Consider the following 129,229-nt stretch of genomic DNA (forward strand, 5'->3'; position numbering starts at 1 on the left):
CTGAGGCAGGAGAATCGCTTGAACCTGGGAGGCGGAGGTTGCAGTGAGTTGAGATGGTGCCACTGCACTCCAGTGTGGCAACAGAGCGAGACTCCGTTTCACACACACACACACACACACACACACACAAATTTTAAAAATTAAAAAATTTTAAAAATGCAGCCCTTTCTCCCGTATATGAGAGTCTGTTAGGGTGGAAGTAAACTCAGAAGTCACCTTCAACCACTAGGGGGTTTTATGGCACAGGTCCCTGGCCTTGCACAGATCACAGAGTGAGTTAGTAGTATTTCCGGATTTTTTTCATGGTGACTCTAAAGCTGTGACATGCTTGATCTAAAATGTTTGCATCATAGAACCATGGACTTAGATGAGACCCGCGACATCACCTCACCTCACGGCATTCCATATACCTGCTCCCTGAAAGCAGCAATGGGCAGAGCAGAAGCATTATCAGCCTTGGAGACCCACACACCTGCGTTCAGTCTTGACTCTGGGAAGTCTCTGAGGCTCAGTTTTCTCATCTATATAGCATCAATTGACTTCACAGAGTTCATGCAAGAATTAAACAAAATGGTGTATGTTAGAGGCTGCAAACTCAAGTGCCTTCAGGACCACACAGGTCAGTGAACACTGGCAAACCAGACTTACAAGCCCCCTTTTTTTTGGGGGGGGGATGGTGTTTCACTCTTGCTGCCCAGGCTGCAGTGCAATGCCCTGATCCTGGCATGCCCAGAATTGGTGGGTTCTTGGTCTCACTGACTTCAAGAATGAAGCCATGGACCCTGTGGACCCTCACAGTGAGTGTTACAGATGGTGTGTCCTGAGTTTGTTCCTTCTGGTATTTGGACGTGTTCAGAGTTTCTCCCTTCCGATGGGTTTGTTGTCTCAGTGGCTTCAGGAGTGAAGCTGCAGACCTTCTCGGTGCGTAGTGCAGACCCCAAAAGCGAGCAACAGCAAGAGTTATTGCAAAAATCAAAAGAACAAAGCCTACACAACGTGAAAGGGAACCAGAGCAGATTGCCACTGCTGGCTGGGGCAGCCTGCTTTTATTCCCTTATCTGACCCCACCCACATCCTGCTGATTGGTCCATTTTACAGAGAGCTGATTGGTCCCTTTTGAAAGAGTGCTGATTGGTGCATTTACAATCCCTGAGCTAGACACAGAGTGCAGATTGGTGCATTTACAATCCTTTAGCTAGACACAAAAGTTCTCCAAGTCCCCACTAGATTAGCTAGACACAGAGCACTGATTGGTGTATTTACAAACCTTGAGCTAGATACAGAGTGCTGATTGGCGCATTTACAATCCTTTAGGCAGACATAAAAGTTCTCCAAGTCGCCAGCAGACTCAGGGGCCCAGTTGGCTTCCTAGTGGATCCCGAGCCAGGGCTGCCGTGGAGCTGTCAGCCAGTCCCGCGCCCGGCGCCCCTACTCCTCAGCCCTTGGGCGGTCAATGGGACCAGGCACCGCCCAACAGGGGGCGGCACCCGTAGGGGAGGCTGGGGCCTCATGTGGAGGGGGGGCGGGGGCTCGGGCATGGCGGGGTGCAGATCCCGAGCCCTGTCCCGCGGGGAGGCAGCTGAGGCCCAGCGAGAAATCGAGCACAGCGCAGGCGGGCCGCAACTGCTGGGAGACCCGGCACACCCTCCACAGCTGCTGGCCCAGGTGCTAAGCCCCTCACTGCACCCGCCGGCTGCTCTGAGTGCGGGGCCGAGGAGCCCGTGCCCACCCGGAATTCGTGCTGGCCCGCAAGCGCCTTGCGCAGCCTTGGGTTCCCGCCCACGCCTCTCCCTCCACACCTCCCGGCAAGCAGAGGGAGTAGACTCCAGCCTCCGCCAGCCTAGAGAGGGGCTCCCACAGTGCAGCGGCGGGCTGAAGGGCTCCTCAAGCGCGGCCAGAGTGGGCGCTGAGGCCAAGGAGGTGCCCAGAGCGAGGGAGGGCTGCCAGCACGCTGTCACCTCTCATTGGCTCACTGCAACCTTCCGCTCCCACATTCAAGCAATTCTTCTGCCTCAGCCTCCAGAGTAGCTGGGATTACAGGCATGCGCCATCACCCCTGGCTAATTTTGTATTTTTTGTGGAGATGGGGATTCACCATGTTGGTCAGGCTGGTCTTGAACTCCTGACAGATGATCTGCCAGACTGGGCCACCCAAAGTGCTGGGATTATAAGCGTGAGCCACCGCCCCTGGCTTACAAGCCCTTTTCCTTTTTTTTTTTTTTTTTTTTTGAAACAGAGTCTCTCTCTGTCGCCAAGGCTGGAGTGCAATGGCGCGATCTCGGCTCACTGCAAGCTCTGCCTTCTGGGTTCACGCCATTCTCCTGCCTCAGCCTCCGGAGTAGCTGGGACTACAGGCGCCCGCCACCACGCCCAGCTAATTTTTTGTATTTTTAGTAGAGAGGGGGTTTCACTGTATTAGCCAGGATGGTCTCAATCTCCTGACCTTGTGATCTGCCTGTCTCGGCCTCCCAAAGTGCTGCGATTACAGGCGTGAGCCACCGCTTCCAGCCTACAGGTTTTTTTAAAATAGTTTGTTGGTTTGCATTTAGCCATTGAAATTTTTATTAGTTTATTTTTTAACGTGCTGAATTTTAGGCTGCCAACAAGATTTTTTCAAAAATTAACTGGGCTTCCTGGAACTCACTAACTTAAGAGTTCTGGCTTTTGTCCCCTTTTGCCCACCTCAACTAACACCAGCACTGATGTTCCCATTGCCACCAGGATGCTGAGTGGATAAGCGATCACATGATCAGAGTGCTGCCTTCCACCTACACCGGGAATGAGTAGGGGATGGTAGCTCCTGGAGAGGCTTCCCCAACAACCCTAGGGTATGTGACTAGGCAGTTTGGGAAGCCAGCCCCAGCCCCCCGTAATATGAATGCACAGGACAGGATCATGCCCAAGAGAGAGCATGGATTTGGAGAACAAACTCAATATACATTGGGTTCATAAAAACACTGGGCTCAGGGTGGCAATTCCTTGCTGTTAAGGAATTGCGAACACCTGCGAACATAGCTGACTTGGATTTGCAAGTCACAAGCTTGGGTGTGGAACATTTGTGAGTCTCTAGCATTTCTGAACTTGTCTTAAGAGCTATCACCTTACTCTGATGACATTCAAAGTGCTTACGTAGGCTTCTGAGACTCCCTACCATGGCTCTGAATTTACTCCGGCTACACAGGCCTCTTGACTGTTCCTTATTTATTTATTTTTTTGAGACAGAGTCTCACTCTGTCACCCAGGCTGGAGTGCAGTGGCAGCAATCTCAACTCACTGCAAGCTCCGCCTCCCAGGTTCAAGCGATCCTCCTGCTTCAGCCTCCTGAGTAGCTGGGGCTACAGGTGTGCCACCATGACCAGCTAAATTTTTTTGTATTTTTAGTAGAGACAGGGTTTCACCATGTTGGCCAGGCTGGTCTCGCCTCCTGACCTCAAATGATCCGCCCACCTTGGCCTGCCAAAGTGTTAGGATTACAGGCGTGAGCCACCGTGCCCAGCCATGACTCTTCCTTAAATACACAGAAGCCTCCCGCCTCAGAGCCTCATTAGCTCTTCCCTCTGTCTGGAGTAAGCTTCCCTGGATACTCTCAGGCCTCTCACGAGAGGCTGTCTTCACTCAAGCCTCTGTTTAAGTGTCTCTATCAGAAAGGATGGCTCTGTTCATTCTAGCTCAAGTAGCATGCATCGCCCTTGCCCTGAATTACTTTCTTTGGACATTTATCTCTACTTTTCATTATATTTTGTGCTTGTTTGATTCTTGCCTGTCTCTCTACTAGAATGTTAGCTCATGCGAGTAGGGGCTTTGTTTTGTTCACAGATGGACAGAAATCATGCCTGGCACATACTAGGCGCTCAATTAATATTTATTGCATTGTTTCACAAAGACTCACCCCATCCTTTTTTTCACTAATGTCTACTTAGGACTCAGAACAAAATCTAAGGCATCATTTTTCCTCCAGATTCCTCCAGTGACCTTTTCCGGGAATGTGACATTCTACCAGAATGCACTTTGACAATTAAAAACCTCAGCATTTCTACCTAGACTAGTTTTGTCACTGTCCTAATCTTTTTCTTTTTTTTCTATTTCTGGCTTTGTCTCATGTTTCTTGGAATTACTCAGTAGATGCTCCTATTACTACATTTTTGTTATGAAAGAATAGAATTTTGGCCAGGCGGGGTGGCTCATGCCTGTAATCCCAGCACTTATGGAGGCCAAGCCAGGTGGATCACCTGAGGCCAGGAGTTTGAGACCAGCCTGACCAACATGGCAAAACCCCGTCTCTACTAAAAATGCAAAAATTAACTGGGTATAGTGGTGGGTGCCTGTAATCCCCACTACTCAGGAGGCTGAGGCAGGAAAATTGCTTGAATCCAGGAGGTGGAGGTTGCAGTGAGTTGAGATCTCACCATTGCACTCCGGCCTGGGCGACAGAGTGAGACTGCATCCCAAACAAACAAACAAACAAACAAAAAACAGAATAGAATTTCACCGACAAAAATCCTTTTTATCTAAGGTCAGACTTACAGATTGCTCTGCGCAGTCATGTTTTCCTTCTGCCCTCTATGTATTGGCACTTTCTTAAATCAAGGTGATATGGTTTGGCTGTGTCCCCACCCAAACCTCATCTTGAATTGTAGCTCCATAATCCTCATGTGTCATGGGAGGGACCCGTGGGAGGTAATTGAATAATGGGGTTAGATTTTTCCCATGCTGTTCTCATGATAGTGAGTAAGTCTCACGAGATCTGATGGTTTTAGAAAGGGCAGTTCCCCTGCACAGGCACTCTTTCTTGCTGCCATGTAAGACATGCCTTTGCTCGTCCTTCACCTCCTGCCATGATTGTGAAACCTCCCCAGCCATGTGGAACTGTGAGTCCATTAAACCTCTTTCTTTTATAAATTACCTGGCCTCGGGTATTTCTTCATAGCATATAAAAATGGACTAATACATGAGGCTTTGCCAGCCTCATCTCCCCTCGCCCCTGCCCTGTCTGCCCAAGTCAGTGCCCTCCAGTCTTGTACCTTTCAGATATGGGTTGTGACTTGTGACCCATTAGTGGGTGATGTAATTAATTTGGTGGCTTGTGAACAGCATTTTAAGAAAAAAATTGAATAGGAAATACAGAAAATGTGTTTCTTATTGTGATACATGTTCAAGAAAGTTTGAAAGCACTGCTCTAGCCTGTATGGGTCAAAGAAGCTTTAGTACTATTTTTCTCTTTAGTTGCCTTCAGCAGATTCTAGAGGGAGGGGTTTCGGCACTCCTGGCCTCGCACAGTGGGCCCATGGTGGGTTGCAGAAAATGGTCAGTTCTCTTTTAAAATGCTGCCAACAGCAGCGCAGGTGGTGGGCACACCTGTTCTTTTAATTGTATCTGTTTCATAAGGCAAGTATACCTGAAACTCTCAGCACCAACATTCCACTCACCCTGCGCTCAGAGACTTCACCAAACCATCGCATGGTTTCTAGCAGCCTAAGGCCACGTCCCTGGGATGGGCCAGCCCTCTTTTGAGTTGCTGTCTGGAAAAGCTTAAGGGTGTCAAAAGAATTTAGTTTGTTCCACCAACACCTGACAATAGGCTCCTGACCTCTCTTTTTTAGAACATTGACTAAAAAAGGAGGCTTACCATTGTGAATCCTTCCTCTGTCCCTTTGAGCTACTTTGTATGTGTCACCTACAGCTCAGGAGTGTCTTTCTCAAGGACCCGAAAGCCATTCCCCTCAAGGTAATTATCAGGAAGGAGAGAGCCTCTGACTCCCAGGCTCTGTTGGGGGAGAGGATCCTAGCTTCGAGAACTGCCAGCTAGCAGACACAGCTGGCCTCATCACATTGACTCTGCCCAACACTTTGTCATTTTTCACTTCCCTGACTCTAACTGAACCTGCTCACTGCACCTCCTGGCTCCCTTATTCTCCCTTTAAAAGACCCAGTCAGCATCTCTGCACAAATCAGAATAGAGCTTAGCTCTTTCCCCTACTGTCAGCAGTTACTGAACAGAATCTGTTTTCACTGCTTTAACTAATTTCCTGCTTGTTTATTTTTATTTTTAAACCATGTATGTACACATGCATGTGCACGTGCGCGCGCGCACACACACACACACACGTCTTCTCAAGACAAACGCAGCTTCTCAGAGATAGCTGATTCTTGTCGTCTTCATAATCTAGAGTATTTTTCCCTTCCTGTGTTTATCCCCTGTGTCATCTCTAAGTCATAGGTAAAGTTTTACTTAACTGTTCCAGCCTGGTCTTTGATGTTCCTTGGGAAATTAAATGAAGAGTTGTGTACAGGACTCTTTCCTTACAGGGAAGAGTTGGGGCTATGAGTTCCAACTTTCCGTGCCCACTGGGAGCTTCTCCTACTGTGAAATGTGGAGGGATCAGGATTCGTGTTATGAAGGGAGATTTCCAGTTGTCTTACACATCAAAGGCCACCCCTTTTCCCTCTACCCAGCTTTAACTTTCCTAAAGAATTTATAGCCAGTAAGTTTCATATTCTGTATCCAGACAGATGAGTGGAGATGGTTGGGCATGGGTTTCAAGGCAGCGTTTCATGTGGGAATCAATAACAAAGCAGACGTCTGAATGTGCAAAAAGAAAAGGAAAATCCCCAGGCGCCAGTAAACAAACATGGAAGTGAAAAACAGTGACTGGTAAGCAGCCACGCTGATGGTGGGGAGCCTGGGGAGGGTGGGACCGGACCTGGATTCATCCCCAGCACCAAGAGTCTTCAGTTGTGGCCACATGCAGGAACGGAATATGAAGCATGGGGCTACAGAGGGCAGGAGAGAACTGAGATCCTGTATGAAGGCTGCATGTCCAGGGAAAAGGAACTGGTCCAGGAGATGCTATACACCAGCAGGGAGCAGTAGGTACAGGGGGAGGCGCTAAGAAAAGCTGGGCAGATGCCTGGCCCTGGCCAAACTGCCCAGACTTGAGATTATCACTTAGACCCAGTGGAGAAATTGGAAGGCTCAGCAGCAAAGTTAAGGTCAAAACTCCGTTTGACTCACAGCTGGTGCAGTGGCAGTCAGATCCAGGGCCCAAGATCACTCCAGAACACTCCCCACCAGTGAGGGAGCTGGGTCTGTGATTTCCAAGGGTTTCCACCAAGAACTCCTAAGGCAGAACATCTACTTCTGGGGAGGCCCAGAGGGAAAGGTCTGAAGCTATTCATGGAACCCCAGATTTCTTTAAAGGCTCCAGTTTTCCTTTTCAAATACATAGGACTCTTGCATTGTAACCAAAACAAACTAAATTGGTAACAGGGTTTCCAGTGATTAGAGGGAAGTCTCATACCCCAAGTTACATGTGCCCCAAGTTGAGAAGCAAAGACCAGGGAGGGCTTCAGAGACAACACAGGAACAATGGTGGAGGCGGGCTAAGAGGTCAGACCTGTAATCAACTTAGAAAGGGGTCTCCTGTATGAAGAGGTGAGGCCAGGCAAGAGGAGAGTCACGCAGTTTGCATATGGGTTGGTAAAAGCTTGCTCAGCGAGGCAATGCATCTTTAGGGAGGGAAAAACTGTCTACTGTTTGACATTCCATAAATCAAACCTGGTGAATTTTAACCTATGAACTTATCTAAAGTCCCACGAACCAACTGAAATGTTTTAAATTTCTACTTTCTAAATTAATTTCTGTTCAGACACCACTTATTTATATAAACCACAAACAGCAAAAAAAAAAAAAAAAAATCACTTCATGATTGTATATAACACATTTGCATCTGTTCTGTGCATATTTTATTGAATAAATAAAAACTTAATTGGTTTGGTTTTTAAAACCTATAAACAATATCCTTCGTTTGATCACTGAAAATATACAACTTTATGTAACCAAAATGCTTAAAAGATTTTGTTCACCGAGTGTTGGCTATTTATACCTATACATATGAAAATCTGACCTGTCAAAACTGGTTTTGCAGTAGCCATATTTGAGATATATGTGGATTTCTATAAAGGTTGTCTCTTCAAATTATGAGATCTACTACAACACCCAGGTATTAAGGGAAAAAATGATTTTGCAACTCCAAGTTGGGACTTACATAAGAAATCACTGTGGTGTTATCAACCTTAAAAATTCTATTGAGTGCTTTCATTTTTCAAAATAAAACAGGACAAGTAAATAACAACAGTACCTCAGAAACTTCTCTAAATAGCTAAGCTATACTATTTTACAGCTATAAGAATATGATATTTGTATTTCCCTGAGAGCATAGTTTGCTTTGAGTTCAATGACACAGTGTATGTGTATGTGTGTGTTTTCCGAAGCCATTGAGACCAGAATAGATGAAAGCTAAGAAGAGAACATGAATCTGCTGGTGTTCTGATAAGCTTAGCTCCCTGCCTGCTTCAGATCAACCTTGGCAACTGGAGTCCCTCAACGTCATCTACAGATTCTGCTCCACCAAAGACTCTGGGCCACCTTCCCTCTAGGACAGGAGACCCAGCTGAGCAGTTCACAGGCCCCACAGCAAGTTGGCCCAGTGCTGTGCCTGCTCTAACTTGTGCCTCTGCTCTAAGAAGTGGATTCCTTCATTATTTCCTTGCCTGAAATTCTCCCTTACCCTTATTCTCCCTTACCCTTCTTGGGACTAGAGTCAAGCTCACAAACTCCAGGGCCTCTGATATCATTTTCCAGACCTGCACCCTTGGAACCTGACCTCCTCCTACCCCATCTTCTTCTTCCCAGCCAGGGATGCTCTGTCCACTCGCAGGCCCTGCCTCAATCTCCAGTCTGCTGAGCCAGAACATCCTGCCATGTCCTGCCTGAGTCCGAGGGTTCTCCCTGGGTTAATTCTCGGCTTGGTTTTCCCCCTACTGATGGTGTGGGTTACAACAGTTACCTTCCTGCAAATGTGTTTGTCTTTATTTCTTAGAATGAATTTTAGATTTTAGAAGCTCTTATCCCTGGCTAGTGGCTAGAAGCTAAAATCCTGATGACTATACTTAAGTTTCCCCCAAATGACTTGAACTTTCTTTCTCGAAGAGCTACAGTCTGACAACTTCAAATACAGAACCCTCAATCTTCTAACAAGATGTATCTGTTCCCTACCCCATGTCATTATTAGGACTCCCCATTTCCTGGGTGTCAGCTACATGAAATTTTCCACAATTCACCTGCATATCTGGTGTTGTAAAAAATCATAAAGAGTGCTTCCATGATTCATTTAGGTATTCTGATGTAGTCCAGAAACTTGGGTCCTACATTTAGAATCAGGTTTATAGCACAGAAATCCCAAATCCTCACTTTCCCAGCATAGGGTTGACCTGCTGATGGGTGCGAAGTTTGCCAATGGGTCTTATCAAAGGACCACCATCTGCTCCCTGAAAAGACAAACATGTAAGCAATGGCCACTGGTTGACTTCACTGCACAGCTTACCACCATGACCCCTTGAAAGGCAATCAAGACTTGGATCCAGCCTCATCACTTCATATACATCTCATTTTTAGCTAACTTGAAGAAAAGAAAAACAAAAGTATTAACTGGTGGCCTATTTACCCACATCGAGTGTCCAGCATGGAGATTTGCCATTCATGGGTGTCCTCAAGGCTTGGCAGACATGAAGCACTCCATGACTGTTTGCTGAATTGAACTAGATTACATTGTTACATTGTTTCAGTTGGGAGCTTCCTGATGGTTATTATAGTGCTCATGAGTCAGCCATAGTTTGTTCTAAAATTCCACAAATATGCTTCTACTGGCCTGTGTTACTTTCCACAGCAGAGAGCTGAACTGTCATGCCTCTAAGGCACAGAGCCTTTCACACACCAACATACATTTATATTTATCTTCAATAATCTGGCACAAACAGAAATCTCACCTGTAATTTTTCAAGTTTTTGCAATCTGTTTCAAATATTAGCTTCTTCTAACCATGACTGTTTAATGAAAATTAAGTTCACTGTCAACTCTAATAACTCTAACTTCCCAAACGGCTGAGAAGAACAAGCCACAGTGGACATGAAATAAAACTCTATAAAGAGAATTGAAATCATATGATGAAAATAAAGTCCATTGGGTAATGCAGTTACTATGTTGTTATCGTTGTTGCTTTTTAAATACAGTGTATGAAACAGGATCTCTTAACCTGTTTCTCCAGCTTGGGGATTAGAATGAATTTCCAGTGAGCTCATTTGGAAGCTCTAGCTCTTACAGTGAAGGACACAATTGAGCTACACTGATCAAAAAAAACAAGTAGAAGTGCTTTTTAAAAGTCCTGAAAACGAAGGCTTCAGGAGGATGGGGTATCAGGAAGGTGGACCTAAATCACTGTCCAAAAACTAGAAAGTGTACCATCAAGGAGAATCTGTCGTTCCTGTGGAGGCCAGCTGTGTTCAGGTGTTTACTTTTTTAAATAAAACAGTAGTTTAAGTCTCTAGAAACATCTTTTCTACATTGCAGTACAACTGATGAACACTAAGAGGCCAGGGAACCAGACTGTGCTAAAGGTACAATTCTGTCTGGCAATGACAATTCTGGTCCAAAATGGGCCATCTTATGATCATTAAAAAAAAAAAAAAAAAGGCCGGTCCATGACTCACACTTGGGAGGCCGAGGAGGGCGGATCACAAGGTCAGGCATTCAAGACCAGCTTGGCCAAGATGGTGAAACCCCGTCTCTACTAAAACTATAAAAATTAGCTGGGTGTGGTGGCAGGTGCCTGTAATCCCAGCTACTCAGGAGGCTGAGGCAGGAGAATCACTTGAACCAGGGCGACAGAGGTTGTAGTGAGCCAAGATCATGCCACTGCACTCCAGCCTGGGCGACTTCATCTCAAAAAAAAAAAAAAAAAAGACAGAACACAAGTATTGCATCTTTCATCTCTTTCAAAGCAAACAGGCCTTCCCAAACCCATCCCCCAGACCTTTCAAGTGGAAGAACCTATGAGATATTCTTGGCAAGGAGCCCAAATGACTCCTTGGTTTAAATTTTGGTAAAGGGCAGGGACGAGGGAGGATGCAGAATAAAAAAGAAAAGGAAAGAAAACAGGAAACACCTTTATTTCCCTGCCGTGCTGAGTGACTCTTTTAGCAGACTTGCCGAAACAAGAAGTGAGCCAAGTTTCTTTGTCTTTGTTTTTGTTTTTGTTTTTGTTTTTGAGATAGAGTTTCACTTTTGTTGCCTGGGCTGCAGTGCAGTGTCATGATCTCGGCTCACTGCAACCTCCACCTCCCAAGTTCAAGTGATCCTCCTGCCTCAGCCTCCTGAGTAGCTGGAATTACAGGCGCCTGCCACTGCACCAGGCTAATTTTGTATTTTTAGTAGAGACGGGGGGGCGGTTTCACCATGTTGGCCAGGCTGGTCTCGAACTCCTGACCTCAGGTCATCCACCCTCCTTGGCCTCCCATAGTGTGGGATTACAGGCGTGAGCCATCGCGCCCGGCATGAGCCAGGTTTTAGTTTTGGTTTTTTGTTTGTTTTTCCTGCCTGAGATAGGCAGCATGGTGGAAAAAGCATTGACTTCGGAGCTGAAAGACCTGGGTTTTAGACTCCTGGGGTAGCTACTTGCTATCGAGTGATCAGGGGCATGCCACTTAGCCTCTGTGAAACTCTGTTCCCTCACCTGTAAACTAGAAGTGATAAGAGCCACTCACCAGGTTAAATGAACCCATACGAGGAAGTGCCTGGCACAGAAGCCGGCATAGGGTGGGTGGGTCCTGAATGCTAAATATTACTCTTCCTCACCTCCCCTCCTGAGGTAGGTCATGCAAACATTCCTGGCCAGTCTCAAGTGACCCCAAACTGTGACTTCCAAGGTTCTCCCAAAGTGAGTCAAGGGGATCCCCTAATGCATGGCCTCAAACTCGAGCCGGCGGCCTGAAGTGGGGCTGGAGGAGGGTGAGAGGTGAGGCGGGCACGCTGAGGATCTGGGGGGCTCTCCAGCTTCCCATCCTGCCATCAGACAGACACTGCTCCAGGCACGATCCTGCGGATGTGGGTGTACGACTTCCTGATGGTGACACTGCCGTGGTGCGACACGCCCCGGGGCAGGACACACTCCTCTGTCAGTTTCTGGGCCTCGGGGTCCCAGCACAGCACCGTGGCGATAACCTCATTCTTCTCGTCCCGCCCGCCGGTGATGTAGAGCCGGTTGTTGCAGGGCGCGATACCGCAGCTGGCCCGCTCGTGGCTGAGCTGGGTCACCAGGCACCAGTTGTCTTCCAGGGGGCTGTAGGCGTACAGCGCCCTCATGGCCCCACCTGAAGAGAGGGAGGAAACTCGATGGGCATCGCTCCATTTTTTTGGGTTCTTCCCTCTTAACCACTAAAATTCAATTTCTGGTTAGGCCAAGTCTACCCTCTTGCCAAGAGAAACAATCGATTGACGGCTCTTCTGAAAGTCAGAGTGGGTCCTAGGGGCAGTGAGTTGCCAGCACTGGAGACACCGCGACACACCCTTGACGCACTGCAGCCAGGCGCTTATCAGATTCTAAGCTATTCAGATCAATAAGAAGCCATTACTCACCAACGACATAGATGCGGTCCCGGAAACTCACTGCATTGATGCATTTGGCCTCCACCGGCATGGCCGCCTTCAAACTCCACTTGTTGGTGGAAGGGTCATAACACTGAGTCTTGTCTGTGGCCAGTTTCCCATTGGGCCCTCCTCCAATCACATAGAGCTTCTTCTTATGGCTGGTGGCTGCAAAGGAACTGACATGGACAAGGAGGGGTGCAGCCTGTAGAGGCACAGGGCACAAGAAGAAGCTGTCAGTCATGCTGCCCAGATTGCTGCAGTAACTCCCAGGATACAGGACAGAGCTCTGGGACACAGAACTGGGCATCTTTTGCCTAAAGTCACAAGGCCCATAGGCTTGACTCCTCTGAAGACAAAGCAAGAATGAAAGCATGCATTTCCCACCCTCCCTCCAGGCTCCACGAAAGCTAGAGCAAGCTGTGTGTTGGGATATGCCCGCCTCTCCCAGAATCTAGCTCTCAGGGAAGGAGGAGTATAGGTAAGAATAAGTTTATACAGATGAAATCAGCCAGTGTTGGAGGAAAATGATGTTTTATACATGCATAGTCATATACATTCATGTGCTCATCCACTCAAAAAATATCTATGGAGTGCCTACTATGTACCAGCATTGATTTTCCTTGGTGCTTATATCTAGGAAGAAAAGCTGGTATATGGGTTTGGGGTGGCCACAGGTAAGCAGACTCTTCCATTACAGGGTAGCACTGAGGATTTTGAGATTAAGTCAGACGTGTGCTTCTACCCAGGACACTAAAGGAGACTTCCAAGAGCCTCTTGCCCATTTATTTGCAGGATCCTTTTAGATCATGGAGCAGCTCTGTGATCGGGCTTGTTTTGAGAAGATCTTAGGTACGCTCCCCATAAATGTTAAGGGCTCTCAATATAGCACTTTTCAGGCTGACAGTCTTGGCTGAATGTGGTGACCTGGCAACCTTTGCTTGTGCCTACAATGACTGTGTTGTACACTCCATTAAGCTGGAACATGCTTGGACATCTGATCTGATAAGGAGAAAGAAAATTTGAAATTGGAAATAACCTGGAAATGAGATGAGGTAGCTTTTCTTTTCCTGAGTCTGATATACACCTGAGGTTGCATTGATAAGTCTGACATGCAGGGCTGCAAGTGGCTCATCATCAATGGGAAAATAAAGAAGGGATGACTTCTAACATGACCAAATCACTCTGGGTTCATAAATAGTATAGTAAAGTGATCTGCATGTGTCCAGTGTGGAGACGAATAGGAGACAGGGCATCTGAGGAGATAAGACTCTACGTCAAGACATGCAGACCAAGAGATCTCCCATCTAAGGACAGGGTGAGCCTCCATCCACATCTGGGGTTCTGTCCAAATTAGGACAGGTGCCCACACAGACCTTCACCACTTGGAAGGACATTGTTTCTGTGATGTGATCAGCGATACTGAAGCAATAGCTCCTAGGAGGAAAGAAGCTCAGAGCCACCAAAAATGTTCTCCTTGGGAGTAAAGTGATCAGAAAGCTGGCCACCATGGTAGGCACGTTCCAAAGCTTTCTAAAAAAGCATTGAAGTAATAATACAGGCAGTTACTGGTAGAAATCGTCTCCTCTACCTCTGACCAGCAGTTGTGAAAGGGGTCGTAGGTCTCCACGTTGTTGATTCTCTGTAAGCCGTCGAAGCCTCCAATAACATAAACCTTGCCACCCAACACCACCATCTTATGCCTCCAGCGGCCTATGTTTAAATACTCAATCTGAATCCACTTGTTGATCGAAGAATTATATTTCCAAACATCATGCTGTGTTTCTTTGCCGCCTGCAAGAGATACAAAGCATTTAAGAAACCATCAGATTCAGGCCGGGCGGGGTGGCTCAAGCCTGTAATCCCAGCACTTTGGGAGGCCGAGACGGGTGGATCACGAGGTCAGGAGATCGAGACCATCCTGGCTAACACGGTGAAACCCCGTCTCTACTAAAAAATACAAAACACTAGCCGGGGGAGGTGGCGGGCGCCTGTAGTCCCAGCTACTCAGGAGCCTGAGGCAGGAGAATGGCGTAAACCCGGGAGGCGGAGCTTGCAGTGAGCTGAGATCCGGCCACTGCACTCCAGCCTGGGTGGCAGAGCGAGACTCCGTCTCAAAAAAAAAAAAAAAAAGAAACCATCAGATGCGTCAGAAATACAGCTTCTCCCATAATATCCCACATATCCAAAAGTGCCAAGTCCCCAGACCAGCCCTGCCCTGAGGGGAGATATAAGAAACCGACTAGTGTGTGCTGTCTGGCAGGGGAGATGAGGCAAACGCAGGGGAACAGGGAGAGACAGAAGGGATGATGTACCACACTGTGTCATGTGCCACCTCAGTGCTGTGAGAGTTCAGAGAAAAGGTGGCTAAGTGAGCAGGGCCCCAAGAAGGCTTCAAGGGGGCAGGACCCAAGCCAGCCTGGGTGGGTAGGGGCCAGAGGGAATCTGGACTCAGTGTTTGCTCTCACAAGGAGCAGGAAGAAAGGCTGGGCAGGGACAGTGGGGTTTGTGCAGAAGGCAAATTACATGGCAGCTTAAGTTCTATGTTTACTTAATGATTTAAACAAAAAAGCAAAGATACAGACCTGGAAAAATCACTAAGAAATCGTACAACATTCTCTTGGCATGTCTCTCTGATCTGTATAAAAAGGTCAGTGGGATTTATCCTATTTCTAAATTAATTTTTGTTATAAAAGTATGAGATGCTCACAATAGATCATTTGAGAGTGATCTGGTAAATATTTTCTTGAAGACAATGCTCTTAAAAAACAGAAAATAAGTAATTCAGCAGCTGGGGAAAGAGACAAAGACAAAGGAGAACTGACTTTTTTGGTGATTTTAATCAAATATTTAACAGCTTTGTGTTTCCATTTTCCCATCAGCATAGAGTACTGCCAACTACTTAAAGCAAAGATTTACTTTTCAGACTTACATATGTGCAATAGTGGAGAAGTGAACATTACTGACCACATTCTGTGTCAGGGGTGTTTCTCCAGTGCAGAGCCCAGAAGTGGATTTTCTAAGTCAAAGGCATGTGCACCCTGAGTTTTTATAGGTGCAGCCAAGGCATGCCTCGCAGCGGTGCTGGTTGACTTTTCCTCATACCCACTTTTTGTTGGTAGTGGTGGTTTTGTTTTCTGCCTTTCTTTTATTTTTTTTTTTAAGTCTGACGGAGAAAAACTCTGTCACTTTGGTTTTCGCTTACTACGAGGGAAGTGGAGCTTCCTCTGCCTTGAATCTTTTGTTCATATGGTTTGGCCCTTTTTCTTTGGGTGGGGTACCTTTCAAAGGTCTCCATTTATTCAAAACATGGATCCTATTTAGGTAGTGTCAAAAAGTATAACTATAAAATAACTGTAAATTTTCAAAGAAATATATGCAAACTTTATTAAAACCTATGATTTTATTTTAGGACCAAAAAAAAAAAAAACCGAGAAAGCCTATGGTGTGCATAAATGATAAATGAGAAGACACCTTATTGTGAAGATGTCAACCCTCCCTAGGTTAATCTATATACTCAGTGCCTTCAGGACTTTTGGGGGGAACTTGATGAGATAATTCTAAATTTCACTGGGAAGAGTAAGTTTGGAAAAATTTCTAAGAAACTTTTGAAAAAGAAAAGTGAAGAAGGAGGCTTTCCTTATCAAGTATTAAAATATACAAAAAAGCTAACCTAATACAAACAGTGCAGTACTAGACAAACTGATCAGTTAAAAACAAGAGCACAGAAACAGACTAAAATATATACAGATCATTAAATAAATGTTATTAGAACAATTGGTTGTTCATTTGGATAAAAATTAAGTTAGATACTTACTTTACATTACATTTAAAATAAAATTCAAATGTTACTGCTATAGAAGTAACTGGAGAATGTATAGGATATTATGTTAATGGCCTTGGGGTTAGGAGGGGTTTTCTAAGCATGACATGAAATGTGGAATTGTATAGGAAAGAAAACAAGTATATAAATATACAGCTAAAAAACAGCCACAGTCTAGGAGAAAATATTTGCAACACAAATAGCAAAGGATATATAATTAGAGCTCCAAAAAATTAGTAAGAAAAAGACAAAAACTGATAGGAATTGTCAAGAGTATGAACAGATAATTTAAAAAAATAAATCCAATTATCTGGTAAATATATAAACTATGCTCAACCTCACTAATGACCTAGGAGTATAAATTCAAACGTTCTAGTCTATTAAAAATTTAAATGACTAATAATAGAAATCGTGAGCAAGGATATAGAAAACGGGTACTGTCACTCATCACTGATTGGGCTGTAAATTGGTATAACTTTTCTGTAGGACAATTTCACAATATATACAAAATTCTCAATTCACATATGACCACTTCCAGAAAACTTTCCAAGTAGCAGCACAAGTATGAAAAAATATGTGTCTACAAATGCCTACTGCAGTATTTTTTAAGGAGATTTAAAAAAAAAGAAAGCTAAAAAAATTATGGTTTATCCATTTGGTAGACTGCCATATAGCTGGTAAAAAGAATAACAGTAGTGATAATACTGGCCAGCGTAATTAAGCTCCCATGATGTGCTTTGCATTAGTAACTATATCACTTAATATGTATATCCATTAAACCAACATGTCGTCATGTCCAGATGATATTGTTAATTGAAGTACAAGTTTCTGTTGATTTAACTGTGTATAATAAGCATGCTTTCAGGTGTTGCTTGTATCATTAAAAAGTGAACAACAAATTTATGACAAAAGAATAACATGTGGGCTGGGCACAGTGGCTCACACCTGTAATCCCAGCACTTTGGGAGGCTGAGGTGGGCGGATCACCTGAAGTCAGGAGTTCAAGACCAGCCTGGCCAACATGGTGAAACCCTGTCTCTACTTAAAATACAAAAAAAATTAGGCCAGGCGCGGTGGCTCACGCCTGTAATCCCAGCACTTTGGGAGACCAAAGCAGGCAGATCACCTGAGGTCAGGAGTTTGAGACCAGCCTGTCAATATGGTGAACCCCCCGTCTCTACCAAAAATACAAAAATTAGCCAGGCATGTTGGTGGGCACCTATAATCCCAGCACTTTGGGAGGCCGAAGTGGGTGGATAACCTGAGGTCAGGAGTTTGAGACCAGCCTGGCCAACATGGTGAAACCTCCTCTCTACCAAAGATACAAAAATTGGCCAGGCATGATGGCATGTGCCTGTAGTCCCAGCTACTCAGGAGGCTGAGGCAGGAGAATCGCTGGAACCTGGGAGGCAGAGGTTGCAGTGAGCTGAGACCTCTTCATGGCACTCCAGCCTGGACAACAGTGAGACTCCATCTCAAGAAACAAAAGAAAGAGAGAGAGAGAGAGAGAGAGAAAGAAAGAAAGAAAGAAAGAGAATAACACATGTAGTATATGTGACAAAGACTGACTATGATGACCACACCTGTTGATCCCTCCTGGGCACATAGCTAAACTACATTTCCCAGGCCCCTGCACCTAGATGGGGTGAGGGGAGGGTAAGGGAGGTCATGTCACTAGTTTCTGCCAATGGAGCGTGAGCAAAATCAATGGCACTTCCAGGCTGAGGCTTTTGTGAGCAGGTGTGACTTCTCAACTCCCTCAGCGTTTTTCTCATCCCTAAATCAAGTCCACATGTAGGAAGAAGCAGTGTCACAAGATGGCAGGATCCTAGGCCCCTGAGTACCTGAATGGAGCAGACCGTCCTCCCCCTGACCCCTGCATACTATTGTGTTAATTCACTGAGACTTAGGATTTGTAGCAGCAGCTAAAATTATTTACCCTGAGCAAATAGAAAATAATTTTTGTAAAAAATGAAAACCCATAGAATTGTGATGGCACAGAGAAACTGCCCTATTTTACTTTACTTGCTCTGCATTGTTTGGATCTTCTACAACAATTAAGGCCAGGCCTGGTGGCTCACACCTGTAATCCTAGCACTTTGGGAGGCTGAGGCAGGTGGATCACAAGGTCAGGAGTTCAAGACCAGCCTGACCAACACAGTGAAACCCTGACTGCACTAAAAATACAAAAATTAGCCAGATGTGGTGCCACGCGCCTGTAATCCCAGCTACTTGGGAGGCTGAGGCAGGAGAATTGCTTGAACATGGGAGCCGGAGGTTGCAGTGAGCCGAGATCGTGCCACTGTACTCCAGTCTGGGCAACAGAGCTAGACTCCGTCTCAAAAAAAAAAAAAAAAAAATTAAAAAAAATTTCTGCAAGATGAAAAGAAAGCTAGAACCTAATCAACGATATGAACGCATCCAAAGGACGGCCTGTCCTTGATTTTGGAGGGAACACGCTCTGGAAACACGCTTTCCTTTCAACAAGTTCAGATTGGAGAAAAGCCTCTAAGAAAGGGGAAGGGAAGCTTGTCTCCTTCCTTAGGGTCCCAGGGAGAGCCAAGTGGCTTTTGGTGTGATGGGGAGAGCGTGGACGTTAGGCTCAGAACTTGGGTTGAAGTCCTGCCTGACACCTACCAGTGTGCGACCTTAGGTATGTTCAAGAATCTCTCTGTGCCTCTGTTTTCTCCTACCCTAAAAACCCCTATCTTACAGAGCTGATATGAGAGGCAAACAATTAAATGTTATTAAAGTATAAATGTATCTACCACTCAGTAAAGATGGTTGAGACTGTGTCATTCAATAAATATTTACTGAACATTTACCCGGAGGCCAGGCACAGTGCTAGGTACAGGGGCTATAGTGTTACCCCTCATGGAACTTCAGGTCTAATGGGGAAGACAGACACAAAGTAACTATCAATACTGAAGCAAACATTTTCCTAGTGAAAAAGTATTGGGTCCTACTGAAGTATACCCAAGTACAACCTAATAAACACGGGAGGGGTCAGGTTCGGGGGAAGAGCAGACATGTTTACTCATTACTGAATTCCCACTGCGTAGCTCAGGGGCCTATGCCTATAGCAGACACTGAATAAACCCTAACCACTTTCCCTCTTCTTTTTCCGTGAAGGACTGGACTTGTCTGCCTCCTCTCCAGGTTTTCTATTAATGCTGGCCAGACAAGGTGGCTCACGCCTGTAATCCCAGCACTTTGGGAGGCCGAGGCCCGTGGATCACCTGTGGTCAGGAGTTCAAGACCAGCCTGGCCAACATGGTGAAACCCCGTCTCTACTAAAAATACAAAAATTAGCTGGGCATGGTGGCAGGCACCTGTAATCCCAGCTACTTGGGAAGGTGAGGCAGGAGGATCACTTGAACTCAGGAGGCAGAGGTTGCAGCTAGCCAAGATCGTGCCACTGCACTCCAGCCTGAGCGATAGAGCGAGACTCTGTCTCAAAAAAGAAAAGAAAAGAATAGCACAATGCTGCTCAGTTTGGTGTTTATTAAGGAGCAATGTACCCTCCAAGATAAGACCACCTGAGCTCCTGGGTCCATATCCTGTCTCAGTCAGAGCCAGATCATTGCCAATTCACAGTAATTCTAGGATGGTTGCCTGGCTACCACTCAGGAACATAGGTAGTGCTTCTGAGGCTTGCTGTGGCTTTACATGACTCCTGCTTACCTGAGATGTAGACCTCATTTTTCAATGTCACGCATGCAAACTCCACCCACTTCTTATTCTCACTCTCCAGCTCATGCTCTGTTAGCGGGAGCTTGGCCACTTCCAGGCGGCTGCGCCTCAGGGGGTCCAGGCAGGTCACCTCTGCTACAAACCGTTCATCCTTCGTGCAGCCGCCGATGATCATGAACACCTCAGACTGGAACTCATGCATCCTGGGCTTGGTGCGCTCCGAAATGATCTGGAAATTAATGTGGGTACACAAAGGCAGGACAACACAAAGTTTCAGAGCTCGGGCTATGCAGCCATTAGGAGCCGCGTCCAATTCCCACATCTGCCATGGTATGACCATGTGACTTCACCTCCCTGAGCCTCAGTTTCATCATCTGTATAATGGGGATATTAGAGGTAACTACCTCGTACATGTGTTGTGAGGATTAAATGGGATAATGTATAGAGTGTGTTTCACCCAGGGCCTGGTGCATAACAGGTACTCAGTAAATGTTACCTGTTTTTGCTGCTGTTTTAAGAGATCGGGGTCTATGTACCATCAGATGCCCTTCCTGCCTTTCCTCTCCTGCCTAGTCTGAAACCTTAAATCCTGGAATTTCATTGTGGACTACTTTCCATTCCCCCTTGGCTTTAATTTCTTGATGAGACCTCAGACTTTGCTCACCATCAGCCTTCTGGAAGAGACATCCTGGACAGTGATGACATAAGAGCATTCAGAGACTTAGGAAACAAGAACTAGGAGGAGTCAGGGTGTGGCCAGGGAGAGAGGAAGGCTGGTGCCAACATACAGTAAATGACTTTTCAGAGCTTTGAACAAGTGAAGAAATCCATACTATGGGTATTTGAACCCTGCTGAAAGAGCAGAGGTTCGAAAGTCAAATGTACCAGCATTCTATCACCTGTGGCCATGTGACCCTGGAGAAGTAACACGACCTCTGTAGACTGCTTGTAATCATTTCTGTGCTCTCAGATGACTGTGAGCATTCATAAGGTCATGAGGTAGAGGTGTGAACAGAGCACCTGGCACACACTCGCCCCTCAACAGCTAATTATGCCTGTAGGAGCAGTGGCAGATGCCATATTGATACTGTTATAAAAGGAAGAGCTGCCCTTCCTGGTTCCATTGATTCCCTGGGCTCCATGATGAAGGTTCCATAGGTGTGCTGATGGGAGGCAGAGAGGCAGCAACCATTTCCCAGATGGCCAGAGTCGCCAATTTTCCTACAAAATTAGACTGATTTAACACAGACTACAGAACTTCGATTCTGCCCATAGGTGGTGACAAATAGGTCACAGCAGCAAAGACTGAGCCCTCAAACAGTGAATCCAACCAAGAGCCACAAATAATCAGACCAACCAACTCCCAGCCTCTAATTTTCCATAACAGTCTTTGGCTGGTTGGTTGGTTTTCTGTGCCTAGGAGCCTGGTACGGTGAATTCTGCATCCTCCGATCTTGAGGCTGGACCGTGGCCATAAAGTTTGTGGCAGGGCAGTTCCTTACGGGTCAGCAGAGTGGGGATAGGTGTGACTGAACAAAGCCTAGGCAATGGGCTGGCCCTGACAGTGTGGACAGCAGAACGGTGCTGGGATAAGGGTGAAGGGGTGAGCCAGGGAACTTGGAGGCACCATGAGAGCACCAAGCTGGCAGGACAGGATCTGGGCAATGGCATCAAAGACAAACTTTGCTGCTCTGCAACTTTCTCTTCAGCTATCAGCCGTGGTTCCTGTCCCTAAACCCCATTCCCCACAGCTGAGGCACAACCTCCAGCACCAGTCTATCCGGCCCTCTTTCAGAGAGGATTTAGGTGTTGCAGGGCAATGCTTAGAAAACAGTACTGGCCTCCCTGAATTGATTCCTTTGTGACCTTTTCTGCAGTTCTGGGAACCAGGCCTCAGCCTCCACTCTGAAGCTCCCCTCATTTTATTTGTAATGCCTTCTCTCCTGCCCCAATAACATGTTGGGTAATTGAGAGGCTGCTACAAGGACTGGACTAGCTGTGATCTCACCTCCTGACCTCCAGGTCTGGCATCTCATCCCTTGGTCCTGACCTATGAAAGGCTGTCCTCCTACTGGCTAAAATTCCTGGTTTCCTGCCTGCTGTCTGGATCTCCCCATAATATTCTATTCTCAATTTTCCATGCTACCACCCCAATCCACTTACCCTTTAAGGCATTTGAGTAATTTACCATGTCACTTTGTCCTTTTCTCCAGGAAGCCACTCCTAACTTTGCACACATTCCCATGACCCTGAATTTCCCCCACAACAGCACTTTTCATGCTTCACTGTAATTTACTGTAAGGCCCCTGATGGCAGGAACAGCCCTTTTTCTCCAATGGATCCTCAGCACCAAGAATAGTACCTGGAGCTTGTGGGCATCTATAAACATTGATTAAATGAGCAAGAGAGCTGGGTGCAGTGACTCATGCCTGCAATCCCAGCACTTTGGGAGGTCGAGGCAGGTGGATCACCTGAGGTCAAGAGTTCAAGATCAGCCTGGCCAGCATGGTGAAACCCCATCTCTACTAAAAATAAAAAAGAAAATTTAAAAAATTAGCAAGGTGTGGTGGTGGGCACCTGTAATCCTAGCTACTCGGTAGGCTGAGGCAGGAGAATCACTTGAACCTGAGAGGCAGAGGGTGCAGTGAGCCGAGGTCGCACCATTGCACTCCAACCTGGGCAACAAGAGCAAAACTCCATCTCAAAAAAAAAAAAAAAAAAAAAATGAGTGAATGGATGAGTGAATGAATGGGCAAGCTGGGTAACTCAGTCTAAATCACTGTGGTAGTAGGCATCCACAATGGCCCCAGTGATCCCTGCTTCCTGGTATTCACATCTGTGTAGTTCCCTCCACACTGTTCTAGAATTGGTCTCTATGACCAACAGATTACAGCAGAAGTGATGATACATCACTTCTGAAATTAGGCTATAAAAGACACTACCAGCTTGCATCCTGATTACTCTCTCAGTCTTTCTTAGGTCATTTGCTCTGGGGGAGGCCAGCTGTTATAGAGATGCCCACATGGCAAGAAACTGAGGCTCCCAACCAGCAGCCAGCAAGGATCTGATGGCTGCCAACAGTCCAGTGAGTGAGCCTGAATCCCATTTGAACTTTGAGATCACTGCAGCCCCAGCCAACAGCTTTACTGCAACTTCGTAAGAGACCCTGAACTAGAAGCACCCAGCTAAACCACTCCTAGATCCCTGACACTCAGAGCCTGTTAGATAGTGTTTGTTATTTTAAACTTTTCAGTTTGTGGGTAATTTGTTATGCAGCAACTGAAAACCAACACAATCATCTAGCTGATGGGCTTGGCTGGGTAACGAGACCTGTCTTAGAACTCAGCACCACGGGACTGCCAAGTGGTGGCACCACTACCACATTGTAAGTTCAGCTACATGTGGCAAAATATTAGCCTTAATGTCATAACAAATGTCAATCTGAAGTCTGAGATGTGCCAGTTTGTTGCAGACATGCGGAAGTGTTTGCCAATGAACTGCATGCAACAATCAGGCATAACCAGTTTATTTTCAGACTGTTAAAAACAGAGCAGATAATTGCAGCTTAGTGACTGCTCAACTGTCCACAGATCTTACACTAGGGGACACAGTGAGCATATTGTTTCAGCAAAGCTATCCTTGGCCTGGAGCCTCTACTCCGCTTTCCCCACATCACACATGTCAGAGTAACCTTTGGTATAGACCAGGTTCATGTCTGAAAACTTAAGAGGCAATTAAGTGAAGAGGCAAATTTCCTCTGTCCCCAAATACCCCTTTCAATGAAGGTTCCAGCTACCATTCCCAAATCAAATAGAGATTGACATTTGCTTTTGGTGTTCTAAAATTTCCTGTTGTTAATATCAGTTTAGAGGATGGACAGGGTTAAAAGAGAAAGATGGGCTGGGCACGGTGGCTCACTCCTGTAACCCCAGCACTTTGGGAGACTGAGACGGGCGGATCACCTGAGGTCAGGAGTTTGAGACCAGCCTGACCAACATGGAGAAACCCCGTCTCTATTAAAAATACAAACTTAGCCAGGGGTGGTGGCACATGCCTGTAATCCCATCTACTTGGGAGGCTGAGGCAGGAGAATCTCTTGAACCTGGGAGGCAGAGGTTGTGGTGAGCCGAGATTGCGCCATTGCACTCCAGCCTGGGCAACAAGGGCGAAAGTCTATCTGAAGAAAAAAGCAAACAAACAAATGGGAAAGATGACGATAGGACAAGAGGGTTAAAGTTTGGTAAATGAAGGGTACGGAGATAAGTGTGTTCACAGAGTAGCCTCCAGGCTCACACTACTCTCATGAGGAGTCAACCCAAGACCCCCCCAGCAGTGAGCAGACTGGATTCTTAGGGAATCAACTGGCAATGAATGAGATGCCAATTAGGAGGTCATGGTGGTTGGTTGGTTGGTTCAGTTGCCCAAACTATAAAATGAGGATGAGAAAGTGTCTTGAGAAGGATTTGGGAAAATAAGGCCACAAAAACCTGGAACACAGTGAAAAGACTGATTTTAACCCCAGAGAAGGATTGATTGTGAGAGGCAGCAACAATAAAGGAAACAAGTGGCAATGACAATAGCTTCCATTTGTGGGGCACTTAGCATGTACCAGACACTGTACTAAGCCTTCCATTCATTACTTAATTCTCAAAACAGTTCTATCAGTTGGTAGATATTATTATCCCCATGTTACAGATCAGAACTGTGCCTTAGCGTAGTTAAGTAATTGCCTGAGGTTACACTGTAAATAAATTGTGCAGTCAAGATTAACACCCAGATCTCTGCCTGACTCAAAGCTCAGGTTCTCACCACTGAAGAATTTTCCAGATGTCAGAATTCTCTCTCCTCCTAAATCTAAAGCTTTTAATGTCTGATTCTGCCCCCAGCACCTTGGAAATACAAAAGGCAATGAAAATATTTCATTGCAGCAATTGTGCAGAAGACAGGGTAGGGACCTTTTATATCAGAGAAAAGCCTTTATCATCTGCATTTCAAGGACTTAGAAGATAGGAAGCAGAACCAAAAATAGCAAAAATATTGGAAGTATAGTTGAGCAAGGCACTGTTTATGTTTAAATTGTTTTAAAGTGCTATTTATTTATTTTAACTTTTATTTTAGGTTCAGGAGCATGTGCAGATTTGTTATATAGGTAAATTGTATGTCGTGGGGCTTTGGTGTGCAGATTATTTCATCATCCAGGTAATAAGCATAGTACCTGATAGGTAGTTTTTCTTTCTTTTTTTTTTTTTTTTGAGACGGAGTCTCGCTCTGTCGCCCAAGCTGGAGTGCAGTGGCCGGATCTCAGCTCACTGCAAGCTCCGCCTCCCGGGTTCACGCCATTCTCCTGCCTCAGCCTCCCGAGTAGCTGGGACTACAGGCGCCCGCCACATCGCCTGGCTAGTTTTTTGTATTTTTTTAGTAGGGACGGGGTTTCACCGTGTTAGCCAGGATGGTCTCGATCTCCTGACCTCGTGATCCGCCCGTCTCGGCCTCCCAAAGTGCTGGGATTACAGGCTTGAGCCACCGCGCCCGGCCGGTAGTTTTTCAGTCCTCACCCTCCTCTCATCCTCTACCCTCAAGTAGGCCCTGGTATCTTTTGTTCCCTTCTTTGTGTTCATGTGTACTCAAACTTTAGCTCTCACTTATAAGTGAAAATATGTATTATGTAGTTTTCTGTTCCTGTGTCAGTTCACTTAGGATAATGGCCTCCATGTTGCTGCAAAAAACATGATTGCATTCTTTTTTACGGCTGTGTAGTATTCCAGGGGAGACACTGAATAAATGCTGAACTGAGGGCAGTTGCAGAGACTGAGACCTGTCTGCAATTATATGCAGGCTGTCTGCTAGACATCCAGCATAGAGTAAGACCTATGTGGTTTCCTAGGCTTCCCCCATCAATCCACTCATCACCCTTCATTTGTTAAATGTCCCGTCTTCTCTGACACACAGACTGTTTAGCAGTACCTGGGTAAGACACAGACTGTTTTGCAGAATCTGGTGCCATATCTGGCATAGAGTTGGTGTTCAGGATTTATTTGCAAAAAATGAAGGCATAGCATGCTTAAACACATGGGATGCTGTTTACATAGTTTTAAGGGGGAAATTTATAGCATGAAAGCCAATATTAGAAAGAAAGAAAGTCTCAAATCAGTGATCTCCACTTCCACCTTAAGAAACTAGAGAAATAAGTGTAAATTAAACCCAAACTAAGCAGAAAGAAAGAAAATAATGATCAGAGTGGAAATAAGTGAAACAGAAAAGAGAAAAACAATAGAGAAAATCAAATGAAACTAGACATTAGTCATTTGAGAAAAATCAATAAAATTGGTAAGCCTCTAACCAGATTGATCAGAAAAAAAAAAAGGGCCGACACAAATTACCAATATCTGGAATGAAAGATGTGACAACACTATAGATTCTGCAGGTATTAACAAGATAATAAAGGAATGTTCTGAACAACTTTATGTCAATACATTCAGCAACTTATATTAAATGAAAAAATTCTTTGAGGCACAAACTATCAAAGTTCATTCTAGAAGAAACAGAGATCCTAAATAGTCCTATATCTATTAAAGACATATACATTATAGTTTAAAAACTTTCCACAAAGAAAACACCAGGCTCTGGTAAATTCTACTAAACATTGAAGAGTATGTTTGCAGAGTGAATGAATGAACAGTGGATCTAAGGACCACAAAAAAAAAAAAAAAAAACTAGAAAAGAACACAGAAAGAGGGAGAAACTCCAAAAGAACCTCAGACAATTCCTGAGCCATGTTTGGCTAAGGCTTCTACCGATAGCCTAATGAAGAAAGCTTGGTAGCTAATCCCAGAACCATTGCATAGTGAGATATAAGTATGGATCTTCATGTGTACAAACTGTTAACAAACTGTCCCTATATCATTACTTCCTCTCCACTAAATTTATTCTTGTCTTTATAAAGTTCTGAAGAAAAATCTTCCTCAGGAATTGTTAAGGAGAACCAGGTAGATCCAAATAATATGTTTATTCACCATTCATAGTACCAATTTAATCATTCAACAAGCATTTACTAATTACTCATTCACTATATAGTAGTCTTAGGACTCTCTTCTAAGATCTAGAGATGAAAAGTGCAATAAGACACATTTCCTACTATTATAAGCTCCCAGTCTAGAGATATTTACAGGTGATAAATTCAGATGGTTTCCATGCAGCAATTGGTGCTGTGATGGAGCAATGCACCAAGTGCTATGAGAACATGGACAGTGGCTGGGTGTGGTGGCTCACACTTGTAACCCTAGCACTTTGGGAGGCTGAGATGGGAAGATAACTTAAGCTCAGGAGTTCAAGACCAGCCTGGGCAACATAGTGAGATCTTGTCCCTACAAAAAAATTTAAAATTAGCCGAGTGTGGTAGCACATGCTTGTAGTCCCAGCTACTTGGATGGCTGAGGTGGGAGGATCACTTGAGCCTGGGAGGTTGAGGCTACAGTGAGCTACAATTGTACCACTGTACTCCAGCCTGGGCAACAGAGCAAGACCTCATCTCAAAAATAAATAAATAAATAAATAAATATATAAATAAATAAATAAACAAATAAAAGGAGAAGTCTGTGGAGAAAGTGATGCTTGGATTGAGTTTTGAAGCAGGAGTAGAAGTCAGCTAGATGAAGAAGAAGAGAAAAGCACTTGAACAACATTCATATTGACCTGGAGGCAGAAAAAGCACATCCACTTTGGGGAACCACAAGCTGTGCATTAGGACTACAGCAGAAGCAGGAGGTTGGAGAGGACACTAGAGAAGCAGGCAGGAGGTTAATGATGCAAGACCAGGCTCTGGGAATGTAGGCAGGAAGTATGGGCTTTATTCTGAAGGTGATGGGGAGCCAATGGAGAAGGCAAGCCCAAGAGCAAGAGGATCACACTTGAGTTTCACATCTCTCAGCTGGTGAATAAATTGGAGGGAGGCCAGACATGGAGCAGGGAGATGAGTTTTGAGAAATTTCCAGAAATTCAGATGGTGAGAGTCTAAATCAAAGTGATGTCAGAGTATATCCAAGAGTCGCAACGTTTCACCAGAGTGGGCAAGAAGAGCAGCACCCCCATGGAATAGTGACTAGACAGGGCACGTTCTTGTTTTTTGTTTTGTTTTGTTTTGTTTTTTGAGACAGAGTCTCCCTCTGTCGCCCAGGCTGGAGTGTAGTGGCCTGATCTCGGCTCACTGCAACCTCTGCCTCCCGAGTTCAAGCGATCTTCCTGCCTCAGCCTCCTGAGTAGCTGGGACTACAGGCCTGCGCCACCATGCCTAGCTAATTTTTTGTATTTTTAGTAGAGACGGGGTTTCACCATGTTGGCCAGGATGGTCTGAATCTCTTGCCCTCGTGATCTGCCCGCCTTGGACTTCCAAAGTACTGGGATTACAGGCGTGACCCCCCGCGCCCAGCCCAGGGCACGTTCTTGTTTCTGTGTGCAGTGTGCCCCCCGACCTGCCACCCTTCCATAACTGGGAAGAGAAGGCATGGGCCAGGTGTGGTGCTGGGTGATTTCTACATGTCACCCAATGCACTTAGTAACTGTCTGAACACATGGCATCAGCTTCATAGATCGGGAATCAGGGCTTCTGAAACTGCCCGACCCAGCAATGAACAGGCAGTGTTTTCTCCTTAATGCCCTCAGCATTTTTATTTTTTCAAGACAGAGTGTCACTCTGTCGCCCAGGCATTTTTGAATCCGCTTCACTTGCATCTCTGCAAGTCCCTAGCTAACTCCCTACTTCACTGGTTAAATATAGCACCTCTTATCTTCTACTCACCTCATTGCCAGAAAGGTGGTACATCCTGGCTTCCTGGAGCAACAGGAAGACCTCTGGGCACTGCCTGATGAGAGGATCTGCTTCCACCGTCTCCACAAAGTACCACGGGTCCAGAAGCGGTAAGCGCACGTTCTCGAGGACATAGGGGAGTAAGCAGAGTCGTTCTGATGGCTTGTGCCGGACCCAGCTCATCACGGTCTCAAACACCTGAGCCTCCTCGGTCACGTAAAGGTCATCACTCTTCAAGATGTGGTGCAGAGTGTCCACAGGCAGGTCAAGGAACTCCTCAGAGTTCAGAATCTGCACAAAGTTTTGAATGATGTAACTCTGAACCTGCTTCTTTAGACTGTCCAGCGAGTGTGTGTCGGCCAGTCTCAGTATTCCAACACAGTTTTCTGGGTTCAAGGCTTCAGTGAGGAAGCTGGCACAGGCATCCACCATCCGCAGGAACTGATGGAATAGAAAGGGCAGAAAGGAGGCCAGAAAATGGTGAGTCCACAAGGAGGTTTATCAGTGAGTTGTGTGTAGTAGCCAAAAATTGGAAACAACCTAAATATCCAACAGTACAGGACTAGCCAAATACATATAATATAATCATATAGTCGACTTAAAGCAATGAGATACTTACAGGGCTAGCTAAATATGTATAATACATTCATACAGTCGACTTAAAGCAATGAGATACTTACAGGACTAGCTAAATACATATAACACATTCATACAGTCGACTTAGAACAATGAGATACTTATGGGACTAGCTAAATACATATCATACAACCATACAGTCGACTTAGAGCAATGAGATACTTACAGGACTAGCTAAATACATATCATACATTCATACAGTCGACTTAAAGCTCATCCATTCATATAGTCTACTGAAAGCAATGAGATACTTATGGGACTAGTTAAATATATATAACACAATCATACAGTCAACTTAGAGCAATGAGATACTTATGGGACTAGCTAAATACATATCATACAACCATACAGTCGACTTAGAGCAATGAGATAGTTATGGGACTAGCTAAATACGTATCATACATTCATACAGTCAACTTAAAGCAATGAGATACTTACAGGACTAGCTAAAATACATATAATACATTCATACAATTGACTTCAAGCAATGAGATACTTACGGGACTAGCTAAATACATATCATGCATTCATACAGTCGACTTAAAGCAATGAGATACTTACGGGACTAACTAAATACATATCATACATTCATACAGTTGACAGCTCTATAGATACTTAAAATACTTAAAACACATGTTGTAGAAGAATATTAAATGAAATGGAAAATGTTTATAATGTATTGAGTTCTAAAATCTGTTTATTGGATCTGATTAAGCCTCTACATTTAATCAGCAATTTACGGGAAATACAGGGGAAAGAGGAACCTGCTAGAGACGCCATGGGAACATGATCAGCAAAATCCAGACTATGGAAAACTCTACAGAACAACTTGTCCAGTTTTTTCAACAAATACATTACAAGGGGATAAAAGAGAGAGAGAAGGAGAGGGAAAATCTAAAGATAAACAGAGATTTAAGACACATCAACCAACTGCAAAGTATAGATCTTATTTGGATTCCTGATTTAAACAATATATATTTTTTAAAGTTGGAGAAATGGTTACAATGACTAATATTTGTTGATAATGAAACAATTATTATTCATTTTAGGTGCAATAATGGTTTCCTGTTTATGTTTAAGAAGAATCCTTATTTTTTAGAGATAAAACTGAAATATTTGCAGATAAAATGAGAAAAGCATGTCACAAATCATATGTACATTATTACCTTATTTTTATAAAGAAAACATACACAGAATAAAGTCACAGAAAAAAGATGAAAGCATGTAGGTCAAAATATTAATGGTTGTTATCTCTTTGGGTTATCAGGTATCTTAAGGCAAATTATGCTGCAATGGCAAACAACCCCCACGTCTCAGGGGCTTACAGCAATAAATGTTTCTCTCTCACCCACCCTACACGTTCTTCACAGGGCTCTTCATTCCAGGGCCAGGAAGATGGAAAGCCCTTACCTGAGATATTCTGGTCCCATTACAGAAGGGGAAAAAAGATGGCAGAACCACACAGAGGTTTTTAAAGCTTCTGCTCAGAGGGGGTGCATGCTATTTTCTTTTTTTTTTCTTTTTTTTTTTTTTTTGAGACGGAGTCTCGCTCTGTCGCCCAGGCTGGAGTGCAGTGGCCGGATCTCAGCTCACTGCAAGCTCCGCCTCCCAGGTTTATGCCATTCTCTCTCCTCAGCCTCCCAAGTAGCTGGGACTACAGGCGCCCGCCATCTCGCCCGGCTAATTTTTTTGTATTTTTTTAGTAGAGACAGGGTTTCACCGTGTTAGCCAGGATGGTCTCGATCTCCTGACCTCGTGATCCGCCCGTCTCGGCCTCCCAAAGTGCTGGGATTACAGGCTTGAGCCACCGCGCCCGGCCGCTATTTTCAATTACGCAAACCCGTCCAGAGTAAGTCACATGCCAAAATTTGTCATCAAGGGGACCATAGTTCTCCCACAGAAACAAGTCTCATGGGAATATACTATATAAATAATATAGTATATTCTATATATACTATATTAGATAATATATAGTATAGAATATACTATATAAATAATAGAAGATATGACACTCTAATAAGACTATGAGAATTTTTCTGTTTTTGTTTATTCATGTATTTATATATCCTTTAAAATGAATACGTACCACTTTTGTCATTAAAAATTAATTTGTAAAATTATTGATCGGCTCTCAGGTCCCACTTTTAAGTTAACACTGTCCTCTTAAAAATTCAAGTCCCTTATGCTTGTAGGGCACTTTGCAGATGACAAAGCACTGTTAAATCCATTATATTTTGTAATATCCATTTTACAGATGACATGTCTCAAGTGCATTGGTTCATTCTTATTTGTTGTTCTCTGGAGCTTAGCTTTGAACAAGTTCAACCTCCTAGCTCCCTTTCCCGTCTACTGGACTCCTTATAGGGTCAAGTTCTCGGTGCACATGGGTTGATCAATTAATGGAAGGAGAGGAAAGGAGAGGCCGAGGGGGCAGGAGCTGGTGGGAAAGGCCTTCTGAAGGCAGATCCTGGTGATAGTAGGGATGGGACAGACCTGACTGGGGAGGGATGGCAGGAGCTGGGGGGAGCGGGGCTATGGGGCCTGAAGGCTGATGGTGGGGTAGGACTGGTTCTAAGAGTGGACCAAGGTGACCTAGGCTCTGGACTTTATTCCAGAGCACTCCAGGGAACACATCCCTGACTTTTTGGATCAACCTCTATTGCAAAATATTACCTTTCTGTGTCAGATCATATAGGATTGTCAGTTTAAAAAGCATTTTTTTAGGCTGGGCGCAGTGGCTCATGCCTGTAATCCCAGCACTTTGGGAGGCCGAGGCATGCACATCATCTGAGATTGGGAGTTTGAGACCAGCCTGACCAACATGGAGAAACCCCATCTCTACTAAAAACACAAAATTAGCCAAGTGTGGTGGTGCATGCCTGTAATCCCAGCTACTCAGGAGGTTGCGGCAGGAGAATCACTTGAACCTGGGAGGCAGAGGTTGCGGTGAGCTGGTATCATGCCATTGCACTCCAGCCCGGGCAACAAGAGCGAAACTCCATCTCAAAATACATAAAGAAAGAAAGCATTTCTTCAAGGGTCAGTGTTGAAGGGACCAGTGACTCCACACCTGTGGGTATTTCTCATCAGGTGGGACGAGAGACTAAGAAAAGAAATAAGACACAGAGACAAAGTATGGAGAAACAACAGTGGGCCCAGGAGACTGGCACTCAGCATACCAAGGACCTGCACTTGCACCGGTTTCTGAGTTCCCTCAGTATTTATTGATTACTATTTTCACTATGTCAGCAAGGGGAATGTGGCAGGACAGCAGGGTGATAGTGGGGAGGTCAGCAAGAAAACATGTGAGCAATAGAATCTGTGTCATAATTAAGTTCAAGGGGAGGTACTATGCCTGGATGTGCACGTAGGCCAGATTTATGTTTCTTTCCACCCAAACATCTCAGTGGAGTAAAGAATAACAAAGCAGCATTGCTGCCAACATGTCTCGCCTCCCGCCACAGGGCGGTTTTTCTCCTGTCTCAGAACTGAACAAATGTACAATCGAGTTTTATACCGAGACATTCAGTTCCCAGGGGCAGGCAGGAGACAGTGGCCTTCCTCTATCTCAACTGCAAGAGGCTTTCCTCTTTTACTAATCCTCCTCAGCACAGACCCTTCACGGGTGTCGGGCTGGGGGATGGTCAGGTCTTTCTCATCTCATGAAGCCATATTTCAGACTATCACATGGGGAGAAACCTTGGACAATATCCGGCTTTCCAGGGCAGAGGTCCCTGCGGCTTTCCGCAGTGCATTGTGCCTCTGGTTTATCGAGACTAGAGAACGGCGATGACTTTCACCAAGCATACTGCTTAAAACATTTTGTTAACAAGGCACATCCTGCACAGCCTTAGATCCCTCAAACCTTGATTCCACATAACACATGTTTTTATGAGCTCAAGGTTGGGGCAAAGAGGTTGGGGCAAAGTTACAGATTAACAGCATCTCAGGGCAAAGCAATTGTTCAAGGTACAGGTCAAAATGGCATTTCTTATGTCTTCCCTTTCTACATAGCCACAGTAACAGTCTGATCTCTCTTTCTTTTCCCTACACAATGCAAAGTTGGAGAAGGCCTGAATTCTGCCTGAGAACCCCATGTCTGCTGGTCTCAACTGCCGGCAGCTCTGCTCTTTGCATGAGCAACCATGGAAACAGTTGAGAATGAGGCTGCTAACACCTGTTTAGTTGTTGGCAGATTTTCAGTTCAAGGACTAAAAATATGCAACAAAGACCAAGCCTTGTGAGCCCTCAGAACTGGACACCAGAACCCTATCTGGCCCTGTTCACAGAGACATCTATGAGAGCTGAAAGGAGACTCACTTAAATGGTAGCCCCCAGTGCAAAATACCGCGTTCACCATGCCAGCATTTGAGTGAGGGGCTATTTCTAGGTACTTAGACTATCTCTGGGAAGTCACATAAGACCTGAACAGTAGTTGTCTCTGTTGGTGATAATGAAACAATTATTATTCATTTTAGGTGCAATAATGGTTTCATGTTTATGTTTAAGAAGAATCCTTATCTTTCAGACATAACTGAAATATTTGCAGACAAAATGAGAAAAGCACATCACAAATCATATTATGTACATTAATATATATTTTTTTGAGACAGAATTTTGCTTTTGTTGCCCAGGCTGGAGTGCAATGGTGCGATCTCGGCTCACTGCAACCTCTGTCTCCCGCGTTCAAGAGATTCTCCTGCCTCGGCATCCTGAGTAGCTGGGATTACAGGCATGTGCCACCACACCCGGCTAATTTTCTATTTTTGATAGAGATGAGGTTTCTCCATGTTGATCAGGCTGGTCTCGAACTCCCGACCTCAGGTGATCCACCCACCTTGGCCTCCCAAAGTGCTGGGATTAGAGTCTTGAGCCACCACACCGGGCCTATGATCCTATTTTCATAAATATACATATATACAGTGTGGCTCACAGTGAGAGCCACTGTGCCTGGCCTCTGTGACTTTATTTTATAGATATATAAAATAAATATATTATATATTATACATTTATATATTTATATTTTATATAAAATATAATATATATTATATTTTATATATTTATATATAAGTTATGTATTTTATATTGTATTATATATAATATAATATATTTTATATTTATATATAATATAATATATTTTATATATATATAATAAAGTCACAGAGGCCAGGCACAGTGGCTCACACTAATTCCCATCCAATTTCAGGGAAGAAAGGGAGAATTACTTTACACTCTTCACCCCTTCCTACCATCTCCAATTGTCTGTAGGAAATATCTACTTAAAATAGACCGACTTTCTCATTCATAGAGAAAATACTAGAAGGTAACATACAAAATGTTAGCAATGGTTATAGATAAAATTATTAATTTTTTTAGAGTTTGTTGTATGACAACTTTACTATACTGAGCATGAACATTATAAACTCAGGAAAAAATATGTAAAATAAACACATTATTGTGATTTTTAAAGGACACAATGAGAAAATAAAAGGTAAACACTAAAAGAGCGCTTACTATAGGCCAGACTCTACATACTAACTATAAGAGTTATTCCATCCCTACCACAACGCCATGAAGGAGGTATTTATTATCATCCCTGAGGAAACCAGATTCGGAGAAGAAATTTCCTCAGAGACTTACAGTTAATGAAAGATAGAAGCAAAGTTTGAACCAGTCATCTCTGATTCCAAAAATGCATGTTTTTTATACTATTTCAAGCTGCTCCAGGTCACATAACGTATGTTGGGGACAGAGGCTTGGTAGATGCCAAATGTCATTTGCACACGTCACTGGGAAGCTCAGATGACCTGATCTGCCCCAACACAGGAAGGACTAGCCAACAAGATGTCAATTCTTGTTCCTGCTTAATGGCTGTTGGTGAGCAAAGAAAGAAACTGCAGAGGAGAATCAAATCAAGCACTGAAGCTCACACTTGTTAGAAGAAACATTGATCTAAACTTGTCTCTCTTCACTCCACTTGGCAATTCATCCATCCAGCTACCTGTGTATGGACCGAATGTGAATTGAGCATGTATTTTTTTTTTTTTTTTTTACTTTAAGTTCTGGGACACACGTGCAGAATGTGCAGGTTTATTACACAGGTATACGTGTGCCATGGTTTGCTACACCCATCAACCCGTCATCTAGGTTTTAAGCCCCACACACGTTAGGTATTTGTCCTAATACTCTTTCTCCCCTCGCCCCCCACCACCCGACAGGCCCTGGTGTGTGATGTTCCCCTCCTGTGTCCATGTGTCTCATTGTTCAACTCCCACTTATGAGTGAGAACATGCGGTGTTTGCTTTTCTGTTCCTGTGTTAGTTTGTTGAGAATGATGGCTTCCAGCTTCATCCATGTCCCTGCAAGGGACATGAACTCATCCTTTTTTATGGCTGTGAGCATCTATTAATATTATGTAGGAGGCTCCCAACTAGTGCTGGGTGTACAGAGGTGAGCAGAGACAAAGTGCCTCTTGAAGCCAACAGACCAGTGGAAGCGGCAGACGCTAACCAAATAATACAACACGGAGTGTGAAAGGACATTTGAGATAAATGCTATGGACCAGAGTCCAGGGACTCCACTGCCTGAAACCAAGGACAGTCCTACTTCCACCCCTTCAATCTTCCACAATCTGGCTGTCAGTCATCACCAGGACCCTCCCTGACAGAACCCCAGCCACAACCGCATCCATCTCCTCACTTCTCCAAGTAGTCCTGAAGCCTCCCTGTGGCAGTGCCTTTCCATGCTCCTGCCATCCCTCGGCCTGAGCTGCCTTTCCCCATCATCACCATCTGTTATGATCCTATGCACCTCACCCAGACAAGTCCGACTCCAAAGCCCAACTTGTTAAGGAAAGACTCAGGAGAGCTCACCCCATTTTCAACAGAGAAATCCCCCTGAAAGTTTACCTCAATAAGGAGGAAGACATGACTATTACAGCCATGGCTATCCACATAGGGCTGCTTTCTTCGTCTTTTAATTAAATTAAATTAATTAATTAATTTATTTATTTATTTATTTATTTTGAGATGGAGTCTCACTCTTATTGCCTAGGTTAGAGTACAGTGGCACGATCTCGGCTCATTGCAACCTCTGCCTCCCGGGTTCAAGAGATTCTCCTGCCTCAGCCTCCCAAGCAGCTGGGACTACAGGGGCACACCACCACACCCGGCTAATTTTTTTATATTTTAATAGAGATGGGGTTTCACCATGTTGGCCATTCTGGTCTTGAACTCCTGACCTCAGGTGATCTGCCCGCCTTGGCCTCCCAAAGTGCTGGGATTACGGGCATGAGCCACAGCACCCGGCTAGGTCTATTTGCTTGATTCAGAGTTATTACATCTGGGATCAATGGATGGATCCAGAAAGTCTGTGAACCCCTACAATAGTATGTGAACATTTGCACATGTGGCATTTTTCTGGGAACTTAGTTGGCAGGGGACAGGTGAGTTACTCCCTGGTATCCATCCACCTGAGGACAAAACCAACACAAGAGGAAGAGCCAAGTCAAAAGAGCCAGACAGGAAGACAGCCAGAGTCCTGACTAGACTGTGCTTGGAACCCCACCTCTGGTCATTTAAAATTCTGGGTCAATACTGGCTTAAGGGCTGGGCACAATGGCTTAAGCCTGTAATCATAGTACTTTGGAAGGCCAAGGTAGGAGAATCGATTGAGCCCAGGATTTCAAGACCAGCCTGAGCAACATCATGAGACCTCGTCTTTACAAAAAATGTAAAAATTAGCCTGGTGTGGTGTCCCATGCTTGTAGTCCCAGCTACTTGGGAAGCTGAGGAGGGAGGATCACTTGAGCCTGGGAGTTCAAGGTTGCAGTGAGCCATGATCACACCACTGTACTCTAGCCTGGGTAATGGAGCAAGACTCTGTCTCTAAAAAACTAAAATAAAATAAAAAGGAAAAGAAGAATTTGTAGAGAAATCCTACCTATTCATGAAGTTCATTCTTAAAAGCTACTTCTTCCTTGATGGCGTCTCCTATTCCCCAACATGGAATCCCTCCCTCCTCTGTGCTCCACTGGGCACCTCGCTTGCCCCTTTTGTGGAGCACAAAGAGTACTAGGGTCAGTTAAGACAAGCATCTCAAAGCAGCTTCTAGGTCATACTTGAGTATTTATTCCTAGCAGCATCTACCACAAAGTCTGGAAAAAAGAAGAGAAAGAGCAACAGAGGAAGGACATATTTATCACTTACTATGCACCCAGATCTGAGCTGGACACGTTCCCAGTCATTATTTCACTTAACAAATAAATTTTATTTTTTAACAAGTGTATTGTATCTAACAGGTAAAAAAAAGGGAAGGTGTTATAATTAGCATTTGCATAGAGGAGCAAATAGAGAATTCAAAGAGCTATGCAAGTTCACACGGCTAGGAGGCGGTACAGGTGATGCTCCAGGCAGCATTGGGCTGCCTTTGTAGCTTGTTGCATTGTTGAGCTAACAAAATGCAAGGAGAGTCTGAAGAGGCTTTATGAGGACAGCGGCAGGTGGGGAATCTCCAAGTTGCCTAAGTTCTTCCAAAATATACTTCAATAAACACTTTTGGGTGTGAGGGGGTGTAGGGCAGCATCACGTGATCCCAACCAATGGCTGGGAAACTGATGATGTGCAAGGCAATCATGGGAACCAGAAATGGGTTTCTTTTAAATGTGCTTCTGCTTCTTCACATTCAAGATTATTCAAGACTTCAGGGTAAATTTTCTGCCTCAGCCTGTCCTGATGACACATGAACTTGGTTGTTAGAGCTGAGAGATGACAGACAATGGCAAAAGACAGCCAACTTCCTGTTTGGGGGGGACATGTGAGCAAAAGGTTGCAGCCAGCCACCTGACTCTCAAACAGGGAGGCTAAAAATACAATCAAAGAAATCACTTGAGACATGGCTGCAGTTCCCACGAGAAGTGTCTGTGTCTGCCTCCAAGAGAATGCACTGACTGTTCCTCATCTCCACTGCCCACCTCTGCTTCTCCTTGATGGTCTTCAAAATCTGAGGTCCTAGGGGACCCACGTGACTCCACGTCTCCCTCAGGGTGCCTTCAAATCCACTTCAGAATCACTGAAGTCCTATTTTAGTCCACATCAGCAATTCCATTGACCATGGTGTCCAAATGGCCTTGGAGTTATTCTATAAAGACATTGATATTCTTACCTTCAGCTCCAACAAGTCAGCATGTGTGAAGGTGTGATAAGATTAATAAACTTTAAATTTATTTCAAAGTGTTTCTGAATTCATTGTAATTTTTGTTGTTTTTTGAGACAGAGTCTCACACTGTCAACCAGGCTGGAGTGCATGGTGCAATCTCAACTCACTGCAACCTTCACTTCCTGGGTTCAAGTGATTCTCGTTCCTCAGCCTCCCGAGTAGCTGTGATTACAGGCTCGCACCACCACGCCCAGCTAATTTTTATATAATATTTTTAGTAGACACAGTGTTTTGCTATGTTGACCAGACTGGTCTTGAACTCCCAACTTCAAGTGATCTGCCTCCCTTGGCCTCCCAAAGTGCTGGGATTATAGGTGTGAGCCACTGTGCCCAGACAATTGTAAATTTTTTGTCAAAACTTTTCTTCTCCAGCAATAGATACTAAAAGCAAAGCTCCTCTCCAGTGAGGTCTGTATTGGTGTTTAAAAGGGGTCTTCATGCTAAAAATTTGTGAATTACCATTGATTCTAATCTTCCATCCTTACCTCTCTTCCCCTCTCCTGGGCGATGCTCCAGCTCCAATCCCGTGGCAGTATGCCTCACAGCCCCCCAGGAGGGACATCCTCTGCTCCCTTTGCCCCTCCTTTCAGTCCTTGCTCTAGACTTGGCTGAGAAATCTGCTGGTTCCTGGAAGCCTCATGGAGTGGGCAGAAAAGGAAGGAACTAAGACCTGCAAAAGACCTACTCACTAAGGCGGGGCAGATGTGGGAGGACTGAGGCAACTGTGGAAATGGACTGGGGAAAAGACCATCAGTGTGGCAAGCTTAGTCAAGATTCAAGCAGCAAACAGCCCCTGAGTTTCCAGAGAAGACGGTGGTGGCCCCAGCAGGCTAGCAGAGCACAACAGGCAATACATGTGACCCACGTATTCAAGGGGCAAGTGGCATGGCTGGGGCTCAGTGATGCAGCCCAGGGACAAGGAAAGGACCAGGGAGAGACACTGTTGTAAAGATGAAATAGAATGATTGCATCTGGGACATGGTTGATGCTCAGGGTGTGGTGTGGTGTGTGTGTGTGTGTGTGTGTGCGCGCGCGCATGTGTGTATAGGGCACAGCAGCAGGAATGGAAGCAGAAGCCAAGTGCAGAGAAGCAGCCCCATGAACGCAGGCAGCTGCAATAGGTGGGGTGGTGGGTAGGGAAGGCTGAAACAAGTCTACTTCCAGGTTCTTTCTGCCTGGAATACTTTTCTCCCGATCCTACTGGCACCCATCCTATGAAGTCCAATTCAATGTCCGCTCCTTTCTGCCTTGGGTTCTACTTGTTTTCTCCAATGGCCTAAAGGCTTGTTGAGAATCTTTCAGGGATAGTGGAGGGAAGTGGATATATGGAGTCGGAAGTTCTGGGTTTACTTGAAAACTCCACCCATAGCTCCACCTCTTGATGAGCTGAACTCTCTCTCTCTCTCTCTCTCTCTCTCTCTCTCTCTCTCTCCCCCTCCCTCTCTCTCTCTCTCTCTCTCTCAGCTAGTTTTCTCATCTGGAAAGTGATGAGAACATAAAACCCACCTTGCAGGCTCATTGTGAGGGTTCTACCTGGCCTGCTCGCCCACAAAGTCATCGTCAACATCAAATGGGATATGTAGGGGACAAAATTGCTACATAAATGTGACCTGTACTCCACATTTTTAATCTTTATTTTCTCCTAACAGCTTCTCACAAAACACCTTGCACTTAGAACATGCTTAGTAATTTGTGGTAGGTAGGGAGTACTTCAAGTCAGAATCTGGTAGCAATATGGATTTTCATTACAATTAAAACCCCACACCCAACTTCCTGTATTTTACAACCTATAGGCAGCAACAGAACACAGGCTTACTTAGGGAAGGGGTGATAGAGCAGGCAAAAGAAGATAATTCTTGGCTTTTGAGTTTCTAAATAGACTTTCAGAACTTAAACTAGAGAAGTGGTTTTGAAAGAAATACCAGTTAGTGGTAAGAATCTAGCCCTTCCAGCCTCAAAAGCCAGAGGGCTAAAGAGTCTGAGCACCAACCAAGTTTAGACCAAAACAGGAGACGCAGAAGAATGGATGACAAAGCAAGAGTCAGCTTTTCCCACCCCAGAGGCAATAAGGATTCCCAGGCAAGGAACAGGTACAAGAAAGAGACTGTCTAACAAAAGAATGAGAAGCAGGGGTGGGTTCCCGAGATGATGCCTCACTTCCCATCCCAGGCCAAATCTCCAGAGTGAGGGGGATGCTAAAAGTCCCTTATAGGTTGTGAATCTGAGAACAAAAGAACGCGTGCCTTGATGGCCGAGTTGAAAGCAGAAAAGCAGCATATACACCATGGAATACTATGCAGCCATAAAAAAGGATGAGTTCGTGTCCTTTGCAGGGACATGGATGCAGCTGGAAACCATCATTCTCAGCAAACTATCGCAAGAACAGAAAACCAAATACCGCATGTTCTCACTCATAGGTGGGAATCGAACAATGAGATCACTTGGACACAGGAAGGGGAACATCACACACTGGGGTCTATTGCGGGGTGGGGGGAGAGGGGAGGGATAGCATTAGGAAATATACCTAATGTAAATGACGAGTCAATGGGTGTAGCAAACCAACATGGCACATGTATACATGTGTAACAAACCTGCACGTTGTGCACATGTACCCTAAAACATAAAGTATAATAAAAAAGAAAGAAAGAAAGAAAGAAAAGCAGCAGTCCAGTATAGTGGTAACAGATGAGATGAGCATGTGTTGTTTCCAGACAAAGTGGCCCTATGGTAGTTGCTCCACATCCCCTATAGCTCTGGATTTGTAAAGGAGAGCGAATGAAAGTGTCTTGTGTCTTGAGAGGGGCACAGATGGAGCTGAGAAGATTGGCAGACCTGAAGAGGCTTTGCAAACAGGACAGAGAGAATGCTAAGTAGCCTGCAAGGACCGATGACCAGAATCAGGTAGGACTGGGGACTTGTTGATGTCAGTGAGAAAGGAATGAAAACTCAGAGAGAGACTGATGGGAACACAGGTGCTCCAGTGGGTGCCACATGACCAATAATGCAAATGACCATGGTAAGCTCAGGACAGATGCCTCTTTTTTCAATGCCCGGCACTGTATAAATGTCCCCTGGAACTATGTAAGCAACCCGAATCCTGAATTGATTAAACTTTCCTGTGTCATTAACTATGATTTCTGCCACTGGTAGAATGAGAGCTCAGGATAGAAATTAAGTTCAATGATAGAAAAATAACAGCTTTGGACGACCACAGTGGCTCATGCCTGTAATTCCAGCACTTTGGGAGAGTGAGACAGGAGGATTGTTTGAGGCAAGGAGTTTGAGACCAGCCTGGGCAACAAAGCGAGATTTTGTCTCTAAATAATAATAATAATAATAAGCCAGGCATAGTGGTGCATGGCTATATTCCCAGCTACTTGGGAGGCTGAGGTAGGAAGATCTCTTGAGCCTGGGAGTTCAAGGCTGCAGTGAGCTATGATTGTGCCACCACACTCCAGCCTAGGTGACACACCAAGGCCCTGTATCAAAAAAAAAAAAAAAAAAACCCAGAAAACAGAAAAATAATAGGTTAAATCACATTCTTTTTGGCACACTTGAGTTTGTAGCCTAAGATTCAGACCCTCTATAGTAGTTAAGACTCAAAAAGAACAATATGAAATTCAAAAGCAGGCAAAACTAACCCACGGCAAGAGATGTTAGAGCAGTAGTTAGCACGGGAAAGGACTGGCTAGGGAGGCTGCGAAGGAGAGTTCTGGGATGCCAGGGCTGTTGTCAGTCTTGATCTGACTGATGGTAGAATGGTGAAATACACATGTAAAAATTCATCAAACTGGAAGCACTTTAAGAAGTACACATTTTACTAAATGCAAGTTATACCTAAAAGTAAAAGCATAAACAATTGAGATCAAACACGGAGAAATATAAAAACAAAAGATGTTAAATAGCCAGCAGCAGACTCATTCTGGGGACACTTGGTGGTGAAGGGGACCAGCTCCTCCACACCTGTGAGTATTTCTCGTCAGGTGGGATGAGAGACTGAGAAAAGAAATAAGACACAGAGACAAAGTATAGAGAGAGAACAGTGGGCCCAGGTGACGGGAGCTCAGCATACGCAGGACCCGTGCCAGCACTGGTCTCTGAGTTTCCTTAGTATTTATTGATCACTATCTTTACTATTTCGGCGAGGGGGATGTGGCAGGACTATAGGGTAATGGTGGGGAGAGGGTCAGCAGGAACACATGTGAGCAAAGGTCTCTGTGTCATAAATAAGTTTAAGGAAAGGTGCTGTGCCTTGATGTGTACGTAGGCCAGATTTATGTTTGACTTTACACAAGCATCTCAGTGTAGTAAAGAGCAGTATAGTTGCCAGCATATCTCACCTCCAGCTATAAGGCGGTTTTCTCCTATCTCAGTAATTAGAATGTATGATTGGGTTTTATACCGAGACATTCCATTCCCAGGGAGGAGCAGGAGACAGATGCCTTCCTCTTACCTCAACTGCAAAGAGGTCTTCCTCCTTCACTAATCCTCCTCAGCACAGACTCTTTATGAGTGTCTGGCTGAGGGATGGTCAGGTCTTTCCCTTCCCACGAGGCCATATCTCAGGCTGTCTCAGTGGGGAGAAACCTTGGACAATACCCAGGCTTTCTTGAGCAGAGGTCCCTGCGAACTTCTGCAGTGCATTTTGTCCCTGGGTACTCTTGAGACTGAAGAATGGCGATGACTTACCAAGCATACTGCCTGCAAACACATTTTTAACAAAGCACATCCTGCACAGCCCTAAATCCATTAAACCTTGAGTCAACACAGCCCATGTTTCTGCGAGCACTGGTTTGGGGCTAGGGTTACAGATTAATAGCATCTCAAGGCAGAATAATTTTTTGTAGTACAGAATAAAATGGAGTTTCTTATGTCTTCTTCTTTCTACACAGACACAGTAACAGTCTGATCTCTCTTTCTTTCCCCGACAGGTGGCCCCAAGCGTCCAAGGTTCCCCAGAGGGTGCTGGGCCAATCTTGTCCCCGACACACTCTCACGGAGCACTGCTGGTTCTCAGAATATTGCACTGGGCAGTCCTGCCTGAGGACACCCTTCCTGGAGGCCCTAGCTGCCTTCCGGATGATGGCTTGTTTCAGGCGTCACTCTGAGGCATGGACAGAGCATGTGTAGTGGAGAACACACAGGCTATACACAGGACCACAGGAGTCAAATCCAGGCTCCCCTCTTATTAGCTGTGAAGACTTGAACATTTCCTTAACATTGCTGAATTTTATGCCCTTCATCTATACATTGCGGGTAAAAAGACCTACCTTAATTTTTTTTTTTGAGATGGAGTCTCACTCTGTCACGTAGGCTGGAGTGCAATAGTGCGATCTCAGCTCACTGCAACTTCCGCCTTCTGGGTTCAAGCGATTCTCCTGCCTCAGCCTCCCAAGTAGCTGGAACTACAGGTGCCGGCCACTACACCTGGCTAATTTTTGTATTTTTAGCAGAGATAGGGGTTTCACCATGTTAGTCAGGCTGGTCTCGAACTCCTGACCTCAGGTGATCTGCTTCCGCCTCCCAAAATGCTGGGATTACATGCATGAGTCACCGTGCCTGGCCAGACCTACATGACTTTAAATGATGTAGTTCAGGCAAAATAGTCACTACCGGCTGGGCACGGTGGCTCAGGTCTGTAATCCCAGCATTTTGGGAGGCCAAGCCAGGTGGATCACCTGAGGTCAGGAGTTCGAGACGAGCCTGGCCAACATGGTGAAACCCTGTCTCTAATAAAAATGCAAAAATTAGCTGGGTGTGGTGGCACATGCCTGTACTCCCAGCTACTCAGGAGGCTGAGGCAGAAGAATCGCTGGAACCCAGGAGGCAGAGGTTGCAGCGAGCTGAGATGGTGCCACTGCACTCCAGCCTGGGCAACACTGGGACCTTCACCAAAGTCTTCTCTAACTGCCACCATGTCTCCGCCCCAGAGGGTACTGTGGGGGCCCCTCATGGGCTCTTCTTAGGCCCAGGCCAAATGACCAAGCTCCCACTCCAGCATCCCCCGTTTTTCCTCACTTTGGCCACAGGACTCAGCCTGGTTTTCTTCTCGTAAGTTGCTGCTTCTAACCAACTGTTATGTACCATAGGGATCCTTCCATCCCAGATCAAATGCAAGGTGAGGATGGTCTCCCTGACCTCACATCTTCTTGCTGCCTGCAGATAAGCTCCCAATCCCTTACTCTTTCATGAGTTGTGGGTTTTTTTCCATAAGTTTTTGGGGTACAGGTAGTATTTGGTTACATGTCATGAGGTGTTTTGTTTTGTTTTGTTTTAAATGGAGTTTCACTCTGTTGCCCAGGCTGGAGTGCAGTGGCGTGATTTCAGCTCACTGCAACCTCCCCCTTCCAGGTTCAAGAGATTCTCCTGCCTCAGCCTCCTGAGTAGCTGGGATTACAGGCGCCTGCCACCACACCTGGCTAATTTTTTGTATGTTTAGTAGAGACGGGGTTTCATCATGTTGGCCAGGCTGGTCCGGAACTCCTGACATCAGGTGATCCACCAGTCTCAGCCTCCCAAAGTGCTGGGATTATAGGCGTGAGCCACTGTGCCCAGCCTCATGAGTTTTTAATAATAAAAATGAAAGTAACAAACATGGCAAACTTCTCAAACAAACATGGCAGTGCCCTGATTGAGAAATCGTTCTCCTTCAAGACGGAAAAATTTTGCCAAGTCCTTACAGTCGTTGTCCCAGGTTCATAGTTTGGGGCTGGCTTGCTTGCCTATGACTCAGAAGCCTGATGGTCCAGTTAAGGAAAGGGAGGCCCTTGGCTTCTCTAGAGCCCCTGCTGGGTGGCATTCATTTCAAAGATCCTACCTCATGTGGGAACAGGTCCCTCGGGCCTTTCCTCTTAGATGCTTCTCTTACTTTTACCTTTCCAAAAGCCAGTTGAGGAAAATGTGTTTCTCCTCATGATTGGCCAATACATTATGGCCAGATGACTGCAAAGTTCCTCTAGTGGGCAGATCAATCAGTACCTGCCACACCCAAAGTTTCCTCCTAAAAGAAACTGTCTTGTTTCGTGGTGTTGCTGATTGGTCCGTAAACCCAAGGCACCTACGCTGTAAACTGGCCAGAAGCTCGCGACGTTGCCTGGCCTGGTAGGAAAAGCTCTTCCCAACAGCGATAGAGCTGATTGGCTTGGTCATCAGATTGTCTCTTCATGGACCAGGAAATGCTGGGAGAGAAGCAATTGGTAGGTAACAGGAAGACACTGAGAGCAGCTGAGTCACACCGATGGTGTGAAAATTAAGAAACGTTTATTACTGGGTGGGGCGGGGAGCACCGGGATAATCTGATTCCTGTTCATTTCAGTCCTACAGAGGCGGTACGGGCTTCTGCAGATGTTCTAAAAGGACCAGCTAAAATGCCATCACTGGCACACTTTTCTCTACCTATAACCCTGAGTTAATTAAAATAAAGCACCGATTTGTTTCATCTTTCTAATCATGTATCCTATGAACATGATTAAAAAAACTTTTGGTCGGGCACGGTGGCTCACGCCTGTAATCCCAGCACTTTGGGAGGCCGAGACGGGCTGATCACGAGGTCAGGAGATCGAGACCAGCCTGACCAACACGGTGAAACCCCATCTCTACTAAAAATACAAAAATTAGCCAGGAGCGGTAACACATGCCTGTAATCTCAGCTACTCGGGAGGCTGAGGCAGGAGAATTGCTCGAACCTGGGAGGTTGCAGTGAGCTGAGATTGTGCCATTGCACTCCAGCCTGGCCAACATAGCAAGACTCTCTCAAAAAGGAAAAAAAAACAAAAACACTTTTAAACATGGTCTCTTACAATCGTAACGGAGGGGGTAGTGGGGGGCAAATATTTAGGAATGCCTTAAGGAAATGTTCTCATAGCTCAATGTCAGTCCCGTTTATCCAAGGCACAAACTATCCAAAGTAAAGTAAAAACCACACAACTGATGGGAAGAAAATTCCATTCCTGGAAGTATGCTGTACCTTAAAAACATCATCTCATCTAATCTCATAATAACGCTCCCTGGAAGGTGGGACGTTTATCAGCCTAGTTTTACAAATGAAAAATCTGAATCTCAGAAAATTTAAGTAAGTGGTCCATAGCCACATAGCAAATAAGTGACTGACCCAGGACTTAAACCCAGGTCTGCCTGCCCGTGTTCTTTCCACTCTGCCACTCTGCCTTATAAGATCTCATTACCAATAACTGGACATGTGTCACAGCTAATGTGACCCCAACCATATTATGCTGCCATTGGGAAGAACAAGGTAGTTTCCACGCACAGACCTGTGGCAATCCCAAAATACAGTGTGAAGTAAAACTAGTAAGAGGCAAAATGGGATGTGTAGTGTCACTAGGTTGTGTTAGAAAAACTGGAGGCCTGAGTGGGAGTGCTATGCACAGATAGACTGCCATAGGCATGGAATATGAAGAGCAGCAGGACACTGCAGACAGGCAGAGTGTCATTGCTTCCCTTCCGGATTTCTGAATTTGGAATGGGAGTATGTTTTATCCATTCAAAAGAATAAATAATTTTTTGCCGGGTGTGGTGGCTCACACCTGTAATCCCAGCACTTTGGGAGGCCAAGTCAGGCAGATCACCTGATGTTGGGAGTTCGAGACCAGCCTGGTCAACATAGTGAAACCCCGTCTCTACTAAAAATACAAAAAAAATTAGCTGGGCCTGGTGGCACATGCCTGTAATCCCAGCTACTCGGGAGGCTGAGGCAGGAGAATTGTTTGAACCCAGGAGGTAGAGGTTGTGGTGTGACTAGATTGCGCCATTGGACTCCAGCCTGGGCAACAAGAGCGAAACTCCATCATAAATAAATAAATAAATAATTTTTACAAACCACAGAGTTATTTCAACAACCTATAAACTTCTGTCCTTTACGATGCCTTGAAACCTGAAAATGACCCCAGTTTTCTCTGAGACTTCATAGCAAGTAACCCAGAGTCAACAGAAATCAATGGGTTAAACAGATATTTGGAAACCCACAGCAATCTTCTCTTATTTTCGTAAGAATTGACACTCATAAGGAAACTGAGTACAATCACTTCAGAAAGAAACTTACTAATTTTTGCCTAGAAAGTAAAAGATATTTGGGATTTTTTGAGGCAAGGGCTTACCGGAATAGGGAAATCAGCAACAAATAAAGCTCCCTCTGTCTCTGCACCATGTCTGTCCTCTCCCACTTTTCTCATTAAAACCAACATCTCTATGGAAGTTCATCACTTGAGAGAAAATAAAACATGAGGCAGGGGGTGGGGGGAATGGAGAAAAATATTTTATGCCAAGTGATTCTAAGTATATTAAAGTTGGCCGGGCACGATGGCTCATGCCTGTAATCCCAGCACTTTGGGAGGCCGAGGCAGACAGCTCACTTGAGGTCAGGAGTTTGAGATCAGCCTGGCCAATATGGTGAAACTCCGTCTCTATTAAAAATACAAAAATCATCTGGGCATGATGGCATGCACCTGTGGTCCCAGCTACTCGGGAGGCTACGGCAGGAGAATCACTTAAACCCGGGAGGCGGAGGTTGCAGGGGGCCAAGATGACACCATTGCACTCCAGCCTGGGTGTCACAGTGAGATTCTGTCTGGAAAAAAAAAAAGGATATTAAAGTTGTAAACATAACAAGACTAAATGAAATTGAATAAGGATATGATCAAGCAAGGGAAAGGCTAAAAATGCACACCAAAGACAAAAGTCTTCCAGGAAATGACCAATAGCTATGACTAAATACTAGTTTTAAACTTTTGTACATTAAAAAAGCTATATTTTAAAATGATGAGTCAAGTAACTAGTAGGAAAATATCTGAAACATACATTACAAAAGATTGTAGTATTTACTATTTAAAAAGTTTTTATAGCTCTTTTGAAAAGCCACCCAAAACTGAAAGGAGAACAGAAAACAGAAACATAAACACCACCCTCGATGAAACCAGGAGACATCAGTAATCCCAAACCACAGAAGAGCCACTGGCTCCAATTAAGCTTCTGCAAGTTGTACTCATTGTTCTTGGAGTCAGGACCTATGCGTAGGTTCTAGGCACAAAGCTCCCCGTCTTCATCTTATTGAGGAGTCAATGCCCTATCTCACCACCTCTCAGAAATTATCCAAAAGAGCATCTTCTAACTTTCAAGTAAGCACAAGCCCAGCCGGGTGTGTGTGTGTGTGTTTGTGTGTGTGTGTGTGTGTGTGTCCATGTTGCAGGTACAGTCCTGGGAGCTAGACCAGGTCTGGCCTCTGGAGAAGTACTGCGTTCACCTGCTTCAGAGAAGAGCACTGAGCCAGTTTGTTCACACACCTGGAAGAGGTTAGCAGCCTCCAGGACCCGCTGGACGTTCTGCTTGGTGATCAGCGCCTTGCTGGTGTACGTGTAGTCCAGGAGAGTGTGCATGGTCTCAGCATCAACCCCTTTAATAATGATCCTTTTCTCATACTTTTCCTTTAAATCGTTGCAGAACATGGCCCTGGAAGAGAAATGTGTGAATATGAATTGTAACAGGACCCTTGGTTCCAGGTCTAAAGAGATCCCCTTTCAGACTCATTGGCCCTCACAGAATAGGGGGTCTCCCAAGGTCAGGTCCTGGGCTGGTGGCTCTCTGTTCTCCAGCACCCTCTGCGCATCAGACATTTCATCAGTACTTGCCGAGCTGAACTGAACTGCCCTGCTCCTCCACGCCCGGCCATGATCCCCGAAGTCAGCCCCACATCTGTTTTATTGGCTTTTATTCGCTCAAAGTGCAGGTGATTGATCTGAGGGCATTGTGGGATTCCCAAGCTTCATTTTTTCTTTCTTCCCAGCACCCAAATAGGGCTTCTGATTCTCACACTGGCTCTTGTCTGGCCTGGAGCCTGGTCCCACATTCTGGCCTGGCCAGCTGAGGCCCAGATACCTGCCGGAAGTGCAAGTGGCTCCTGTAGCTGCCTCTCACCCCAGCAGCTGAACCCAATGTCCACGGGTTCCCAGATGCAGCTGGGAGCCTTGAATTCCCTCATTTCAGGACTCTGTCTCACTTCTGGAGTCTGCTTTTCCTGCTCCCTCCCCAAGACTCGACTTCCAGATATTTAGCCTCCACCTTGGCAGCAGGGGAACAGGATAGAAAGGATGTAGGTTTTATTATAGCATTGGATGGACCAGGATTTGAACACCAGCTCCACCAACCCAGGAGTTGGACATGTTATTTAATCTCCATGACCTCCAGTTTTCTCATCTGAAATGGGGATTTTAATAGCTATTTTTTAAGTTTATTGTAAGGATTAGGACCCAAAGGACTATAAATCATTCTACCATAAAGACACATGCACGTGTATGTTCATTGCAGCACTATTCACAATAGCAAAGACATAGAATCAACCCAAATGCCCACCAGTGGTAGACTGGATAAAGAAACTGTGGTACATATATACCATGGAATACTATGCAGCCATAAAAAAGAATGAGATCATGTCCTTTACAGGGACATGGACAGAGCTGCGGGCCATTATCCTCAGCAAACTAACACAAGAACAGAAAACCAAATACCTCATGTTCTTACTTATAAGTGGGAGCTAAATGATGAGAACACATGGACACATAGAGGGGAACAACACACACGGAGGCCTGCTGGAGGGTAGAGGGTGGGAAGAGGGACAGAATCAAGAAAAATAACTAATGAATACTAGGCTTAACACCTGGGTGATGAAATAATCTGTACAACAACTCCCCATGACATAAGTTCACATATATAACAAACCTACACATACCCCTGAACTTAAAATAAAAGTTAAAAAAAAGAGAGACACAGATTTTTTGTCTGTTTGTTTGCCCCATGCCAGGGTTCATATGTGAATTTATCATACTTCTTGGACTTTGACATTTAAACTGTTGGTCCTTCCCAGGGAATGTGTGAGGAATTTTATTTATTTTTAAAATGCAGGTAACCTAACCATGCTCTGAAAAAATTTCTGGAGTTCTGGAAACTTAAATGGTACCTAAAATATAGCAGGAATGCATTAATTAAAAGTAGGTGGGGGCCAGGCATGGGGGCTCATCCCTGTAATCCCAGCATTTTGGGAGGCCAAGGTGGGTGCATCACTTGAGGTCAGGAGTTCAAGACCAGCCTGGCCAATGTGGTGAAACTCCATGTCTACAACAATACAAAAACTAGCCAGGTATGGCTAATCGCTTGAACCCAGGAGGCAGAGGTTGCAGTGAGCTGAGATTGCGCCACTGCACTCCAGTTTGGGCAGCAGGGCAAGACCATGTCTCAAAAGAAAAGAAAAGAAAAACCCTCTAACCCCCAGTGTGACTCTATTTGGAAACAGGGGTTTTAGGAGGTAATTAAGAGGTCATAGGGTTGGTGTCCTAATTGGATAGGATTGATGTTATAAGAAGAGGAAGAGAGACCAGAATTCTCTTGTGCACGGTACCCCATGTGAGGACTCAGCAAGAAGGTGGCATCTGCAAGCCAGGAAGGTGACTTCACCAGAGCCCACTCATGCTAGCACCCCAATCTCGGACTTTCAGCATCCAGAACTGTGAGGAAATAAATGTACGTTGGTTAATCCGTCCGGTCGATGGTGTTTTGTTATGGCAACCCAAGCTGAATAAGTCGCATTTTGGCACGAGAAATGGGGTGCTGCTGTCACAAATACCTAAAAAATATGAAAACAGCTTTGGAACTGAGTAATGGGTGGAGGTTACAGGAGTTTTGAGGTGAAAGCTAGAAAAAGTCTAGATTGCCATGAATAGAATGTTGGCAGAAATCTGGGCATTAAAGATCATTCTGGTGAAGTCTCCAGTGGAAATGAGGAACATGTATTGGAAACTGAAGGAAAAGTGATCCTTGTTATAAAGTGGCGAAGACTGGACTAAACTGTGTTCTGCTGTTTTGCAAGAGGTGGAACTTGCAAACAATGAAATTGGATATTTAGCTGCTGATACTTCTGAGCAAAGCGTGAAAGAAGCAGCTTTGTTCCTCCCACTGCATGTAGTAAAATGCAAGGGGAGAAGGGTGAATTAGAAAAAGAATGTTTAGGCAAGAGGGAACCAAAAATTAAAGAGTTGGAAAATTCTCAGTCTACCCATTCTAAGAAAAATGAGGAAGCATGTTCTGAAGAGAACACCAAAAATGTGGCTGGACTATCATTTAATAAAATGCTCATGGAGTTATAGGAACAGAAAGAAACACTGCCAGTTTGAACCGAGGGGGAAGAGACAAGACAATTGAAGGAAGGCTGTCAGACTTCTTGTATTTGACAGTAAAAAACAATGAGGTACTCAGCTGTGGACATGCACTTTTTTTTTTTTTTTTGGAGACAGAGTCTCACCCTGTCACCTAGGCTGGAGTGCAGTGGTGCCATCTCAGCTCACTGCAACCTCTGCCTCCCAAGTTCCAGCGATTCTCCTGCCTTAGCCTCTGGAGTAGCTGGGATTATAGGCACTCGCCACCACGCCTGGCTAATTTTTGTATTTTTAGTAGAGATAGTGTTTCACCATGTTGGCCAGTCTGGTCTCAAACTCCTGACGTCAGGTGATCCACCCACCTCATCCTCCCAAAGTCCTGGAATTACAGGCGTGAGCCACTGCACCCAGCCTGCACTATTCTTCAAGAAGAGGGAAAAATTATCCTAAGGGTGATTCAGAGATAATTAGGGCCACTGCCTCACTTCAGGAAGCCAGACAGCCTCCATCAGTTGGGAGGACTCTCACCCACAGCCATGGAGGTGACACTGCCACCTCAGTGGGCTGGAAGGGAAGACCATCAAACCAAAAAGGATTATTCTGAAGCCTGGAAATCTAATGGAATTTATCTCACTAGGTTTTGGACTTTCTTGGGACACCTCACTTCTTCCATCTTTCATATTTCTCCCTTTTGGAATGGGAATGTCTTTCCCACACTTGTCCCATCATTGTATTTTGGAAGCACACATCTTGTCTTGTTCTACGGGTTCACAGCTGGTGAGGAATTTTGCTTTAGGATGAATTGTACTTCAAGTCTCATCCATATCTGATTTAGATGATATTTAGACAATAATTTGGACTTCAGAGTTGATGCTGGAATAAATTAAGACTTGGGAAGCTGTTGGGATGTAATGAATGTATTTTTCATATAAGAAGGGCATGAATTTGGGGGCCAAGTATGGAATGTCATGGATTGAATTGTGTCCCCCACAAAATTCATATGTTGAAACCCTAACCTCTAATGTGACTGTATTAGGAGACAAGATTTTTAAGAGGTAATTACAGTGAAACGAGATCATAAAGGTGGATCTCAATTTGATAGGATTAGTGTCCTTATAAGAACAGAAAGAGAGATTCCACACCCACCCCACCACTCCTGCTCACGCACTGAGAAAAGGTCATGTGAGGACACAGTGAGAAGGTGGCCATCTACAAGCCAGGGAGGGAGCCCTCACCAGAAACCAGATCATGCTAGCAACCTGATGCTAGACTTCCAGACTCTACACAAGTGTGAGGAAATAAATATTTCTGTTGTTTAAGCCACATAGTCCATGGTATTTTGTTATGGCAGCCCAAGTTGACTAATACTGGCAGTCTGTATCCACGCCAGACCCTTGTAGTGCACAACCTAGCAAGGGCATTGATGCCCAAATAACAGTCTACGAGGGCCATAAGAGAACTACAAAGTGCTTTGGAGGCCAAGAATGGCTACTCATAGAGAAGGAAAATTCTGAAATGTGAAGATTATGGATAGGATTTCTAGGTAACAAGCATAGAGAGTAAAGCCATAAAGATGCAAGGGCATGAGGCATGTAGAGAAACTAGCAGACATGTGATTCAGTTGGAGCTCGGGGATATGAGGGACAGGGATGACATGATGGTCTGGAAAGATAACTTGGATCCTGCTGGTGGAGGGCACTGAAGGCAGGATAGGGAGTTAGGTTTTTACTCAGTGAGCAATGGTGAGTCATTGAAGGTTGATGAGCAAAGGCAGGACTCAAAGAGAACATTTTAAACAGATGTGTTCTCACTTTTGTTTGCAGGTGATGGGTGCTACTAGAGTCAAGTATCAGATGAACCCAAAAAGAGCTGGGAGGCTTGTGACAATGTGAAAGCCTTTTCTCAGAAAATGTAATAATTGAGGCAGTAGCCACACCGCTAGGGAACGTCTCCAAACATCTGTCACTCGACTTTCTAAGCTACAGACACAGGAACAGGTTAGGGAGCCATTATCTCCTAGCCAAGTCATTGAAATGCAAAGGCCCTGGGTGGAGCTCTGGTGATGTAATTCCAAACGCTGGGACTTCCATCTCAACACAGAGGGGATAGCACCCCTAAGTCCTGCCCCCATTCTCTATCAACACCTATTTATCTCTGGAAATCAATCATCAGTTCGTTCCTTCCTTCCTTTCTTCCTTCTTCCTTCCTTCCTTCCTTCCTTCCTTCCGTTTTCTTTCTTTCTTTCCGTCTTTCTTTCCTTCCTTCCCTCTTTCTTTTCTTCTTTCTTTGTTTCTTTCTTTTTCTTTCCTTCTTTCCTTCCTTCCTTCCTCTCTCTCTTTCTTTTCTTTTCTTTCCTTTCTTTCTTTCTTTCTTTCTTTCTTTCTCTCTTTCTCTCTTTCTCTCTTTCTTCTTTTCTTGGCCTCAAGCCACCCTCCTCCCTCAGGCTCCCCAGTAGCTGGGACTATAGGCACCCACACCCAACTATTTATTTATTTTTTTAAATTTTTGTAGAAACAAGGTCTCACTCTGTTGCCCAGGCTGGTGTTGAACTCTGGGACTCAAGAGATCCTCCTTCCTCAGCCTCCCAAAGTGCCAAGATTACAGGCATGAGCCTCTGTGCCTGGCCACTCATCCGTTTTTTACCCCTTTTCCTAATCTGCAAAACAAAGGTAACTGCTTATGGCTTCCCAGAAACATTCAAAAGTCAAAAGACTTCCAGAGAGAGAGAGAGAGAGAGACAGAGATACAGAAAATCACTAGACACTTGACTTGCTGACTTTTTGAATCTTTTGTTTCAGCCAAGGAGATCATCCCCCCTCTGTCCTTCCCCCTCTGTCCTTCCCCCTCTGTCCTTCCCCCTCTGTCCTTCCCCCTCTGTTCTTGTTGTTTTAATCAATGGTAATCCTCCTACCCTTTTCTTCCCTCCCCTCTTCTCTTTTCCCTCAGCTGGCCTCTTTCTCCTCACAAGAATAGGACAACAACAAAGAAAGAGCGAAGGTGAATTCCGGGGCCTCTGAAAAGTGAAGAAATCCCCACCCGGAGCTGGGGGAGCCGTGATGATGTCAGAGCAGGTGACCAATTTACAGGCCAGTTTCCTCAGCCACAGACCCTCTTGGCCAGCAGCACAGAGCTGTCTGCAGAACCATCATCACCAGCCTTTAAAAGTAATGTCATGTAGGGCTTGCCTCGCTGCCTCCTGATTTTATAAAGAAGCTCAAGCCTGTAATCCCAGCACTTTGGGAGGCCGAGACGGGCGGATCACGAGGTCAGGAGATCGAGACCATCCTGGCTAACACAGTGAAACCCCGTCTCTACTAAAAAAAAATACAAAAAACTAGCCGGGCGTGGTGGCGGGCGCCTGTAGTCCCAGCTACTCGGGAGGCTGAGGCAGGAGAATGGCGTAAACCCGGGAGGCGGAGCTTGCAGTGAGCTGAGATCCGGCCACTGCACTCCAGCCTGGGCGACACAGCGAGACTCCGTCTCAAAAAAAAAAAAAAGAATCTGCTCTCAGAGACAGCATATGATTACTTCTCAGCTCAGCGTACTTCCCTGGAGGAGCTGGAAGATCACTCTCCAAGCCTCCCTTTGTTGGAGTGTCTAGAGCAAGGCTGCCCAACAGAAATGTAATGTGAGTCATCTACAGCATTCTACATTTTCTAGTCACCACATTTTTTGTTTGTTTTTTGAGACAGAGTCTCACTCTGTTGCCCAGGCTGGTGTGCAGCGCTGCCATCTCAGCTCACTGCAGTCCCCATCTCCAGGGCTCAAGTGATCCTCCTGCCTCAGCCTCCCAAGTGGCTGGGACTACAGGCGTGAACCACTATGTCTGGCTAATTTTGCAATGTTTGTAGAGATGGGGTTTCACCATGTTGCCCAGGCTGCTCTCAAACTCCTGGGCTCAAGCGATCCATCCACCTATCTCCCAAAGTGAGGGATTATAGGCATGAGCCCCACCATGCTTGGCTCCCACTTTTAAAAAGTAAAAAGAAAAAGATAAAAGTCAACTTTAATAACATATCTTATTTAACCCAAAATATACCTGAAATATAATTTCAACACCAAAGAAATATTTTAAAATTACTAATGTGATAACTTACATACTTTTTCTCATACTGTGTCTTCAAAGATCGTCTCTCATATAAATATATATATATATATATTTTTTTTTTTTGAGACAGAGTCTCTCTCTATTGCCCAGGCTGGAGTGCAGTGGCACAATCTTGGCTTGCTACAGCCTCTGCCTCCCGGGTTCAAGCAATTCTCCTGCCTCAGCCTCCTAAGTAGCTAGGACTACAGGCACCCACCACCACGCCCGGCTACTTTTTGTATTTTTAACAGAGATGGGATTTCACCATGTTGGTCAGGCTGGTCTCGAACTCCTGATCTCATGATCCGCCCGCCTCGGCCTCCCAAAGTGCTAGGATTGCAGGCGTGAGCCAATGCACCCAGCCTCATGTATATTTTATACTTAAAGCATCTCAGTGCAGACTAGGCACAATTCAAATGCCCAACAGCCACATGTGGCTAATAGCTACCATATTAGACAGCGCAGTTCTTGCCATCAGTTCTGAACTCAGGTGTTGGGGTCATCCAGACCTACAGTCATCTCAGGAAGCAAAGCAAATGTCACCCATATGAATGTCATATAAATAAATATATGGGAAACAGGAAATTCAGCAGGACAGGGTGGACAGTGATCATGGGGTCAAATAAGCTTCACATAATTGAGGCAACACATCTCTAGAGATCCACCAACATGACATTTAGAAATGTTATTTCACCTGGACTGTGACTTTAAGATAGTGAGAGGTTAATTTGGTTGAATCTGTATAATCAAGTCTACAGGAGGGATGTTCCAATGGTCTAAGTCAATGCTTTGCACTCCAAGGAGCACCTAAATCAATGTGTTTCCCATCTGACTTGTTACTGGGTTCTCTAGGGTCATCCAGACTCTTAATTGGGCTGTCACTCCTAGCCACGGCTTCCGAATTCTTTTTGAGACGGAGTCTCGCTCTAAGTCAATGCTTTGCACTCCAAGGAGCACCTGAAGACCTCCCAAAGTGCTGGGATTACAGGCATCTGCCACTGTGCCCGGCCCCGAATTCTTGTTTGGAATCACAGTCACTTGATATCATGCTGCCCCAGCTCAGCCCACGCCTGACCGGGCATCTGGATTCCCCGGAAGCAGACCTCCTGTGCTAGTGACGTAAGGGAGCAGGGGAGCAAGACAAGGTGGGTAGGAAGCCCAGCAAGACAAGAGTCATGCAGAAAGTGGCTTCAGCCTGATCCCACAGGGACCTCTGGAAAAGACACTTCTGAGTTGTCCTACCAGGAGGCAAGGGCCATGATACTCTCTGGCTGCCCTGGCTGTCTTTGGTTACAGGCCCTCCATGAGAAGGTAAATTCTCCAGCACGTCTGGCTTTGTGTGTGTGTGAGTTTGCATGTTCACAAGCAAAGGGACTTCCAGGAGCCGAGGGCAGGGGAAAAAGAGTGGCCACCTGGCTGCTGGCAGGCAGAGGAGGGACTGGTGTCTAGTCTGGCCTCTGATGCTCACTCATTGTGTGACTTAGTACAAGTGAGTGAACCTCAGCTTCCTCATCTGTAAAATGGTGTAATAATAGTCCCCATCTCGGTGAGCTGCACAGAAGGATAAGTAAGATGAAGTACACCAAGGCGTTAGCATGATACCTGGAACCTCATCAGCATTCAATTGGGGAAGGTATTTTGGACCAGATCAGAGGAATCTTGGCAGGTTGGTGGGAGACACGAAGGGGTAAGTGGACCAAGCACCACACTGACACACAACCCTTATCTCACCGGCATTTGGCGGGTGTGTATCAGGTAACTGTGTGTCCGAGTTGCTGCACTGCTGTGGACCATCCATCCAGAGCAAGCGTAGGGCTAGCGCTGTGTACAAATTGGCCCAAACACCTCAGCTCAGTTCATGGGAGAGAAAGAAAGTGCCCTCAAGACAGTGTCCTTCTCCCCAGGGATCTTTTTACCAGCCTTGACTCCCCAAGTTCCAGCATTTCTCTGTCTCCTTTGAAATATTTTCACGAATTTTCTGCCACTTAAATACACTCCCTTGGCCATGGCCACCATGCTGAACATGGATAAGATGAAACCAAGGGAAAATCTGCATATTCCTCATAGACGAAACTCCCAGGCCTCCTGCTGCTCACCCAGGCCTCCTGCTGCTCCCCCGGGAGATCTATGGACACACTTGGGCAAAGCTTGGTCCCCATGGGTTGGCAGCAATAGAATGGGGACCAGAACCTAGGGCTTCAGGCTCTGAATCAGGAGCTCAGCAGTGCACGAAAACCAAGAAAATCAGCAGGAGTTCAAGGCATTTTTGGGGGGTCAACTCAGTGTCAGTGCTCAGTGGACCAGCCTGAACTTTGCTCTCTGAGAACACAGCTGAGTTGGTTGCTGACAACTTACCCCGTGGCATACATGCAAGATATTGTGTAATAAAAACACTTTCTAGAAAGACACTGACCAATTCTCATGAGATTGTTGTAAAACAGAGGTAGCTAGGAGGATCCTCATTTTACAGCAGAAACAATCTCATAGCAGTGTACCAGTTGCCCAATACTTGGGCGGTGAGTCAGTGCTGACCCCAAAATAGAGCCTGACCCAGCAAGCTTGTCTCCCACAACAGTCATGAAAATATCCACAGGCCCAAGAATCTCCCAGCATGAAGTCGGGCCATGCCGCAAACCCTGCCTGGCTGCACGCCTCTCTAGTCTCCACCAGGATTCTGCACCTCAGGTCTCTGCCAAACATCGCCTTCTCAGAGATGCTCTCCCCTGCAGTCCCCCGAATCTAAAATCGCCACTCCTTTGCCTCTTCACTTCCTTTATTTTTCTTCATAGCTCTGCACATCCTGAAATTAGATTACCTATTTGCTAACTATTGCCACCCCACTAGAATGCCAGCTGAGTGAGGGTGCGCCATGCTCAGTAATGTATCTAAGGGCCAGAGCAGTGCCACCACCAAGTAGGGATGGTCCCTAGAGAAAGCGAGTGAATGAATGAATGAATCAACCAACTTGGCCTTCCTAGTCCCTTTGCACTTGCTTTTGACAGGAATCTGTACCTCCAAGAATTATCAAACATCCCTGGAGGATGAGGCCCTCCACTGCCACTAGGGAACTCCTATCACACTCCCAAGTCCAGGGCCTAGAGCTTGAAGAGGACACTCAAGCATTTGACTTACCTGCACTACTTCAATGAGTTCTGCAAGCTCCTGTAGTTCGTAAACTTCACCAACTCAGAATATTTCACCCAGCTCAACTCCATTATAGCTGACCCCCTCCCTAGAACTCCAGACCTCTGAACTCTCTGCCTCCTGTAACCCTCATTCTAACCCCATAAACAAATACCCACCCCATAACCCCCACTATGTCACTCCTACACCAGCTGCACCCCAGTCTGCCCCCTGTTCTGTCCTTCCTCTGATTTCTTCACCATCCCTGTTTATACCAGGAATGAACTCCCCTGTTTCACTGAGATATTCTGTGTTGGGGTGGCTTCAACATTAGTTGCAAAATGAGTTAAATTCTACTTAAGAATACAATGTCCATATGTATACAATCTGTTTAAAAGTTTTTTAAAGTAGTCAGCATGAATGAACTACACAATGAACACTATTGTTAAGAAAGGATTATTGGATATAAACACAATGAAGTCAATCAAAGGGGGTTCCACTGCAAAGAAAGCAGGGAGTCAGCAGATGGAAGCGTGACCTAGCATGACATGGCATCTCTCTCTATGGTCCCCAGCACCACTTAGTTCAAGACACCAAAACCTGAGCCAATACTAACCAAGGGAAGCCCATAAACATTCAGCTCTGTCCTGTTTCTGAGCTCAAGCTGTCCCCGAAGTTTTATCATAATGGACCCTGTCTCAATGCTAAAGTCCTGCTTACATCCTTGGCCTCAGATACTCCAGCCTCAAGAGGGGGATCTCAAAGTGTGTTTCCTGAATGAGCTGCATCAGAACCTTTGGGTGCTTATTCAGAATGCAGAATCCTGTACTCCACCTACCTTAGACTTAGTGAAGCCAAACCTCTAGCAGTAGGGCTGGAGGTATGTATTTAATTAGGTGTCCCTGGCTCCGACCCATAATTCCTTTACAAAACAAACTTTGAGAACCTCTGCCCAGAAAGAGATCACTCCTACTTCTCAACACAGGCCTCCTCCTGAGAAGGAGATTGAATGAAGATCAAGGTCATGGAAACAATCGGCCATAGTGCTGGGAAAGATATGTTTCTGGAAAGTCTTGCCTCACTATGGATCCTTCCTTTCATCTTCTGAGACACAGCCTTCCTAGACTTCCATGAGGCCTACAGCTACCTCCTGAATCTGGTGGCAATCTCATTGGTTTGCCAGCTTTGCTCCAAACTGACAGACGAGCTGGAAGCCTAGAGTTGCCCCAACTTGACTCTAAGCATCAGCAGTCCTCAAAAGAACTCCCTTCTGTGGGCCAGGCGTTGTGGCCCACGCCTGGAATCTCAGCATTTTGGGAGGCCGAGGCGGGCAGATCGCAAGGTCAGGAGTTCGAGACCAGCCTGACCAACATAGTGAAACTCCGTTTCTACTAAAAATACAAAAAATTAGCCAGGTGTGGTGCCTGTAATCTCAGCTACTTGGGAGGTTGAGGCAGGAGAATTGCTTGAACCCGGGAGGCAGAGGTTGTAGTGAGCCAAGGTCACACCACTGCACTCCAGCCTGGGTAACAGGGTGAGACTCCATCTCAAAAAAAAAGAAAGGACCCCCTTCTGCCAAGCTTCTTGCCCTAGTTCATCACTCCTCAAGGACACTGCCCATGGCCCCTATGGAGATGAAAACTCTAGCCATGTTCCTAGGGAAGCAGAATCCTTCTAAGTCCCACCAGACCATTACTGATGCCTCAGCCTGCCATGAAACTCAGCCATTCAAGTTTATGACAGAAAGAAGCGCTTGCTCTGTCTGCAAGATCAGACAAGACAGAACATCAATTACAACAAATACTTGTGGTCAGGCTTTAGTGACGATACAGTCACAAAGATACAATGGACAGTTTTTGTTTCGTCTGCTCAACTTACTCCTGTCTCTTTTAGTAGGAGCACCCAGATCTTCCACTGGGAATCACCCCTCCTCCAATAATAGGCTGAGAGATATGGGTGACGCTAGCCTCACCTCTTAGACCAATGGTGAGCCCCGTTCAAGTCCTATATATTACGTGCCCCAAGCCACAGTGATTGGTTCAGGGATGGGAATAGGAAGAAGTCAATTCAATTGGAGCCAATTCCAGAACTTTCTTTGGAATTCCTGAGAAAGAGAAGCCGTGTCTTCCCACCAGAATTGCTGAGCTGGTGGAAATGAAAGTTTGGAGATGCTGGCTACCTGCTTGTCCTCATGTGTGAAGACATGCCCTGAGAGAGAAACCCACACAGAGGAAAGCGGCACTAAGAAGGAGAGAGAAACTGAGTCGTGGTAACATTACTTTGGGCACAAGGACCCAACTATACCTGAAACCATTACCCCAGACTTTTTTTTTAATTCCATGAGCAAACAAATTCTTTTTTTTCCCTTTATATTTGGACCAGTTTGAGCTGAATGTCTGTCGCTTGCAGGGCGGAGTGATACAATGGAACAAAAGAAACCCTGGCGATTCTCCGAATTGGAACTTCAGGCTCGTTTTTGTTGTTTGTTTGTTCTGAGACAAGATCTTTCTGTTGCCCAGGCTGGCCTCAAACTCCTGGCCTCAAGCAATCCTCCCATCTCAGCCTCCGAAGTAGCTGAGACTGCAGGCACACGCCACCACACCCAGCCCCATTGATGATTACCCTAAGCCCTCCTACCTGAGAGTTTAACTTACAAAACATGGGGGTTATTCTTTACCTTCTTTTGCTTTTGTTTTTACGCATCTTCCACCTCCTTCCTGAAGATGAAACCTGGCTTCCCCTAACAAAACCCCACTTCCCTCCCAACCGAACGAGGTCGGCTGAGATTCTCACTTCCCCTCTGGGCCTGGAGCAGGGTCCGCATTTGTGCTCACCATCCACCGCCACATCTCGACCAGGCTATTGCCCAGAGACCCCACATCATCCTCTTTTCCCAAACACTTTCCAGTCCCACCTCCAGGACTCTGTGGCTTCCCTGTGACCATGTCATTGTCCAGAAGTCAGGGATCAGCCTCTGCTTAAAGGTTTTTTTCTGAGCCTTCCCTGGTTCTAACCATTTAGAAATTTGCAAGTTGGCACTGGTCCCAATCTTCACCCCAAGGTATTCAAATGCTAAGGCTCCTCCAGTCATAAAAGTTATCCCTTGTGACAGGCAAAGATGATCATACATGCATTCTAGGCTGCTCCCTCCGCCAGCTGCCACAGAGGAATCTGGACTGCCAGGTCTGTCCCTTGGACTTTCATGACACAGAATCCAGAGAAGACAGGAGCTCCTCCAGCTGGGGATGGGGAGCAGTTGTGAATCTAGACGTAAAGGAGGAGCTGCCACAGTTGGGCTACACGCAGGAGTGCACAGGCCAGGCTCGACTTGAGCTAAAATCCAGCGCCCCCTACACTTGCCAAGCCTTGTGCACTAATGTGGATTGCAACCCCCAGAAAGGGGCCCCCATCTCTAATTGGTCCTCCCAGGTAACTTATTTACATTCAAAGGAAGAAGCTGGGTGTGGTGGCACACACCTGTAGTCCCGGCTACTTGGGAGGCCAAGGCAGGAGGATCACTTGAGGCTACGAGTTCAAGTCCAGCCTGGGCAACATAGCAAGACTAAAAAACACAAAACAAAAACAAAAAACAGTCAAAGGAAGGCACCCTAAAAGCCAGCAGTGGTCTCTATCAGAGACATGGATAAGAGAGGGGAACATATTTTAATAACAGCTGTGGCTGTGTCTCCAAAGTGTGCAAAAATTGCAAGTTCAGAACTTGAGCTGTTTTGTTTCTGAGCTTTGCTCTAAAATGGGATAGCCTGGGCAGGCAAAGGGTTGATAAGGTTAGACCACTTTCTCTTTCTCTTTCTCTTTACAATCTTGAGGCTCAGAACTGGCCCTCGGCAAAGAGTGGAGTCAGTTCGCTTTGTGTTCCAGCCCTCCTAACCTCACTTCCCCCTACCCTTCCCTGCTGGGCAGTGCTGCCTCTCCCTCATGCTCTCTGTGGCCCGGCTGCCCTGCGGGCCCGCAGAGAGGACTGTGAATGTTACTGGAGGCCTTCTCCCCATCTACACTGCCTACACCTTAATTCCAACCCTCATCTCTCACTGCAGTTTCTTGCAACTTACCTGAGGGTCTGCCTAAATTGATGGGACCCTCCATACCCACAGTGCAAAGGATTATTTTAATGGAGATCTTGGATCACATCTCTTTTCTGCTTAAAGACTCTTCCATGGCTTCCCACTATCTGTAAGTCATGTTTCAAACTCCTCAGCTTCACCCAGCAAAACCTTTCCCGGTCTGACCATGCCTATCTCTCACCCTTATTGGCCCATGCATGTCCTTTATTCCAACCTACTCTTCTACCTGTGGTTACACTGTGTGGCACCTTCTCAGATGTGTTTCTCTTTGCCTGGAATGTTCCTCTCTTTTCCTTTCTCCCCTCTGGCCCCTTCTGGGCAATGCCTACTCATCCTTCAAAACTCCGTTCAGATATCACCTCTGCCAGGAAGACTTCTCAGACTGCTCTTTCTTCAGTCTGATTCAGTGCCCTTCTGTATGCTCCTATAGCTCCCATATAGCAAACCTCCCATGGCCCCTGTGCTGAGCTCCACCATAACCCCTGTGCAGAGCTCCATCATAGCACTTATCACCCTGTACAGTAAACATCAATTTACTTATCTCTCTGTCCTAACTAGATTATGACTTCCAGGTCAAGCAGGAACCATAATTTATTCATCTTTGTAAACTCTGTGCCTGCCACAGAGTAGGCACTTAATAAATTTGTGTCAAATGGATGGATACATGGATGGATGGATGGATGGATGGACGGACGGACGGATGAATGGATGGAAATTCCCTAAATTCACTCAGCACTGTAGTTCTGAAAGTTTAACATTTTGCATTCCTTCCCCTCCAGGTATTTTCATATTGAGAGAGAGAATACTGGCCAGGCATGGTGGCTCAAGCCTGTAATCCCAGCACTTTGGGAAGCCGAGACAGGCAGATCATCTGAGGTCAGGAGTTCAAGACCAGCCTGGCCAATATGGCGAAACCCCATCTCTACTAAAAACACAAAAACTATCTTGGTGTGGTGACCTGTAATCCCAGCTACTCAGGAGGCTGAGGCAGAATAACTTGAACCTGGAAGATGGAGGTTGCAGTAAGCCAAGATCACACCACTACACTCAGCTTGGGTGACAGAGCGAGACTCCATTTCAAAAAAAAAAAAAAATAGAGAGAGAGAGAGAGAGATAATACTATGCAGTGTTCCTTAACTGAAAGCCTGCTAATTGTCAGTGGTACACTGGAGGAGCATGGAAGGAATGAGGATTTTCATAGCAGTTACTAAGAATTCTCTCCCTTTCCATCTCCAGGCCAATCTGCTAATGAGACAGACATCATCTGCCAACCCAGCCTGCTATCTTGAGTTTTAAAGACACTGCTAGTCACCTGACACTTTCCTAACTTTCCCTAATCTCTGTTCTCTTCGGTCCTATTTTTTGTGTTGTGTTTGCTATACACAACAATACCATAAAATTCCACCTTCCAGGAGTTATCCACTGGGCCTCTGCTTCTCCCATAATTCCCCCAACACCAAAACACCCTTGATACTCAGCCCTCTGTAAACCTGAGCTTACTCTACAAGACACATGATCTTTTCAATCCAATAAGGTCTTACTTGACTCTGGACCTGAATCATTATATGCAAACCTGCTGAGTGTCTATTATTTATTATAGATCCCAGAGCATCTCTTCAGAAAGGGCTGTGATGCAACCTTTTAATTTTGGTTTGATTGTGTTTTAAAGCCATGGCACGAGGCCGGGCACGGTAGCTCACGCCTGTAATCCCAGCACTTTGGGAGGCCGAGGCAGGCGGATCACCTGAGATCAGGAGTTTGAGACCAGCCTGGCCAACATGGTGAAACCCCATCTCTACTAAAAGTACAAAATTAGCCGGGCATAGTGGCACGCGCTTGCAGTCCCAGCTACTCGGGAGGCTGAGGCAGGAGAATCGCTTGAACCTGGGAGGTAGAGTTTGCAGTGAGCTGAGATCAGGCCATTGCACTGCAGCCTGGGTGACAAGAGCGAAACTCAGTCTTAAGAAAAAAAAAAAAAGCCATAGCAGTATCAGCACTCTTGTAATTATTGTGTCCTTAAAGTTTTCCATAGAAGTTAAATACGATAAAAGAATGCTGGCCTTTACAGCTGGCAGAGGACTTGTAGGTTGCCTAAATGATACTCTTTCACAGCAAAGGAGACTTATCTTTATACAGAGATGGGCTTACCAAAAGAATTTAAGAAGGCTTTTACAAAAGCAGCAGAAGTATCATAAAACACAAAACAGTAACAATAAAAATAAGAAGACAAGAATTAAGGAATTAAAGTGGAAGGAGAATATATCACTGAAACCAAGGCTAAGGAAAGTTAACCCACGGAGCTTCCTGACAGCCACAGCAAAGGCAGAAGTACGACAAATTGGCTAATAAGAAAGTAAAGCAGTGTTCATTAACCCTCTTTAGCGGACTTTATTTTTCCTTTTGTCCAGCATCTCTCCATATTGGGAAATGTTCTTCTCCCCACCCAGGCCCCAAATCATGTGGCTCAGGCAGGAACTCTCATATCATTACAGACCTCTCCACCTTTCTGTCTTCTGCTTGTCTCTCTCTCTCTCTCTCTCTCTCACACACACACACACACACACACACACACACACACACATGCACGCACAGCTCTTTGGCCAAGGGTGAACTCCTAACCTAGGCTGGGCTGATCATTGTGCCCCACCTCCCTGGCACAGTGATTAGCCTAGGACTGGGTAACTGAATGGAGCTGAACCAATCAGAGTCTTTCCCAGGGGTTTTTCAAGCCACAGGTAGAGAAAGTCCCTCATTTTCCCTCTAGAGCCAAGGCTAGGAGTCTCATAGCAACCAACGGGCAAACCCCCAACAGTGTAGCAGAAGTCAACCTGAGAAATCAAACCTGAGACAGAAGCAAAGTGAGGGGTGGAGAAAGAGCACCAGCGCTATGTGCAAGGGCCTGGTTCCCCTTCTCCCTGGGCTCTGCTGCACCCCAGCCCTCCTATGATATGATAATGTGACCAAATACCTTTCTCTTTGCCTAAGCTAATTGACTTGATTTCCTATCCCTTGAAACCAAAAGAATGCTCACCAATAAAGGAACATGGAGCAGCACAAATGGATGCTGAGCTCATGGCAGTTTTACCAAAAACACAAAGGCTCTGCATGTGGCCAGCTCTTCTCGTGGACTGTTCGGTGTTTACCATGTTAGATCCTTGTCCTGAAAAAACGTTTTCATGGAGAGACAGTTGCATATCCGTGGGTTTGATGCAGGGATAGAGCTTACAACTTGAGCTACGAATGATGAAAATATTTCTCTGTTGTGTTTTAGTTGGGAAGGTTTTTACAAAGCCTGGCATGGAAGATTATGTAAAATTGAAGAATAGATTTTCTAATCTTGATTGAAATAAGATCCACATGCTGTAGACACCAGGGGTAGGTGAGATAGAGATGACACTTCCTTGAAAAATCAAAGGACCTGATTGCACTTCTGCCCTGGTGCAGAACCCCTCTCCTCACTCCCAGTGCAAAAAAAAAAAAAAAAAAAAAAAAGACTGCAAGAGTCACATTGTGTGCATGGCACATCTATATGCAGGTGGTCACATGAGCGACTGCTTGAATCCAGAATATTCTGAGGCATTTTGGATTTTGTAACTGTTCCTTCCCATTTTTCCTGTGATAGCCACATTTGATCATCTTTCCCTTTTCTAAAGTTTTCTAAAGTTGCACAATAGCTTCCCACCCAACTCTGTGAGGACTTCCTGCTCTGGCCAGGATGCTATTTAATCAGTGACTGGACTTGCAGGAGGAATATCCAAGTGTTTGTTCACTTCACGCATTTACAGGATGTCTGCTGAGTGCCAGCCATTGCAATGGCATCAAGGAGAAGAATATGGTAGACACTGCCTTCACATGGCTTGCATTTTGAACCTGCTTTTAGTCCACCCATGATGGATGATGCCTTCATGCCACACATCCCCACAAGTGTACCCAGGACTACTCACAGTTTTGCAGGGAGCAGAGGAATGAAAATGCTAATAATTACCTTCTTGCCTATTTGGGTCTCAGGATCCAGATCTCTGATGCCTTTGTGACAAGGGTCATGGAATCCCCTCATAACTGTGTAGTTTTCATGGTACTTTAACATCTATTCTGCTCCTATTGCAGGCCTAGTGAATAGTTTTGAATTGGAAGCCGGTGACACCAAGAAGCCCGGACGGAGGAGAGCCTGCTTGGGTGGAGGCAGGACGAGCAGCAGCAGCCTCCGGCCTCCAGAGACAGCCCTGACAGCAGCACCAGTGGCTGCAGCTGTGCAGCTGTGGCCCCAGCATTGTACAGCAGCAGGGAAGTCCCCCCAACAGGAGTCCTGGGTGGCTTCGGGCTGTGGTCCTGTCCCCTGTCTGGCCTCCCTTGCACCTGTTTGTCTTCTGGGTTTGGTTCTCCAAACTTCTGGGGATTTTGTGAGTTCCTACTATCATTTACATAAATTTCTCTTCTCAAATAAGCCAGAGTTGATTTCTGTTTCTCAGAACCAAGCAATCTAACTTATTACCACGCATAAAGTGTTGGGGCAAATAAATTAATAAATGAATCCATTTTACTATTTGCATTTCACAACTTGCTGGGATCGGTAGACATAAATTGTTAGCCTCACTCTATTGTAGACATCGGTGTTAAGCCTCAGAGAAGACAAATAATTCCTCCAATATTTACATAGCCAACAAGTGGCAGAGTGTGGCCTGAAATCCCAGTGCCATAAATCTTTTTTTTTTTTTTTTCACAGAATCTCTTGCTCTGTCGCCCAGGCTGGAATGCAGTGGCATGATCTCAGCTCTCTGCAACCTCCGCCTCCTGGGTTCAAGCGATTCTCCTGCCTCAGCCTTCCAAGTAGCTGGGACTACAGGCGCACAACACTGCACGCGGTTAATTTTTGCATCTTTTAGTAGAGACGGGGTTTTGCCATGTTGGCTAGGCTGGTCTTGAACTCCTGATCTCAGGTGATCCACCAGCCTCGGCCTGCCAAAGTGCTGGGATTACAGGCATGAGCCATTGCACCCAGTACCATAAATTCTTTCCGCTGTACCAAGTTTCTGGTTCTAGCCGCAGTGATGTTTATTTTCAGAGCACACTATCTTTTCACCTTGCACACCCTGACCCTCCTTCCTTATTTCTTTTTTAACCCTTTGATCCAGACTGATGTCCTAAGGCATGCTGGGTCATTGCTGCTACGGAGGCCTGTCACCTCAGCCCCCAGACATAAACTGGAATGAATGTTCCAACAGTATCCTGCCTGTGCATGTATGTATGAGCACAAGGAGGCTCTAATTTTTACATTTCCTCCTCATTTTCAGCTTATGTAGCCTACACTAGCAAAGGAGTCTTAGGGAGCTTAGGGGTCATAGGAAATGACCTGTTAGCCACATTTCTGTTCTCTATGACGCGGCCTGTTTTCAGTTTAGACATCATGGGGAAACCACTCTTCTCATTAAAGTGAGCTCCCCCGAGGATGAAATGGACACCATGCTATCTACTTGATATTATGAAGACTGAATGAAATAAAAAGAATCCAGCAAAGTGCCTGAAAAAATGTTGGCCATCCATATTCCAAACTGAGAAAAAATGCTTAATACAAAGATTACCACATCACGTATAAAAACAAAATACTGGAAGCAATAAATGTCCACAGTGAGAGAATGATTTTCATATTATGCCTCTGTTGAAACTGGTAGCAATATAATAAATAGTCATTATGAAAAGTATGGAGCACCATGGGAAAAATATCACAATGAAAAGAGGGGGCAAAGCAAGATGCAAAATTGCATGTAAACTCTGGAAAGATATGCATGTGAGAAAAGGTAGACAAATAACACCAAAATGAAAACTGTTAACATTATCAGAAAGCCTCATAATCCCTTACCCAAAAATCTGGAAGCCAGATGTGCTTTGCCATTCAGAATTCTTTGGATATTAGCATATCTTAAATATTATATAGCACCTCCAGCACTCTTTAATCTAATGCATTACTACTTCAGCAGTGAGTCGCCCTAAGTGGAATAAATGAAGACTGAGGTTGGGAGCGGTGGCTCACGCCTGTAATCCCAGTACTTTGGGAGGCTGAGGCAGGCAGATCACTTGAGGTTAGGAGTTCGAAACCAGCCTGGCCAATATGGTGAAACCCCATCTCTACAAAAAATACAAAAATTAGCCGGGCGTGGTGGGCACCTGTAATCCCAGCTACTCAGGAGGCTGAGGCAGGAGAATCGCTTGAACCCAGGAGGTGGAGGTTGCAGTGAGTCGAGATCGTACCACTGAACTCCAGCCTGTGCAACAGAGCAAGACTCCATCTCAAAAAAAAAAAAAAAAAAAAGGCTCTGTAAGTAGCTTCACCTCAGTTCGGGACAGGTGCCCCGACCTGACAAGTGCCATTCAAATTGGATTAGCCATGAAATAAGTTATGAAAAATTTTACATTCGTCAGCACTTTGGGAATTTTGGAACTACAGATAAGGGATTATAGATATACAATACTGAAATATTCACTATCATATTGGTTCTGATCCACAATATTGGAAAATATTAAAAGTGGAAAATATAGGGCCTGACCCTGGTGTTAAAATCATCGGCTTCACTTGAGTTCTCAAGTGTACCCACTGTGGCAGAAGCAATCCTCAACGCATTTGCTATTAGCCAGATTTTTAATACAGACCTACATGGCCTTAACTCATTTTTGTTTTTCTTGGCACTTATTCTCTTTTTCAAAAATTTTTTAAAATTTTACTTTAAATTCCAGGGTACATGGGCAGAATGTATAGGTTTGTTACATAGGTATGCATGTGTCATGGTGGTTTGCTGCACCTATCAACCCATCATCTAGGTTTTAAGCCCTGAATGCATTAGGTATTTGTCCTAATGCTCTCCTTCCCCTCGCTCCCCACCCACCAACAGGCCCCGGTGTGTGATGTTCCCCTCCCTGTGTCCATGTGTTCTCATTGTTTAACTCCCACTTATGAGTGAGAACATGTGGTATTTGGTTTTCTGTCCCTGTGTTAGTTTGCTGAGAACGATGGTTTCCAGCTTCATCCATATCCCTGCAAAGGACATGATCTCATTCCTTTTTATGGCTGCATAGTATTCCACGGTGTATATATGCTTGGCACTTACTCTATCACCTGGACTCGCTGACTCTTTTCTAACATCTTACCCCATTACGGAGAAAAAGCTCAGGATTACGACATCTACATGTGGCTTAAGAGTAGTCTCTTGCTCCACTTTTCTGCCATGAAGTAATTGGTTAATATGTAATAATGATTAACAAGTGCATAGATTGTGCTCACAATACCCTTCCCATTCCTGGCGTCCTGCCTGATTTTTGTAGCTGGTGGGCAAAGTCCTCTCAGCGTAGCCTTAAGGAACCAGACCTAGAGACGGGGTTACAAGACAGGAGTGAGAGTCCAGACAAGGATTCCAGGCAGCAGCATCAACAAAGGAGCTTGCTGTTGACTCAGCCTCAGCTTGGAAGCTTTTCTATGCATGTAGGAAGGGCCAGTCATGAGACAGGGCAGAGAAAAGCCTGATAACCCCTCCTCTCATCACTATGATTCCCCTCCCTCTGCCAACTCTGGGAATCACACCATGGCTGCCCTCACAGGTCACTGTCACTTATAGAGTGTGCCATATTTTGCAGTGAATTGGGCTTCCCAGATGGTGAGAACCAGTGGTTTAGATGGAGATCCGCTGGGAGATGGGGTTCTTGTGCACTATGCAATTACTTTGGTTTGGGGACATGCCCAAAAGCATTATACAAATGGCATTTTCTTAGTAGACTTCTAAAAGACATGAGTAGTCTTTTTTTTTTTTTTTTTTTTTAGGCAGAGTTTTGCTCTGTTACCAGGCTGGAGTGCAGTGGCAAGATCTTGGCTCACTGCAACGTCTACCTCCCAGATTCAAGTGATTCTCCTGCCTTAGCCTCCCCAGTAGCTGAGACTATAGGTGCGTGCCACCATGCCCAGCTAATTTTTGTATTTTTAGTAGAGATGACGTTTCACCATGTTGGCCAGGATGGTCTCGATCTCTTGACCTCATGATCTGCCCGCCTCAGTCTCCCAAAGTGTTGGGATTACAAGTGTGAGCCACCTCACCTGGCTGAGTAGTCTTATAAAATTTAAAAATACGTTATGAATGTTAAATCAATGCTTCCCCAAATGTTTCTGCTGTGAAAATATTTGAATACTTTGATACTGGCTGTTTGACACTAAACATATGTTATAGATGACTTTTTAAGCTTTATTATCCCTTTTACTTTACTCAGTGTCAGCTATACATTTTTTCCTAACTTCCTCATTCCACTCAAGACTTTAAATAAGCCCCCAAAGGGAAATACATTGTCTGAGTTACTAATGTAGCCCCTGTTTACAGCCACCAGGTTACATTTCTAGGTTGACATATTCCCACTCCATGGTCATCTGACACTACATATACGTTGTTGAAACTGCTTTTTCTATGTGTGTGGTTGGGGTTTGAATCAGTTTGTGGCAGAGACAATAAGATAACGAGTGGCCAAACAGGTTTTCTCCCTCATATAAAAAAATGACACAAGTCATTGGTTTCATTGTCAACAAAAATCTGAATTGTTACTGGGTAATAACAGCAATTTCCACAAACTTCCTCTGCATTTTCCTTGTTCTTTAGGGGAGTAGGTCTTTGCAAAAATCAGGGGTGATCACACACAAGAGAACAAGAAAGGAAGACCCAAGGAAATACTGAAAGGCAAGGCAAAGAGCTTAACACACTGGCGTTTGTGAATTTCTAATAGTAAAGTGAGCTCAATGTCCCATGACTACATTGCAAAGCCTTCACCCCACCCCATCCCACCCCAGCAACCATTTTGCTCTTTAGTGCCTGACTCTTTTTTTTTTTTTTTTTGAGACAGAGTCTCACTTTACTCTGTTGCCCAGGCTGGAGTGCAGGGGCGTGATCTCAGCTCCCTGCAACCTACGCCTCCCAGATTCAATCCATTCTCCTGCCTCAGCCTCCCGAGTAGCTGGGACTACAGGCGCTTGCCACCACGCCTGGCTAATTTTTTGTATTTTTAGTAGAGATGGGGTTTCACCATATTAGTGCTTGACTCTTTTTTTTTTTTTTTTTTTTTTGAGACGGAGTCTCGCTCTGTCGCCCAGGCTGGAGTGCAGTGGCACCATATCGGCTCACTGCAAGCTCCGCCTCCCGGGTTCACGCCATTCTCCTGCCTCAGCCTCCCGAGCAGCTGGCACTACAGGCGCCCACCACCACGCCGGGCTAGTTTTGTGCATTTTTTAGTAGAGACGGGGTTTCACTGTGTTAGCCAGGATGGTCTCGATCTCCTGACCTCGTGATCCGCCCGTCTCGGCCTCCCAAAGTGCTGGGATTACAGGCTTGAGCCACCACGCCCGGCCTTGACTCTTAAATATGAATAGATATCTAAAGGCTACCAGATATTTAAGTATAGCCTCTAAAATAAAAGACAGAGGCCAGGTGTGGTGGCTCATGCCTGTAATCCTAGCACTTTGGGAGGCTGGGTCAGGAAGATGGCTTGAGCCCAGGAGTTTGAGACAATCTGGGCAACATAGGGAGCCTTGTCTCTAGGAAATAAATAAATAAATAAATAAATAAATAAATAAATAAATAATAAATAAAATAGAATAAAAGAGACTAAACAAAGAGAAAAATACAGGGAAACAGTAAAAAAAAAAAAAAAAAAAAAAAAAAAACACAGAAGAGTGGTTTTTTAAAAATTATAAACCTCAAAGAGATTAGATGAAAATATGACCACATGAAACAAGAACTGGATGTTATAAAAAGGAAGCTTCATAAATAAAATAAGAAAAAAGTCTTGGAAGTTAAAAACTGAGATTCTCAACAGGTTGGAAGATAAAATTGAGAAAAATCTTCCAGAAAGTATAACAGAAAGGTAAGAGGATGGACAACAGGAGAGAGAAGATGAGAAAGCTAGAGACTGTTCTAGAAGTCCACATCTACTGAGTAAGTGATCCAGAAATAGAGAACAAGGAAAATAGTGACCATGTAATTACCAGGGAGTAATATGAGGAAATGTTTAGGATTAAAGGATGTGACTCTCCAGATTAAAAGGGTTCATCAAATGCATAGCAAAATGGTTGGAGTAAAACACACACACACACACACACACACCTCCAAGGCACATCATTGTGAAATATCAAAATGTTATTTAAAATCAAAGAAAGGCCAGGCGTGGAGGGTGGCTCACAGCTGTAATCCCAGCAATTTGGGAGGCCATGGTAGGTGGATCACCTGAGGTCAGGAGTTCGAGACCAGCCTGGCCAACATGGTGAAACCCCATCTCTACTAAAAAAAAATACAAAAACTGGCCAGGCGCGGTGGCTCACACCTGTACTCCCAGCACATTGGGAGGCCGAGGCAGGCAGATCACAAGGTCAGGAGATCAAGACCATCCTGGCTAACACGATGAAACCCTGTCTCTATTAAAAATACAAAAAAATTAGCCGGGCATGGGGGCGGGCGCCTGTAGTCCCAGCTACTCGGCAGGCTGAGGCCGGAGAATGGAGTGAACCCGGGAGGCGGAGCTTGCAATGAGCCGAGATGGCGCCACCACACTCCAGCCTGGGCGACAGAGGGAGACTCCGTCTCAAAAAAAAAAATTTTTTTTAAAAATTAGCCGGGCATGGTGGTACACGCCTGTGGTCCCAGCTACTTGGGGGCTGAGGTGGAATAATTGCTTGAACTCAGGGAGGCTGCAGTGAGCCGTGATCAAGCCACTGCACTCCAGCCTGGGCAACAGACCGAGACCCTGTCTCAAAACAAAACAAAAATATATGCAAGGCCTTAAAAATAACTTCCTATGGGCGGGCGCGGTGGCTCACGCCTGTAATCCCAGCACTTTGGGAGGCCAAGACGGGTGGATCACGAGGTCAGGAGATCGAGACTCTCCTCACTGACAGGGTGAAACCCCGTCTCTACTACAAATACAAAAAAAAATCAGTCGGGCATGGTGGCGGGGGCCTGTAGTCCCAACTACTCGACAAGCTGAGGCAGGAGAATGGCGTGAACCCGGAAGGCGGAGCTTGCAGTGAGCCGATATGGTGCCACTGCACTCCAGCCTGGGCGACAGAGCAAGACTCCGTCTCAGAAAATAAATAAATAAATAAATAATTACTTTCCACGCACTCTTTCTTAGGAAGTTATTTTAGAATGTGCTCATCAGGATAAGAGGGTAAGAGGAAGATAGGGGTTGAAGAGAGAAGGCTCCATTCAGCATAGCGGACAGTCCCAGGGAATGATGGAGAAGCAGCTGAATCCTAGCCAGCCTGCACATCCGGGGAACATGTGTAAGATGCTACAAGGCAGGGAGATTCTGAGGAAATGGAACTGGTAGATTCTTTGATGCACTGGACCACATGAAAGGTTTTTGTAAGGCTGTGAGCAAAAGATACGCCAAAAACAAAGCAAATGAAAAAATGAGTGAATTAATAACTTCAGGAAAGACAAAAAGGTTTACAAGAAAGGAAATGTTATCATTGAGCAATTTGGCTCAACAGAGAACAAGATTTTCATGAACATAATAATGTAAACTCTTGTTGTGATAACATTATGTTGAAAGGTTACAGGGAATGAAAGCATATGGTAAGAGGGTTAGGTAGAGATACTAAATCCTTATTTGAAATCAGTAAATGATGTCTAACACAGAAAAATCAAGAAAGAGCAGCATAAGTGTATTTTGCAGAAATATAGAGCTAGTGCCAGAAGAAAAAAATAGAAATTGAAAATGGTATCCTTTGGTGCATGAGATAGGGTGGAGGAGGAAAGAGGAATTTTTGTTTTTCATTATAAGCCTTTAAATACTATTTAACGCTTTGTTTACTATTTGCATATGTTTAATAAAAAATAAAATGTAATTATAAAAAAATGCATGAAAAACAGAAAGGCAGTGAAGAGACAATTCACTAAAAAAAGAACTGCAGATGCTGCCTAAATTTATGAAGAGATGTTTGATCTTATTAAAAATAAGAAAAATGTAAATTAAAGCTAAATTGAGATATTCTTTCTCATTTATCAGATTGGTAAAAATTCAACCGTTGGATGACACCCACTTTTGGTGATGCCGTGGGGAATGCAACATGATTCAACCCCGATCAAGGAGAAGTTGCAATAACCGCTAAGACTGCAGATGCATTTGACTCAGCAAACCCCCTTCAAGAAATGTGTATGAAAAAAACTCATGTTTCAGGTTATTCATTACAACTTTGCTTGTGATAGCAAAACGTGAATTAGAAATGGTCCAAATGTCTGTCCATAGGGGACTGTTTCATAAACTATTGTCGGTCCCTTAGTGAAAAGTATTTATTTTCTCAATGAGTAAAGGAAAAAAAATGACATAATTTTACAACCAGCTTCCAGGCCCTCGGAAGCACAGAGAGCTGTGTTGAAAGCCTCCCAGACTGGCTGGGCGCAGTGGCTCACGCCTGTAATCCCAGCACTTTGGGAGGCCAAAGTGGGCGGATCACAAGGTCAGGAGATTGAGTCCATCCTGGCTAACATGGTGAAACCCTGTCTCTACTAAAAATACAAAAAATTAGCCAGGTGTGGCAGCAGATGCCTATAGTCCCAGCTACTCAGGAGGCTGAGGCAGGAGAATGGCATGAACCTGAGAGGTGGAGGTTGCAGCGGGCAGAGATTGTGCCACTGCGCTCCAGCCTGAGCAACAGAGCAAGACTCCGTCTCACGAAAAAAAAGACTCCAAGACAAAGAGACTCTCTGACCTCCCTAAACCTGAGCATAAAAAGAACCCCTTTCGAAACCTTAGACATAAAGCGAGAGAGGCAGTGAGACCATGTCAGATTTAACATTAGTCCTAGGTCTAAATCCCAGTTTGGCTACTTTTTATTCGCCGTGACACTCCAGACTTTGGTTCCTCATCAGTAGGCTGGGGATAGGACTCCCTGCCTTGTCAGGTTGCTGTGAGGGTGGAGTGGACGAGAGTGTGTGATACGGAAGCTACAGGGCCTGGCCCACAGTAAGCGCTCCACAAACAGGAGTTGATATGAATAGTAGCACCGGAAAAAAGAATCCTGTCTCCAGGACAGTATTCATTGTAGAAGGAAAGTCATGTTGGAAATCCCAAGAGAAGAAGCAAAAGTCACTGCTCTGAAGAGAAGAATTGAAGGAATTTCCTCTCATGACTAGGCAGTTTTGGGAGAGGCTCTGTATACACAGTCAGATGCCTATGCCCTCATGTTCTCCAGCTTCTCATTGCCATCGCCTCCTCTGATGACTGGCAGAGACATTCCCTAAGCATCCTAGATCGGCAGGACTGGAAGGACCCGAGCCCAAATTCCCGTTTAGGACGAGAAACCCAAAGACCAGAGAAGACCAGTGATCAACTCAAGGTCACACACAACCAGCGGGCTTGGTCCAGAGCCAGGTGCACCCACTAACAAAACTGCTTCCAGGTATGCATTTTATGATAGCAAGGGATACAAAAGGATAAACCTAAATGTGCGTCCCCAGGACATTGAGCTAATCTGACTTTACTCACTCCTGAGAGGGGCTGCGGTCAATGTGAAAGCATGTGATCAAGGTTGGTGGAGAAAGTAATGTGTTTATATCAACCCATTTTGATGGCTGTGTTACACTTACATTTTACACACTTCCCGTGGAATGAAGCCCCAAACCTAGTGGCAGCTTGCATTGCAGTAACAAGGATTTCTAGAACATACCCAATCCCTGCTCCAGCACTGACCAGATATGTAATGCTGAGTTTTCATTTCCTCATCTGTGAAAGGAGATATCAGCCACCTTCATCATGCTGTTACAAAAATAAAATCAGATAACTGTGTCTGTCTGGCGCACAACAGCCACTACTTCTCTCAAACCCAGATATCCCCTTGTCTTATCAACACAGGAGACCTAATGAGTCCCACAGCAACCTGCTGATCCTGCTCTATGAATTACAAAGAAAGGTTTTCCCCCAAGCACCGAGAGAGAGAGAGAGAGAGAGAGAGAGAGAGAGAGAGAGAGAGCGCGAGAGAGAGAGAGAGAGAGAGAGAGAGAGAGAGAAAAGAAAGACAGACCTTCCATAATGCTTTCATAGGTTAATTGTTTTCAATTTCCTCAGCCAGAATCAAAAGTTAAGAAGAATCTCATTAAGAAGAATTCTAAGGATATTTCTTTTCAAGTTCCCAAATACCTTCTTCATTATCCACATTGCCCTTGCAAGCTGGTTCCCCCATGTCCATGCTGATATAGAGAACACCGAATCCAGATGTATTCACTGGGTTCCCGGCACTATACAATTCCTACCCCAGGGACGTGCTCATGGGAAACACTCAATGAGTCATCCTTATCTGAACCAAGCAGAATCAGGAAAAGAATTCCAAGAAAGATATATTGAGCATCTACTTACTATATGCTAGACACTGTATAAGACCCTTTTCACGCTCTTGTTTAATTATGACAACTCTGAAAGGTGATCATCGTTGTCCTCACCTTACAGATGATGAAACAGACATTCAGAGCACTTTGTGATTTGCCTGAAGTTTCACTGTGGAGGAGCCAGGTCTCCTGACTTCAGGTCTTCCCACTATGAGACCACCAGTTTATTGTAACTAGAGGCCTCTCCCCTCTAAAGCATCTTTGTAACTGCTTTCCCTTTCCCCACACTGCTTACACACACAGAAGCCCCTAATTTGTAACAAGTCATTTGATAACTCCAAAAGAGGGGCCACATCCTTTTTCTCTATGTCTGTTGATTAACAAAGACAACATTATGTTTCCAACACATTAGTCAGACCAAGGGGGAAAAAAATCCCCATGACTAGAGTAATTTTCCATCCTTTGGAACAAGGACATATACACAGAAGGTTTACTATAGAACGTAAACATTGCTTTTAAATGATGCCAATCTCTCTTTTAATGTGGCCTAAATCCTAAAATGTAAAGTGTGATAAGCCAGGCGCAGCATCTCACACCTGTAATTCCAGCACTTTGGGAGACTGAGGCAAGTGGATCACCTGAGGTCAGGAGTTCAAGACCAACGTGAACAACATGGAGAAACCCCATCTCTACTAAAAATACAAAATTAGCTGGACGTGGTGGCGCATGCCTGTAATCCCGGCTACTCAGGAGGCTGAGGCAGGAGAATCGCTTGAACCCGGGAGGCGGAGGTTGCAGTGAGCCGAGATTGCGCCACTGCACTCCAGCCTGGGCAACAAGAGCGAAACTCCGTCTCAAAAATAAATAAATAAATAAATAAATAAATAAATAAATAAATAAATAAAGCGTGATAGTGTCCTTTCTTCTATTTTAAGTAGACACACAAGCCTTAATATATATGTAAACTGTAAACATCAAGGCCAACTCTTTAAGATTGGACTCTCACACTAACACACCTCTTCCTTGCAACTTGCACCCAGTTTAACTCTGGTCCTAGGCATGCTGACCTGAAATAGTTGCTGGCCGCGGCAAGTACCACGCGGTGGCAGGAGAATTCCTGAATGTCCACACACAAGATGACATCTGTCAGAGCGTTTTCCATTCGCAGGGTCTCCAGGCCATTCTGAAGAATTAAGGAGAGTCCCGCGTCGTCAAATTTGACCTTTTCCCCATTTAGGATCTCCACCAAGTCTCCTCTTTTCTGGGAGGGCTCATCTGTAGAAGGTGCCAGAGGCCCTTCCAAACTCTTCTCAACCACGTCACCCATGGTCCAGGCGCCTCTTTGTCCTGCCGTCAACATCGAGACTGAAGGAGCGCCCAAGTGTCAGGCAGGCCCCATTGCAGAAGCTGAGCGGATTTCCTGTGCAGGGCCCTCCACTTATCACCAGCTGTCACACACACATAACAGGAAGTCTCGCACTTTCTCATCCTGTTACTACAAATGCCAGCAACTTCTATTCTTCTTCTTTCTGTGAATAATCACAGGGTTAGAAATTACTTAGAATAGGTGTGTGGGAGGGGGCTCTGGAAGAGGAGTGGCCTCTTAAGAGTCCACTGTGAGTACTGTGTGTTTATTTTGGTGCATCTCCCACTTCATATCCGTGAGCAGGAAGCCTCCGGTGGTGGCTATTACATTTGTACTCCTAATGCTATCAATAACCCGAGTTGTCAATGAGGGGATGGACAGGAGACATTCTATAATCCTCCCACTTCACATTTGTACTTCTAGTGGCTCAATAACCCAAGTCGTCAATGAGGGGATGGACACGAGACAGTCTATAGTCCTCCTACTTCCTCCTCCCAGGCATCTGAGATCCCACAACGATCCAACAACGTCCTTTGTAAACCTTGGAAACCCCACTTATCCCTGACATTCTCATATCTGGAGACACAGCAGATAGTCTATCTTCATCCTCCTCCCTACCCAGGGGAAAACAACGTCATGGCAAACATTCATGTCTTCCCCCACCGAAAAACGTCTATTGTTTCAGATGTGCTTTGGGGGCGCAGAAGAAATGGTTTCCAAAACTCAGTCACTAGCATCTTTTCAGAGGATGAGTCAGGGTAGGGCTACACCGAATTGCCACAGCAGGTCTCAGATTAGCCCAGTGTCTACAGACCATGCATCTAACGTTGGATCCTGAAGTATTTTCATTACCTTTGCAGGTCTTAGTTAAGTAGTAATAACTGTCATTATTAAAATCCCATGATTTTAATAGGAAGTTATAGGAGCGTATTAGTTAGCGTTCTCCCACACCCAACAGTAATGCTTTACCAGGTTGCTAGGTATTTCTTAGGCCAGTAAACTTGACATCTAAAATTAACCATCACAATTACAGTCATACCCAGCATAATGATATTTTAGTTGATGATGGACTCCGGAGAGACAGAACCAAAAGGATACCTAGAGAGGCATAGCAGAGGGAAATTATTAGGGGAATTGGCTCACATGATTATGGAGACTGAGAAGTCGCATGACAGACTGCTGAAAGCTCAGGTCGAGTCCGAAGGCCTCAGAACCAGGGAAGATGGTATAACTCTCAGTCCAAGGCCAAATGCCTGATAATCCAGGAAGTGGGGAGACTGGTGTTAAGTCCTGAAGTCCAAAGGCAGGGGATCCTGGAGTTCTGTTGTTCAAGGCAGGAGATGACTGTATCCCAGCCTCATAATAGAGAGACACGGACCTTTCTTCTGTTTTTGTTTTCTCTGGGCCACTGGCTGATTGGATGGTGCCCACCCACAGTGAGAGTGTATCTTCTCTACCGAGTCCACTCAGACTCACTAAGCTCTCCTGGAAACAACCGCACAGACAGGCTCAACAGCAATGCTTTACCAGGTTGCTAGGTATTTCTGAGCCCAGTAAACTTGACATCTAAAATTAACTGTCACAAGTACAGTCATGCCCAGCATAATGACATTTCAGTCGATGATGGACTGAATATACAATTGTGGTCCCATAAGATTATAATGAAGCATATAAAGAAACCTGACAGCCGGGCGCGGTGGCTCATGCCTGTAATCCTAGCACTTTGGGAGGCCGAGGCAGGCGGATCACAAGGTCAGGAGCTCAAGACCAGCCTGAGCAACATGGTGAAACCCCCGTCTCTACTAAAACTACAAAAATTAGCTGGGCATGGTGGCATACACCTGTAATCCCAGCTAGTCAGGCGGCTGAGGCAGGAGAATCGCTTAAATCCGGGAGGCAGAGGTTGTAGTGAGCTGAGATTGTGCCATTGCACTGCAACCTGGGCAATAAGAGCAAAACTTTGTCTCAAAAAAAAAAGGTAATGGAAAAATAATGCCATTCATGATGGTAATAAAACATATGTAAATACCTAGGAATAACAGCAACCAGCAACATAAGGAAAACTAACAAACTTTACGAAGAGATTTGAAAGAAAGCTTAAATAAATATACCAAGTTCCTTTATGGAAAGACTAAGTATTATTAAAAGGACCAATTCTTTCCAAATGCATTTATAGGTTTATTTTACTCTAATAAAAATTACAAGAAAATTTGGAGTTTTGTTTTGTTTTGTTTTGTTTGAGACAGAGTCTCAGTCTGTTGCCCAGGCTAGAGTACAGTGGTGCGATCTCAACTCACTGCAACCTCCACCTCCCAGGTTCAAGCGATTCTGCCTCAGCCTCCCAAGTAGCTGGGACTATAGGCTCGCACCACCACACCTGCCCCAAGTTTAGGTTAAATTTCCATGAACAGTATCAAGATAGGTTCAAAGCACAGTGGGACTATCTGTAAAAGGATAAATATTAAGTCTAGACTTTACAGTGGACCCAGAGTCTTTTCTCCCTGGAAACTACAAAATTGAGGTAAATGTGGAATGTAGCATTCAGAAGCCCCATATCTGAGTTGGAGATTGAGACTGCTTCCCCGTGTCAAAGTGATTTAGATCTTCCGGACAACTCTGAGATGTCTCATTCTTACTGATACAACGGCAAACAACAAAGTTTCTGATGGTCTGCGATTTTTAGAAATCAATTTTTCTCAGTAAGAATAAGTAGTCATGGTCCGGCGCAGTGGCTCAAGCCTGTAATCCCAGCACTTTGGGAGGCCGAGACGGGCGGATCACGAGGTCAAGAGATCGAGACCATCCTGGCTAACACGGTGAAACCCTGTCTCTACTAAAAAAAAAATACAAAAAACTAGCCGGGCAAGGTGGTGGGCACCTGTAGTCCCAGCTACTCAGGAGGCTGAGGCAGGAGAATGGCGTGAACCCGGGAGGTGGAGCTTGCAGCGAGCTGAGATCCGGCCACTGCGCTCCAGCCTGGGCGACAGAGCAAGACTCCGTCTCAAAAAAAAAAAAAAAAAAAAGAATAAATAGTCACTCACGAAGGGTATCCTTATGACACATTGATAATTGCACGGAGTCACTTAAAGAAACATTTCTTTTTGTTTTTTACTTTTTTGTTTTGTTTGTTTTTTGAGACAGGGTCTCACTCTGTTGCCCAGGCTGGAATGCAGTGGTGAGAACATGGCTTACTGCGGCCTCCACCTCCTGGGCTCAAGCAATCCTCCTGCCTCACCCTTCCAGGTACAGGTGCATGGCACCACATCTGACTAGTTTTTTAATTTATATTTTTTGTAGAGGCTAGATTTCCTAGCCTGATGAATGGGAGTGCAGATTTTTACTTTCCGATTTGACCTAATCTTTTCTTTCTCAGCCCTTTTAAGATTAATAGTCATGAATTTAAATTGAGACCTGGCAGACGGCCAAGATCAGCTTCCAAAAGTTATATGCTTGGGCCAGGTGTGGTGGCTCATGCCTGAAATCCCAGCACTTTGGGAGACCAAGGTAAGAAAATTGCTTGAGCCAAGAAGTTCCAGACCAGCCTGGGCAACATGACGAAACCTCATCTCCACAAAAAATATAAATTAAAAAATTAGTCAGATGTGGTGTCATGCATCTGTACTTGGAAGGCTGAGGCGGGAGGATTGCTTGAGCCCAAGAGGTGGAGGCCGCAGTGAGCCATGTTCTCACCACTGCATTCCAGCCTGGGCAACAGAGTGAGACCCTGTCTCAAAAAACAAACAAAACAAAAAAGCAAAAAAAAGTCATATGTTGAGCTGTGTTCAATAGAACTATGGAGGGTCGGCCGGGTGCGGTGGTTCACGCCTGTAATCCCAGCACTTTGGGAGGCCGAGGTAGGCGGATCATGAGGTCAGGAGATCGAGACCATCCTGGCTAACATGGTGAAACCCTGTATCTACTAAAAATACAAAAAATTAGCCAGGCAGGCTAAGGTGGTGGTGGGTGCCTGTAGTCCCAGCTACTCGGGAGGCTGAGGCAGGAGAATGGCGTGAACTCGGGAGGTGGAGCTTGCAGTGAGCCGAGATCACGCCACTGCACTCCAGCCTGGGTGACAGAGCGAGACTCCATCTCATAAAAAATAAATAAATAAATAAATAAGAACTATGGAGGGTCCAGCTAGTTAAACTGAATCTGCCCTTAGACTTCAGAGTCAAGGTGAAGCAAAGATGAAGCCAAGTGAGCGAAAGAGACTGAGATAAGACAGGACAGGAGGGTAGGAGGAGCAAGGTGGGAATTCAAGAGGGTCTAAGATTTTTGCATATGCCAGAGCTGGGCTCCAGGACTCCCACTTAGCCCCACTGGTGGCCTCCTGCTTGGCTAAGAGGGCCTCACTGAAAGATGTAGGGTCAAACACACAGATCCCATGCCACACCCCGGCCCCAGCTCCTGTGACCTCTCTCCTATATGTAGATGTCAAACCCTTCTCCCTAGTCACTCTCCTCTGCTTTATGCATTTTAATACTCTAAATCTGTGTTCAAAGTACGGTGTTGTTATATCCTTGCTATTGGTTGTATCTTTTATTAGTATTAAATGTCCCTGTTTACCCTGTTAATTTTTTTCTTTAAAGAACTTTCTGATTTGTCTGGAGTTTCTATTGCCACTCCTGCTTTCTTTTTGTTTACTTTTCCTAATGTATCTTTGCCCGTTCTTTGTATTCTGGGAAATAGACATCTTTTCTTAATGTTTCTGATGGTTGCAATGATGTTTCAACAAATAGTAAGCCAATATTTATCTAATTATCATAGCACAAAGCCTAGAGATAACTTGGATTATCTCTAGACTTGGGTAACTTGGATTATCTCTAGGCTCTGTGCTACAATAACTAGATAAATATTGGTATCCCGCTGCTTACTTAACATCTGCACTTGAGGGTCTAACATTTGAGGCATCCTCCAACTAAATATATCCCAAGCCAAAACCTGGATGGTACACACCAAACATGTCCCTTCACTGGGCTGTGTTTGGGCAGGAACACACGAAAGAGACGTTGAGTAGTTGGCAAAGTTCAATTTCTTGACCTTAGTGGTGTTTACAACGGTATTGCGTGCCTTATAATAATTCACTAAGCTATATATTTGTTTGTATCATTTTCCATGTTTTATTTGACAACACAAAGGTAACAACAACCATAACAATAATAGTCAACATGTATTGATGCCAGGGCTTTGCTAGTTAGTAGCTGAATGGGACTACAGTTCCAGACTTCCAGCTCCTGAGCCAGTGCCTGATCCCCACCCCATGCTGAAGGAGCACACTCAGGACTTCGCATCTTCCTGGTAAGTGTGAGGCAAATGGAATATCCGCCCATGCCTCAGACAAGACCAGCTTTGCGTGCCATCTTGTGGCTTCTTTCTGGTTCCAGTTAATACCTGAGGGCCCAGAAAACAGAGAAGCTGCAGCTTTTACCTCAGGTCAGGGTTCCTCTGAGTATCTTCAGTTCCCAGGTAGAGTGTACCAGCCTCTCCCAATCGCGGCATCCTGCAGACGCCACTGGGCTGGCCTCTTCCTCTGCCTGATTCAAGGTTGCCCAGTGCTCCCAGGCTCGTGCTCATCAAATGCCTGACCCTGACCTCCTCTGGCCAACTCCTCTTGCCAACCACATCCTGTCATAACAATAACGAAAGATAAATGCTTTCATCCAAAACAATGACACGGGGTCTGCCTGAATCTGAAACAAGAAGTTGGAAAGTTGCCAGAGGAGAAAGACAAGCCTGATCTAAGTAGTGAGGCCAAATATCAAAATCCAAGAACAAAGCAGAGCCCAGAGCCAAGTGTTTTATAATTTAATCCAGGGGGATTCTTTTTAAAAGGGCAATGTTAAGGCTTTATTTCCTCTTACAAATTCTGCGTACAACACACACTTTCCACAGCATGTTTCTAGTCAACATAATAAAAGATTTGTCATATATGAGTTATAATTTTTTAACTTTCTATTCAGGACCACCCAGCCTGGTCCCTAGGTGTTACCCTGACATGTCCCCTGCAGACCTGAACTTAAGGAAAGCCAGGTGTTCCCAAGACCCCTACCAGGTGGTTCTGAGCAACCTCTCCTTAAAACAGTGTCCGCAAAATGGTAGAAGTAAGGCTGGGCGTGCTGGCTCACACCTGTAATCCCAGCACTTTGGGAGGCTGAGGCAAGCAGATCACTTGAGCTCAGGAGCTCGAGATCAGCCTGGGCAACATGACAAAACCCAGTCTCTGCTAAAAATACAAAAATTAGCAGGGCACAGTGGCGCATGCCTGTAGTTTCGGCTATATGGGAGGCTGAGGTAGGATTGATTGAGACTGGGTGCTGTGGCTCACGCCTGTAATCCCAGCACTTTGGAAGGTGGAGGTGGGCAGATCACTTGAGGTCAGGAGTTCAAGACCAGCCTGGCCAACACGGTGAAACCCTGTCTCTCCTAAAAATACAAAAAAATTACCCAGGCATGATGGCGGGTGCCTGTAATTCCAGCTACTCGGAAAGCTAAGGCAGGAGAATCACTTGAACCTGGGAGGTATAGGTTGCAGCGAGCTGAGATCACACCACTGCATTCCAGCCTGGGCAACAGAGCAAGACTTAGTCTCAAAATAAAAAAGGTGTAGAGGCAAGTGATGGCAAAAGCCAAAACTGACCCTCTACCCTCAACAAGTAGTGAAATCAGGGAAGTTTGTCCTTAATAAACCACATCCCATTTTTCATCCCACCCAAAACCCCATGTTTCTTTTATTAACAAATTAACTTTTGCTGGGTGTTTTTCTGATTATGAAACAGTAATAAATGTACCTTGTTGAAAACCTGGGAAATTCAGAAAAGAATCAAAATTGACATTTGGTATGCTACAGTAGACTTGTACTGACTCCAGGGAGTTGATTTTGTGCATTTCTTCTCACTTCAAGGGCGATGACTTGGTGTTGGTTGAAATTAGCCATGATAGGGATATTTACACCGTAGAAATTGATAAATGCTACACATCAGGGCTTTGTCCTTGAAATTGGCCATGATAGGGATATTTACACCATGGAAATTGATGAATGCTACACATCAGGGCTTTGTCCTTGAAACTGGCCATGATAGGGATATTTACACCATGGAAATTGATAAATGCTATGAATAAGGGCTTGTCCTTGAGAGCCAGTTGCTGAACATTCATTCAGTATTACCCGGCTGCGACTCCACCCTCCTCTTTAGATTGCCGAGGTCCTGGTGCCTCCCTGAACCACCCTCCAACTCCAGTTTGGGCTCTACTCTTGGATTTCAGAGAGATTCTGCCTGACCCCCTTTTCATGAAGTGGATTATTGTGTCTCTGCTCCTTACAGGCAAACGCACTTCCCTGAAACAGAGGCAGAGCAGTATTGGGACACTCATCTGCCGGGCCCACATGCTAACTACCACTGTACCACTCTTCCACCGCATACCCCAGTGTGGTCCTCACCTCCAAGTCGCTATAGAAGCCACATCTGCTCCCATCAGCAAAAAAAATAAAATAAAGCAAAAAAGAAGCCACTTCTACAGCCCAGCTTGGCACCTTCCAGCTTCTATACCTGCCCTGGGGCAAATCTAGTTTTCTCATAGAGGGAATTTCCCAACAGATACTAACTTTTGGGCCATCCCATGTAGCCTCACACTTGTCCCAGGATGGCATTGTGTCCTGGTTTGCCTCTTGGCCAGGCTTGTCCAGTTATTAAGGATCTGGTGGCAGCCCTAAGGGAGCTAGCCTTCCGATTTGGAGTTCATGGAAGAACATTGTCTCTGGAAGGAAGTGGGAGGAGCAAGGCGAGACTCCAGTCCAGGAGGAATAGCAATACAAGCCCAGAGAACCAAGGACTGCAGAGAGGCATAAGTCAAAGTAAGGTCAGTTGATTATGGTTTCAAGGTCAGGCACAGTGGCTCACGCCTGTAATCCCAGCACTTTGGGAAGCCAAGGCGGGCGGTTTACCAGGTTAGGAGATTGAGATCATCCTGGCCAACATGGTAAAACCCTGTCTCTACTAAAAATACAAAAATCAGCTGGGCGTGCTGGCACACTCCTGTAGTCCCAGCTACTCCGGAGGCTGAAGCAGGAGAAACACTTGAACCTGGGAGATGGAGGTTGCAGTGAGCTGAGATCACACCACTACATTCCAGCCTGGCAATAGAGCGAGACTCCGTCTCAAAAAAAAGAAAAAAAAACAAAAACAAAACAAACAAAAAAAACAGGTCAATGCCTCAGTTTCATATTCTACAAATTGGAAGTAATAATAGTATCCACCTCAATGTGTTGTAGAAATAAGGAAATACATGAAGCCTGTGGAACAATGCCTGGCATGTATTAAGCACTATGTAAGCATTAGCTATTATTATACAAACTCTTCTGTAGAAGGAAAAGTGTGTACATTTCATTTGAAATCGGGCTTCAGGCTTCAGACCAAAAACTCCTTCAAAGCCCTTTGTTAGTACTTACAGACCCTCTATTTTTCTCATGTTTTCTTGGATCATTTTCACATAGTCAGTGTAGAAGGGTCCATACACCACCACCTCCCCAGGGAAATAAAGATTTCCATCACCCAGTCCTCTGCATCAGAAACATTATTCTAACCGGAGTCATAACAATCCACAGAAGGATTTATCCATCTAGGACAATGTTCCCTTAAAGAGCCTGAATTAGTCATTTTGAAAAGAAGTATTTTGTAGATGATACTAGTACTAAGAGCACCATTTATTGAGATGTCACGAAGTGTTCTGTGTACCTTTCCTCATTTTATTTCCTTTTATCCTGATAACTTGATAAAATAGATTACTTTCCTTTTTACAACTGAGGAAACCAAGGCTTCAAACCAAAGTTGGCTGTTTTGTCCCAGGTCACACAGGTAAGTCAGTAGTAGTATTTGGCCGCCCATGCCCTATTCTAATGAAAAGTTACCAGCCCACATCCTCTGTTCCCCAAGAAGCCATTTTCCAGTACCACATGACTCAGCTGTTTCCCCTTATTAATTGGACTAGAGTGAATGCCCCCCACCCAAAGACAGCCAAGTACAGAGATTCGTTCAAGGACACATACAGCTGGCTCAAATATATCAGATGAGGCCTCACCTGATGCCTCATGCCTGTAATTCCAGCACTTTGGGAGGTCAAGGCGGGTGGACAGCTTGCGTCGAGGAGATCAAGACCAGCCTGGGAAAAATAGGGAGTCCCTGTTTCTACAAAAAAAAATTTTAATTAGCTGGATGTGGTGGTGCACACCTGTGGTTCCAACTACTCAGCAGGCTGGGGCGGCATGATCTCTCGAGTCTGGGAGGTGGAGGCTGCAGTGAGCCATGATCACACCACGGCACTCTAGCCTGAGCAACAGAGTGAGACCATGTCTCAAAAAAATATCAGATAGAACCATTGGAGTCCCTCCCTCCATCCCTGTCTCTGAAATTTGAAATAAGGAACACAGAGTTTGCCATTTGGCAGCAGAAACAGGAGGCAAAAGGATTCATCAAGAGATCCATGAGGTAGAGTCAGAGCCATGGCACGCTAAAGCCCTGTGCAAGCCAAACTTCTGAAAAGCAAAAACTGTTAGTAAACAGAGGGATCCAGAAGGCATAAAAAGGAGACTGAAGCCAATATGCAGAAAGTAGCTGAGCCAGGTCACTCTCAGGCTGGGTGGAAGGAAGACCATGGGCTCCTGTTGCTGAAGTCCTGAGCCCACTGTGGATCTGGACCCACCCTCCTGCTCCCATTAGGGCTCTGCTCATAAATTTTAGAGAGATTTCTGCCTGGTGCCCACATTTCTCAATGTAGCTTGATTGAGACTCTGTTCTTTTCATCCAAATGATCCTCCCTGAAACAGAAGCAGAAGAGTGGTGTGAAGTTTATTCATCCGACCCCACATACTGACCTTTGCGCTCCCATCCTCCACAGACCAGAGATGTCACCAGGTACACAGATGGGCCCTAGAAAAGGATCAGATACCATAGCTGTAGCCAGTGCTAATTCAGGTCTGCTATCCATATCCAAATCTAAAGTGTACTTTGCAAATGAAGAGTCAAGGAGTAAATGGAAAACAGCAAAAATTCCAAAAAGTGGATTTTGTCAATAAGAACAGCCCCCGAATGTTCACTTATTGCTAAGTGGGAAGAGGGACGCTATAAAAAAAGTAATGTACATTACGACCAGGCGCAGAAGCTCACACCTGTAATTCCAGCACTTTGGGAGGCGGAGGCGGGTGGATCACTTGAGGTCAGGAGTTCAAGACCAGCCAGACCAACATGGTGAAACCCTGTCTCTACTAAAAATAAAATTAGCCAGGCTTGGTGGCGCACACCTGTAGTCCCAGCTACTTGGGAGACTGAGGCAAGGGAATCGCTTGAACCCAGGAGTGGAGGTTGCACTGAGTTGAGATCATACCACTGCACTCAGCCTGGGTGACAGGACGAGACTCCATCTCAAAAAAAAAAAAAAAATGCACATTATGTTGCCATTTTTGCAAATATGTGTGTGTGTGTGTGTATGTGTGTGTGTGTGTGTGTGTGTATATATATATATATATATATATATGATAGAAGACCAGAAGGAAAGGCCTTCACCCATCATCAAATATTTAATATTTAGTGATATAATGGTGTGCAAAAATCTGTTCTCCAGATACAATGCTAAACAAAAAGTGACACAGTTCCTACCCTCAAGGAGCATACAGTCCAGTGAGAGAGATCAATAGTAAGAAACAAACACACACACTGCAATCAATCTAAACGCTGTGAGGGAGATGCACTTGGTGAAGAACCTTTATCAAGGGCAATTTGACATGGTCAAAGAGGTCAGCAAAGTCCTGTCTAATGACCAAGATGTGATGGGTGAATATACACCACCCACATGAACAGCAGGGAAGAGTTGTCCAGCAAGAGGTCACAGCATGGGCAAAGCCGCATTGGAGGAGAGACTACAGCAAGTATAAGAAACTGAAAGAAGGCCAAGTGGTTGGAGTAAAGAAAGTTTGGGCTGGGAATGGTGTGGGATGTGAGAGGTAGGCAGGGTCAGATTATCCAGGGTTTTAGGGGCCAGGTTCAGGACTTTTGTCTTCATCCTACAAGCAACGGGAAACTACCAAGGGACTGGGGGAGCTAGTGGGGTGGGGTATGGAGATATAATCAAATTTGCAATTTGAAAATATCTGTCTCAGTATGGAGAACAGATTACTAAGGGCCAGCACAGATGAGGTAAAAGAGAAGAGAGCCAGTCTGGAATCTATCATACTAATCCAGGTGGCAGGTGATGGCAGCGTGAACTGGGAAGTAGTGCTAGGGACAGAGACAAGTAGATGCATTTGAGGGCAATATCAAAGGTAAAGTCATGGCTGGGCACAGTGGCTCACACCTGTAATCCTAACACTTTGGGGGGCCAAGGTGGGCAGATCACTTGAGGTCAGGAGTTTGAAACCAGCCAGGCCAACGTGGTGAAACCCCATCTTTACTTAAAAAAAAAAATTAGCCAAGCATGGTGGCGGGCACCCGTAATGCCTGTAACTCCAGCTACTTGGTTGGCTGAGGCAGAAGTATAGCTTGAACCTGGGAGACGGAGGTGGCAGTGAGTCAACTTCACACCACTGCACTCCAGCCTGGGCAACAGAGCGAGACTCCATCTCAAAAATAAAAAATAAATAAATAATAAAAAACAAAGCTAAAATCAATAAGATTTGGTGAAGGATTGGATGTGGAATGTAAAGGAACAGGAATTTTCAAGAATGACCTAGGTTTCTAGTGTGAACAGTTGGGTAAACAGAGGTACCAACCCTCTGAGATACAGAACGCTAGAAAGGAAACAGGTTTGGGGGGTGAAGAGTATGAGTTAATGCCTGGTTATACTGAGTCTGGAGAGTTTGAGACATTCAAGATGTGCTATCAGGTAGGATATTTAATATGCAAGTTTAGAACTGAAATACATTTGTGTCGGAGATATAAATGAGTGTCCCAAAACATTTAAAGCAGTTATTTCTGGGTGATAAGCTTTTGTATGTTTTTTGTTTTATTCTTTGTGTTTTTCCATTTTTCCCAGGTTTTCAGCAATAACCAATGTTTGGGGTTTTTTTGTAAGTGGAATCTAGAAGAAAACAGTAAAATTTTCCTTACATCTGTAGCAGAGGGTGCTGGGGGTGGGGGGTATACTCTACTTCTCATAGCTGGAATTAGTGATCTCAACAGGAATGTCCCTAGAGTCTGGAAAGCCAAATTAGTTTGATGCTAATATCTCTTTGGCAACAACAAATTTCTCTTACATGGGTCTGCTCAGATCTAGCCACCTTCCACATTGCAATTTGGTGTCTTGAGCAGACTTACACAACAAGAAAGGGTTCACCGTGTAGGTCGATGGTCAAGTTTGGGATCCAGGTGTCTCCTTGATAACTGAGGTGTTTTAAGGGGCCAAAAAACTAGCAGCCTTTCCCTCTTCATCCTGGAGAAGAACCAGTTGAGATGTAAAACAAAGAGTTAGGAGATGAGTACCAAATGCTTAGTTCTAGCTAAGCCGGAGAGCCAAATATTATGTTCAACAGATTATTCACACAGTTATGGCAACATTGAATCAGGGCTGGTTCCGGCCCCCATCTCATCCCCAGAGTTACAAAGCAGAAAGTGCTGTAGAGTAGCCACTCCCAAAGGTGGAGAGAAGAAAAGGCTGGGCCACATACACAGCATCTATTTTCACCATTTTCCTTGTGGCAGAATGAGGGAGGAGTGTGAGAATGGAGAGAGGCCAGTAGTGTGAGGCTAACACCGGGAAACATCAGGTGTGGAGGCAGCATCATGCTCACCAACACCCCTCTGAGTTACTGTATTTAGCATCAGGGTTTTTTGTTTGCTTGTTTGTTTGCTTTTGTTTCTGTTTTTGTTTTTGTTTGAGACTGAGTCTCACTCTATTGCCCAGGCTGGAGCACAGTGGCACGATCTTGGCTCACTGCAACCTCTGCCTCCCATGTTCAAGCAATTCTCCTGCCTCAGCCTCCTGAGTAGCTGGGACTACAGGTGCACTCCACCACACCCAGCTAACTTTGGTATTTTTATTAGAGACAGGGTTTCACCATGTTGGCCAGGATGGTCTCAATCTCTTGACCTCATGATCCGCCGGCCTTGGCCTCCCAAAGTGCTGGGATTACAGAGCATCAGGTTTATTAGTCAAACTCTACCGCATACAGTGTAGTATGCTGTCCCACGTACATTTAAGTGGTCTGAGTCCCTGGTAACTAGCAACAAATCAACGTTAACTGATTTTTAGCAGAAGCAGAATTTATTAACATAATATTGGGGGTGTAAATCTCGCTTGCATCTTGGATTTAAAAAGAAAAATAATCCGTGTTTATAGCAACATTATTCACAATAGCCAAAAGGTGGAAACAACCTACGTGTCCACAGACAGAGGATCAACAAAACGTAGCATCGACAGAATGGAACATTACTCAACCTTAAAAAGGAAGGAATTTCTTTTTCACATTTTTTTTTATTTTTGTAGGTACGTAGTAGGTGTATACATTTGTGGGGTACCTGAGAAGTTTTGATACAGGCATGCAATGTGAAATAGGCACATCATGGGGAATAGAGTCTCCATCTGCTCAAGCATTTATCCTTTGAGTTGCAAACAATCCAGTTATGCTCCGTAAGTTATTTTAAAATGCACAATTAAGTTAGTATTGACTATAGTCACCCTATTGTGCTATCCAACAGTGGGTCTTATTCATTCTTTCTATATTTTGTGCCCATTAACCATTCCAACCTCCCCACCCCCGACTCCCCACTACCCCTCCCAGCCTCTGGTAACCATCCTTCTACTCTTTTTCTCCATGGGTTCAGTCGTTTTGATTTTTAAATCCCACAAATAAGTGAGAACATGAGGTGTTTGTCCTTCTGTGCCTGGCTTATTTCACTTAACTCAATGATCTCCAGTTCCACCCAAGTTGCTGCAGATGACTGGATCTCATTCTTTTTTATGGCTGAATAGTAGTTCATTGTGTATATGTACCACATTTTCTTTATCTATTCATCTATTGATGGACACAGGTTGCTTCCAAATCTTAGCTATTGTAAACCGTGCTGCAACAAATACAGGAGGGCAGATCTCTCGTCAGTATCCTGATTTCCTTTCTTTTGGGTACATATGCAGCTGTGGGCTTGCTGGATTATATGGTAGCTCAATTTTCAGTTTTTTGAGGAACCTCCAAACTATTTTCCATAGGGGTTATACTAATTTACATTCCCACTAGCAGTGTAGGAGGGTTCCCTTTTCTCCACATCCTCGCCAGCATTTGTTATTGCCTTTTGGGTATAAGCCATTTTCACTGGGTTGAGATGATATCTCATTGTAGTTCTGATTTGCATTTCTCTAATGATCAGTGATGCTGAGCACCTTTGCCTATGCCTGTTTGCCATTTTTATGTCTTCTTTTGAGAAATGTCTATTCAAATCTTTTGCCCATTTTTTGATCGGATAATTACTTTTTCCTATTGAGTTGTTTGAGCTCCTTATCTATCCTGATTATTAATCCTTTGTTATATGGGTAGTTTGCAAATATTTCCTCCCATTCTGTAGGTTGTCTCTTCACTTTGTTGATTGTTTCCTTTGCTGTGCAGAAGCTTTTTAACTCGATGTGATCCCATTTGTCCATTTTTACTTTGGTTGCCTGTGCTTGTGGGGTATTGCTCAAGAAATCTTTGCCCAGACCAATGTCCTGGAGATTTTCCCCAATGTTTTCTTGTAGTAGTTTCATAGTTTGATATCTTAGACTTAAGTCTTTAATCCATTTTGATTTGATTTTCTTGTATGGCAAAATAGTAGGTAGGGGCCTAGTTTCCTTCTTCTGCATATGGATATCCAGTTTTCCCAGCACCATTTATTGAAGAGACTCTCTTTTCCCCAGTGTATGTTTTTGGCACCTTTGTCAAAAATGAGTTCACTGTAGACATGTGGATTTGTTTCTGGGTTCTAATAAAATAAAGAAAATTTTGACATATACTACAACGTAAATGAAACTTAAGGACATTATGCAAAGTGAAATAAGCCAGACACAAAAGGACGACTACTGCGTAATTCCACTTACATGAGGGACCTAGAGTTCTCAGATTCATAGAGACACAAAGCATGGTGGTTGTAGGGGCCTGGGGGAAGGAGGAAATGGGTAGTTGCTGTTTAATGGGTACAGAGTTTCAATTTTGCAAGATGAAAAATGTTTTGGGCTGGACTCAGTGGCTCTTGCCTGTAATCCCAGCACTTTGGGAGGGAGGCCGAGGCAGGAGGACCGCTTCACCCCATGAGTTCCCAAGACTAGCCTAAGCAACATAGTGAGACCTTGTCTCTACAAAAAATAAAAAAATTTAAAAAATCAGCCAGCCAGGTGTGGTGGCTCATGCCTGTAATCCCAGCACTTTGGGAGGCCAAGGCTGATGGATCACCTGAGGTCAGGAGTTCTAGACCAGCCTGGCCAACATGGTAAAACTCCATCTCTACTAAAAATACAAAAATTAGCTAGGCGTGGTGGCAGGCGCCTGTAATCTGAACCCGGGAGGCAGAGGTTGCAGTGAGCCGAAATCGTGCCATCGCACTCCAGCCTGGGGGGACAAGAGCGAGACTTTGTCTCAAAAAAAAAAAAAAAAAAAGCAGTCAGGCGTGATGGCTTGCACCTGTGGTCTTAACTACTAAAGAGGCTGAAGCAGGAGGATTGCTTGAACCCAGGAGGTCAAGGCTGCAGTGAGCTGTGATGGCACCGCTGCATCTATTCCAGACTGGGCAAGAGAGCAACTCCCTGTCTCAAAAAACAAAACAAAACCAAACAGAGAGAGAAAGACAAAGAAAAAGAAAAATGTTTTAGAGATTGGCTGCATAATAATGTATATGTACTCTAACACTGCTGAACCATACACTTTAAAATGTTAAGATTTTTAAAAGTTTTAAAAATCAGCTAAAGAAAAGTACCTTTCTTTCTTTTTCTTTTTCTTTCTTTTTCTTTTCTTTTTTTTTTTTTTTTTTTCGAGGTGGAGTCTCACTCTGTCACCCAGGCTGGAGTGCAGTGGCGAGATCTCAGCTCACTGCAAGCTCCGCCTACCGGGTTCACGCCATTCTCCTGCCTCAGCCTCCCCAATAGCTGGGACTATAGGCACCCACCACCACGCCTGGCTAATTTTTTGTATTTTTTAGTAGAGATGGAGTTTCAGCATGTTAGCCAGGATGGTCTCAATCTCCTGGCCTCATGATCCACCCACCTCGGCCTCCCAAAGTGCTGGGATTACAGGCGTGAGCCACTGTGCCTGGCCTCTTTCTTTCTTTTTTAAAAAATAATGTCAATTTTTATTTTGGATTCAGAGGGTACATGTGCAGGTATGTTACATGAGTATATTGTGTGATGTTGGGGTTTGGAATATGGATGATCCCATCACCCAGGTAGTGAGCACAGGACCCAATACCTAGTTTTTCAGCCCACAACCACCCCCCTCCCTCCTCTAGTGGTCCCAGAGTCTATTGTTCCCATCTTTATGCCCATGTGTACTCAGTGCTTAGTCCCTCTTATAAGTGAGAACATGCAGTATTTGGTTTTCTGTTCACGCATTAATCACTTAAGATAATGGCCTCCAGCTGCATCCACATTGCTACAAAGGACATGATTTTGCTCTAAGAAAAGGAATTTTCATTCTAGGCTTAACGTATTGCAAATACTAAGCAACGGGTATTCCAGAGTTCCAAAAGTATTTATACCAAATGTGTGTTTCAAAATATCCTTAGATGAAGCATGTTGAACTTGGGCCTGCATTTGAAATGGAATGTTAATGAAAGTTGAGTACTGGGATATTTGAAGCCATCTAAGACATTTTCAATTTATGTGTGAATTAATTTCCTATAAAAGCGATATTAAAAGGTTGATTACATTGTCCCCAGAAGGTAGCCATAAAGGATATTTTGGGGAAAGAAGGAAGATTTGAATATGAACTGTGTTCGGTGATATTATATCAAGGTCGTGTTTCTTGGATGTGATGGTGGCATTGTGATTATGCCAGAGGATGTTCTCAGGAGACACGTGCTCTTTTAACAGTGAAGCATCATAACATCGGCCATGTACTTTCAAGCAGTTCAACAAAAGGAAATATTTTATATAAAAAGAGAGATCAAGCAAAGAATATATGGGCTCTCATTATAGTATTCTTTTATCTATTTATTTATTTATTTATTTTAATTTTTTTGAGACAGAGTTTCACTCTTGTTGCACAGGCTGGAGTGCAATGGTGCCATCTCAACTCACCGCAACCTCCACCTTCCAGGTTCAAGCGATGTTCATGCCTCAGTCTCCCAAGTAGCTGGGATTACAGGCACCTGCAACCACGCCCAGTTAATTTTGTATTTTCAGTACAGACAGGGTTTCACCATGTTGGTCAGGCTGGTCTCAAACTCCTGACCTCAGGTGATCCACCCGCCTCGGCCTCCCAAAGTGCTGGGTTTACAGGCATGAACCACTGCATCCAGCCACTTTTATATTTCAAATGTACAATGTTTGCAGGATCATATGGGGGTCACACAAAAATCCAGCATGGAGGAAGAACTAGACTTGAAAGATGCAGCCAAGAACGAGGCTCAAAATCACTCTAAAGGACTTGCCTGGCGAGGATACCACTCTCATCATCCCCCAGTGTGAGATGCTGCAGTTTGCACCACCGACCCTGCTAGTACCGAGCACCGGATGCCACTGCTACCTACACCCACTGTCATTGCTTCCCCAAGAACTGAATCTTGCAACAACCTCCAATTGAGTAAATAAATCCCCCCAAGTGATGGTCACCTCTGGGTGTGCTGGCGCCATTAGAATTAATGTTGTGAACCTGATCAGCTAAGGACAAGACCAAGGTACACGGGGCAGGAAGTTAAGGGCTAGGGATTTCTAATCACTCTTATTCTGAAGCAGCCAGGTGGCCTTTCCATCTTTAAGACACTTCATCTGGAGTAAAGAAATCTGTTCAAGTCTGTTTGAACTCTCAAGTTATAGAATTTTAATATACTTTTAGATGAGAGAGGGGAAAATGAGGAAAATAATAGATTAATAAAATCTGCTTTTTCACCCTCCATTTCAAGGAAAGCTTTCATATATTTTCATGGGAGTATCATCCACATTATTCAGAGATCACTGAATTAACCAGAGTTCTTCTAGACTTAATGTCTTGGAATCTGATATAATAAATATGACACAGTAGCTCTAATGTTTTATAATTCTGAAAAAATTACATATTTTTTAACACATTTTAAAAAGATTTTTAGACAAGCCCCAGTTAGGGTTAACAGCACTGCTGTTCAGCCTTGTAGATAGCATGTATAAGAAAACGCTATTCAAAGATGCCCTAAATAGCCAATATAATTTATCCATAATAAGTTTATCATTACACTAATCCTTCGAGGTACAACTATGGCAAGATAAATTGAGGGTAGGTCGGGCGCAGTGGCTCACGCCTGTAATCGCAGCACTTTGGGAGGCCGAGGCAGGCGGATCATTTGCGGTCAGGAGTTCTAGATGACCCTGGCCAACATGGTGAAACCTCATCTCTACTAAAATACGCAAAAATTAGCTGGGCGTGGTGGCAGGCGACTTAATCCCAGCTACTTGGGAGGCAGAGGCAGGAGAATCGTTTGAACCCAGGAGGTGGAGGTTGCAGTGAGCCAAGATCGAGCCATTGCACTCAAACCCAGGGAATAAGAGCAAGACTTCTCTCAAAAAAAAAAAAAAAAAAGTTAAAAAAATAAAGAGAAATTGAGGGTGGCAGGACTTAAAACTCCCCGCTCACTTCTGACTGTCCCACTGCCACTTTGCAAAGTGCTCCTTCAGCGTGGTATGGGAAGGGATGTTATCAGATTCAAACAGGAGACTGAAAAATTTAGCCATCACATTCTCAGAGAGATCATTGGGATTTTGAGTGCTCAGACTTGGAGACGGAATCCTAGTGTGGGGAGAGCCAGAAGATCCATCACCTCATTTAAGGGGGCTTGGGGCCCTATTTGAGGAAGCAGGAAGGCAGATCGGTGCCCATTGGAAAGGGCACAAATTCTAGAGTCAGACAGACCTGAATTTGAACAGCACTTGTAGCATCTACCAGAGTGGGGCCTTGGGTAATTTGCTTAAGTCTTTGGATCCTCAGTTTCTTCATCTGTAAAATGGATTACTCATCTCATCACATTGTTGTGGCTATTAAATGAGGGCTCATTATGGAAAGTTCCTAGCACCACACCTGACATACAGTAGTGCTAAATAAATAGCAACTATTAATAAATAACCAAAGTTTCAAACTGCAGGCAAAGAAGAACAGAGACATAAATTTCCTCCAGACATAATGAAAACCATTTTTGCTACTGACTGACTGACATGTAAATCATTTCTAACCCTCTCAAAATAACCCACTTTGACGGGAAGTCATTTCTATGTCTAAATTGGACAAAGTGCACCCCTTTCACCAGGCTCCCCTTTCTCTGTGGGCTTCGTTCTGAGTCATCACTATGTCCAAGAGAATATGAGCAAAGAGGACTTTTAAACTGGCCCCTTTCCAGAATTTGAGTTTAAGCAGTATTTATCAAATGTGAAACATGTGCCAGCCACGGTGCTAGACACAAGGGGATATAGAGGTGAATAGCCCTGCCCTCAAGGAGCTTCCAGCCTCATACAGCCAACCTGTGGACAGAAAAACTCTCATAGAATGTGGAATATTCAGGCTAGTAGGATAAAATAAGAAGTCCTAAATTGTATGGAGACTTTTAGACCCAATCTTTTTTTTTTGAGACTGAGTTTGCTCTTGTCAGGCTGTAGTGCAATGGTGCAGTCTTGGCTCGCTGCAACTTCCACCTCCTGGGCTCAAGCAATTCTCCTGCTTCAGCCTCCTGAGTACCTGGGATTACATGTGTCTGCCACCATGCCCAGCTAATTTTTGTATTTTTAGTAGAGACAGGGTTTGACTATGTTAGCCAGGCTGGTCTCAAACTCTTGACCTCAAGTGATCTGCCCGCCTCAGCCTCCCAACTCATGCCTGTAATCCCAGTACTTTAGGAGGCCGAGGCAGGCGGATCGCCTGAGGTCAGGAGTTCAATACCAGCCTGGACAACATGGAAAAACCCCGTCTCTACCAAAAATACAAAATTAGGCCGGGCGCGGGTGGCTCATGCCTGTAATCCCAACACTTCGGGAGGCCGAGGAAGGCGGATCATGAGGTCAGGAGATCAAGACCAGCCTGTCCAACACGGTGAAACCCTGTCTGTACTAAAATACAAAAATTAGCTGGGTGTGGTGGCACAGGCCTGTAATCCCAGCTATTCAGGAGGCTGAGGCAGGAGAACTGCTTGAACCCAGAAGGTGGGGATTGCAGTGAGCCAAGATCACACCATTGCACTCCAGCCTGGTGACAGAGCAAGACTCAGTCTCAAAAAAAACAAAGCAAAACAAAACAAAAAAAAAAACAGGCATGGTGGCGCATGCCTGTAATCCCAGCTACTCAGGAGGCTGAGGCAGGAGAATTGCTTGAACCCGGGAGGCAGAGGTTTAGGTGAACCACGGTTGCGCCATTGCACTCCAGCCTGGGTGACAAGCGCGAAACTCCGTCTCAAAAAATAAAAATAAATAAATAAATAAAAAAGCAAACATTCAGCAAATGGGCTTATGTCTAACATACATTCAAATGAGAAAACAAAACCCACCACTCTTCGTTTGCTTAAAACTGACCATCTTTGTCTCAATTGTGTTAAATTTACAAGTGCTACTAGTATCAAAGGAAAGGTACCTAATTCCGTCTAGAGACATCTATGCCAGTGTTCTCACTCATAGGTGGGAATTGAACAATGAGAACACTTGGACATAGGGTGGGGAACATCACATGCTGGGGTCTGTTGTGGGGTGGGAGGAGCGGGGAGGGATAGCATTAGGAGATACACCTAATGTAAATGACGAGTTAACGGGTGCAGCACACCAACATGGCACATGGATATATATATAACAAACCTGCACGTTGTGCACATGTACCCTAGAACTTGAGGTATAATAGAAAAGAAGAAGAAGAAGAAGAAGAAGAAGGAGGAGGAGGAGGAGGAGGAGGAGGAGGAGAAGTCCATGCAGGAAGGATCTCTCTGTAACACTCCAGTAGTCCACTGTGCCTGCCAAAGGGCAGGATTGCACTCACAACTGCAGACACAATTTGCAGAGTGCTAATGAATTGGACTGCCTGGAAGGTCCCCAGTGAAGGATGCATTGATTGACCCTCTACTGGTGAAGCTGGTCCACAGAGGGAAGCAGCAACCTTTCCCAGGACAATCCTAGTATTACAAATTGTGTCCTGCTGGGTGCGGTGGCTCACACCTGTAATCCCAGCACTTTGGGAGGTCAAGGAAGGAAGATCACTTGAGCCCAAGAGTTGGAGACCAGCCTGAGCAACAAAGCAAGACTCTATTTCTACAAAAAATAAAAATATTAGTTGGGCCCATGGCAGGCACCTGTAGCCCTAGCTACTCAGGAGGCTGAGGTGAGAGCATCCCTTGAGCCCATGAGTTTGAGGTAGCAATGAGCTATGATCACGCCACTGTGTGCCATCCTGGGTGTCAAAATGAGGCCCCCATCTCTAAAAATAAAAAAGTAAGTTGTGTTCTTTTTCCCCAGAGACACACTGCTGTTTATCACTCCTATGAGAATTAGTATAGTGCAATGGCTAAGAGAAGGTACTTGGAGTCAGACTGCCTGCCTGAGTTTGAATCTCATCTTTATGATTTACTAGTTGTGTGATCTTGGACAAGTTATTAAACTTTATGTGTCTCAGTTTTCTCATTTGTAAGATGAGATTGATGGTAATAGTACCCAGCTCATAGGGCTGACAAACTCTTCAAGTAAATATTTACTTCTTTTCCTTTATAATATACACTTGACAGATTTAAATCCAATGGGCTTAAATTGAGAATAGGATAGTGACAACGTCAAGCCTGCTTAATTGTTTCCATCTTTGTCTTAATTACGTTAAACCTGACATCTATAGCCCAGTGCGACAGTCCTCAAATTGGGTCCTGAGAGGAGCATCACCTGAGAACTTGTTAAAAATGCAAATTCTCGGGTGGGCCCTACTCCAGCCCAACTGAATCATAAACTCTGGGGATGAAACCCAGAAACTTAAGCTTTAAGAAACCATCCAGGCTGGGCGCGGTGGCTCATGCCTGTAATCCCAGCACTTTGGGAAGCCAAGGCGGGCAGATCACCTGAGGTCGGGAGTTTGAGACCAGCCTGGCCAACATGGTGAAATCCCATCTCTACTAAAAATGCAAAAATTAGCCGGGCATAGTGGCATGTGCCTGTAATCCCAGCTACTAGGGAGGCTGAGGCAGGAGAATTGCTTGAACCTGGGAGGCGGGGGTTGGAGTGAGCCGAGATCATACCACTGCACTCCAGCCTAGGCAACAGAGGGAAACTCCATCTCAAAAAAAATAGATAAATAAAATAAATAAAAAGAAAGAAAGAAAGAAAAGCAAGAAACCATCCAGGTGATTCTAATGCTCACTAAAGTTGGAGAACCACTGGCTTAACCTTTAAGATGAAGGGCTCTGGAACCAGCCTGCATGGATTTAAAGCCAAGCTCTGCCACTTTCTAGCTGTGTAAACTTGAGCAAGTTGCCTAACCACTGTATCCTCTAGTTTCCTATCTGTAAAATAATAATAACAATTACTTAAATTTTTTAAAAATTACAATAGATAAATCGATATGTGACTTCTTAGGATTATTGTTAGATTCTTAGGATTATTGTTAGAATGAAGTGAATTGGATAAATGCTTACATCAGGATACAATTAGGAGATGGAAAACAGTGAGTTGTTTTAACAGTGAGAATTTAATACAGAGAATGCTTAACTAGGTAATAAAGAATTAACAATGTAACTGAAAAGACAAAAAGAGAACAATAAGCTATTACAGAGGTGAAAACTGCAGGAAGCAGCTTGTAGGGCTGAGGGAACAAAGAAGAGGTTGCTGTTATTAAGATGTAGAAGCTCAGAGGGGAGTCCCATGGGACTGAGACACAGACTTCTGAGGATGAGGTACCAGCTGGCTGGCAGCCATCTCTTCAGAGATGCAATGAGGCTGGCTTTGCAAATTGGAAAAACAGCAAGCTGGATTGAACTGCTTCTGCTAGACTAAAGAAGCAGTATTGCTGGATGATGGTGACAGGCACAGGAAGTCAACCAGAAATAAATGGAAAGCCAACGGGAAAACATCCCTTCTTTCTCATCCAGTCCTGCAACCTCCCTCTAATGTCCTTTATTAATAGAGCCTAACAGGAAGAAGGGGACAAAGGAAAAATGTAGTCTGCAGAATCCCAGCCCCTGCATCACATAGCCAAATATAGAAGAGTGGGAGATGAGTTTGAAGCTGAGAGACAAGAGTTTCATCGCTGACACAGTGCTCAATAATTGTTAGTTATTCTAATCAATCGCTAGTATCAGAATTTTATTTCCATTACACACATTTTTATAACATAATGAGGGCAAGGTATGGTCAACTATTTAAATAATTGAACACACATACTGGATCACTGCTAAAGCTGAACTAATGGCTGGCAGGCTGGAACAGCACCATGCGGCACGTCATTGTCCACTGATATACAGTAGTGTATCGGTGGCCTTCAAAATTGACCTATGAAAAGGCACCATGTAATATGCATGTGTGATATGTATGGGATATAAGAAAACTTAAAATTTGCAAATCAAGGAATCAGTGAGTAGTACCTCTATTTTATAGCTCAGGAAATGAGGGAGAGGTTGTTCGCCCAAGTCATGCAGCCAGTAAGTGGCAGAGCAGGGATTTGAGCTGATGTCTGTACCTCTCTCTATTTCCTCTCTGTTGAATGAAGATGAGTAGCTATCCCACAGAGCTATTAGGAGGACTAAAGGAGTTAATGTATGTAATGGGTTTGGGACATAGCCTGGATTATTATAGTGAGAGTTCAACAAATGTTGGTCATTGTTAAAATTCCGAGTCTGGAGCTGTTTCTATCATACCAGGCTATCCCATTCATGCACTCATTGTCAAAACTTTACAGCATTTGCAGGATGGAATTGCAAAGAAGAGAGATGAAGTTGGAAAAAATGCCTTTAAAAATTCTTTTAATCATAATTATAGACAAATACTTATTGAGTACCAACCATATATATGGTAATTGCTGGAGACACAACACTGAGACTGTCACGGCCCCACCTTCAAGAATCTCACCATCTCTTTGGGAACTTAAGCAGCAGAGATGATGCAGAGTGAGGGCTGTGATGGAGGGCACACTGGATGCTCCGGGAGCCTGTAACAGGGGAAACTGACCTAGACTTGAGGAAGCCAGAGAAAGCTTTCATGGAGGAAGTTACATCTAAGTTGAAAGCTGAAAGATACGTAGGAGATTGTTAAGCATTCTAAACAAAGGGACAAACAAGGAAAAAAAAATCCTAGAGGGAAGAGGGAGCAAGAGGCATTCAGAGAACTAAAGGAAGCTGATTGTGGCATGGAGGGTGGGGTGACCAACAGGTAAAACTGGAGAGGTCCCCAGAGCCTGTTCCTGAAGGGATATGTGAGCCACAGGACCCTGGGCATGAACTGGAGGATAGTGTAGGACACTGGTCTTTAAGAAAGTCAGTGACAATCAGATGTACACTTAAGATCTACCCTGGCTATGGTGTGGAGGACGGCTTGAAGTGAGGTAAGACAAGAGGTGAGGAAATCAGAAAGCTGCTTCCTGCTGCCCACAGATGAGAGAAGACAGAGGTCTGAAACAGGGAAGGACTGAGGGGATAGAGAAAAGTGAATGGATTCAATAAATATTTAAAAGGTAGAGCTGATGGGATTCGGTAAATGATGCAACCTGGGGAGCAAGGGACAAGGTAGGAAAAACAGAAACCAAGGAAAACATCCAAGTTTCTACTTTGGGCATTGGACAGATATCCTTTACTGAAGGTGCAGGAGGTAGAGCAAGTTTGAGGAAGGAGATGACGGGTTTACGTTTACACAAGTTAAGTCTGAAGTAGACAAGGGTCATCTCGATGAGGGGGAACTGTAGGTAATTGGATTCTCTCTAGGCCATCACATGTCTCGGTTTCCCACTTCAACTAGTGACTGCGGTCCTCCTCTCTAAGCCACAGAACTCTCCATAAACCAACCAAGAAGTGCTTTGAGTACCACCTGTTGTCTAGATATTATTAGCCTCTCATTTTAATAACTAATAAATTTAAATTTGCTCTTCTCCAAAATTCATCCTAAGCAAGAACAGGATGTGGGTACACCCAACAGATAATTATGTATGTACTCTCACTCGATTTAAAATGAAATGATTGTGGCTTTTCTAGTTCAATTAGGTTTTTGGTTTTTTTGTTTGTTTGTTTGTTTCTTTTTTGAGACGGAGTCTTGCTCTGTCGCCAGGCTGGAGTGCAGTGGCGCGATCTCAGCTCACTGCAACCTCCGTCTCCTGGATTCAGATGATTCTCCTGCCTCAGCCTCTTGAGTAGCTAGGACTACAGGTGCACGCCACCATGCCCAGCAAATTTTTGTGTTTTTAGTAGAGACGAGGTTTCACCATGTTGGCCAGGATGGTCTCAAATGCTTGACCTCATGATTCGCCCACCTCAGCCTCCCAAAGTGCTGGGGTTACAGGTGTAAGCCACCTTGCCTGACCTAGGTTTTGTGTTTGTTTTTTTTTTTAATGAAACAATTGTTATTCAATTGGTGGGTACTTTCTAAACTCAAACCAAAGTTATATTCTTTATTTTGCTACCACCATCCAGGATAGAGGGTCCCATTTTTCCGTAACATCTTCCTTGTCTTATTACTCTTCACAAAATTGAACACTACAGAATGGAACACCAATTATTTAAATTTGTATTCTTCAAAGGAAAATTTTAAGCTCCACAATGTGAAATAAGGTTTCCTAATCTGAGAATATGGCAGGATCGGAATCAGAAAAATTATAGGTAGACCATGGCAATAAGTGGTTATTTTTAATTCAGACAACCCTACACACAGAGCTCTTCTGAATAAAGTTTGGCCTGTGTTGGAAAATAGAGATCTAAGTGAAATTCTGGTCTTCTCCACAGAGGGTTAAGTATCAGTTTCTGGGGAGGAGGTGACAGTTTGTTCAGGTGTAGGCTTTTCCCAGGTGTGAGTTATTTTCCATGGAAGTAGGGGTGTCAGAGCCCAGGACAGAACTTTGAGCACGACTGCGCCTTTGAACACTGGGAGAAGAGGAGAGCCACAACCCACCCAACCCAAAGGAATCTTATCTGTTGAGGTAGATTCAAGAAGGTCACTTCCTCCAGGAAGCTTGCCTCGCTTACCTCTTTCAGGTTGGGTGAGATGTGCTTCCCATTTGCTCACAAGGGACCCTGAACTTCTCTGTCATGGCACTTGACACTCCATTGGAAGTATCTGTTTGAGTGACCATTTCCCTACTACTACCATGCGCAATGTGAGGGCAGAGCTCACATTGGACATTTGTATCTCCCCAGCATCAGGTATAGTGTCTGGCATATAGTATATGCTCAATAAAATCTGATAACTAAAAGAGTGGATGCCGTAGACACATGTTTCTCAAGCAACTCTATCATCAGTAAGGTCACTTTGATACTTACTTCTATACATATAAACATGTAATTTTATAAAATCCTATTGAGTTTTAGCTCCACTACTTACATTTGACCCAGTCCCTGAAAAGTTCTTTTTAAGAAAGGCTTTTATACCTGCCCCAAATAAATGTGGTTTTCTCTGTGATCAGTGACTACATGAAGTTTTCCTTTTCTTCTCTGCTTTGATCCACCTCTGCGGGGACCCATTTGTACATATTTCCATTCAAAAAATATGTATTGAGTGCATACTCCTGGTAACTGCTGTGCTAATGGTAGGATACACAGCATGATAGACCAGGCCCATGCCTTTGTGGAGCTTATAGTCCAATGTCCACTAGCACCTATTCATCTTCAAAACCCCAGAGACCCTGAGACTGCCTCATGGGCATAATTTTTTTTTTTTTTTTTTTTTTTTGAGACAGACTCTTGCTCTGTCGCCCAGACTGGAGTGCAGTGGCACAATCTTGGATCGCTGCAACTTCTGCTTCCTGGGTTCAAGTGATTCTCCTGCCTCAGCCTCCTGAGTAGGTGGGACTACAGGTGTACATCACCATGCCCAGCTAATTTTTGTATTTTTAGTAAAGGCAGGGTTTCACCATGTTGGCCAGACTAGTCTCAAACTCCTGACCCCAGGTCATCTGCCCACTTTGGCCTCCCAAAGGCATAATATATTTTTATCTTTGAAAATGCAATACGTTGATAAGGTAAACCTATGTTAATTCAGAAACATGGAAATTTGCTCTCCAAAGTTAAATAATATCTGCTAAAGTATTTCAATTTTCTCAGAGCCACTGAGAACTGATCAATATCGAGGGATCCATATGAAGGTACATCCAAGTTTTCCTTGGCCTCCCTCTATGTGGGTATCTGCTTAGGGGCTTCCCACCCCCATTACCATGTGAGGATGGCCAAAGGGGGACAATGATACCTACCTCATGTGGCATCATTTACTAAGGTCCTTCAATTGCCTGCTTAGATGCCACCCTTGGGCAAATTTGGGGAAGGTACCTCCAGGTAGGTATGTTAGAAAAGTCACCCCTGGCCAGGCGTGGTGGCTGATGCCTGTAATCCCAGCACTGTGGGAGGCCGAGGCGGGCAGATCACGAGGTCAGGAGCTCGAGACCAGCCTGACCAACATGGTGAAACCCCGTCTCTACCAAAAATACAAAAATTAGACCGGTATGGTGGCTCGTGCCTGTAATCCCAGCTACTCAGGAGGCTGAGGCAGGAGAATCGCTTGAACCCAGGAGGCAGAGGTTGCAGTGAGCCGAGATCACATCATTGCACTGCAGCCTGGGTGACAGAGCAAGACGCCGTCTCAGAAAAAAAAAAAAAACAAAAGTAGAAGAAAACAGCAACCCTTCCTCCCCCACAGATGCAGCCCCACTCAAGGGTACACAGCTCAGTGGGCAGATTTTAATTCCAATCCACCCCCTCAGCATAGTCCCACACGGGGGCCCTGCCACTCACTTCCTGGCCCACTCATTGGGTGCAAAATCCATCCATGCAGTTACATTGCAGGTCTTGTAAATTAACACTCATCACTAGGGAAAGCAGTTTTCTGGGGAATTATTAAGCTGTATGGAAATCATTTCCTAAGATTCCGGCAGCAGCCACAGAAACTTAAGCATGATTCAAACTCCTCAAACTTCTTCCAAGATTGCAACTTATTTCCTCCAAATAACTGTAACTCTTCAAAACCTATGACTTCACCAAGCTCTCGGCAGTACAGAAATGGAAAATGAGCACAGTCTCCAGTCGTGCGGTTTGAAACTAAGGCCCTGTGCCTCCCTGGATAAGTATCAAGGTCAGTGTTCCGACAACTTGCCAAAGTTCTATCACTCGGGAAGTGCAGTCTACTGGCCTTCGAGTGCCTCAGAGCTTAAGTTCCCAATAAAGTCTCTTTTCTCAAGAAGCAGGTCAACAAATCCCCTCATGCTAGTCACTCACTATATTAAAATAAGCTACTATCCTTTGAGTTCAACTATCTCCGTATGTCCATAAACTGGTAATGGTTCAGAGTTCAGGCATAAGGAAAATGCAGAATCTTAAGCATTTCCTCCATCACATCATTCAATAAACCTGACTTGAAATGTGGCCCAGTGTCAGCTGGAGTAGCCCTGCTCCTTTAAGGTCTAGATAAGACAGGTTCCAATCTCAATCCTATGTCCTGTGGAAAGTCCAGGACTCTCCCTGAGATTTCTGCAAATGGGGCAGGGCAGGGAGGACTGTGCACACAGCTCCTGCAGCTCTCAGTCCCTGCCTCCTCTACACTGAGGATCTCCATTCTGCCCCCGGGGTTGTTCGTTTATCTAGGCGCTGGTGTTATTTCAGCAGGACCAGCCCTTACACCTGCAGGTTGCTGCTGTGAGGAGGCAGAGGGAGCTGCCCCACGCCAGCTCGGACACTCCTGTGACAACTCCTTCTCAAAAGACCCTTTGTAGCCGGGCGTGGTGGCTCATGCCTGTAATCCCAGCACTTTGGGAGGCCGAGGCAGACAGATCATGAGGTCAGGACTAGCCTGGCCAACATGATGAAACCCCATCTCTACTAAATACACAAAAATTAGCTGGGCATAGTGTCGTGCGCCTGTAATCCCAGCTACTCAGGAGGCTGAGACAGGAGAATCGCTTGAACTGGGAAGGTGGAGGTTGCAGTGATCTGAGATCACGCCCCTGCACTCCAGCCTAAGTGACAGAGCAAGACTCCGTCTCAAAAAAAAAAAAAAAAAAAAGTCCCTTTGCAAAAACATCCAGAACTGGGCATATCTCACCACCCATACCTGACCCAGGACACCCTGGCCCTGCTTGTGTCTCTCCCTCCTTCTGCTCTCCCATCTTTTCAGTCACCACCAACCCCCAAGTGCGAATTTGCCTTAGGATTTCAGATGAGCCATTCAGCTCCTCCTCAAGTCACCCAGGCTGGCCTTCAAGCAAACCCTTCAAGGAACAAATGGGCTATTTACTCATTGAGCAGAGACCTTGTCTTCATAGCTGTTTCTCTCTAATGTTCATCCTCCTGAAAGACAGCTGCCATTTCAAAGAGCCATTGACTCTTTGCTTTTGCTTTTGCTTTTGCTTTTCTGATGAATGATACAATGAAAATCAAGCACAAGGACTTCCTTCTTCACCTTCCATAAACAGTGGAAACCTTCCCCCACCCAAACTTTCTATTGCAGGTGCCTGGCCTATGGCAAATGCACTCAGCTTTTCCAAGCTTAGAATAAACTGCTGAAATTACAAATTGGCAGGTGGTTTCGCCCTACCGGTTTATAGTGCTACCTACTTAGGTTTAAAAATGGAAAGGGGGCCAGGTGTGGTGGCTCCTGCCTGTAATCCCAGCACTTTGGGAGACCAAGGCAGGTTGCAGTGAGCTGAGATTGCACCACTGCACTCCAGCCTGGGCAATAGAGTGAGACTCCATCTCAAAAATATATATAAATAAAAACAGAAAGAGTTTTAGTTTAAAATCCTGGTCAGACCAGGTCACAGCCCAAGGTCTGACAAGCCCCATTTAGTTGACAAGCTCTGTGTCAGCCTGTCTCGGGAGCGCTACTGCCTGGACATTGGGCAGCTTACAAACAGGGCAAGTGGCTGGCTTTGTTTACCCTCATGTCATTTTTGGCTGGATAGTCATTTTGCTCTTTCCTCTGATCTTTCTCTGCCCTGCCTCCCCACACATCAAAAGCCAAAAGGGAGCAGATTCTAGTTTTCTACATTCTCTGAAAAAATTAAGCACTCACTTTCCATGTGTGTATGTATATATACACATTCATACACACATATACATATGTATATGTATGCATACATATGTATGTTTGTGCATATACATGTGTTCATAGACTCCTAGAGTTCATCATAATAATATTCAACCTTGGACAGCATGTTAAAATCACCTGAAGAATTTTTTTTTTTTTTTTTTTGTGATGGAGTCTCCTTCTTATCACCCAGGCTGGCGCAATCTCAGCCCACTGCAAGTTCTGCCTCCCAGGTTCAAGCAATTCTCCTGCCTCAGCCCCCCGAGTAGCTGGGATTACAGGCACGCACCACCACGCCCAGCAAATTTTTGTATTTTTAGTAGAGACAGGGGGCCGGGGGGGGGTTTCACCATGTTGGCCAGGCTGGTCTCGAACTCCTGACCTCAGGTGATCCACCTGCCTTGGCCTCCCAAATTGCTGGCATTACAGGCATGAGCCACTGCACCTGACCAGAACTTTCTCAAAGAGAGCGATGCCTGGACCCTATCCCAAACCAATTATATCCTTCTGTCTGGAAGTAGGGCCTGGGAAGGTGTGTTTTGTCTTGGTAGTTTTAAAACTCCCAAGGATGTATATCTAGGACATCACGGATAGATATAAAGAAAAGGTGGAAGACATTTAGCAAAACGATTGCCACCTAATTTGTGGATCAGGAGACTGCAGGACCATAGCTGATCTTGAATAAAGAGGACAAAGACTGCCTACAATCTAGCAAGTGTGCATCTTGTGACAGCCCAGAACTCAGCATGAGTGAGACACCAAAGTCTTCATCTTGGACCTGAGGAGATCTAAAAAGTGGGGAAGGTTATTTATAGGCTTGTAAATTTCATAGGTGTGTTTGGTGTGAGAAGAGTCCACATTTCATTATCACACATCATGGAAATGAAAAAAAAAAAATCCTACAGATCCATAGATGACAAAGTTTTGCAGTCAGGGCGGTAGACTATGTCAGGAATTCGATCAATCCTACACTTCTACAACCCTAGGAAACTGAGGGAGACCCCTCCCACCAGGTTCCAGGCTCAGTCTTCCAGATGCCACCCTGTACAGCTACTTTAACCCCTCACACCCACCTCCAGAGTCACACCAGCCCCACAGGAACCCCCTCACAGATTTGCTATCCACAGCCTTCATGTTGCAATAGCCTCTTTGGCCATTCCTCACACTCTCTTCCATTCTGCTTACACTGCTTATTTGGGGGATGATTTTGGCTCTCTACCCTAGCCACGTGGCCTCAGGCTGCTTCAAGCAAACAGCTCTCCTCCATCTGACCTGACTGTGATCCTTGTACCCTGGCTCCACTCCTGTAAGTAGTCTCCAGTCCTGAGAATGGCATCAGGCCATCTGGACCCATCAGTCCCAGGCCCAGGAGCACTCACTTCTCCCTAAGTCCCTTGTCCCACCTTCTTAACACCACAGAAGCACCTTCCCAGCATTACTGCACCCATAAGGCTGCTGAAAGAAGAGGCCTCAACCTTGCAGACTGAGAGCTGACTGATGCCATGGGGCTGACCCCAGTCGCTCCCTGCCCTGAAGCCTTTGCTGGGGTATTTTTCTGGCATATTAATATAGTTTGTAATTTCACAGCTGTGGTTCTCAGGAGAGGCAGAATGAGTGGTGTTTTTGGTTTGCCGCCGGCTGAGGGTGATCCACATCCAAGGACGCATTCCTTATGTGATGAATACTGCTCCTCTGGCCATCTCTGGCAATAGTGAGCTTAACTAGCAGAAAACTCTTCAGTGAATGGCAAGGATTGCAGAAAAGTAACTCTCTGCCACTACAAGGGGATATGCTATCAGGGAAAATACCCCTCTGCAGAATCTATCTTCCAGCCCCTTGGAGGCCTGCTCTCAGGAAGCCAGCTGGAAGCCAGGCCCAGTTTGGGGCTGCACCAGAGAAGGAGGCAGCAGCTGTTACCAGATAATTAAAGTTACGCCAAGTACAGATGAGTTCAGGAGGCTGATGTGAGACTCAGTCAGGGTCAGGCAGGACATGAATCAGCTCAGGCCTGAAAAAAACCATGAGCTGTCAACAACGGACAGGAACAGCCTATTTAAGCAGTGTCCAAAGGTAAGAAAACTCTTTAACTGTAGGGATATAACAAGGCTTCCTTCATAGAGCACCAACACCATATCCTCTCTCTCTCACTCCCAGTTGGCTTCAACTGGAGGCTCTTTTGGAGATATTGAGGAATTCCTGTGTCTTTTGTTATCAGATGATTTAACTAACAGGAAGCTCTTTTTCCTAGCTCGTGACATGATGAATGGATCAATGGGTGACATCATGAATAAGAGAGGGAAGTAGAAACAGGTGTACTCTATGAGTAGAACCAATAGCAAAGATTTTGTTTAAGGACAATTGGACTTATCAAACAGTCTCTGAGAACCATACTGACAGTGAGTTTCAGGAATGCCCCAGTGAAGCTAGCGGTACGATCTTCATGGACTTCAGGGACCAAGGGCAACAGTCATAAAAACAGCAATTGTTTGTTAGACAGTTGCTGCTACGGTCAAGCATTGTGTTATATGCTGCATTAGGATTCTTGCTGCTGAGTAACAAAACCCAACTCAAATGGACAAGCTGGATATCAACCTTTACCCAAATTCATTTGAAAATAAACTTTTTTCTCTACAAGGCTCAAATCCTCTAAGGTTTATAGAGATAGGAAGAGAAAGGTAAGACAGGCCTTGCACTTTATTATGCCTATAAAGTGTTTTAGCATGCTGAGTTGTAAGCCAAAAATCTACCAACATAATGATCATACCACTCTTCACTGGGTCCTTTCCATGTGTCAAACCACTGAACCCAAACAACTTTGCAAAGGGTAATTTTGTCATAGATGATTAAGATTCAGAGAGATTAAGCAAATTTCCCAAGATCGTTAAGCCATATGTGACAGAGATGGAATTTGAACCCAGGTGTCTCTGACCCCCAAAGCCCATGTGTTTTCCACCATAGCATATTGTTTAAATAGTCATTGGCATCTATTACTATTTGCAATTTGAATTTGGTTGTGAAGGAGGGAATGCGGGTTATAAACACACAATGGGGCCGGGTGTGGTGGCTCACGCCTGTAATCCCAGCACTTTGGGAGGCCGAGGCGGGCAGATCATGAGGTCAGAAGATCAAGACCATCCTGGCTAACATGGTGAAACCCTGTCTCTACTAAAAACACAAAATAATTAGCCAGGCGTGGTGGCGGGTGCCTGTAGTCCCAGCTACTGGGAGGCTGAGGCAGAAGAATGGTGTGAACCCAGGAAGCAGAGCTTGCAGTTAGCCGAGATTGCACCACTGCACCCCAACCTGGGCAAGAGAGCGAGACTCCATCTCAAATAAATAAATAAATAAATAAAAATAAAAAATTAATAAATAAACACACAATGGTATCCCCATATTTCTCATTGCTTCTATGACTCACAGCACCTCATCTAAGTCACCTGGGATCTTCTATTCGTTGGGGGTACACTAGACATTTTTCAGCCTGAGGAGGTCTTGAGGGCTCCAGTGTAGGTACACGCTGTGATCACAAGGAGGGAGGTGTCCACCCGGGCCCTCTGCATGGAAGGGAGTGTCAATCTGTATGGCCATCAGAGGGTGGAACGCTTAGAGTATCACCCTTCTTGCCATTCTAGCAGGATTTTCTTGGAGAGGGGCTGCCCAAGCATTGAGAAGTTTTCTTATCTTTCATCTTCTAACTCAAAAGAAAACAAAATGACTTTCTGTTAACATCTAGCTTCGCCTGACCCTGAACATTCCCCTGTCCTTCTCTTCCCAGGTAACACAGTGGTGTAGGGTGGTGGCTCACTGAGTTGGAGGAAACCACACCTTGAAGCAACATCCTCTCCTCTGAACAAGCTTTCAAGTCTTGTGGTTTCACTCTGGGCTCATCTAACTCAGTCTACATAGTTCCTCCAGAGGACACTCACACATGGTTGGATGTTGCCCCTTTCATTCATTTATTCACTGAATATTTATTGAGCATCTACTATCTGCCAGATGCTATTCTAGGTGCCAAGAATACTTGTGTGGATAAGACAGAAAGGTCTCTATCTCAATGAAATTTATATTGTGATCAAAGAGATAGACAATAATTACACAAATAGTAAGATAATTTAAATGTTTGACTAGTGCTATGGACAAAAGAAATATAGTGATTAGACAGAGAGTAACAAAGCGTGCAGGAGAACCTGCTTTAGAAAGAGTGCTCAGGGCCAGGCAAGGTGGCTCATGCCTATAATCTCAGCATTTTAGGAAGCCGAGACAGGGCCAGGAGTTCAATACCAGCCTGGACACGACAGCAAGGCTCCGTCTCTACAAAATATAAGAAAAGTTAGCCAAGCATGGTGGTGTACACCTGTAGCCCCAGCTACTTGGGAAGCTGAGGTGGGAGGATCGCTTGAGCTCGGGACTTCAAGAATGCAATGAGGTATGATCGTGCTACTGAACTCCAGCCTGGGTGACAGAGTGGATCCCTGTTTCTAAGAAAGAAAAGGAAAGAAAGCCTGCTCAGAAAAAGCCTCCCCAAGAGGGTGATATTTGAGCAGAGATCTGAAGGTTGAGAAAGACCCAGCCTTATAAGAGTCAGTAGAGGAACATTCTAGGCAGGGAGAACAGGAAGTAGGCAAGAAACTGGGACAGTCCAGCAAAAGCAGCTGCAGCTTAGTGAGCAAGAGAGAGTGGTCAGTTTTAACGAAAAAGGAAGACAGGGACTAGGTCATGGAGGCTTTTGTAGGCCCTGGTTAGTAGTTTGAATTTCATTCTACATGAAGAAGGAAGATAACAGAAGATTTAAGCAGGGTAGTGACATGCATGATTAGATTTAAATGTTTAAAAATCCAGTCTTGTGGCCAGATACGGTGGCTCACACCTGTAATCCCAACACTTTGGGAGGCTGAGGTGGTCGGATCACCTGAGGTCCAGCGTTTGAGACCAGCCTGGCCAACATGGTAAAACCTCATCTCTACTAAAAATACAAAAAAACCTAGCTGGGCATGGTGGCACACGCCCATAGTCCCAACTACTTGGGGAGGCTGAGGCAGGAGAATCACTTGAACCCAGGAGGTAGAGGTTCCAGTGAGTCAAGATAGCGCCACTGCACTCCAGCCTGGGTAACAGAGGGAGACTCCACCTTAAAAAAGAAAAGAAAAGAAAAGAAAAGAAAAGAAAAGAAAAGAAAAAGAAAGAAATCCACTCTTGTGATGTAGAAAACAGACTAAACAGGGAAGTGGAAGAAGGGAGGCCAGATGAGAGGGTTTGACTGTCGTCCAAGCAAAAGATTATGGTGCCTTGGACTAGGGGGTGACAGCAGAGATGGCAGGAAGAGGACACATCTGGGATATATCCTTCAGGTAGAATTGGTAAGACTTGGTCATGAGCTGAATGCAGGCAGGGAGGACAAGGGAGAAATCTAAAATGATTCCTCGATTTGGGGGTTAAGCAACTGTTTGGAAGATTATACTCTTTATTATGTAATTTAACAAATTATACGGGAAAAATTGGGAAAAAAAAAAAACCAGATGGTGAAGATGGGGCAGGGAAATTTGGGCATATTAAGATGCCTATTAGATATCCATGTAAAGTTGCCGGTGGCAATTGGATTCATGATTCTGGGGCCCAGACGAAATATTTGGGCTAAAGGTACACATTGGGAAGTCACCAATGTGTACCTTTAACTTCTCATAAGGAGAAGTTAAAACCATCAAACGGAAAAAAAGAGAAGACCCAGGACGGGACTTGAGGCATAAGTTCATTGAAAGGTTGGATAGAAGAAGAAATAGCCAGTTTTAATGGTATATTGAACAAGAGGGAAGCACGCAGTGTAATCAGAAAACCACTTTATTCTTTTCCTCCACTACCTGTTCAAATCATCCCCTCCATGGAACTAGTTGTTCCCTGCTCCCTTGAACAAAATTGAAGAGGATTGTGTGACTTTTGTGGACATTCTTAAATAATATAAAGCCATCTGGTCACTGCTGGTCACACAGAGAGAGTGTGTGTCTCATTTCAATAAGCATTATGAATGGTCCATGGTAACAACAAAGTGTTCCAAATTCATGAAGAGTTGAGGCTCTCCACTCCAACCTGGCTGCCTCCAGTGGGAGTCAGCTGTCCTCTATTTCACCTGAAATGTGAAGTCCTCTTTCCCAGCTCATTTGGCTGCCTCTCGTTCCTCTAGAATTGAAGCAGAATGTGGAGGGAGAAAGGGACAGGGCAGGAAAGATCCTACTTGGCTAGTCTTGTCGTAAACTAGTAAGAGCTATCTGGACTTTCCAGGCGTCCAAGAATCTAGAGCTTATTCTTTCTCTTTTGAGACAATATTATGGTTTCTTCAGACTTATCTTAGGAAATTTTACAATGGCAGTTCCCATGCTGTAAGTAAATGTATCTCCTAGGGCTGGTCACTTACAATTCCTCCTTCACTGCCTTGGAATCTAAAGTATATCTCCAACACTTGTTTATGGTTGGGTTTTTTTCTCCAAGCAGCCCTCCTGGGCAGGATCTAAGAAAACCTCAAGCTTGCGCTTGCTTTCTCTGTGTGTGCTGCCTCAGGCCCGCGGGAAGCACTCATAAACATCACTTGCCCCAACATAGCACCGTCTCTTCTCCCTGCCAGTAGAGCAGCTAGCTGGCCAAGGGCAGACTCTAGTCCACTGGGCTCCACCCTCTAAGTGCTCCCCAGTAAAGCTCCTTTCCCTACACTTGTCAGGAGGAGCAAGCATCCCCCACTGCTTCTGTACAATGGGGAAAAACTCATAGGGCACATCTCTCTAAACAAATTTTCTCTCCAATTTCTTATGCACTTTGGTCTCATTAATCTCTTTTATAAGCTGGAGATGTTTAATCAACCAAGGGACATAAAATCCATTCTTGGCCACGCTGTAAGTCCTGGCCAATCGTCTCACTCCTCACTTGGTGAGAATCATTTGCTCTAATTGCATTGGGAAGACAAAAATTTAGGACAAAATAGGATGTTTTAAAATCCTGTGTACCCAACGCAGAAAACTGACAAACAAGCAGAGGAGAAAGTCAAGCCAGGAGATGTAGAAGAAGCTAATAGGTGCTCAATTATGTCAAATGTTTCTAAAAGGAGGAACACATTGAAGACAAAGAAATGCTCACTGGATTTGAAGCCTTGTGCAATTCCATTTCAATGTAGTGTTGGGAACAAAAGGTAGATGTAAATGTTAGATACTTCCCAGAATCTATTCACTCCTTTTTCTTTGCAAACAGAACCTCTACTGCCAGCTCCAGTGTAAACCCTCACTGGTTTAAACCAAATACCATGATCCATTTTTCTTTGCCAAGGGTCATATGATACCATTATTCTGGCCAACAAGAGGTGAGGGGATGTCTGTTGAAGGATTTCTGTGGAGATCTCTCTTTTTTACATTTTTTAATTTTTTGAGACAATCTTGCTCTGTTGCCCAGGCTGAAGTGCAATGGCATGATCTTGGCTCACCACAACCTCCGCCTCCTGGGTTCAAGCGATTCTCCTGCCTCAGCCTCCAAGTAGCTGGGATTACAGGCACGCACCACGATGCTCGGCTAATTTTTGTGTTTTTGGTAGAGACGGGGTTTCTCCGTGTTGGCCAGGCTGGTCTTGAACTTCTGACCTCAGCTAATCCGCCCGTCTCGGGCTCCCAAGGTGCTACAATTAGATTACAGGAGTGAGCCATTGCACCTGGCCAGAGGTATCTTTTTATCTTAAAAAGAGACACAAGAAGATCTCTGCCCTTCTCCCATTAGCTACTGTCATTTCTGCCGTGACCCCTAGAGCTGTGGAAACCATCTTGGCGCAAGCCTGAGGATAAAGCCAACCTCCTAGAGGAGGGTGGAATCTGGGGAATTGCCAGAGCCCCTGTCTGGAGCCTGCTCCACCTGTGGAGTTCTTGTCGCTTGAGCCAATGAATTCCCCATCTTACTTTACACAGTTGATTCAGAATTCTCTGTTATTTAACGCCAAAAGCATCCCACAGAAAGAGTAGGCTGAAGGGAGGTAAAGAATTGCAGGCAGAGTAACTCTTCTGAGTTGGTTTTCTGGAAAGAGGGACAGAGACATGGTCTGTCAGCTGCAGGGATATGAGGGATCTAGTGAAGGCTTTTCTAAAGATGAGAGATATAGTAGCCAGTTTTTAAGGAGGTGGGGAGGATTCCATAGAAATGGGAGATGGCACAGCTACAGGAACAAGCATCCTCTTGCCACTCACTGAAAGTGCAAAGCCTTTCCTGAGTCTTCTTCTTTTTTTTTTTTTTTTGTATGTGTGTGTGTGTGTATGTGTGTGTGTGTGTGTGTGTGTGTGTGTTTTGCTTTGTTTTGTTTTTGTTTTTGTTTTTGTTTTGAGATGGAGTCTCACTCATCACCCAGGCTGGAGTGCAATAGCAAGATCTTGGCTTACTACAACCTCCGCCTTCCAGGTTCAAGCAATTCTGCCTCATCCTCCTGAGTAGCTGGGATTACAGGGGCCCACCAGCATGCCTGGCTAATTTTTGTATTTTTAGCAGAGACAGGGTTTCACGATGTTGGCCAGTTGAACTGACCTCAAGTGATCCGCCCACCTCGGCCTCTCAAAGTGCTGGGATTATAGACCGCACCCCTGGCCATCCTTTCCTGGAGTGTTCTGCACTGATCTTGCTGATGCCCCTACAAGGAAGAGCTGCCAGTTTTCACAATATTGTGGCTACAATTGCTTGCATGCTCCCTCCCCAGTGACCTGTGGATGGAGTCTCTCCAGCCATCTCTGAGCTCTTTCTTTGGAGAAGAAGCTGATCCCTGCAGGGCTGATCTACATCTCCAGGATAACCTCTGCTCCAGAGGGGCTGACAGGAGCGCAGCTTTTTATTCTCTTGAGGTTCTTCCCAAGAAAAGCCCAGTCTTATAAATTGTTACTTTCCCTCCAAAGAAATACAGATTATCCAAGAATCTAGCTTGCAGTTATTTGGTTTGTCTTCCAAGCTGCACCTACCCTTAAGCCCCACTTTACCTGGGTGTGCAGACCAGCTCAACCTAATGAAGTTTGTCGTTACTTAACCCTCCCCTTAACATTCGACTTCCCAATTATAATTACACACAAAAAATATACACCTATACCTGTTGGAGTATTAACTCCTCTCCCCCAAAGGTAGGAAGTTTGGCTTCACAATCAGCAGCTCTCTCACTTTCCTAGTCACTTGAATTCATATGCAAATTAACCCAAGGTACACGGTCTCTCCCCAGGGGAACAGAAACATTCAGTCTCAGCTGGGGCATGAGCTATATCAGGCCACATATTTACTGAACATCTAAATAATGATCTAAAAGGGCATTGCTGTGAAGCATTTCCAGTAGAAATATGACAACAATGCAAAGGACCAAGTCGAGAACAACGCTGATTTGCCTTTCTATTGCTTCCTGTCCAGAGTAACGATTTGTTCCATATTTCACTTCCCCTCCTCATTTACCAGTACAAGAAGATACTTAACATAAAATGTTAGCACCCATGCCATGAGGTACAATTATCTACACTCAAATAGAAACACCTGGTAAAAGCCAGTCAACTGAGTTTCATTTCCTTATGAAATTTCAACAATTCGTTAACTAAAACATTACATTGACCAAAATATTTTAAACTTCTAAAACTGGCTCCCTCTGTTGGTTAAATTCAAATGGATGTACCAAGTCTTGTTTTATGACATTGAAATGGAGGAGGGACCCCTCGTAGCGGACTGTGGGCCCCTCAAGCATGGAGATGAAAAAAAATCTTGAGTTTCTTCAAGGGAAATTCCAGGCACCTAGCTAACCCTGAAAAGTAAATGAGCAAATTGATAAGCGAAAAGGAAACAGTAGCTTAAAACAATAACCAAGGAATTGCGAGAATGCTTGGTTTCCAACAGAAACATCTTAACATATGTCCCTGAGTTTTTTTCAGAAATCTGGACCCCCACCAAAGGGATCCACTGGCATGTGAACCTCAGACAAGGGGGAAATGAGGACTGAACTCCAACACCCCTTCTTTGTTCTAAATTTCTTCCTCAGGGTCCTGGCAGAGGTCACAGCCACAAGCCAGTGCTAACGGTCTTTTCTGCTGATGCCAAATTTTTAGCACCTCCTTAATGTATATGGTTTGGATCTGCATCTCCGCCAAATCTCAGGTGGAATTGTAATCCCTGGTGTTGGAGGTGGGGCCTGGTAGGAGGTGGTTAGATCATGGGGGCAGAGTTCTCATGAATGGGTTAGCATCATCCCCTTGGTGCTGTTCTTGTGATAGTGAGTGAGTGGGTTGTCATGATATCTCATGTAGAAGTGTGTAGCACTTCCCCGCTCCCTCTCTGGCTCCTGCTTTGGCCATGTAAGATGTGCCTGCTTGAGGCCAGGTGCAGTGGCTCACGCCGGTAATCCCAGCACTTTGGGAGGCTGAGGCGGTTGGATCACCTGAGGTCAGGAGTTCAAGACCAGCCTGACCAATATGGAGAAACCCCGTCTCTACTAAAAATCCAAAAATTAGCTGGGCACAGTGGCGCATGCCTGTAATCCCAGCTACTTGGGAGGCTGAGGCAGGAGAATCACTTGAACCTGGGAGGTGGAGATTGTGGTGAGCTGAGATTGCACCATTGCACTCCAGCCTGGGCGAGAGTGAAATTCCATCTCGAAAAAAAAAAAGATGTGCCTGCTTCCCTTTCACCTTCCACCATGACTGTAAATTTCCTGAGGCCTCCCTAACCATGCCTCCTGTACAGCCCATGCATGGAACCATGAGCCGATGAAACCTCTTTTCTTATAAATTACCCAGTATCAGGTATTTCTTTATAGCAGTACAAGAACAGACTAATACGTTAACCAATCACAAATCAGGAAATCTTTCAATTGACCTGTGACCTGCAAGCCCAGGCTTCAAGATAGCCTTCTCTTTCAGGCCAAGCCAACGTATAGCCTCCATGTACTGATTTATGAATGTGCCTGTAACCTCCGCCTCCCTGCCTTTAACCTTTACCTATAAGCCATCTGGGAGGTTGGGTCTGGAGCATGAGCTACTCACTTCTCCTTGCCTGGCACCCTGCAAATAAACTCCTTCTTTTCTCCCACTGCAAACCTCAGTGTGGCTGTTTTGGCCTTACTATGTTGAGCAAGCAGACCCCAGTTTGGTTCGATAACAACATTTTCTACTAATGTAGTTTTGGCTAAAATTCAGACTGTGTAGGTCAAAAGAAATGAACAACATAGTCACTTTTAAAAATCTCTGCACTGGCTCACGCCTGTAATCCCAGCACTTTGGGAGGCTGAGGTGGGCAAATCACGAGGTCAGGAAATCGAGACCATCCTAGCTAACACGGTGAAATCCCATCTCTACTAAAAATACAAAAAATCAGCCGGGGGTGGTGGCGGGCGCCTATAGTCCCAGCTACTCAGGAGGCTGAGGCAGGAGAATGGTGTGAACCCAGGAGGCGGAGCTCACAGTGAGATTGTGCCACTGAACTCCAGCCTGGGTGACAGAGCAAGGCTCCATCTAAAAAAAATCTCTGCACTTACCTGGAAACATTAGAAATGAAATTTTTTTTTCACTTAAGACAGTAATTCAAACTACTATAATGTGTGAAAATGTTAATAATTTTATGTTAAAATGTATTAAATTTTCATTTATTTATTTTTAGAGACAAGATCTCACTGTTACCGAGGCTGTGCCACTCATAGCTCACTACAGCCTTGAAATCCTGCGCTCAAGTGATCCTCCCACCTCAGCCTCCTGAGTAGCTAGGATAGAGTCTCCCTGTGTTGCCCAGGCTGGGCTTGAATTCCTGACCTCAAGTGATTCTCCAGTCTCAGGCTCTCCATTAGTTGGGTTTATAAGCTATTCAATTATTTTGCATTTGATCTTAGCCAAAAGGCCAAGAAGTGATATTAAAGCATTTTCATAATAAATTTATTTTCCAGGCATAGTATATTAAAGTCTGCACCTGAATATGCTTCCTACTTTTAAGATTTCGCTGCCTCAGCCCCATGCACCCAAGTCTTAGCAAGCGTGACTATAGCCACCAGTTACCTGGGCATGTCAGCAGCTTCAGAATTTTTGAAGCTGTCCTCACCCCCTTATCTTGATTGAACATTCTTCTAATTCTAATGACCCAATTTGTCTCTCCTCTCACCTTCAGGCCATCAAGCTCCAGAAGATTTTCAGTAAGGGATATCATCCTCTCAATAGTCCAAAGGCACCATTCTACAGGGGACCCCTAGACCGCCCATCAGTGGGACAGGAAGGAGGTGACACCTGCTTGTTTCCCTTGGACATGTCTAGATACTAGTTTCACTAAGTCACAGAGTCACCCTCCTGCACTGACAGCTAGCAAGAGGCGAAGACCCACAGAACCACCAGTGCCCCATTGTCAGTGGGAAGCAATTACAGAAGACTGACCTTCATTCATTTTCCCCGAAAGATTTGGAGTCTTGGGCTCTTGAGGTGGGAGAGGTGTTAGCGGTAGTTAGACAGTCATGAGCGGGGCAGGAGAGGGCTCTGCCCCCACCCACTAGGAATGTCAGGTGCTGGTTCAGCAAGGATCACATTGTCTCTCTAAAAGTGATACATTGGCAGCTGGCCCCAGGAAGAGGCCATTTTCTGATGGTCCACACCTGTTGCACTAACATGTTAACTGAATGCAGAAGCCAGGGAGAAGCACCTTCCCGGGCATGTGCATTGACAAAATGGCAGAGTATGACTTTCAGAGGCACTCCACAGGAAAAGGAAAGGAAGCCTCAGATGAGCATGCACACAATTTCCTAAACACACTGTGGTTGCCCACCTCCCAAGGGTAAGGAGGGCACTGTGCATGTGGGCAGCCCACCCTAAGGGAAGAATCATGGGAAAGGAGCCAACGTATAAAGCCCTAGGATCAAGGTTAAACACTGCACTTGACCTTCATGTGGCCACTGGGGTCTCTTCCAAGTGCATCTTTCTTTCCTACTTTATTTTATTAAACTCCTACTCCTGCTCTTAAAAAAAATATATAGCTGCCTCAAATTATTTCTTAGAGTTAGATAGCTATGAATTAACTAATGAATTTTGTGATGATCCGTCTATTCGTGGGAGTCCTCACAGTGAACATCAACAATACACGGTTGTAGGAGACTGCTTTGGGGGTTCATCTTAGAACTGCCCTTTCCTACAGAGGTCGTTTCCACAGACATGTTATTTTTGACTTTCTTGGCTGCAATTAATTGATCCAACGATAGACACCTGACCAAGCTGGGCCAATCAGATTGTCTCTCCTGGAAATTTGAAATTTGACATAGCCATTCAAGTCAGGCTTTATAGGTACTTAAGAGGGTGTATGGGAGGCTGAGGACACAAAAAAACACAGGGAAAGAAATGATACACAATCTCAGAAAGAAGAAAAATAGAAGACTAGGGAGCCTCACAAAGAGAGGTGAAGGAGGAAGAGACAGCTTGGTTTCTGGTGGCCTTCTAACACCCATTTCTGGTGCTTCATGAGACTCTCTCTAGCCCCTGTGTTCTGTGAAACACCTTTATGTTTTGTGTTTTCTGTCTCTTCACTTAAGCAAGTTTGAGTGAGTTTTTGGAAGTTGGGATCAGATCTTCCCTAATGTGACAATGGGCCCTCAGAGTTTGTTAAAGCATGAAGGAGAGCCAGCAGCAGCAGCAACGCTACATTCCCACAATCTACGCTTGCTGAGTTCTTGGGTCTGCTCTGTGTTTCTTTGATGTGTTAAGTACCTATATAGACCAAATAATGCTTTCAAAATGTTTCTAGTCACAACAGACTGGCAATAATATGGTTTGTATCATGACTTAGTTGATACATTGTCATGCATAAATATTTGAAACAAGAGTACTTGCCACAGTACCTGACATAAGGTAGATGCCCAACAAATACTTGCTGAAATAATTACATGGATAAATGAATGCAGTATGAGAAAACAAAGGTAAGGCCATGAATGCTTACGTTGACTTTGGAAAAAGAAATAGAAAAGTCAGGCTGGGAGCTGTGCCTCGCACCTGTAATCTTAGCACTTTGGGAGGCCAAGATGGACAGATAGCTTGAGCCCAGGAGTTTGAGACCGGCCTGGGCAACATGGCAAAATGTTGTATCTACAAAAAGACAAAAAAGCAGTCAGGCATGGTGGCACATGCCTGTAGTCCCAGCTGTTTGGGGTGCTGAGGTGAGATGATTGCTTGAGCCCAGGAGTTAGAGGCTGTAGTGAGCCATGATTGCACCACTGCACTCCAGCCTGGGTGACACAGTGAGACCCTATTTCAAAAAAAATAGAAAGAGAGAGAAAGGGAAGGAGGGAAGGAAGGAAGGAAGGAAGGAAGGAAGGAAGGAAGGAAGGAGAGGGAGAGAGAGAGGGAGAGAGGGAGGGAGAGGGAGGGAGAGAGGGAGGGAGAGAGAGAGGGAGAGAGGGAGGGAGAGAGGGAGGGAGAGAGGGAGGGAGAGGGAGGGAGAGAGAGAAAGAAAGAGAAGGAAGGAAGGAAGGAAGGAAGGAAGGAAGGAAGGAAGGAAAAAAGAAAGAAGGAAGGAAGGAAAGAAAGAAAGAGAGAGAGAGAGAGAAAGGAAGAAAGGAGACAAAAAAGCCAAGCTTAATAAGCCAAGTTTATAACTATATTTAAAAATTAAAATTAAAAATCCAGAATAAACTAAGCAAAGACAAATAAAAATAATTTAAAACTATAGAAATCTTAATTTTTATTAATTTTAATTTTTAATCTTAAAAACTATAGACAATTTATTTTTATAAAATATTAACAAAATTTTAAATCTCTAGCTGAATTTTTAAAAAGGAAGACCACAAATAAAAAAGAAAACAATCATTGTTTTAATTTAGGAAGAACTATTACTTATATCCTATTAAACTGAATGTTCAATAGGCAATTAATAAGTCCTTGTATAGATATTACTTTGCATAGCTCCTGATGAGAAATTTATTCTCAATCTTATTTTTATTCCTCTGGACAGCATGTGCCCTTTTTTTCTCTGGTTGCTTTTACATTTTTCTTTTTATCACTTGTTTTTAGCAATTTTATTATAATGGGCCATAGCATGGTTTTCTTTATGTATATTCTGTTTGGGACTCATTGTGCATGACTTTACAGCTGTCATCAAAGTTAGAAAATACTTACGTCATTATTTCTTCAAATTTTTTTTCTGGGTTTTTCCCCTTCAACTCTCTTCTCTTCTAGAATTTCAGTTACAATGACTGCTTATATTGTACCACAGGCCATGCTATTCTGTTCATTTATTTTCAGTAATTTTTCTCTGTGTGCCTAATTTTAAACAGTTTCTATTGTTACATCTTCAGGTTCACTGGGATTTTTTTTCTTCTGCAGTGTCTAATCTACTGGTAGTCTCATCTACTATATTTTTTATCTTATATATTATATTTTTCATCTCTGGACGTTCCATTTGAATTCATTTTGGATATTCTATTTGTCTCTCATGTTTTCCTTTACCTTATTCAACATATAGAGCATATTTATAAAAGTTTTTTTAACATGTTTGTTCTCTAATTCTTCATCTCTGTCATTTCTGGGTCTGTTTCTATTGATTGATTTTTCTCTTGGCTATAGATCATATTTTCCAGGTTCTTTGCATATCTGGTAATTTTTTATTGGATGCTTGATATTGTTGATTTTACATTGTTGAGTGCTGGATTTTGCTGAATTTCATCAATTAGTGTTGTATTTTTTTTCTCGTGGCAGTTAAGTTACTCTGCAGATCATTCAACCAAAGACCTATAGAGGTCTCTCTGTAAATATCCAGACTTCTCTCTTTATGCAGCTCCCTCCTCTACTGTACTCTGCCCCACAAGTTCCAGCTGCATTGGAACAAGCTCTGATTTATGTTTTTAACTCAGACAGATTGCTGGGTTCTGCTTGTGTTCTCTCTTCCTACACTGGGTTCTGGGATTTCCATCCAGGCGATATATTGGGTCAATTGTAGAACTCACCTCATTTGTTTCCCTTCTCCCACGCATCACAGTCTGTACTGCCTGCCATCCAAATTCCAAAAACTGTTGCTCTCTATTTTATCCAGAGTTCTAACTGCTAAAGTGGAGGATAAATCCAGTACCTATTACTCTATCATGTCCCAATGCAAAGTCAACTCATTTCAATTAAAAGCAGAAATCAGACCAAGACCCCTCTAATCATCCCTTTTACTTCAAATACCACTGACAATATGGCCATTGTTGTTAGTCAAGACAACAGAATAAAAGAAAAAAAATTATTAAAGTGACATAGTCATGTAATTAGCAAATCCAAACAAACTATCTGTCTTAGGCCAACACTATTCCTGGTTATGCAAGTCTTGATGTGGTTCTTTCAGAGTTATGACTAAAAAGAGTTAAATGTTCCAGTCTCAACAAACAAGAGAGCTTGGGAATCCATGTACAGAAACCAGTGAGATAATGACCCACACTTCTCCACATATTTTAATCAACCCTTAGTCATGAAATTACAATCACGTTGTCCTATTATATTTCATTGTATTACCATTACGGATCATTTATGTCATATTTTTCTTATTTTTAACAGTGTATTGTTCCCATGCATTCACTATAGAAAAACTTAAAACATCCAGATAAATAAATAAAAATAGGCCAGGTGCGGTGGCTCACGCCTGTACGCCTGTAATCCCAGCACTTTGGGAGGCCGAGGTGGGTGGATCATGAGGTCAGGAGATCGAGACCACAGTGAAACCCCGTCTCTACTAAAAATACTAAAAAATTAGCCAGGCGTGGTGGTGGGCACCTGTAGTCCCAGCTACTCAGGAGGCTGAGACAGGAGAATGGCGCGAACCAGGGAGGCGGAACTTGCAGTGAGCCGAGATTGCGACACTGCACTCCAGCCTGGGCGACAGAGCTAGACTCCATCTCAAAAAAATAAATACATAAATATAAATAAAAATAATATGAACATTTGCCTGAAGTATAGATACAGATTGCAATGGATAACAATGAAAATACCATAAGCTATTTCACAAAACTAAAACTCCATGGTAAATTTTAACAAAAGAATAACTGGCTGGGTGTGTTGGCTCACGCCTGTAATTCCAGCACTTTGGGAGGCCGAGGTGGGCGGATCACCTGAGGTCAGGAGTTCAAGACCAGCTTAACCAGCATGGAGAAACCCCGTCTCTACTAAAAATACAAAATTAGCCGGGCGTGGTGGCAGGCGCCTGTAATCCCAGCTGCTCAGGAGGCTAAAGCAGGCTTGAACCCAGGAGGCAGAGGTTGTAGTGAGCCAAGATCGTGCTATTGCACTCCAGCCTGGGCGACAAGGTCGAACTCAGTCTCAAAAAAAAAAAAAAAGTATGAAGATTTGAACCTCATATAAAAGAACAGCTATCACCAGCCTCCAGATAAGCGATATTTAGAGATGCCTGATATCATTAGGAAAAATGCTTGACAAGTCATCCAGAGGAAAAATGCTTTGCCTCACTAACAATCAAAGATACACAAATATAAATATTTTAAAGGTATCATTATTGATCAGACTTTGGAAATAAATACACCTAGATATTATATTTGCATTTTAAATTCATCTTTTTTTTGGGGGGGGGAGACAGAATCTCACTCACTCTGTTGCCCAGGCTGGAGTGCAGTGACACGATCTTGGCTTAGTGCAATCTCTGCTTCTCAGGTTCAAGCGATTCTCCTGCCTCATCCTCCCAAGTACCTGGGACTACAGGCATGTGTCACCATGCCTGACTAATTTTTGTATTTTTAGTAGAGACAGGGTTTCCCCCATGTTGGTCAGGCTGGTCTCAAACTCCTGACCTCAAGTGATCCGCCTGCCTCAGCCTCCCAAAGTGCTGGGATTACAGGCATGAGCCACTGCGCTTGGCCAGAAATTGGTCTGATTTTTATCAGCACCAACTGGCTGGCTAGAAAGCTGCTTACACCTTTGGCCTACTAATTTCACCTCTAGGAATGGAGCACTAAGAAAGCTTGCATTCTAAGCCAAAGTTTCTATACTAAGATTGTTCTGAATAGTTTAGACAAGCAAAACCTTAGAAACACCAAAAACTCCAGCAACAGAACATAATTAACCAAGCAGATATTTTAACATGATGGAATACTTTATATAACAATACCAATAAGTTTGATAACCATTTCTTGAGCACTTGTTATGTGCCAGACACTGCATTGAGTGATTTAAATATCCTATTCTGTATTTGCATTTAATTGCTTAATATTTTCTATCTGAGGTAGATAACTGCAAATGAGAAAATTAAGGCTCAGAGAGTTATATAATGGGCCCAAAGTTACAATTAATAATAGCAGACAGACAACTCTGGTCTGTCTTACTCTAGAACCTTCAAAAACTCTTTCCACTTTATCGTGAAATTGCAGGATCCAAATATGGCAAACCCCAAAAGTTGGAGGAAAAGTCAGAAGACTTAAACCTTTGAGACCAAAGGTTGTAGTAAACAAAATAAAATGCTCTATTACTGGCCACCCAAAGACATCTTCCCAGGAAGATTAATAATTGTGATTGCAATACAAATTTTTAACACTGGACTATTTTAAAGTACCTAAATACCAGTATTTTTGTTTATAAACACTATCTTTTTTTTTTTTTTGAGACGGAGTTTCACTCTTGTTGCCCAGGCTGGAGTGCAATGGCGTGATCTTGGCGCTTTGCAACCTCCGCCTCCCTGGTTCAGGCGATTCTCCTGCCTCAGCCTCCTGAGTAGCTGGGATTACAGGCATGTGCCACCACTCCCAGCTAATTTTTTGTATTTTTAGCAGAGACGGAGTTTCTCCATGTTAGTCAGGCAGGTCTCGAACTCCCAACCTCAGGTGATCCACCTGCCTCAGACTCCTAACGTGCTGGCATTGCAGGCGTGAGCCACTGCGCCTGGCCTATAAATACCATTTTCAAATGAAACCTTTATGCACCCTTCTTGGCTCTCTCTGCAAACCATTTCTCTATACCTGTTTTATCTCCTTGACACTCTTATCACAAATCCTCCCTCTTTTCCTATCGGTTTCTGCCAGACCCCTGGCCCCTCCCATCTCTTCTAGCCATCACCCACTCCCCTCCTCTAAAAGGGCAGATACCTGCTGCTGAAGGGACGGAGCAAGACCCAGAGCAGGGTCATCTGTCCAGGGTTGGAAAAGAGAATTCAAAACTGATACAACACGTAGTCTTGAAAGCTCACTCCTGGGAGCTGGACAGGGCAGAAAGGTGCTAAAGCAGGTGGGTCTGCTACCTCCAGGCGACTGCTGTGACCGAAGCCCTCCTTCCCCAGAACAGAGGGGACTGAAGGGTAAGGGGCAGCCTCACCAAGCGTAACCAGAGACATGTTTTGTAATAGGTTTAAAACATTTTATATTTGAATACAATATGTAGTTTCAATGATTTTTTTTTTAAATTCTTTTTTTGAGACGGAGTTTCGATCTGTCACCCAGGCTGGAGTGCAGTGGAACCATCTTGGCTCACTGCAACCTCTGCCCCTTGGGTTCAAGCGATTCTCCTGCCTCAGCCTCCCAAGTAGTTGGGGATTACAGGTGCTGCCACCACGCCCGGCTAATTTTTGTATTTTTTAGTAGAAACAAAGGTTTCACCATGTTGCCCAGGCTGGTCTTGAACTCTTGACCTCAGGTGATCTGCCTGCCTCAGCCTCCCAAAGTGCTGGGATTACAGGCGTGAGCCACAGTGCCCGACCTTTTTATTCTATTTTACAAATTCTGAGGTAAATACAAAATATCAAATTGCCATTAGGTAAACTAATCTATATGTGTGTTGCTGATAAATAAGATTGCTTCATTAATTCCCAGGAACGGGCCCAAGATACCTCCTTTAATGGAAAGCATGAATTTAAAATGTATCTGGTGGGAGTGGGGGAAGCAGTAGATTTTAAAACAGGGTAAAGTCTGAGAATCATCAAGGAAAACTTCAAATACAGAATACTTCAGCGAGTAATAATGAAAGAGCAGAGGCTGGTCGCAGTGGCTCACGCCTGTAATCCCAGCAATTTGGGAGGCCGAGGTGGGTGGATCACTTGAGGTCAGGAGTTCAAAACCAGCCTGGCCAACATGGAGAAACCCCATCTCTACTAAAAATACAAAAATTAGCTGGGGGTGG

At 44.7% G+C, this 129,229-nt stretch overlaps 1 protein-coding gene across 4 annotated transcripts; it reads right to left on the bottom strand.

The window, feature by feature from the left end:
• Positions 1 to 7,726: 7,726 nt before the first annotated feature.
• On the bottom strand, positions 7,727 to 78,867 carry KLHL6 (kelch like family member 6). Of its 4 annotated transcripts, none has more exons than XM_033211840.1 (7): positions 78,508 to 78,867; positions 48,945 to 49,110; positions 28,789 to 29,238; positions 19,986 to 20,223; positions 14,070 to 14,272; positions 12,470 to 12,683; positions 7,727 to 12,204 (listed from the first exon to the last, which is right to left on the bottom strand). In XM_033211840.1, exons 1-7 carry the CDS (start codon positions 78,798 to 78,800, stop codon positions 11,903 to 11,905), a joined length of 1,866 nt encoding a protein of 621 aa, XP_033067731.1. In that variant the 5' UTR covers positions 78,801 to 78,867; the 3' UTR covers positions 7,727 to 11,902. The 4 variants fall into 4 exon arrangements, with proteins under 4 accessions (XP_033067731.1, XP_033067729.1, XP_033067732.1 ...); XM_033211838.1 differs by having other exon boundaries at positions 78,457 to 78,867; XM_033211841.1 differs by lacking the exon at positions 78,508 to 78,867 and adding an exon at positions 61,694 to 62,554.
• Between the last annotated feature and the right edge of the window lie 50,362 nt (positions 78,868 to 129,229).

Source organism: Trachypithecus francoisi, unplaced genomic scaffold (assembly GCF_009764315.1).
Source record: "Trachypithecus francoisi isolate TF-2019V2 unplaced genomic scaffold, Tfra_2.0 Lachesis_group0, whole genome shotgun sequence".
Classification (NCBI taxonomy): domain Eukaryota; kingdom Metazoa; phylum Chordata; class Mammalia; order Primates; family Cercopithecidae; genus Trachypithecus; species Trachypithecus francoisi.

Coding starts and splice junctions, on each gene's coding strand:
- KLHL6 (XM_033211838.1), bottom strand. CDS start 78,800: ATGTTGACGGCAGGACAAAGAGGCGCCTGGACCATGGGTGACGTGGTT. Junction 49,111..78,456: donor GTGCAAGTTGCAAGGAAGAG/GTGTGTTAGTGT, acceptor TTTCTCTTCCAG/GGCCATGTTCTGCAACGATT. Junction 14,273..19,985: donor AAATGAGGTCTACATCTCAG/GTAAGCAGGAGT, acceptor TATCTCTTGCAG/GCGGCAAAGAAACACAGCAT.